Genomic DNA, 144,179 nt, shown 5'->3' on the forward strand with positions numbered 1-144,179 from the left:
TACTCGTGGGAATGGTCAAACTTGGGTTATAATATGTAAAGTAAGAATTGACTTGAGTTTTTTATAAGGTTTGGTGTACTTTTAAAATGTAGTTTATTTTATAGTGAATTAATTTTGGTCTAATGGGTCTAATTGTAAAGAACAACCCATATTATATATAATAATAAAAAGAAGTTACTATGATCAATTGGGTAACAGTAAAAAACTTAATAAAAAGAGGTAAAAAATGCTAAATCTATATAATAGTAAAAATAAGTTACTATGATCTATTGGGTAATGGTTAAAAAAACTTAACTAAAAAATGTAAAAAATGTTAAATGCAATATTAGAGTGCCACGTGACAGGACAGTAAAAAGAAGTTACTATGATCTATTGAGTAACAGTAAAAAAAACTTAATAAAAATAGGTAAAAAATGCTAAATTTATATAATAGTAAAAATAAGTTACTATGATCTATTGGGTAACGGTTAAAAAAACTTAATGAAAAAAGGTTAAATGCAATATTAGAGTGTTACGTGGCAGGACCTTATGCACTCTCACATGAGGTCTCTGCTTTTTTATATATATATATATATATATATATATATATATATATTGATTTGACATTTTGACTTCACTATAATTAGTTTTCAATGGTTGGCATTGATTGATATCAAAGCCAAAATTCTATTTCCGTCCTTACATCTTATGGTTATTGTCAATTTGGTATGTACATTTTGGTAACAGTAAATTTGGTTCGTGATGTTTTTAATTTACAATAATTTAGTCTCTATTGTTAACTTACTAACAAAAATTGATTACAACTTAAAATTAACATGAACCAAATTGACTGCTATTACTTCTAAAATATTATAAGCAGATTGAATGTGATGAAAAACATGAGTACCAAAGTCATATTTTGGCCTTGACATCAATTGGAAGATGTTTGCCACTTTAACATCTGTTAAGAAAACAAGAAACGCAAAACCCACCTAAACCAATAAGCGGAAAAAGCAAAAGCAAATTCAACCCCAAGAAAGAAAGCAAAGCACATGTAATAATTCTACTCTCTTTTGGAAAATTGCGGTTTCACTTTCACTTTCACATTATCAACTTTCCTTTTACTTTTCTGGTCTACTGATTATCAACTTTAGTATTGGGCCGAAGACCCTGTCTTTTGTCTTCAAATTGGGCCAATGCATGGATTTTGTTCCATCCATCGCCTCTGCTCTGCATATTAGCACCAGAAATGGGTTTGGTTCTCTTTGAAGCCCACATTAAAGAACAAAAATTATGGAGATCTACACCAAAATGAAAATCAACATGAATTTCGGTCCCTGTTTCATCTCTCTGTGTGGAAAGTTATAAAATTTAATAATAAACATTGTTTTATTGCATTTAATTGATAGTACTAGTGGGTTTTAGTTAACTCATTTGGTAAAGTCTCTGATGGTTGAATAAGAAATCTGGGGTTCAATTCCCGCCTACACCAAAAACTGATTGATGTTTTGGTTTGATGACAAAGAGCGCTCATCAGGAGCAGACGCTATAGGTTGAAACTCTTTGGAAAAAAATATAGATTGTTCCCGTTATAATTGTACCAAACTTTATGAATTAGCATTAGTTTGATTAAGTTTTTTAACATACATATTCATGCAATATCTTTTTTTTTTTTTGTAGAGTGTTCATGCAATCACTGCTACTATATATGCAGCCTTTTCTTTTTCTTTTGTTTGCAATGTTTCACAAAATTTCCTTGGATATTTAGAAATAATGAGTAAATTAAATAATCTCTTTTGTCATGTCCTCTGATACCCAACCTTCGGTTTGTTTATAAATTCAGTTGGGCTAAAGTTTGGTCCATGCAATTGACATATGGAAAACAAAAAGGAATAGTGAAGTGGGATTTTTTTTTTCTTGAGATAGGAAACATAGGAATTTTATTCATGTAAATTCAAAAATAAAATATCTTGAGATACCGCATGTTCAATAAACATTAGGCTCTCTTCCAACCAAGTAACAAAATCATCAATATCAAGAACATGTTTAGTTAACAAATGGGATAGTGTATTATCTAAGTGCCCTATGTGGGAAATAGTAAGACACCTGAAAATATTGTAGATAATATAATATGCTTTTTGGTTAATAATATATAATATACCTTACCACAATCTACATGCATAGCAGAAATCTAAATAACACAAGATGTGATGACCTAGGAAAACCAATGAAATAAACTAGTTTCAAGATAAAAACTTAGGGGAAACTATCCCAAGAGAACAATCTACTATACCAAATTGAGATTTACAGTTAAGAATACCAATTTGTAGCAATTCTAACTACAGTTACCAAACTGAGCTTTAAACCCCTCATACTTCTTCGATGTAGATCTCTAGTCACATGAACCTTTAGTTCATGCTTTAGATTTCCCACATAGACTTCTAGGCTATGACTCCAAGACTACTCTTAAAGGTTTAGATCTCTAGCATCTTTGATGATTAGTGATGCAGCAACTTCAGATTTACCAGTTCAGACTGTGTGTAGAAAGATTTCTGGTAGTGACTTTGAAAGAAGAAGGCACAGAACCTTTTAGATCTCAAAAGAGAAGCTCCAAAGTCTCTACAAAACGTGTCTTAGGGTTTTCTTTATATACTTAGTGAATTAGACCTAAAACCCTAATCATTTGATAAGCTTAATGGGCTGTTGGAACGAAATTAAAATTTTGTAGAAACGCAGTTCAATCGGTCAAACCACAATGTCAATTGGTCGAGCCTGGCAAGTTTTGTTTTCTTGAACGTGCAGCTTCCTTGTTTTTGTATTATAACTTGCAACACCTTGAGCATTGTCCAATATACCCTATAAACTTTAAGATTTATATCTAAACGTGTTTGTATTTACAGTTTGCCAACTTTTAGAATCTAACAGGTTTCTATTGTAACTCTTTGGATGGATCCATCACTACAAGAAAAAATGTTTATTGCGACGAAAAAACCATTGCAATAGCATTAGAGTCATTGCAATAGTTGATACAAGATGTTGCAATAAAATTTGAGGTAATAGGTTTATGCAAAAAAAAAAAAATTTGTTGCAATAAACTCTAAATATTTTAATAATAACTTTGATGCAATGATATATATACCGTTGTAATAAAAATTTACTATTTCAAATATCTTGTAAGTATAGGCTATTACATCACGAAACTTATTGTAATAGATTGCAAATAATTGAATAAAATAAATCAGATTAAATTACTGCAATGATATCTTCATTGTAAAAGATAATTAATATATTTTGTCACTGTGATTGTCTATGAAATAATTGATACCAAATTATTGCAACAATATATTCATTGAGGTTATGTGTTTTTCATTGCAATAGATTGTAAAAGAATTAATATCAAATTATTGCAATGGTAACTTCGTTGCAATAAGCTATTAATTTAAAATTTTCGTTGCAATAGATTGCAAAAACAATTTGTATCAATTTATTGTAACGATTCTTTTATTTTAAGTTATTGTAACAATTTTTCCTAATATATTAAAACTTCTATTGCAACTGAAAATTATAAAGGAGAATGTTAACTAGCACTGCTTGGTGCTGGTTAAGTGCAGAAAAGACACAAAAATTTTGTCAGGAAAAAGTAAAAAAAAAAAAAAAAAAAAAATCTCAAATAGTACCTATAAAACTGAAAAATTGATATAAATTTTAAAAAAAAAAAAAAGACAAAAATTGTGTCGGGAAAAAGTAGAAAAATTTTGTGCTTAACGGGCACCGGGTGCCCGTTAACACAACCCAATTATAAATTATTGCAGCTTATTATTGTTGATGTAATAGTTTAACACTTTTAAGTTACTATTGTAACTATTTTAACTTGTAGATGCGATATTTTGTCTAAAACTACTATATACATATTTTGTTGTATTAACACTTGATGTAATAGACATTTTTTGATGTAGTGCATGGATTTTGATAATAATTGCATTATTTTGTATTGTTTTGTTTCTTTCTTTCTTTGTTTTTTTTTTTCAAACCTTGTAACTGATGAGCTGGGTTTTATTCAGCCTTGTGTCAAAATATAATGATTGCAAGGATCTCTGTGTGGAATATCATCCAAAAGATCTAGACGAGAACAACTTTGTATTAGCGTTCTCTTTGTATGGGGAATGCACTGTCAAAATCGAGAAAGATAAAAATTGTAAATCAAGTGGTGGTTTTGTTAGCTATCATACATCAGAAGAGGCTAAAGAAGCTATAAGGAACTTAAATGGCACATATATAGATAAACATTCAATTTGGTCATGTCTCTTACTTCTCTTTTTCTTTTTCAATCAATCAATATATATATATATATAAACAGAAACCTCATGTTAAAGAGTATGAGGTTGTGCCATGTGGAGCGTTCCTTGAAGTTCTCTTTATGTAGAGTTATAAATCAACAAAGTTTGCATTTATATCAAAGTATTAGTTCATTAAATTAGCCAATAGAGTAAAACCTTATATCATTAATTATTTATATCAAATGAATTTATATGATTATTTTTATAAATTCTATATAAGAGATAATTTTTAGTTGGAATAATAATAATAAATTTAGAATATGACATTCTTACTCATTATTAGTTGCTTTGACAACAATTGGCACAAGAGCCATATAAAAATTAAATATTTGTGAATTCACTAAAATAAATCTTAGTCCTTTAAATTTCCTAACTTCTTTCAGTCACATGTAATATATATATATATATATATATATATATATGTGTGTGTGTGTGTGTGTGTGTGTGTGTGTGTGTGTGTGTGTTTTAATATAATTTTTCTACAATTTATATCAGAAAAAATAATTGAAGGATATTTGCATTTTTTTTGTAGGCATGAAACATGTTTATCTATATTAATCACTATATCATGCAATTTTCAATTTGTGAACATATATATAGTGTGATTTCGATTTTGTTTATAAAATAACTAAAGATTACAATTTTTACAGTGAAATTTATTCAAAAAAAAAAAATTATTCATCGATAGTTTGGAAATATGAATCATGGATGTCTCTATTGGAAATTGAGGTGCCAACCAATTAACTTACAAGATTCTTGGCAAACTTATTGAAATATTGGAGAAAACTAATAATAAGTTGCACTTCACATCGTGCGGGAATTTAGCTAGTTACTATATAACTAATATTCCTTAATCAGGTTTATATCGTTTGAAAGTAAGAGGTATTGTAATGCAAGTTGTGACTGAAGATAACAATGTTGAAGAAGTCTTCGGTCACAATTCTGAAGAAGTCCCAATCTTTGTGATTGAAAGTAATCTGAGGCGATTAATTGCACATGTCAATATGGATGAATATCATAAAATATCAAATTTCCTTCAATTCCTGAATAGACTATGGGATGCTCATAGACATATTGGTCTATTGGAGAGAATTAGTCTTGACAGTCCGTGGCCTGGTTATGATGTTGTGTATACGCTTGTTTACGGTGATAAAGAGGTAGTCATCAAATCGGAGGAAGGTGTTGAACCACTTTTCAACGAAGATTCGATCGAGCACTCTAAGCTGTGGTTCCTCGGTTTGGTCAACAAAATAGAGTTCTACGAGATGTAGGCAGTGCCACTTGTGAAATGAATGATTGCAGCTTTTGAAGTTAATAATGATTTCATTTGAATGGGTTGGACGAAGACAATCTTTTTTTCTTTTCTTTTTTTGTTTTAAGGTCAGTCATTTTTCAATAATGGTAATCTCCCTGCTATTTTAGAGTCTATTTGTAGGGCGGATTACCTTCCTTGTTCTCCTTATCTGGTTTAATGTTATTGCAGATTATCAAAAAAAAAAAAAAAGTTTCAACGAAGATCCGTTCGAGAACTTTGAGCTGTGGTTCCTTGGTATGGTCAACAAAATAGAGTTCTACGAGATGTAGGCGGTGCCACATGTGAAATGCATGATTTAAGCCTTTGAAGTTAATAATGATTTCATTTGAAATACCACGCAAAGTATGTGTCACAGTAAGAATGTGAAAACATGTACTTAAAAAGATGCCCCAAAATAAGATTTATACCTAACATCCTACTCTTTACGCAACAGAATGGACTTGGATGTAGACTAAAAATTTAGCATTCCCATGTCCAACCTCTTTCTGATGAGTTTTGGTGATGAAATCTTTGGTTCATGAATTTTTTCAAATAGCTTGAGGGAGGACATAAGATAACATAGGCATCCAACTAGTGAAAGAGAATTGTAGAGAGGAAATTTGGTGAAATTGTTTTGTAGAGAACCTTTAATCTACTTTTCGTTTGCATAAAAGAACTAAACATTAGTTAAAATTAGTACACAACTATTACATTGAAAGAATTTTTAATAGCTATTCCCTATAAGTAAGAACATAAAAAATATATGATGAAATTTCTTGGAATCATTTAAATACATACCATCAATGAAGAATACTAATAATTACCGGCCTATTGGATTATAAATTTTTTTGTAAACATCTCAAGTTATCAACCTATTCTAAAACGAAGACATTAAAAATGAATATCATGGAACATGCAGGTGTTGCAACTAAACAAATGCCTAACTATATCTCTGTGTGCATAATTATGTTGCCGGGCCAAAATTTATCTCGAGCATTTAGTTAAACACATATACTAATGTTTGTTTTCATAAGTAGCCATTTTGCCAAACACAATGGTAAAATGGACCAAAATATCAATTATGGGTCTGAAGATAATATGAAGTATAAGAAACAGATTACATAGGATTGCCCGTTTAGATCCTCAAATTGGCCAACAAGCAAGCAAAAGCATCTGTATGGAAAATTTTCAATGCTACAAAATTAAGGCTTTTAGCAGACAAATGAGCAAAGATTCCTGTAAATTCTAGTGACAGGTTATTGAATCAAAAAATAAATACGTCTGGCAAATTTAATTAGCAATTTATTAATAAAACCAAAAAAAAAATACCAAACCTGTTGGTGATGTCCATGACAATTGAAAGAATTGCAAAGTTACATATTAACTCTAAAAAACCCAAAACCAACAACGATCTGTCAAACGAAAACATAGTTCATAGTGAGATTCAAGTTTTTTATTTTCTTAAAAATCCCTCACTTTGGCACTTTCACTTCTCCGCTGCCAAAGTGAGAAGGGTGAAGAAAAAAAAACAAATTAAATTCAAAGAAAAGAGAGAGAAGGGAAAAGCGAGCATACCAACTACTAAGAAGAACCGGCAATGGTGGAAATTGTGGCAGTTGAATTAGCTTTTTCCATCAAAGGCATGATCTATGCGAATGTATGGTTTTCAGACCCAGACCTTTTACAAACCAGAAAAGGAAGAAGTTCAAAGTTTTTAAAATCGGAACCGAGGTTGAACAATGATGATGTCATAATTAATTTAATAATTATTAAATATATTAAATTAGAAATAATAGAAAAATTGATTAAAATAAGAAAATATCAAGGTACCAAAAATGCAGGCTTCATAATATATATATATATATATATATGAGATGGGTTCAAGTTATACCTAGTGTAACTTGACAAGAGTTACACCATTTGTAGACCATAGATTTGTAATTAATCTAATGGTTAAAAAAAACGAGTCCAAATCTTCTGTCCTACTCTTCTTACTCCACTATATACTTCACAAATATAAACATGCCACATGTCTATCTATTTTATTAAATGATAAATTTTATGCCTTCTATTATTTAATTTTCTAAAATAAATAAATATATAACTCATCATATTTAGGTAATTGAACTAATAGAAGGCATAAATTTAGCATTTAATAAAATAATGGACATGTGGCATGTTTATATTTGTGGAGTATATAGTGGAGCAAGAAGAGTGGAACAGAAGATTTGGACTCAAAAAAATAGCATTAAATGCTAATTGACTTACACCTCATTCACTTAATTAATAGCAATTTTGTTTCTCTCTCCTTATTTATTATTTAAAATCTTTTACATATATTCCTTTTTTTTGCCAATGACTTTACAAATATATTATTTGTGTTTTGTTTCCAGTTTCAATTTGAAGGTATAGAGGACAGGCAAGGAATCTGGGACTTGATTATTCTATGGTACCGTGCGTCCATGCCATTGATAATCATATTGTGAGGTTTCCTCAACCTCCAAAGGATGCAAAGCAATTAGGAAAATCTTATTTGGGAAATCCTGATTGAAGACCATAAAATTTAATATCTTAAGACACTTAATACAGTAGAGAAAGCTTTCATTTTTTTTGCTCATTTTAGGCAATAAAGTAGTTCAATGTTGAATTATCTCTGTTCATTCAAGGCCAATCCTAGCCAACTAACACTTCCAGTTCAGCGATATATTGTTCTATTACCTCATAATTACAATCTTATTCTTCCTTTAAATTTGTTCTTTGTAATAATGGTTTTTGAACTCTTTAAAACTTACTTGTTCAACTTTTTGACACGAGACCAAAAATTATCAGTAGTCAAGTTCATAAGGACTTAGACTAAAGGACAAGGATCCCAGGTAACATAGTGATATACTTTGATGCAACTCTTCATTGGTAATCTAAGTACATAAGTGTTGTAGTAGTGCCACTGCCTTTTCCCACTGAGTCGTAGATTTTCAGCAAACTGTTTTTAATCAAAAGGAACTATGTACTTAATTTCTTCATTTGTTGTAATTACTTCTTCTTCTTTGTTTTCTCTATTTATTTAAAACCTCATTAAACAACACTTAGCCATTTATTTATTTTTAAGGAGATAAGATATATATTCACAATTGATAAGACTATAAGAGTATGATCGGCTTAAAAGAAGAAGAAAAAAAAAGAGTAGTACGAACTCAAAAAAAAAAAAAAAGTATTGCAAATATATTTGTAAAGTCATTGGCAAAAAAAGGAATATATGTAAAAGGTTTTAAATAATTAATAAGGAGAGAGAAACAAAATTGCTATTAATTAAGTGAATGAGGTGTAAGTCAATTAGCATTTAATGCTATTTTTTTTAACCATTAGATCAATTACAAATCTACGGTCTACAAATGGTGTAAATTAAGCATTCGTCTAAATTAAGCCCATGCCTCGGGCACAAATTAAACAAAGCCCATGCTTTGATGCCCAAGCCCATTTGAACGGTCAACTTTCCAATAAAATTTAAAAGTGGAAAACAAAAAGATAAAAGATTAAAAAATAAAAGTCTGCTGATTAAATAATAGCTTAAATACAAACCAAAGCTGAAGGAGATTTAATAAGAAAATGGTTTGGTGAGTGAGCAGATGACAACCAAGTAGGCAAGCATTATTCCACCATCTCCACCATTTGCAAAGCAACTCCAAACACAAAGTATAGAAACTGAAATAGCAAAAGGCAAAAAAAGTTGAAAATGAGAGAGAAAGCGTGAGTGAGACAGAGAAGAAGAGAAAGGCGATGTGATCTAAAGGTCTAATAGCATCTCACGGTGGTTTGAAGTTACAACAATGGTGGTAAGTACCAAAAATAAAATCCAGATCTAAATCGCAAGATCCATCAACGGTTTTCAAACTTGGGAGGTTCGATCGCGGTTTGCGTGGTCCACTAATTTTCTTGTATAGGCTGGTTCTTGAGAGTTAAAAACCCGTCTTGACAAACGGTTGCTGGTAAACCCGGGTTGGACCGTATAGGTTTCACAACCTTGTGCAGATGTGGTCAGGTTTTCTAGGTCGTTGTAAATTGAGATTAGAATGAGAGAGAAGGAAGATGTTGAAGAGTTAAGTTTTTTTTACTATGAGTATAGATATAGATTAATTTATGTCACCGTGTGTTAGGAGCATTATGTGTTGCTGATGATGGCATGAGAAATATGGGTGCTTGGGTAGCATTGAGTCAATCACTTGGCTTTATGTTTTCTCAACACACTCATGGCACCTCATGCCGGACTAGTGATGCTCTTAAAGGCTCTTTGAGGGGGACCAGCCCAGTCTCCCTACTTGAGTTGGATCGATGAGTAGTGATGAGGGGCAACATGTGGAGACACCTTGATTCACATGATGCCCCAAGGCCATGGTAGAGGAGGGTCATGGTGAGTAGAGATGGTTTTGATAATGGGTAGTGGTAGGTGGTGCTAACCGTACGTGGTGTTGCATGGCATTGGTGGCCTAGTTGTTGGTTCCTTGTGTGTGGGCTTGATGGTTGAAAGGCAAGGCAGGGCTGGGCTGGGCTGCTGTGATGATTGAATGTTGTGTGCAAGGCATTGGGCTATTGTGGGCTGGCTGAATGTATGGACAAGTGCTAGTGGGCTGATGGCAGTTACTTTGTGTACTGCATTTGGGCATGTTGTGTGGGTTGTAGTGTTGATGGGAGACCTTGAGCAAGGGCCAAACCTTTCTAAAATGTGTGGGAACTAGTTGTGTGGGCTGCTGGAGGATGGGAAGAGGCCCTATAGTCTGCTGAGGCATGGGCTGTGTATGTGCAGCATATGTAGTGACGGTTATTAAACAGTTACCAAGCAGTTCTTAACTTTCCTAATGATCAGACCTGTTGTGTAGGGGTTGGAAATGTGGAGAGCAAGCCAAGACAACATCAGTTGAAGGTGTCCTAAGTCAGACCACAAGTGGCAGATTGTCCAAGACTCAGGCAATTACTAGGCAGTAACTCCTATAGCAGTTAATTCTATGTATTTAACCCTAAGACTGTTGGGGGTGTCAGCAGCAGATTGTATGTTGGCCTTGGGAAAATTCTGTGTAAGTGCCCGTTTGTTTCAACGTTTTGAGCCCAAAAAGCCCGTTTTGAAAAAAGCTAGCCCTTTATGTGCGTTTGGTTCAGGACAAAACGTAATTTTTTGGAAAAAGTTGTGTTTTATATTTGTGAAGAAACGCGCATATCACTGAAAGGAGCTCAGAGCTCCATTTTGAAAAAAGCCCGTGCGCGTTTGAATCTATCCATTGGACTCACAGGGAAATTACCAAATTATGCTTTCACACCATTCCTCATTCCTCTCATCTCTCTACTTTGCCCTCTGCCCTCTCAATAACAAATTTCCAAATCCAAACACAAAAAAATCTATAACAAATTCCCAAATCAGCTAAGGAAAATAAAAAATCAATCCCTTGCAAATTAGAATTCCTCAAAATGCAAAAAAAAAAAAAAAAAAAAAGGAAGAAGGAGAGCTTTGAAATGTTCTGGAGTTTGGAGGAATGGCAGGGAAAAAAAAGGAGGAAAAAAAAAAGATCATGGGTGTTACAGACGAAGAGCTAAGAGAAAAGGAAAAAAAAAAAAAAAAAAAGAGGAAGAAGGAGAGCTCTGGACGTTCTGGAGTTTGGAGGAATGGCAAGGAGAAAAAAACGGAGGAAAGAAGGAAAATAAAGAAAGGGTAAGGGTACATGTGTGGAGGAGAAAAAAAGAGGGGGAAAAAAGGGAAAAAAGAAAAGAAAGAAATGCCGTGTGTGGAGGATGAAAAAAGAGGGGAAAAAAAGGAAAAAAAAAAAAGAAAAAAGAGAAGGAAATGTTATCACAATATTTTCACAATACTTTCACAATAAATTTTAACGGATATGTTATTATTAGCTAATATTGGTGAGAAAAAAATAATTTTTTTAGAAAGAGAAAAAAATAATTTTAATAGTATGTTTAAATTAAAATCAGTATCAATTTTTATCAAAATATTTTCACAATACTTTTATAATAAATCTTAAGTGGTAGGTTATTATTAGCTAATATTGGTGAGAAAAAAATAATTTTTTTAGAAAGAGAAAAAAAATAATTATAATAGTACGTTCAAATTAAAATCAGTATTAATTATCACAATAATTTCACAATACTTTCACAATAAATCTTAAGTGGTAGGTTATTATTAGCTAATATTGATGAGAAAAAAATAATTTTTTTAGAAAGAGAAAAATTGATTTAAGTATATGAAACAGTTGATTTAAGTATGAAATAAACTCCCTCATATATACTGTGGGGACTAAAAGGACCTAAGTATGTATTTGGGCCTTGGGCTTTGTTGATGGGCGCTAGTTTGTTTTAAACTAAAAGCCCCCTAGAATTGTAGGTCGGCCCATGAGTCGAGAGTCCGAGGATTCGTCCGAGGACGAATATCTCCTCGGACAGACCCACGATGACCCTGGGATTCGCCAAAAAGATCAAGGCAGAGTTCTAGAAAAACTGTTGGTTAAGAGAGGGATTTAAGCACCCTCCAGACGCAACGGTGTGAGAGAAATATCTCAGAAAAAGGCTGCTACCTCCATATTAAAGACTCTGCACCTACCTCCCTGGCCGCATTAATGTGGGAATGACCCCTGAATAGTAGAAGTCAGCTTTCTTGCTATCATTTAAAGACTTCCAGAGGGTAGTGGATGGGACAGGTGTCTAATAGGGTGATTTGCGTTACACGTGGATAAAGAGGGAAGAAGAAGAAGAAGTATTCAAAAAGGGAAAAAAGTAAAGAAAAGGGGGGCGAGAAAAATATTAAATACTGTAACCTTTGAAAGAAGAAAGAGAAATAATATATAAGTTGTTCTCGGCTTACGTCCGAGGAGGTTCATTTTACCCTGTTTGTCTATTGTTTACAAACACTGTAACATTCAAGCCTGTTCATCAAGTTTCGAGCACCACTAAACTAGATTGCGAACCCACACTCTACAAATTTAATTGTTTAAGGCTCATTGGGCCTGAGCCCACGTGTGTTTTTTGGGTCCAGGTGCAATTGTGCACTTACATATACATTGTCTTTTTTGGTAATTTATCCCTCAAACTGCAACTTTTATAAGTGCTAGCTAAACACTTAGCTTTTTTAAAAAGCATTTTTTAACAGTTTTTATCAAACACTCAGATTTTTGAAAAAACACTTTTTCATGATACACTTTTTGAAAACTCCACTTTTTCATTATGCACTTTTTCAAAAAACTCAACCACTTTCTCTAAGCTTGTAAAAGGGTTTCCTTTATACTTAAGATTAAGTAATAAAGGTTGGGGGTGGGTTCCCTATAAATATTCTGTGTGCTGTGTGTTTAAATGTCCCTATATAATCTATTCTAAGTGTTATTGCAGTGAGTGTGTGGTGTTGGCTGAGACTAAGTCAGGGACTTAGGGCCATCACAGGCAGAAAATTTGAGTGAAAAATTGACCCTGTGACACCGTGGGTGCAATAAGAAATAGTTAATAAAAAGTCAAAAGTCGAAAGGTGTTTATTGAAGGAAAATGTGTCTATTAACTGAAAATGTGCCTATTAACCGAAAAGGTGCCTATTGAAAATGAAAAGATACAATTGCTCGGTATTTTTAAATTTATACGTGGCATTAATATATGTAGGCGTAAATGCACTTTTGGTCCCTACATTTTGACCTTTTTTTCATTTTAGTCCCTACATTTTAATTTTACCACTTTTAGTCCCTAATTCAATTAACGCGTTTCATTTTGGTCCATTTCGTTAGCCCACCAACGGAAATTGCTTAGGTGGCAAACTGATGTTGATGTGGCGAATTAAAAAAAAATTAATTAGCATTTAACAAATGCCATGTCAGCTTTTAAATATATATAAAAAAATTATTAATCAATTTTAACGAAATTAAAAAAGAAAAAACAAAAAACAAAATTAAAAACAATAAAATACATTAATTCAGATCTAATTTATTTTGAACAAGAACATAATCACAAATTTAAACATCAACATAAGAACATGAAGCACAAACCCAGAACAAAAGTGCATATAGGGACTAAAAGTGGTAAAATTAAAATATAGGGACTAAAATGAAAAACGCCAAAATATAGGGACTAAAAGTGCATTTACGTCATATATGTAACTACTGGGCACAATGAAGAGTGTCAATAAAAAGTTAAACATTTCGGCTATTAGTTATTATATAGATATAGATATAAGTTGATTAGGTGGCCTGCCGCACCCGCACCTTACTTTATAAAATTTATTAACTTTTTTAAAAAATTGTCAAGTCTCGCACCCGAATCCGAAAACACACCTGTGCTTCATAGCTTTGAGGTCCCAAACTCTTAAACAAGTATAACAAGAGTAACCCGAAATCTTACATATCCTCAAGTTACCATGACAAACCCCAAGACGCTCAAATATTCCATAGGATTGGTTCAAATCTACCGGCTTCTCAAAGAATTGACAACATTTACCGGTGTATGGATTAAACCCAACAAGTCAGTCAGTGCTACTCCACTAGAAAAACAAACCATTATAGGGAATGCCGGGGGGAAGGCAAAAACACCCCAGTCAAATCCTTACGGGCACACGGACGCAGACTGACTCTAATTACCTGTGTCGGAAGAGAATATATCTACATTGAATTCTATCGACTTACCCATAACACCAGGAATGCGCATCACCCAATAGCTAAGGAGCCGATGATGAACATCATACCAACACATGAATCCATATTGAGCATTTCGAAGTTCAGGTAGAGGAGGCAGGGCAGTCCATTGCCTAGTAATTGGATTTATCACATGGTAAACACTAGTATAACGGAACATGTTTGCACAGCATAAGAGCAAGTCATGACACGAAGCTTGAACAGTGTCGTCAATATATAACATGTTGATAAATTGGAGGTTTATAAGTCTAGAATTTAATTACATAAGATTCCTCAAATACCACGATGGGACGGCTCAGCCAATCGACTAGCAAGATAAAACGCCTATCCAATGCGTGGAGCCTAACAAAGTTGTCAACGAAAGAGGGATCAGAGATAAAAGAGCACCATTGCCTTGACACAGACTTGCATCGCATCAAGGATTTCTGATCTAGCAAATACACGATTTCTAACGGTAGGGAAATTGGGTGATCGTTTATTGTCATCAATAGCTAGCTTCTTTTGTAATTTTCTAACTTTTAAATCTGAAAATTTTGTTTGCAGTTCCTTGCACCCTTGACTCAAAGAACACGGTAGCTCTCTCACACAAAAACATAAGGGCCTGTTTGGATGGAGGGAAGAAAGAGAGGAAGTGAAAGGGAGTAGAGTAGAGTTGGCTAAAAATAGGCTAATTTTGGACTAAATTTACTCTACTCTATTCTATTTCCCCTCTCTCCCTCTTAATTCAAACGGACCATAAGACTAGTGGCTCTCTTTTTCTCTATTCTCTGCTAGGGTTTTAGCATATATATATATATATAGGTTGGGTTCAAATTACACCTAGTGTAATTTTAAGCAATATTATACCATTCAATCTATAAATTCATATTTTATGCATTATTTTAAACTAAAAAAACTTGAATTTAAACAATTAATTGATGACATGACCATTAATCTTTGATCATTTTTAAATTTTGCAAGTATAAAAAATATATGAAGATAATGTAATCTAACGGTGGATTTGTCAAAATTCGCATCTAACTAAAAAAATATTTAGTGTAACATTGTTTAAAGTTACACCAGATATAAGTTGAACCCAACCCTATATAAGGATCAAATGAGTTTATGGATCAAATGAGTTTGTAGATTTGTAACTTGAACCCAACCAGGTAGATTTGTAGTTTAAAATAATACATAAAAAATGAGTTTATGGATCAAATGGTAAATAACATCCAATTAACATGAAAATTGGCATGTTTGTTAAGAACATATAAAACATGTAATTCAATGGTAGATTTGTCAAAATTTGCATCTAATTAAAAATTATTGAGTGGTGTAACATTGAACCCAACTCATAAATATATATATATAAGGAAAATTTTGCGAAATAGCATAATTTTAAGAAATAGCATAATTTTAAGAAATATCTGCTAAATAGCACTTGACCAAAATTATTTAGTTATGTAGCACTTTTTTAGAACTCAAGTTCCAAATGAAACTCGAGTTCTAAGCATTATTCTGAGCAATAATATTAGAATAATGCTTAAAAATTAAGTTTGGTAAACTCGAGTTTTAAATATAAGTTTAACTCGATACTTTTTTCCTAAATATTTTAAAAAATTATGCTATTTAGCAAAATATGCCCAATATGCTAGGCACTAAAGTCGACGGGTGGGTTTCCAAATTCTAATTATATTCGGCCACTAATGTGGCTGGACTTAACCAACTTAGAGCATTCTCATCAAGAGTTGTAAAAAATTTAGCATTTAAAAACCTAAATTTATAGTATTTAACACATCATTTTACAATACCCCTAACATCAAAACTTCTATTTTTTTACTATTTCATTTAAATATTCTTTCTTTATTCATTTTTATTCTCTCTCTCTCTCTCTCTCTCTCTCTCTCTCTCTCTCAGCAGAAAAAAACATTAAAAAATTATAACATTTTGTTATAGTACGCTCTAAAAATGAAAGCTCACTGTAGCAAGATGTCAAATTTGTTAACATATAAAGAGCATAGTATCTTGATGAAAATGCTCTAAGACTCGTGCCTAAAAAAATAATAAAAAAAAGGCTTGTGCCAAATTGAAGGGCCACGTCAAAAATAACAATCACTACAAAAAACAGATTTCCAGTGGAGTGTATGGAGGAGTCAGTTCAAACTTCCTTGCAACTTTTTCTACCTCTATATGATTGATCTCAAGCATGGGGCTTTCCGCATTGTAATTCTATTGTCATGTTTCCAGATTCGTTTGTCTTTTTGTACATAATTCTACTTTGTAATTCTTTAAGGCTTCTTCGTGTCCTTGATTCATGAAGTAGTCTTTTCTCAGTAAAATTTTCTTCTTCATAAAAAATAAAAAGAAAATCATTGGATTTTATTTGATTGAAGAAACTAGTTAGTAAAAATAAAAAATAATTTGGCTGACCAAAGTCAAATTATAATGGTAGGTTAGCTATAGCTGTGTTTTTGTAAACGTGGCTAAAAAAAACCCAGCTATTGCCCGCATTTTTTGTAGTGCTATAATTAAACGAGGGTTTTCAGCAACCTTCATCCCATTATTTTAGGAGAAGAAATTGCCAATTGAGCTATAGCTATTGTCACAGCTGCCTCCATTGTCATTTTTTTTAAAGATTTTGTTGCTCTTTAATATATTGGATTGTAGAAGAGGAAGTTTTACAATAAAAAATAAAATTTGAGATGGAAAAAAAAATTACATTTTTTCTATGAATATTAGATCAATTGACCAATTCATTTTTGAGAAATTTTCTTTTGAACATGTAACAAAGTAAACTATTTAGCTTCAAGAATAACAAATTAAAATGTGAGGTTTTATATATAAAAATTAAACTCCAACCTACATCATACCTCAGACACAATGGGTTGAAGTCTAATTTGTTAATTTTAGAAATAGAGGTTTATTTTTTTACTTTTGAAAATTATAAGGTACCCCTCACTTGTTACTATGGTGTTCAATGCTAAATAAATCCCAAAGGCATTGTCCCTTGGAGCAAATTTGGGTTTGAATGAACCCATCAAAAGTTCTCTTTTGGGTTGTGGGCTTTGTCTAATTCAGGAAGCCTGCACCAACAAAAAGTTTCTCACCCCAAGATATTATTTGGGCCACAAGAAAGCAGTGTTGTCAAACGCTTTGCCCAATATGCAATTTGTATTCCTTCATATCAGACATGGATGAGTCCATCAACTATTGTAACGGCTAGCTTTATTATCATTCAAATTTCTATTTTCATGTTACCGTTGGAATTTAATCAATCTTCTAATGTTACCTTTGCAAAAAAAATTTCTAATTTCTTAGTCAGTGAAGTTTGACCCTTCACTGTTACCGTTACTTAAATCATACATACATTATGGATGGTTGTAAAAGAAGAGTAACTTAGATGCTACTATGGGTGCATTGCACAGAATTATTGATGGCAAACGTATAAGTATATTAATAAGATGCATTGGATATTTGATTGGGACTATATATCCCTTCCATCTCTCACACACAAATATGACTAATTGCTTGACCTTAACAAATAGATAACATACAATAGCTGTTAATAGATCCATATGACCAATTGCTTGATCTTTTATTGATGGAAGCAGTGGTGTACAGAAACTCATCCTTCAGTTCTAGACATCCCAAATTTCAAACCAAAATCAAGACATCCAAATCAACAGGGAAATGCAGAGATAAGACTAAGGGTGGTGAGTTTAGAGGTATACCCTGCTAGCGTTTCCTTGCCTCACTAGCCCCCTACTCATTACCACTCATTTTTCTATTTTATTTTATTTTATTTTTCCTCTTTTTTTAAATTACTAAAACTCAAAGTTTCTGTGAACTTAATTTATAGTTTTCTTCGATCTGTTCGATTTAGATTTGTTGAAGTAGAAAGATGAACACAAAGAGGAAGAAGTTGCAACTCTAATTTCAACTACAGATGTAAAAACTGCTCTTATTGCTGAAAAAGTCTTGCCCTCACCACCCATCACAAAGCCTGTGAAGTTACAGGAATTTATTTAGGAGGATCAGCATGCAGCGAAAACTTTTCAAGTGGATGTTGGAAGAGAAAATGAAGATCAAACCAAAAGATCCTGATGAAAAGAAGCGCATTGATGAAGAGAAAGCCATTTTCAGACAGTTTATTCAAGCAAAATCTATCCCAAGTGTTTGATTATTTAACACTTGTTCTCAAATTTAGAGACAGCTAGATTTTCTTTTTTTTTAAATTTCATTTTTATTAGTATATCCTTCCATTGAATATCAAATTATTAATGGCTTTCCCAATTGTCTGTCTAAGATCATGTCTGCAAAAACTTCATGTAATTCCGTTGAAGCTCTTTATTTCATTGTTGTTAAATACAAGGAAGGTTTTGATATTAGTCGGTGAAAGGTAGTGCCTACTAGTTACTTTCCTGCTTTGCTAATAGAACAGTAGAGGACCCCCTTTTTTTCTCTTTACCATGTAACCACTCAGACTGTTGGTTAAATAGGCCATCGGAAATCTATAAAAGATGACAAGCCAATGTTTTTTGAAATAATTTGAAAAAGGGAAATTATTATGTAAAATGTACTTCGGCAGTACCTAATAATTTTTCATCTGAAAATAGAAAATATCAATAAGTATGAGCTCTCTAGTACATTTTACATAAATGTATTACATTTAAAATTTAAAAAAAAAAAAATCTAGGGGTCACCCACTAGTATAATTTTATATAAAAATTATTTTCTTAAAAAAAGAATATCAAAATTTGGCTAAAAACTTAAAGGCTACAACTTCTATTAAAAAAAATAGCATAGTTACATATTTAAAAAATTTATTTGTTAAATTGTATATTTCAATGTTTTTAAGACGTATGTCGAATTTGGAGTCAATCAGTTGTTATTTATTATTCGATCCATAAATTTATTTTTTATATATAATTTTATATTACAAAAACTTAAAATTTAAAAATTTGACTGATGACTTACTTATTAATATTTAGTTTTCTAGAAATTTTGAAAACATGAAGAAAATAAAAAGAAAATGTTATCCAATAGTGGATTTGTCAAAATTCACATCTAATGAAAAAAAAATATTGAATAAAGTTGTAGCCAAATTTTGTAAAAAATATCTATAAGAGTGAGGATGGATTTTTTTTTTCTTTTTTTAAATCTCCTCTCCCTAGCCCCTTTGTCCTTAGATGAAATGCTTTTATTTCCACGTCTAGATAAGTTTTCAACCAACCCACCAACTAAATAAATCCACGTCTAGAATCAAAGTTCAAAGTTTAACTTATTTGTATTATATTTGGATAATATATTTGTAATTGGGTAATAGATTTTTGTATTAGATTTTTGGATAATATATTTGTATTAGAGAATCAAAGTTCAACTTATTTTAGTTGAACTCTTTTTTATTTTTTGAGAATTAATTGATCTTTATATATTAAGAAGATTTAGAAAATTAGTTATAATTAAAAAAAAGTCAAAAATATCCCTAATATAATTAGATAATAAATATTCTTAAAATATAAAATAAAAATAGTTTAAAATTGTAATTCAGCAAAATTCAAAAAAAAAAAATAAAAAATTACCAGAGCACATTTTCTATTTAAATATATTTCACTCAGTTTTCATATATTTTTTTCCTAAAAACTAATAAACACTATTTCAACAGTTTATTTCTTTTCAAATCTTAAATTTTAATTTTTTAAAAATTTCTTTTTGTATAGTCTAACTAATAGATAAATTCAAATTGAAAAATTATATTAAACTAAAAAATAAAAAAAGAATCTCCCTGCAAGTGCGAAGCAGGTCTGACGAGGCTAGTTTACATTAATATTTTGACACTTAATTTTGATAGAATTAGAATATTAAACTCATCTTTTTAAATTATAAGTTTGTATTGAATAATAGAATTAAACAAAAAGAAATTTTATTTTATTTTGCCGGAAAAAATTAGCCGACTTAATCCCATGTAGTTCGGTTGAGGTATAATTCTACTCGGTCTCGGATTTCCTCAAGAGTTTGGCGGTGTAAGAAAAGTATAAAACCATAGCCAAGGAATGCTTGGACAGCACAGTTAACCCATATTCACAGACCCTTTTTTGAAACACAGTCTGTTTTAACCAAAATCACTCCAAGAAAGAAAGAGCCTTCGCATTGAAAAGAAAGGAAATTTGGAATCAACAATGAGTGAAGGTCCAACTCCAAGACTCTTCAACATGAACAATCCAATAAAGGGTAAGCTCAAAAACTTTGTGTGTGTATATATATATATATATATATTTTGGTGTGTTTTTGCTTTCAGAAAACAATGTTGTTTTTGAGAAACAGAAACATGGGTTTTCTCGAAAACCCACGTTCATAAATGAAATTCTTGTGCTTTTGAGTTTGTTTTTGGTTTTTAGTATCTGGGTATTGGTGTCTGACCCTTGTTTCATTGATTTGTGTTCTTTGCAAACTGCAAAAATTGCAGAACTTCTAAGGCATCAACAGAGAGCCAACTCTTACTTTTCTTCATCAGGAGCATCAGCATGTTTAAATCTCAATGGATATAGGAAAGAATCATTATCAGATCGAACCACATGGAAGGCTCGGACTCCAGCCATGCCACCTCAGTCAACCCAAAAGTTTTTTGCTCGGTATTGCAGTTCTATCTGGTCTATGCTCATTGTTGGCAATCTTGCTCTTTCAGGTCCCATTCTTTCTCTTTATTCCTAGTCAGCTTTGTAATATCATTATTTATGTCTTTTCTTGCTTTTTGTTAGAAGGGGTGGTTTATTAGATACCAAAATTTACCCCATGTGTGAATTTGAATTTTAGGACAAAACTTAGGTAGAATGCCTTATATATGGTACTTTAGAAAGTTCCTTAATTAAATTCAATAATATGATTGCAGTGGCCAATAAGTCACATGGTTAAATTTAATTGTAAAAGGTAACAATGTTCACAGTGGATTAGTGAATGCAATCTTGAAGAAACCGTAGTAAAAAAAAGATTACAGATCTTAATTTGAAAAAACACCTTGAAATTGGCGCCTCCAAATATAGGGTAAAATGTAATTTGCTGAGATAGATATATGAATGCGGCTGTGTATTTGTATACAAGTGGAAACCTTCTCATGTTTTGTATAGTGTGTATGTGTGTGATAATATAGGTTGGTGAATGTAGTTTCTAGATGGCTTTTGCAGTGACATACTGATATATCAATTCTTGAATATAGACTTCCTCACAGAACAAGAAATAAGGTGGGGTAGGGTGGGGTGGGGTGCGGTGAGGCTTCCTCTGGTTCATTTTGGTTTAAGTATATTAAGGTCTTATTCATTTGGCTTCTCCGGGTTTATAAGTGTGGTCAAAACTAATATAAATGGTTTGATACGTATTGGAGACAATGTAATTTTATAACTCTTGGATGCAAAGTCTTGAGGATTGGCCTAACCTTGTCATCTCTCAATCAGTGTCTTATTCAATCAGTGTTAACTGTACATCAATTGAAGGGTTTCGTTGATCCTTTTTATGTTTAGAGAAGTGAAACTAGAGCAGTGTTGATAGAGGGAGAGAGATTCCTTCAAAATCTCCTGCAATTCAATGTTTTCATTATCCCTTTTTTGAGTTTAGCGGAATAAAACCAGGGAACTATGGAGAGAGAGAAAGAGAGAGAGAGAGAGAGAGAGAGGTTCCAAACTAATGAAACTGGATGACTTGTAATAAATCTTGCAATAAACTACTTATCAAAAATAAATAAATCTTGCAATAAACTATAATAACTGGAAAACTTTCAATCTATAGCAATTGGGGTTCCAAACTAATGAAACCGGATGAGTTGAAATAATTCTCTTCTTCTTTATGTTGACTCCTCTAATAGAATGTGAAATAAATAGAGCATTAAAGGATTTTGAAAGGAAAAATTAAGTTAGAACATCTAAAAACCAGATAAAACAAATTTACATATATTGTTGTCAACAAGACAAATGAATTTCATTTCGTAATTAATTGCATCTTTGCAGGTTAAAGAAAAATTGAGGAATGAGTTTGCTTAGTGAAAGGATTTTTAGCTTGTCTTTATCACATTTTTTTCTCCTTTAGGAATGTGTTTATCTGCTAATAATGCATTATGGCTGATATAACTTCAAAGGATTCTTTTGAAGCTTTTGCATGTCTATGTATAAATTTGAAGTGAACTTCATATTATTCCTAAAATTAAATCTAAAGCCTTCTCTTTGATTTAAATGCACAAGTTCCCATGCTTTTCTCCATGCTCTTCTTCATCCAAAAATTATTAATTTTTTTGATGTCTCTAGTTCTGTTGTTCATTCTAATATAATGGGGATCTGGGGTACCATTGAAAAAGGTGTGTTTTGGGAGTGTGAGAAGGCACCCCATTATGGTATAGGGTATAGGCAACTATTGCTGTTTGCATTCCCCCTCCCCCTCCACTACCAAAAGGGGGATAGAATAGCTGAAATAAGAATGAAAGATAGCATAGGAAGAATATCAAAAGGCTTGCTGAATTCATTCAATTCTGTTAACTTCCATATGTAGTTTGTTGAACCTACTTCACCTTTATTTCTTTTTTGAGAAATAATTACAACATGCTGCTAACCCCACAGCTCGAACCTTTTTCCCCCTAAACCCCCAAGCACTTTGTACACGGAGAGGTGCCAATTCACCTACAAGGCCTTTGGCTCACCTTCATTTTGAACTTGCTGTGTATTGGAACCTCTGCTTTACTATACAACAGACTAGGGATCCATATTGTTGATCTATATTTAGTGCTGCCTTTTCTGTGGGCCAGATTAAGCACCATATGCTGAACTAAACAGGTTGTGTTGAGGATACATTAAATGGACTCCCAAAAAGTTGCAATGTATCCCTGTAAGACATAATTAGACTTGTGAATATATAAGATTTGTGCCCTTGCATGCCTACTATTGGACATGTTCCAAACTGGCATGTCTAACTTAGCTAAAGAGGAATGTATCTTCATTTTCTGTGAGGTTGCTCTAATACTTCTTGTATTTTCTCTGTTGCAATAATCTACTAATATGAATGATTACCCCTATAGACTTCCAAACTAAATGTTAGCCATGTCCTGTGGATAAAAATAAATTGAAACTAGGCAAATTGGAAACCTTGAAGCCCCAATTTTACTCCCAATTTTCCCACCCTAGGATGCTGGACATGATATCATCATTTGCAACTTTACATTTTTGTTATTCTCCTTTCAGATAGTTCTTCCTCACTTACCTGCACACTGTTTGAATTTTCCACAATGAGTGTATTCATCTCTCCTTGATATTGATGCTGTTGGTTGTAGTGATGTTGTTATCATGCATGTTTGCTGTGTATTGAAGCAAGTTGAATTATTGAACGTGTAGTTAGTCCACTTTCTATAAAGCAACATTCCTGATGAAGGATGCACATTCCTTCATTTTGCAGTATTGTGGAGTTTGTTGTTGATTAAATTTCTTCTTGTTTTGTTTAAATAATATTAACAGGAATAACTAGAAAATTCTTCACTGCATTAAAAACGCGCTATGGTTGCCTAATAGAGTAATGTTTACAGCCAATGGTCATGTAACAAACGTATATGTCCATCCCTCTAATCGGCGACAAACCATATCATGATTCTTTTCCCTTTAGCATATTTGGTATAGATTATTGTGATAGTGGGAAAAAGGACAAACTTAATCATTACACAAGGTGGGCGAAACATGACACGCAGATTGCAATTCTTGCGTAATCATTTACTAGCCACCTAAAGCTCTACTACTTGATATGTTTAAAATCATATACGAGTAATCTTTGGCTTTATCCGTGTCTATGATGAGCAATATGTGGAAAAGACAAAGTTTGTATCAATTCCTTTTTCTATGCAAAGTATCTTGCATATGAAGTTACGTACTGTAACATCAAGTAGGATGTAGTTCTACCATAAAAAATTATAAAAGAAAAAATCATTACACAAGGTGGGCAGAATGCAATTCTTGCACAATCATTTACTAGCCATCTAAATCTCTAGACTTGAGATGTTTAAAATCATATACGAGTAATTTTTGGCTTTATCTGTGTCTATGACGAGCAATATGTGGAAAAGACACAGTTTGTATAAATTCCTTTTTTCTGTGCATAGTATCTTGAATATGGAGTTACATACTGTAACATCAAGTAGGATATAGTTCTACTCAAAAAAATAAATAAATAAAAGGTAGGATGTAGTCACTCATGTGCCTCATTTATAGTGTTGAGCAAATATCGATTGCTTAATATACTATGTCTAGGATCATCTTTAATATCATGTTTGGTGTCTCAGTGGGGTTTGAGATAGAACAACTGGAGTATAAAAGAAGACTTCAAGGACTGATTTTATTAGATTAACATGGAAGTATAGTGAGCAAATTCTGATAAAGGAAATATATGCCTAACATGTTATTATCATTTTTTTAAATAAGTGCTTAACATGTTATTAATATATGTTATCTGAGATGTGTACATATCTAGTTTCATGGTCAAAGTTGGCCCCCTTCTTCTTTTTGGTAGTTTTATATATAAACAGTTAGTTTAATCTTACTGGAATAACTATATTAAAACCTATGATTTAGATGCCTCACAAAGTTTTCTCTAGGGATCTTAATGTGCTTCGGTGAATTTTTCAGCTTTCGTCTTTTTGACGGCAGAGAAGAAAGATGCAGAAAGAGGAAGAAGTAAGATGCACATTGATTCAACTCAAGTTTCAACTATAGCTGCAATTCCAGAGCTGTTCGGAACTTTCTAGTGGATATTGGAATAGAAAAGGAGGGTCAAACCAAAAGACCTGAAGGAAAGAAGTGCATTACAAAGAGAAAGCTATTCTCAAACGATTTATTTGAGCAAAATCTGTCCCAAGAGTTATTCAACACTTGTTCTCAAATTTAGAGACTAGTACAAACAATGTTTTATTTTCAATCTTAACGGGCATGAAGTAGTTTATTATGTTGAATGTTGATGAATTTTCCAACTGTCTGTCTAGAATGATGGCTGCAAAAAGTTCATCTAATTCAGTCAAAGTTCTTTAGATCATGGAGGATAAGTTTAGCCAGTAAAAGATAGAATAGTTACTTTCCTTGCTCTGCTTATACAATAGTAGAGGAATATTGGACTGATGATTAAATAAGCCATCAGCAGTCTACTAGATAATAATCTACTGTTTTCTGATAAAAGAGCTGAAAATCTGCAGACAGAAAATGATAACAACTAAGAATCATTTATAAGTTCTCTTGCTTCATTATATTTCTGAATGTGCATTTGAAATTAGTTTTTTTTTTTTTTTTCTTATTTACTTATTTGTTGAAAGTGAGCAAAAGGACCCATTCGACTTATGTCAAATGGCCAATCCTCTCCCCATAGACCATAGTACTATTTCCAGAATTTCAATTATTCCACATATAGTTCATGAAACATACCAAGTAGAAAATATGACCTATGTTAAGAACACAGGAAGTTTATTGATTACCTTATGAGTTCTTGTGTTATTTGTTTATGTATCTTCTTATGTCTTTCTGGTTATGAAATTTAGGAAGGTGTAATGTGAACTGTGAAACTTGTAATGTATATCTGCTTGTCTATGGTTCATATCGTTTTCTTTACAACAGAAAGTTTTAATTTCATTTCATGCCCTATCCTATTCAGGAAGTACTAAGTGTGTGCAATGCAACCACCTTGTTTTTTTTTTTGGGGGGGGGAAGGGGGGTAATGTGTGTGCATACAGTCCAACTATACCTCGTGGCCTTTCACATGGGCCTAATGTGAGAGCATGCACAATTTCCAAAAAGGATGTGGACAGTGGACACCCCAAACCTGTATATACTGATAGAGTTTCCAAAACATGCAATCTTCCAACACCAAACCAACTACAACTACCGAGTAGGTTATTTTTCCAACCTCACGTTAAGCTTTTCCTCAAGCTAAATTATCCACAAGTTACTAAACAAATAAAGAACATAAGGTTCCGACCTTTCAAAAAATATATAAATAAGATAAGGTTGAAACTACTCCAAATAGTTACAAACCAATGTGATAATGAATATAATTGGTTTCATTTTAATAATTAATAAATAAATATTTGAATTATTTATCGAAAAATTATTAGGTACTTTCAAAACACGGTGATGTAATACTTTCATATTCATAATTGACTGTGTACCATGAATTTAATTAAAGACATCTACTATAAATGCGAGAAGAGAGGGCACCACGTTATCGTATTCCAGAAATACCTAATAATTACTTTTACTTTTTAATGATTAGTAATATAAAAGTTTGTAAGATTTATGTAATAAAGTTTTTAATATCTCCTAATATCATTTATATATATTTTTTTCAAAATATTCTGCAAGATTCTTAGAGATATAGTGGGATCAATAAAAACAATAGGGCAAGAGAGCCCAACAAATTGCAATGATGATATGTGATTAAAGTTCAAATTCTTAAGTAAGATACTTAATCATAAGTTAGGTAGTTGAACAAAGAGATAAAGCAAAGTTGAGGAATGGAGCTTAGCAATTAAAAACTTATAGGCAATCAATAAATGGGCCATTTTGAGAATTGAATATTGCAGTCAAAGAGAGATCTAGAAAGCTCATAAAATAAGTCAATTAAGCCATCCCCAAAGACAGATGGGATTGATTTTTATTCATGGCTTTTCTTCACAATTGGGCACCGATCTTTGTGCTTACAATTTGAATACACAATATTTTCAAATAACCATTAACTTTCATTAGGAGAGTTTCATATAATTAAGAGTATTTTTTGGTAAAGAGGAGGGGGTACATGTGGCCTCTTAGATATAAAATGGGAAAGAATGTGACATGAGAGGTTGGGAATGAATGTGACATGAGAGGTTAGCCTAGTGTGTGGAGAAGAGAGAGAGAGAGAGAGAGAAAGAGCAAAAGTTTTGAGGGTTGGGGATGATGATGGAGGAATGTGGTTGGATTTATTGAGTCTCACATGAATGCACGAGGCCGCCCAGCTGCCACTGCCAAGGGGGGGACTCCACAACAACAATCATGGACTAGTGGGGTGGGGACTTTCTCTCTCTATTTGTATATATATATTTCCGTAGACTGCATAAACTTATCACAATATCCATGGAAGAATTTTATGAATATTTTGCTCTCCACCTTTTACCTTTAGTACAAATCTTAAAATAATTTGACCCATGCTACCCAAAATAAACCTTTACAAAAATGGATTATTAAAGGTCATATACAAGGTGTCATTTCTAGGATGCTTGTGTAAGAAATTGAATACTGTGGGAGAAATTGAAGATTACTATTAACCTAACTCTTAGGGTCACTAGTTAAGTTAATAAATGCTCAATCATGAGTTGTATTGCATAGTTTTTAAAGAAGAAAATACACTTATTAATGATTTATTGGTTTACATATACAAATCTATTATGGTTATATGTGTTTATTTTTTTGGATATACGTGTAAACACGGTATAGTTTCACTTAATTTTTTTAAAATTTTTTAAAAAATATTATATTATTTAGTAAAGCATTTGTATATACCTAATACTTTGCCCTTAAGACATTCATTAACAAAAGTTATCAATAGTATACATATATGTCCCGTCACGATTGTTCATCAATTGCATAGAGGAGTAAATCGAACTTTAGAGAATTCTTCTAGCCTATGACCAACACTTTTGGAAAACTAGGCCTTCCATGGAATACATGCTTTTGTATTATAAAAAAAGTTCTATGACCCTTCATATTTAAGGACGGTTTCATTTTGTACTCATTTTTCACAACACAACCTTTCACAGCTAGAAATCCAAATAGGTTTAATAATTAATTATCTCTATTTATTATCATCCATTAAATAAATAATATAAATAAAACAAATACAAGTTTATAATTAAATAAAACCTATCATTCAGCCTGGTTAATTTCTAGTAAGATCCTAATAAATGATTTTTAAAAAAAATTTTATTGTTGGTTAATTGTTTAGTCAAAATGATAAGATTGAAAATTACCTCAGTTACAATATTACTGTAATACAGTGAAAATGGAAATTTTTAAGAACGAGTCTTAGATTCTAGTCTTATTGTAAATCAATATAGTAGAGAATGTTAATCTGAAAAAAAAAAAACACCAGCTAAGCAACTTTTTAAACCCCGGTAAATCCAGCACCAAGACAAAAGCCTCTTCTTACGTTGAAAAACAACTCAAAGCAAAAATTCTTGCTATGCTTTCCCCAATACAAATATTCCCTGTGGCTGTGTTAGACATTAACTTAGCTCCAGAGTCCAAATATTATTCTCTCTCTCTCTTCCCCACGCGTGCGTGTACGCATGCACAAAAATGTTTAGACTTAGCTGTGGTGGTCACCATGATTGAGCATATTTAAGCCAAACCATAGAGAGAGATACAGAGAGAGTGTGTGTCTGTGCATGCAGGTAAAAATTATAGCATAATGGACAATATGTGGGTTGTGTTAGTGACAACAATTTTCTTGACCACCATAATTCTCTACAAAAACAGGTTTAGACTCAGATCAAAACACAGAAGTCCGCTTCCTTTAGGCACTCTTGGATTGCCTTTTATTGGGGAAACCATTGAGTTTGTATCTTGTGCTTACTCTGACCGTCCTGAGAGCTTCATGGACAAACGTCGCAGCATGTAAGTATATATATGATTATTAGTACTAATAAGCAATACCCAGATCATATTTTTCTATCGCGCTGTGTATATATTCTTATTAACATTCAGCTAATCTATATATTTGCTTTAGTATAATTACCATATGTATGTTTTGTTATATATACTTTGTTACTCTTCTCCTTTTACTGATATGTTTTGCTTTGGCTTGAAAATTAAATGGTGAAGATATGAAGACGTGTATAACAAATATTTTTGTGGTTTTGTAGGTATGGCAAGGTGTTCAAGTCACACATATTTGGAAGCCCCACAATTGTTTCAACTGATGCTGAAGTGAGTAAATTTATTCTTCAAAGTGATGCAAAGGCTTTTGTGCCATCTTACCCCAAATCTCTCACAGAGTTGATGGGGAAGTCTTCTATTTTGGTCATCAATGGGAGTTTACAAAAGAGAATCCATGGACTCATAGGAGCCTTCTTCAAGTCCCCACATCTCAAGGCTCAAATCACTAGGGACATGCAGAAGTATGTTCAAGAATCAATGGCAAATTGGAAAGATGACCATCCCATATATATGCAAGATGAAACTAAAAATGTTAGCTCTCTCTCTCTCTCTCTCATATTTATGAGGTCTAGGAGCTAAGTTCTTATCTTTTAAGTTTGAATCTATCTTCTGCTTCCTCTAAGGTTAAGGTGTCTCCTTGAAAAGAGTTCTAGTAAATACTATAGATACAACAAATTATGCCATTTCTTGCTCTTAAATCTATATGTGGCTTCTTTTACTGTGTTTAAGATGTTTTATGAGAAAGTAAGAGCCCCAATAGGCACATGATTGACTTACACTCTCTCTCTCTCTCTCTCTCTTGTGAAAGGAATCATTCATGTTTGAGTAATCTCTCTGGCTTCTACTTAAGTTTGAAGATGATTTGGCTATAAAGTAGAACCCAGTTGTCTATGGGGTTCGTAATAATTTTGCATGAATCATATTGTCTGGAAAATTAGATTCATAATTATTATTTTATCTAGTACTTTATAAAAGTAACTAAGATCTACCCCTTTTTGTCTCCAGATTGCCTTTCAAGTGCTAGTTAAGGCATTGATTAGTTTGGATCCCGGTGAAGAAATGGAGTTTCTTAAGAAACAGTTCCAAGAATTTATCTCTGGCCTCATGTCTTTGCCCGTAAACATACCCGGGACCAGACTATACAGATCACTACAGGCAAGTCATTAATTTATTTATAAAGTAATGATAAAGATGCAACATTTTTCATAATTTTTTTACAATTGTTAACATAACCTGTTACGATTAATTAGAAAAATACTATTTCTACTTAAATCTACTACTGACATCATTTTTATTAAACATAAAAAATAATAATACAACAACAGTGAAAAAAAAAAAGTTGTGTATAGACTTATTGTGTGTGTATATATATAATTTTTTTTTTCTCCTAATACTAGTGATTACTTGGATTTCAATTTCAGGCAAAGAAGAAAATGGTTAAGTTAGTACAAAATGTAATCCTAGCCAGAAAACATAGTGGCTTCTCTAATGTTCCAAAAGATGTGGTAGATGTCTTACTCAATGATTCAAGTGAACAATTAACAGAGGATTTAATAGCAGATAATATGATTGACATGATGATACCCGGAGAGGATTCAGTGCCAGTTCTCATGACTCTTGCAATAAAATACCTCTCAGATTGCCCCACCGCTCTACAACAATTAACGGTATGAAGATTTTGTGTTTTTATTGGAGTTGTAACCAAAGCCATACATGTTACAATTAATCATGGTATACTATCAAGACCATTAGCATCTTATACATGTTACAATCATGGCTTACATATAGTGTCAAGATCATTATCATCTTAGCTTGATCTCAACCTAGTCCTACTCGTATAATTGGCCGGTGTCACCTCAGTTGCATGTACATGCATCCTATTTGGCTAGCAGGTCCAATTTTCTTAGACTAACTTTTTTGTAAGTTTGTGACATGCAATTCCAATTTTTTGACCACTTTTAGTCATGTCTAGGAGTGTTTCCTTTCCCACTAATTTTGTCAAAGATCTACTAGTAGATCGAATTGATACTCAGAGAATTTGTAGCTACTAGGGTTTGTCCACACTTTATTGGTTGTAATGTTAATTTCCACAAAAAAAATAGTCTCCAATCACTAATTGGAAAATAGTTTCTCATTTTTTTGAGGGGACGTATAGAGATTTTATTCAACTCTAGACCATGTAATTTGGTTGGGAAAATTATGATAGGATTATTAGATGACATATTGCACGTGTGGTGGCATACCACAGACATCATGTAATTGTAGGAGCCATTACTTATTAGTACCATTGTTTTATACTATTCATAAAAAAAGTACCATTGTTTTATATATAATTTATTTTTGTAATCAAAATCTTGATAAAACTCAGGAGGAAAACTTGAAGCTGAAAGAACTCAAAGCTCAGCTTGGACAACCTTTGTCTTGGAGTGATTACTTATCATTGTCATTTACACAAAGTGTAAGTTATATTAAACTGGATAAAGACTCAAGAAAAACTAACACAACCCATTAATTATGAAATAAATAATGTGTGTTTCTTTTTACCTAAAGGTAATTACAGAAACTCTAAGGATGGGAAACATTATAATTGGAGTGATGCGTAAAGCCATGAGAGACATAGAGATAAAAGGGTATTTGATACCAAAGGGATGGTGTGTTTTTGCATATTTTAGATCGGTTCATCTTGATGCGAATCACTATGACTGGCCCTACAAGTTCAATCCATGGAGGTGGCAAGTAAGTAGAACCCATCTTTTTGGTGTAACTTTTAGCTTCCCATGTCATTTGTAATTCTCTTTATCTTAGTAAACAATATGTCCATAGATACAACTTCTCTCACAATTTTTTTTTTCTATGACGGTTGAGGTGACAAATTGCTAATAGAAGACAATAAAGTATTATCAGCAATGAATCAATATGAAAATCATTAATAGTCTGTTTGGATTGAGGAGGAGGTAAGAGGAGTAAAGGGAAGTAGAGTAGAGTTGATAAGAAATTAGCCTATTTTTTATTAACTTTACTCTACTCCCTTCCGTTCCTCCCTCTTCTCCTCTCAATTCAAACAGGTCATAACTTGTCAACTCAACAGTAACGAAATATACTACCAAATAATCTAACATTTTCAATTACTGTTTTAGTAACAAATAGTGGTTTGTGCCTTTGGGGTCCCTCACAGGACAAAGACATGAGCAGTAGTAACTTCACTCCTTTTGGAGGTGGGCAAAGGCTATGTCCTGGGCTTGATTTAGCCAGGCTGGAAGCTTCTATCTTCCTACACCACTTTGTTACTCAATTCAGGTAATGAGAATCACTCATATGATCTCTCTCTCTCTCTCTCTCTCTCTCTCTCTCTCTCTCTTGTTTATCACTTTTACCAATATTTAAAGGCATGCAAATTGAAATAGGCTAGCTTTATTTTCTTTGTTTTCAATCAATCACTAGTGAACTTTTTAACATTACACACGTGTGATCAAGTAACATACATGATGAAAAAGCTAATGACTAATAATGCATGGTCCCAATTGAAGCTTTCCACAGTTAACACGTAGTTAAACTCAATCGTGTACTACATAGAAACTTAAAGGAAAGTGACATCTATTTCAGTATAAAGTTCTTTGATTCTTGAAGCAGAAAATAATCTTTATGCTTTATGGGAGAAATTAACGGAAGTCTTTTCTCTAGGTTGTCATGCAAAAACACTAACATTTCTTCTATACACTTTTTTGCATTGGAGAAAAGACATAAACATAGCAAAAAACATCAAACATTCTGTCATTGTTGGCTCTCTAGGTTTGTAGTTCAGGCATCATTTTCATACTTTATTCACAAACCATCCTTTGGATAATCCATGTGAGACCAGTTAAAAATTTAAGATTAGATTCCACAAATATTTCCAAGTGGGGCATATAAAACCATGTCCGTTTGTGTTGCTTTGTCTTTTATCTTAGGGGACCGAGAACAAGATCATAAGGAAAGAAAGCAAACTTGTAGCCATTTTTGGCTCTCAAGAGATGTTGTATCTTGTATTCTTTTCGACTTTTAATATGACCAAACATGAAAAATTCTTAAGTACTCTTGAAATATAGTAAAATGGTGTTTTCTCCTCTTACAGTTATAGTGAATTTCACAATAAATTTAATGAATGGACTCCACTATAAATATAAAAAAAAAAAAAAAACATCATTCTCTATATTTCAAAAATACCTAAGAATTACTTATAAGATATTTGTAATTAGTCCATAGCCCAAACCAATTACTATATTTCAGAATTGTGATGGAAAAAATGATGCTATCCCTGAACCAAACTCAAATGTTTAGGAGTACTAGCACACATGTGACTTACCAATTGTTTAATTTTGGACCATTGAATTCGAGGATTACCTCTTTCTCAAGCTATTGGCATATCTAAAAAGTTTTTTTTGACTAGTCAAGTGCATCGAAAACATCATTCTCGAATAGCTCGTACTTTATGTCTTCATCTAGCGGTGATAATTTAAACCTCGTAGCAGGCACCAAACAATAATTATATAGCTTAAGCAATGGTGCTGTGGTCAATATAGATTTTCTCTTTCTTTATTTTTTGGCTAATCATGGTCAATGTGACTTAGTATAACACAGAATATCCGGACTAATTAAGTAATTAGTCAAAAACACAATGAACAATGTTATATTGCTTTGCAAGGACATACCAAATCTCACAGGATAAATTAATCAAAAACTCGCAAATCAAGGTTATATATGGTTTCATTTGGCTAAAAGCTTTGCTTTGCTAGCTAGGACATACCAAATCTGATATTGGTCTAATCCATTGACTAATGACTGCCTTTGTTTTAAACAAAGTATCGATTTTACATAACCAATGATTATTTAATACCCCATAGGGATTATATTGCTTCATACAATAATGTCTTAATCATCAAATAATGCCATAGCCAATTTAAATTTATTAGGGTTAGACTGACAAAGAGTGCACTAGAGAATTAGGATTTGCTAGAGTGGCATTACGTATTATAGGATTGCTGATGTTCTCTTTACCATGAAAAAAAAGAAAGGGAATGCAAACTTTTGATCTTATTATAGTTTCTGATTTAACTATTCTTATCTTTCATCTGATTATACAACTTATTAAGATTATAAGTTATAATTAGAATAACATTACGTTTTGATTTTGATGTACCTACCAATCGACCCACCATATTTATTATGCATTAATTGCTATGTAAAAAAAATGGTGGATTTATTGAATACATAATGTATACTAATTCAATATTTTATAAGAATTTTGAATATTGTTTTTTAATGTTTTATCTTTTCCATACAGCTGGAGAGCTGAGGAAGACACAATTGTTAACTTTCCCACTGTAAGAATGAAGAGGAGGATGCCAATTTGGGTCAAAAGGAGAGGGGCAAAGGAGAATTTAGTGATGTTATCATCACAATTAAAGTCATAATTTTGCCACAACTTATTTACATAACGAGTTATAAGCGATGGATTTATAAACTTACCACTTTTACTCCATCACTTATTACTTAACACGTATAAATTGTGACAAAAATTATAACTTCAACTGCGGGGTAAACATTTTTTAGGAAAATATGAAGTAACTTTCTTAGAATAATACAAACAAGCAAGCACACATGAAAAAGACAAAGCAATTAAAAGGAAAAGGACGTGGCAGTAGTGCACACGTGTGGGGGCATCACAATCAGCTGACACATTTGTCCTCTTTCATAATCAAGATTGCATATATCGACAAAAGTAGTACAAAGTTTTGTAGGACCCAATTGATCACTGATTCTTTTCTTTAATTAATTAACCTGCTGTCTTTTTCAATTTTAGCAAGAAGGAGCTACTTCACCAAGAAATTTTTGATGTTACCTTGAACTTGAATATGTATAAATTGAAATAAAACTTACCAAGGGACCAACTTTTGGCTTTTTTTTTTTTTTTTTTTTTCTTTTTCTTTTTCTTTCGATTCCTGCATGGAGCTTTTGATAAGGTATAGTGGGCATGGATAATGATTTGTGTTCATGGGTCCCAATAGCCGATTGTAATTTTTAGAACAGCTAGTGGGGTACTCTAATTAAATTAGCAATCCAAAACTTCGATTAGATGGTCCTCCTAAAAAGAAGTCTATTGAATTTGTCGGTGAAACTTCATAAATGGGGCAAATAAATATAGAACCATTTATTGACTCATTGACCCTCTATTCTTTTTTTTTTTTTTTTCATGAACTTTGTTCGTAACTCAGTCCAAAATTAAATCATAAACATTGACCCTCCATTTTAGGTAGAATGGTGCAATAAGACTCATAAATAGTACTAAAAAGTGCAGTAAAACTTTGGGTAGCTCTTATAAGCTAGACTAGGCCGGTTTCCATCTTAATTTTGCCTTCTTTAATTTTGCGGGCTTTGGATAGAGATTGAATTTGGCCCAGTTCTTTTGTTTCTCTCTTTCTTCGAGTTGAGCAATAAAGTACTTATTCAGCAAAAAAAAAAAAAAGTGCAGTAGGACTTATGAATAGTAACAAAAATAAGTTAAATAGTAAAATAAATTGGCAAAATTAATCATGTCTAACAAACACTTAGTTTTATTTATTTTGCAAATGGGTTGAGTTCAAATCCAAGTTTAGACTTGACATTAAACAAGTCATTACCAAACTTAATAATATGTTTATGAACAAGGTTCAAATCCCTCCTCCCTGTTTATAGTTATTGACTCGGTTTATTTATAGTCCTTGATGGTTTATCAATATAGCATAAAAGTCATAAGCGTATAATTATTAATCCAATTTAGAAGTCATTTTCACCTTGATATCTCATTGCTAATGAAGTATTAATCTTTGAGCTAATCATGCTTCATCTCAAGTGTTTCTAACTTCTAGTCATTACTAAAAAGCATTTTGTCCATTCAATTTCAAAAGATAAAATCATTTTGAATTGAAACTTTACTTATCATAAAAAAAAAAAACTGTCAATTTCAACCAAGAAATGAATATACGGTGGCAAACCTATAATGTTAGCAATAGAGATCGCACTTACATAGACATGCATATAAATCAACTCATTGCTATTATTGTTATGATCATCACCATCAATATTCATTACCCTCACCAATCTTTATGTTAACAAAGTCATCTTTAACCAATAACCATGGATCTCATGTCTTCTTGGTAATATTGTCATCCTTATTAACATTAACATTAACATCCCTACAATAAACATTTGGCTCATCTTCCCAAAAGGACAATGTAAGTTACTTCAAAGGTATTTGCACTGTAAATGGTATCTGTCCCATTCACCTGAGAGATCTTTAAATAGAATCAATCCATTAGGGAGTTCAGATTTAGTGGAAATAGGAGAAGCTATCCCTATCATGCATTATCATCATTTTATAATGAGTCCGTTTAACAAACGTCCTTAGGACGTTTGCTAATGTACTATTTAAAGAAGTATTTCTTAAACCAATACCCATCCGTTAACTTTTTACTTTCATAATATGTTAATTACATAGATATCAACATGCTCCTCAAGAGTAAAATAAAATGCAATTATTGGTGTTAAAAATAAATTAAATATATGTCTGATAGTGAGATATATTGGTTGTAAAATTCTTAGTTGTGGAAACACAGTTTAGCTTGTCTACTCATTCTTCAACCAATGCAATAAAGTCCAAGTCTTCGAGACCTCTCTCTATCATGGCTTCCAACATTGATGATCTTGATTTTCACGAATCCTACCTAATTGCATTACTTTGTTGATAATATGTGCGTCTTTCATACTCTCACTAACTTTCTTTTGGTCAGTATTGCGCACTTATAATAATTAAATAGATTAATAGTCACTCAAAACAAGCTTAAAATTTGTCTATGGATTGGCTAAAGTTTTACCAAAGTACCAAACTTTTTGCCTTAGATTTGTTTTCTTGGTTTACATCAAGATAAGGAAAAGAAAAAAAGAGCTTTTATTGTTGAAGTTTTGTCTACCAAAACATAATGTTATTGGCGAATGAATCTATGAGATTAGGCACACAACAAGCACAACTTGTCTGCCTTAATTTCTGCTATTGTGGATTTGCTACATCAAATTAAAGCAGCCTATTCTTTTTATTTCCTTTTTTTTTCAGCAATTATTTGACCAATCCATTGACGATTTCAGATCTTTGTCCAAATACAATATTATATAATATATACAAAACAAAGGATACCTTGTGCAATTGCCCCATTCTCAATCCCAAAACTAAAAGGAAGGAACAAATGATTAGAAGAAAAAATATCTCTGCAGATAGTGTTAAGAGATGAGGGATTTAAATGCTAGGCATCTCCGTTAAGCTAAACTCAAGACACTTGGTTCTATGAATAAATATTTAGAAGCAACTCAAACACACCAATTTAAGAACAAAGTTTGGCAATAAACTTGACCATTCAATATCTTTTTATCAAATGTAAATTTTGATAAATCTATCATTGAATTACATTTTCTTCTTGTATCCTCCATGTTTGCAAAATTTCTAGAAGATCAAAGATCAATACCTATCTCATCAATCAAATATTTAAATTTCAAGTATTTTTAGTCTACAATTATGCATACATAATAAGTTTATGAATTTAATAGTAAATAACATCTGATTAGCATAAAATTTGACATGTATGTTTAAAACATACCATTTAATAGTTAGATTTTCAAAATACATAGCATATTAATTTTTTTAGTAGAAACCGTAGCCTAAGCTACAATCAAGTTTGTATCCACGTTGTCCTTCTAATCAAGTTTGTAGCCACTTTGTCCTTCTAATTAGACAAAATCATAAATCATTTTCTTAAGTTTTTTTTTTTCCTAAAAGGTAAATACACCTTCATTATGTAGATATTAAAAATAAAATTGAAAGATTAAAGCATAATATACAACCTCTTTGCTTAAGTAAATTTGGATTTTATTATTTAATGTTTGAAATTTTTATTTTAGTTCCTATCATTTACTATCATTTTTAATGGGTGTCCTGTCAATCCTTATTAATGACATGGTTGTCCAATGTTAACTAAATTCAAAACAGCATAATTTAAAAATAAATTTACATCATTTTAACCACACCAAGATTTCTTTTCATTTTTTGGCTTTTTTGGGGAAAGAAATTGTAAGTTATACCTCCCTCTCCCAAATGTTTCGTGAAAATGAAACTCCTAAGATTTGTATAAATGTAATAGTAAAGTCCATGCCCTCTCAAAATATTATTTTATTAATGGAATATTTCTTACACTGCAAAAAAAAAAAAAAAGTCTTATAGCCGCATTTTTAAAACTCGGCTATAGCTCCTGAAAACGTGGATATAGGACAATTTGGCCTATAGCCGCATTTTTTTAAGCCGCGTTTTTAATCATCGCCGAAAACCCGTAACTATATGCTTGGGTCTATAGCTGCGTTTTTTACAAATGCGGCTATAGGCCAGGACCAATGGCTACGTTTCTAAAAACCCGGCTATAGAACATACTTTAGCCACATTTATAAAACGCAGCTATAGGGGACAGCTACAGCCATATCTTACAAACGCAGCTATAACCCTTTTGTTTTTTTTTTTTAATTTGGCTATAAAAAAGCAGCTATAGTTGTTTTTTATTTTTTATTTTCTTGGCCAGATGGCAAATGCATTGAACTATAAGAATTTTAACACTACTCTGTTTCTACTAACTGCATAATATGAATTTCAAATACTAAAAACACTAGAAATTGCATACTATACCATGGTTTTGAGAACCAGCCAGGATCAACCAATTAGGCCAATTCAACTATGAAGTGGGACTATGCCAATCAAAAATGAGAAAAACTGGTAGTTCATCTACTAAAACCAGTTCCAAATCCAGAATTTATATGTTAGAATGATGATAGTTGAGAGACCAAAATGATAGTGTCCCCATGGTAAGAGATTATAAAAGGTCCGCACCCCCCCCCCCTCCCCAACAAAAAAAAAATAAGCTACTGTTTAAAGTAAAAATGGTTGTTCAAAGTTTAACATCGTGTAGATAATAAAATGCTTAAAAGTCCCATATAAATGGGAAAATAATCTATAAGGGCAGCAACTATAGCATTAGATAGTAGATACTGACAACACCTTTGATAATATCAATTGTTTACCTTTTCTAAAAGAAAAAAAAAAAAAGAAAAGAAAAAAGAATAACAATTAAAAAAGGAAAAGAAGATATTAAAGAGAGAGAAAGAGTACCTATAGACACGAAACAAGCAAAACAAATTAATACTTTAACCAAATGCTCAAATCAAATCAAAGGCAAGAAAATGCATTATTACTAATCCAAGCATTTCTAACATCAGAATTTCAACCATATGATTAATCAGTATTTTGAAGGTTACACAAAATACGAAACAATGTTCCCATCAACAGATACCACTATAGAGCAAAATCAACTAGAATATTTCCCAAAAGCAATTTCATAGTTTAGAGTATGACATTATTACCTCATCAAGCGAATTCTCAAATTGAAGATTTATACTTTCAGCAAGTGCACACATGACAGGCACCCGTATACATGTTGCAGTCACTTTAACATTCATGTCATTCTGAAAAAAAAAAAAAAGATGATGATAAATCCTTTTGTGTAAGACCAACAGACTTGTTCTCCCATCCACCAAAGGTATTTCAATGAAGTCTCAATACTTACTCATATTTTCCTTGTATCTTTAACTAATTTCATTTCCTCTTCATTGTACCCATTTTCCAAAACAAGTGCATTGTGTGAGAACAAATTAAAAGCATATTGCAAGGAGAGATGGTTTTAAGAGATGGTTCTTTAGCAAGATGGAATCTAACGTAATATCCACCAACAAATAGACATACATGTTGCTTGAAGATTTGACAAGTTGGTGGTTTACCGTCCAAGACCTTATAAACAAAAGTGAGCAAAATATTATCTAAAATCTCCCCAAAACCTATAAAATAAAGTACCCCCAAAATCTCAAAAAATGATTGAAATACCCCTGAAAACTAAAAATTACAAAAATACACCCTAAACCTGAAAAATTACCAAAATACCCCCTAAATTTAAAAAGTGACCGGAATACCCTGAAACCTAAAAAAAATTACTAAAGTACCCCCTCGAAACCTAAAAATGACCAAAATACCCCCTAAACCTAAAAAAAAAATGACCGAAATACCTCCAAAACCTAAAAAATGATCGATAAAAACCCCTAAAACCTAAATTATGACCAAAATACCCCTAAACATGTAAGATGTCCAAAGTAGAGGTTTGGGGTATTGTGGATGTGTCGAGGATATCTTCGACAAATTAAAGGTTCTAAGAGTATTTCAGTCATTTTATAAGTTTTAAGGGAATTTCGGTAATTTTTTAGGTTTCGGGGTTATTTTGATCAGTTTTTAGATTCTAAGAGTATTTCAATCATTTTTTAGGTTATGAGGGAATTTCTGTCAGCTTTTAGGTTTTAGGGCTATTTCAATCATTTTTAGATATTTTGGTTATTTTGGTAAATTTCTAAGTTTCAGAAGTATTTTGGTAATTCTTAGGTTTTGGGATATATTGGTCATTTATTAGGTTTTGGGGGTATTTTGGTAATTTTTTAGGTTTCAAGGGTATTTTGGTCATTTTTTGAGTTTTAGGGGTATTTTTGTAATTTTTAGGTTTTATGGATATTTTGGTCATTTTTTGGGTTTCTGGGGTATTTTGGTCATTTTTTGGGTTTTGGAGGTATTTTGATAATTTTTAGGGTTTGGGAGTATTTTGATCATTTTCAAATTTTAGGGGTATTTTGGTCTTTTTTTTAGGTTTCAGGGGTATTTTGGTTTTTTTTTTTTTTTGGATTTTTGGCATATGTTGGTAACTTTTAGGTTTTTGGGTATTTTTGTCATTTTTTAGGTTTCATGGGTATTTTGGTCATTTTATAGAAATATAGATTTTATGTTGGTAATCTATAGCCTCATTTTAAAAACGCGCCTATAGACTTAACCTATAGCCACATTTTAAAAACGCAGCTATAGGTTAGCTATAGCCTCGTTTAAAAACGCGGCTATAGGTCCTTTAAAAAAAATATTATTTGGCTGGACCTATAACCACATTTATGAATGCGGCTATAGGTCCTCGTTTAAAAAAAAAATTATTTGGCTGGACCTATAGCCACGTTTATGAACACGGCTATAGGTTCTCCTTAAAAATTAAAAAAAAAAAAAAAAATTATTTGGTTGGACCTATAATCGCGTTTATGAGCGCAGCTATAGGTCCTTAAAAAAAATTTATTTGGCTGGACCTATAGCCACGTTTTAAAAATGTGGCTAAAACCACTTATAAACGTAGCTATGACCCTCTTTTTTTGTAGTGTTATTACCTAATCTATGGATAAAGTGGCCCTTCAAATATACTCCCTTAAGTATGTTTAAATTAATATAAATCTTTTTTTTTAAAGGAAATATTCTATTAATAAAAGGTAAATTATTATATTTATACAAACCTCAAGGGAGGTTGGTGTAATTTTTCCAAAAAGTTTTGTTCTTTCTTTTTGAATGGTTTGTTTTTTTACTAGCATTTTTATATTTTTCCATTTTTCTCTTTGGTTGCCATCACCGATATCTTCTCCAACCACAATCACCAATCCCTTATACAAATTAAACCCATAGCCACCTAGACAAAGATTTTTTCTATTTTGGTTTGGAGGAATCTTTTCTAACTCATTATTTGACAATTTATAAAATCATCCTCATGTATTACATAAAAAAGTTACATAACTCATGAAATAGGTCGTGTAACTAAAAATACACGTGGATGGTTTTAACAATTGCTATATAGTAGATTGGAAGAATTTTTCTCCAAACTAATTTGAAAGTAAACTTTTTCCTTGACACAATGAACCACCATTGGGCACCACTATTGATTAACCCATCTCATACCCAATTTTTAGGTTCATACCAAATTTATCTACACCTCCAAACTTTCTCACTTCTCCCAAGAAAACAAAAGAGAGAAAAATCAAATAAAAAAATGAGAGGAAAAAAAAAAGCCAGTAGATCCTAGAGTTCACTTCCAACCTTTCTCACTTACTCAGTTTAATGTTAATGATACAACATAGGTAGCAAAAAATCATTCCCAAAACTTGGGTTGTGTTGTCCATGTACTCAACAACATTGTCTCCCTCTCCCGTCTCCACCAATGATCAATCCCATGTCCACCCAACCTATAACTCATTAAAACTTCCTTATTGCATTTGTTTTGTAATGCTCCTATATATTTCGTTTCATTTCGTTACAAAAGATAGCTATGTAGGCAAATTGAAACCTTTGCCTTAATAAGTTTAAAATAATTTTCAACTCAATACCTTTGAAAGGTCATAGTTTTATGCTTGCTTATGTATTTGAGATTTTATTTCTTAATTTACATAAAATTTTGAGATATATGAAGAAAAAAAATACTAAAAATAAGATCTACAAGACTACAAGGAAATATGGAGAGAAATGTTAAAAATTTGAAAGGTAATAATTTGCCACTCATTTTATATTTTTAAAATGTTTTTATTCTACGTGACTATTTTGAGGTCTATGTGACGGTAGATGGTGAAAGGAGTAAGCTCACGTATTTATTTTCTTTCTAAAAAAAAAAACAAACAAACAAACAAAACGTAAGCTCATGTTTTTGGAGAAATTACCAAATAAAGCAAGATGAAAAGAAAAACGTAAAAATTAATAACTTTATTTTTTTGAAAAATAAGACTTCAATTTTAATTAAACAAGGCTATTGAAATTAGCCTGAACAACATGAGAGATGTCTAGTGGTACATCTTCCATTCAGACAGTTAAATTGGGTGTGGTAGCAGCCCGCCTAGCAAAAACATGGGCTACAGCGTTACCTTGGCGGTGAACATGTGCAAAACTAACATGTGAAAAACTAGTAGCTAAAAGCTTTAATCCTAAATCAAATGCCCATGCAAAGCCAAAGAGGGTTCTAGATTAGTGAGGTCTTTGAAGATAATGAGTCTCCCTCTATGATAGCTTGAGTGATACCAATTTCCAAGGAGAACTCGGTTGCTCTTCTTGTTGCCAAAGCTTCAACTTTAGCAACAGTGGCTAGGAGGGGTATTTGCTGTGATAGTGAAGCCATAGCTGCTCCTTCTGAGTTGTGGATGACAACACCAATCCTAGCTTTGCCTTGTTCTACGAAGATTGCACCATCATAATTAACCTTGAGACTATTCATATCTGAAGGCCTCCATCTAGTATGCTTCCTGTGTTGCAGCTTTGGAATGGCTAGATGAAGGAGTTGGAATTCAGCTCTTCGGGATTTTGAGACCTGTAGTAGCTGGTTCAAAGGGCATGCCACTTCATTGAAATGTATTTGGTTTTAGCAGTTCCATATAGCCCATCTCGTGAAAGCTATTAAGGAAGGATCCTTGTCTTCCTCCAAAGCATGCTTGAAAATTTTTAAGGTTGAGCTCCCTTGCACTGCTAGTAGCCATTGCCACTGTGGATCCACTACCCAAACTCCCTGCACACCAGAACAGAAAAATAAGGCATGTGAACCATCTTTTATATGCACCTTACATTTCTCACATAGTGCATCCGCAACAATTCTTCGTTTACACAAGTTGGCCTTTGTTGGTAGTGCTTCCATGCAAGCGCGCCAAACAAAATTCTTAATTTTATTGGGGACCTCCAAACTCCATAATTTCTTCCAGCAATCCGAGAACTGAGATGAGACTTGGCTTATAAGCTGGTTTGTAGAGTTTTCTTCATATAGGAACTTGTAACCTAATTTCATAGAGTACTGCTCAGTAGGAGTAAAGGGCCACATTGAGGGGATGAACTCAAAGGAATACTTTTGATAGCTATTGCCTCTACCACCCCAAAACAATGGTCAATCACTTCTTCTCTCCACCTTCTGGTCGATTGGTTGATCAGGACCACCGCTGATGAAAGTTCTTGCCCATACAGCACAGGGGAAGTAATCTTTGGTTGATTCTTTATTGGTAACCAGTTGTCTCCCCAGATTTTAATTTGCTTCCCATCCACCACTCTCCACAAGGTCCCTTCAAATTACCTCCCTCCCTTTAAGGATACTCTTCCAAGTATATAAAGTTGAGGCCGAATCTTTTGCATATAAGATAGTCCTATAGGGGAAAAACCTTATCTTGAAAACTTGAAAAAATAGAGAGTGGTCATCATGAAGAAGTCTCCATGAGAGTTTTTCTAGCATTGCCTCATTGAACAAGGTGAGATCCTTAAACCTCATTCCTCCTTGATCTTTGTGATTGCACATCTCATCCCATCTAACCCAATGAACTTTCCTCTATCCCCATTTTGCCCCCGCACCAAAATTTCCCAATAAGTTTTTCAATCTCATGACACAAAGTAATAGGAATTTTGAAACAACTTATGGCATACATAGGTATGGCCTGGATAACCAATTTTATGAGGACTTCTCTTCCCACTTGTGATAATAGCTTCCCTTCCCATCGTTGCAGCCTCTTCCATATTCGTTGTTTCAATTGATCAAAACTTGCCCTCTTATTTCTCCCTATCAACATTGGTAAACCTACGTATTCTTCATATTGCTTCAATTCACTCACTCCAAGCTTCGCCATAATCTGAGTTTGCATCTCCATAGGTGTGGATTTGCTAAAAAAGAGAGTCGTTTTTTCTTTGTTCAATTTCTGGCCTAATTCATGTTCATAGGTTGAGAGGATCTCAAGAAACTTTTGGCAATCATTTGTACTAGCCCTGCAAAATAGAAGACTATCATCTGCAAAGAATAAATGTGTTAGCTTTGTACCATTTCGACATATGAATACTCCTTTTATGTCTCCACTACTAGCTGCTAACTGAATGAGTTTATGAAGGCCCTATAAGCACAAGAGGAAGAGGTATGGGGATAGAGGGTCCCCTTGGTGGATACCTTTAGTGGGCGTAATAATTCCTTGGGGCTCACCATTCACAAGCAGAGAGTAAGTCACAGTTGTAATGCACTCCATAACAAGAGCAACCCACTTTTCATTGAAACCCACTTGAAGCATAACATCTTTTAAGAAAGACCATTTGACCCCGTCATAAGCTTTGCTCATATCGAGCTTAAGTGCCATAAAACTTGAATTTCTAGAATTATGATTTTTCATATAATGTAGAGTCTCTAAAGCAACCAAAATATTGTCTGTTATCAAGCGACCTTTCAAGAAAGCACTTTAATCATCGGATATAATGAGAGGTAGCACTCTCTTTAATCTATTTGCTAGCACTTTTGAAAAAATCTTGTAAAGTACATTACAAAGACTAATGGGGCGAAACTCAGTTACCCTCTTCGAATTTTTTACTTTGGGGATTAAGGTTACAAAAGTATGATTTAAAGTTGAGGGCAAAGAACCCGAATTTAAATATGCCAAGACAGTATTAGTAATATCACCTCTTATCAGGTTCCAAAATTTTTGATAGAACAATGGTGGCATCCCATCCAATCTCGGCGCCTTAAGCGGTGCCATTTGTTTCAAAACAACCTCTACTTCCCACGCCTGAAAGTCCTTGGTGAGTATAGAGTTCCTACTTTTAGTCACCACCTGCGGATTGGAACTCCAAGCATTTGGTAGGCTTTCAACGCTGGTTGAAGTGAATAGCTCCTGGTAATAATCCATAAAAATCCCAACAACCTATTCCTGTTGAGTACATCATTCATTTGATCGGTTTCTAATCCCAGTAATAGAGTTTCGTCGCTTCCTTTTAGTGGCACGGCAATGGAAAAATTGTGTATTTCTATCGCTATCCTTGATATATAATGTTCATGACCATTGCCCCCACATACGCTCTTCTTTATCCATGAGAGAATTTATCTCTTTTTGGACTGCCGCCAACTGATTTGTACTTCCTTCCTATAGAGTTAATTTTCAACCTATGCCAATTCTTTCCTTTTCTTTTCCAGCTCTCTTTTTACATTACTAAAACAATTCTGGCTCCATTGTGTCAATTCCTTCCTACAAGATTCAATCTTCCTCAACACCCTTGTATTTTCGACTCCTTCATAACTAGCTTGCCACACTTCTTCAACTGTTTCCCCACACCCCTTCATCTGTTTCCCCACACCCCTTGTCCCCAAGCCACATCTCTTCAAATTTGAAAATTTTTTTTTCTTTTGTTGAAAATCCAGCTTTACTCGGTCAATCCACAGCATTTTATGGTCGGAAGTGGTACTGTCAATGTGGTGTACCCTTGTGCTTGGGAATTCCGAGAACCACTCATGAGAAGCAATTGCTCTATCGAGCCTTTCCCAAATAGAGCTACCATTCTGCCAGTGTTTACTCCACGTGAACGGGAAGCCTTTAAATCCCAAATCCATGAGCATTCGTCGAGAACATCTCTAAATAGTTGTATTTGATGGTGAGGTCTTAGTCTACCTCCTGACTTTTCTACTTGTTTAGTTATCTTATTGAAATCACCAGTGTACAACCAAGGTAAAGAGCTTCGACCATTTAGCTGTTGGAGTAGGTTCCATGATTCAAACCTTCTATGGGTTTCTGGCTCATCGTAAAAACCTGTGAATCTCCATGCTTTTTCTATGTTTTTATTGATCGTGGCATCAATATGGTTCAGGGAAGAAGTCTCAATGTCTACCTTAATGTCTTCCTTCCAATACAACACCAGTCCTCCACTTTTGTTAATTCTCCTAACAAAAAACTTATGATAAAAAAGGATGCGTTCTTGTACGTAATTTAGCCTTTCTTCGTCTGCCCATGTTTCGGCTAAGAACACAAGAGAGGGAGATTTTACTTGCACCAAATCCACAAGCTCTTGAACTGCACATTGGTTCCTAAGCTCACGACAGTTCCAAACCATGCAACTCATTGCGTTTGGTGGGATTGAAAACCAGTCTCTACCAATTCAGGGTGATTCTTGGAGAGGTGTAAAAGAGACCTAGGATGGGTTTGGATACACGTCCACATCCACGTTTGAGGCTCTAGTGCGTTTTCAACTTTTCTTTTTTTTTTTTCTTTTTTTTTTTTCTACCGCAGCTGTTGACCAATTCTCTCGTGAACAGTGCATCCGTGCACTGTTCATAGGATCCACAACTTCACTTTTCAACCAATTTTTCATTAAAAATGGGTCCCATGGCACTATTCACATATTTAAAAATTATTTTGCTACAACGTTTTCAGTTTTTAGTTTGCAGTAATAAGTTATATCCAAACGGACCCCTAATGTAATAGGGTCACAAGAAATGGGACGCGTGACAAGTTTTGAAATTCATCCAACGCCCTTCCTTCTCTATCTAAGCTAACACATGGGGGGTTTTCCTTATGTGAGTTAGCATCATGAACTAAAAACAAGGATTTCTCATTATGGCCAATATCTTTGTCAATTTCCAAAAGTTGGTGTAAGAAAGAATCTCCTATAATCCCAGGATCCCAAGAATTAGGCAATGATTGCTCCTTTAAAATCGTGGACTTTTGAGGATTTAAATTAGAAGAATCCTTAAAATCTGCCCCCATATCTGTAATTTCCTTGTTTGGTTGATTCTCCAATATCGGTGGTGAAATTCGTATTGGGCGTTGCTTCTCAGCCCTCCTTCGCCGTGTGAAAGGATTTTCCTTTCTATCCTCATAGAAACCCAAGACCTGAACCGCCCTATTCTTTAAGTGAGAATTCAATATAGCTCTAAGCCACAAACCAAATTGCTGAGATGTTGTTTGAAGCGTACCCTTGCTCTAGATCCAAAGATCGCAATACTTGTCACCATGATCAAAACAGCCACACCAATAGCAAAAAGTGGGTAAGCGCACATGTTTGAAATTTACCCATATTTTTCCTCCCTCCTCAAGCTGAATAACTCTGCCATGACAGAGAGGTTGATAAACATTAAGAGTAACCCTCACTCGTATAAAATTGTCACCTGCGCCCTCCGAGTTCTCTGTTGAGCGGTGAACCTCTCCAATAGACTCACATATATCTTCTACCACTGACATATTTCTGTAATTGATTGGAATGTTGTGGACTTGGACCCAAAAAGATACCTTGTCAAGGCTAAGCTCCTCAATGGAGGAGTTTCTGTCATACCTTTGTAAAACCACCAGTGACTTATAAAAACTCCATGGTTTGCTAGCTAATATCTTGTCTACATCCTCTTTGTTATCAAAAAAAAAAAAATTACCATTTGATTTGCACTTTGAAACCATTTTCAGATTGCCAAAGTGGCTTGAAAGTTCTAGCCACTGAATCCATGTTCAAAGCTTGTCGGGTGAAAAACAATGCTCCAATAATATGTTCCTTAGATTGGCGATCCTTCTTAATACAAAGGTCATCACCTTCCCTCTTAGAAAGGGAGAGGCAATTCCATTGTTTAGTAAGATCATCCATGTGTAGAAAAACAAAGAGAAAGATGATTTGAAAAAAAAAAAAAAAACTGTTTCCCCAACCCCACCAAGAAAATAAACCACTAGCCCTACACGTAACATTGTTACTGAGGGAAAAAGACACCTTACTAGATGGGACAAACAATGCTACTGCCTAAGAGAAAATGGAGGGAAAACCCTATCTTTCTTAGCAACAAAGGAACTTCTAGGATCTCTTGACCTCAAAAGAATGCCTAATCATTAAGAAACTAATGAAAAAGTAAAAATTAATATCTAAATTATAAATACAACTCTTGGTGTTTTCAACGGTTCAAATCCCCCCTATCCCTCTTATTATAAGTATTTGAATTATGTTAAAAAAATGAATAAAAAAATGTGACCAACCCAAAGAATATATATATATGTTCCCAACTTGCATGATGTAGGGTTTTAATATATCCAAAAAATAAAAATTTGGTAAAAAAATTTAAAGGGAAAATGCTAAATTTAATACCAATTTTATTACATAAGTTTTACAAATGAGTCTATAATAAATGTGATTAGTACCACTTAAATAACTTAATAAATAAAATTTTAAGTTTTAAAAATTGGTCTACAATGAATATAATTAGTACAATTTCAATAATTTAATAAATAAATATTAGACTTTTTTTTTGTTGCAATTTTATAATGTTTGTATCGTAAAATTTATAATATTCCTAGCATATTTTATTTAAAGAGTGATTCTAGAAGAAAAAAACTCATAATCTTTTTCACAAATTTCTAAGGTGGCAAATTACATTTGGTGTGTGAAATCATTTGTCGCTAATTGTATTTTTATTGTGCACTAATTATAATATATTATATATATAAATTATAAATTTTTTGAATAATTAGACTAGGTGATATTTTAAAGCAATCACCTACTTCGACAACCTAGCCAAATTCCAGCTCATCTCTAAATTTATCCTATTCTGCCTCAGCTAACAGAAGCCCAGCCTTTGTAGCTAGCTAGGCTAAGACTTTCTAATAGTAGGATGGGCTTGCTACCAAATTCCAGCTTTTTGAAGAGGGCTCGTGATACTAAAGACAACATCTTTAATACAATAGCTTGGGCCTAAAGGGTACTCGTATTTTATACCAGTTGAATTATTTTCTTTTTGGTATTCGTTTTGTTTGCTTTATATATATATATACACCAAATTTTGTTTGCATATTATTAGAGTATGATTTTATATATATATATATATATATATATATATATATATATATATATATAATTCACAATAGTGGGGGAGATTGGAGTTTAGGTAAGACTTTTTATGGTTTGTCTTTTCATCTTCTTGCTTCGCTTATCTTGATGAATTTATTTATTTATTTTTATTTTTTGAAAAATGACTTGTTTTTGGGAATTTGGTTGAGATTTGAAAATGAGTGAGAGAAAATTTTGTTGTTTAACTTACATTAAATCATTGACATTTCTTGCAATTTCAAATCTTTATATAAACAACTTCCATTCACAAACACATACTAATATTTACCCCAAAAAAAAATGTCATTTAGGGGCCTCGAAAGAGAAGGCATAAAGATGGCACGAAAAGCAACAATGTGAGGAAAGAGTAGTTGAGAGGTAAATGAGGTCTAAGGCAAAATGAGGCAAATTAGGACTAAAGAAAAAAAAAAGAAAAAAAAGAGGATAATATAAGGCTTTTTTTTTTAGAATAAATAAAATTAGGCATTATTTATGGGTTTTTTTTTTAATAGAGGTTTAATCTATGTCGTCTGCTCCTAAATTAATGATAGCTCATTAGATAAGGATTGAATTCTAAATCTCTTATGTAACCATTAAACATTTTACCAGTTGAGCTAGTTGAAACCTAGAGACTTTTGCTAATTATAAAAGGTATTAAGAGTAGTTGGGCCAAATCTTCATTAATTAGTAATAATTTTTCTCAAATTTTACTTAATTTTGAATTTTTTTTAGGAAAGATGGAAAATGTACATTTCATCTTATATAAACTCCCAAATAAGGATATGAAAGGAATATCATTTAAAATTTCTTTTCAATCTATCATTTTCTTTTATCCTAAATGAAATGTTATTTTATTTTAGTTTATGGTTTTATTAACAAGAGAGTAGTAAACAAAAAGATTTTTCATTACACTCAATTCTATTATTTTCCTTTATTCTTTTTTTAAAACAATATTTTCAATATATTATGTCAATTTTATGAACTCAATAGTCTAGATGGATCATAAGCACCGTAATCTTTTGAGTCAAATGAATAGGTGGAATAATTCATTGCCTTAAATAAGTAGTAATTTAACCTTAAGTACCAATGCAATCATTCTAAAACCAAAATGGACTAGTTTGGAGTTATCTCTTCCAACACACTATATGACAATTTATAAGACTAATCATATATATTATTTAAACAATTCACAAGATTTATTAAAAAAAAATATGTGACTAAAGCTACACATTTTTTTTAGTAAATAGTAATAAATATTAGAACACACATGAAAATAGTAATACTTATGTTTTGAACTAAGTTTATAATACATTACATAAATGGTCTCTTCAATCGTCATATAATAGGTTGGAAGAAGATAACTCCAAACCAATTTAGAGCTCAACTTTTTTCAATTAGAATTACCTCAAAGTCTCAAACTCAGTCCAAAAATTTCCTCACAAGTCTCCCAACCAAACAAACTAAATGCATAATCCCTCTTCTTATATGCAAGGTAGACCTTGAATTTGATTATATATATATTAAGGAGTGAGCACACATTTATTCCGCAATTAAAGCTATTTTTTGCTAAATATTATGTTTTTGCAAAAAATATATTACTAAAAAACCTCTACTCGAAGTTATTTTGCTATGTACCCTTTTTGAAACTTGAGTTTAACTCAAGTCAAAACTGAATTTAACAAATTCAAGTTCCAAATTGATAACTTCTCATGTGGATTGTTTGATGTAGTATTTTCAATTAGACAATCCATGCAAGTGGCTATCTACTTGAAACTCAAGCTTGCTAAGAAAAGATGCTACTTAACAAATTAGGATCCGTTTGGTAAGAGATTTATAATAACATTATTATTGTTTTCTAAAAATATGTATGAGTAAAAAAAAATATAAAAATACGTATAATGTTATTTAAACACTAAAAACAGTTATTTAATTGTTTAAACACTAGTATAAACACCGGTAACAAACATCCCTTTTAGCTTTGGGCGTAGGCTTTCCACTAATATATTCTTTTTAAAAATTTAATATTTGGTAAACAATTTCCTCCAAAACAAACACAATAGTATACACCATAAAAACGACGCCGCTTTAAGATATTCCATCGCCAGCTCCAAATAGGCAGATACCACAACACTATACAATACAATACAATACAATACAAGCAACATTCACAAAAAAAAAATTCGATTTCCCTTCAAAACCCTTTTCTTTCTCTGACTTTTATTTTTTCTATTTTTTTCAAAATTTTATTTTTATTCTTTCTCACAGTCCCTTCTCAGTTCTTACAGCTACACCAATTTCAACAGGTTCGAATTTCTTCTCTTAATTTTAATTTTTTTTTTATAATTTTTGTGAATTATAACATATGTAGATGTATTATAAGTGAATTAGGGTTTTCAAAGATTGTGAATTTCGAATTTTTTGTTGTTGTTGTTTTTGGGTTGGTAAATTTGTGTTTGGTTACCGAGAAAACAGAGGGGAAAGTTTTGCTCATATGTGTGCGCGTGTGTTTTTAGGGATCTTTAATTCAATGGAATCAAATAATTCGAATTCTTTGAGAGCAGTAGTAGTATGGATGGTGCTGAAATTAGTGGATTTTTTTGGTCCTCTAGGTCACAAACTCAAGGTGCTTTTTGAGGGGTGGTAGCTAGAACCAGTAGATTCTCTTATGGGTCTAGGTCTCAAATTCAAAGTGGATATGTGTAATTATGTATGCATGTTTATGCCTTTATGGGGGGTTTTCATGATTTTAGGATTGGTAGCTTGAATCAATAGGTTCTCTTATGGGTCTAGGTCTCAAACTCAAATTGAATTTATATGTATGTATGTTTAGGTTTTTCTTGCTTATAAGGATTGGTAGTTAGAATTGGTAGATTCTTATGAATATTTTAAATTTTGAGCTTCCAACAGGATTGAGAGGAGGGGTTGGTTTGGAAGTTCAATTGCAACCATAAGTTTGATGTGGGTTCTTATAATGAGGTTTCCAGAGGTTCTTGTTAGGTTTTAGGTGGGGTTTTTATGGAAGAGCATTTGGTATAGTAAAGTTCTTTAGAAGGTTGCCTTTTTTCTTTTTCTTGGATGTGCCTTGGGAAATATTTTTTTGGTGGATATGTGCGTGTTATGATGTAAATTCAATTGTGTGATTTATTTTAAGTGTGCTCATAGTTAATTACATTCTTAGAGTGCATATATGATCGTGAAATTATAGAAAGACTCATTTTATTTAAGCTTGATTGAGAGTTGTAAATTTTGTAAAATGCTATAGCTGTATTATACCAGTATCTTGTAAACCTAAACATCCCCCTTTCCTCTTTTCTTTTTGGTGTTTTTTAGGTTAATTTGGTATGGCAGGAAGAAACCGTGGTCCCCGTGAAGCATTTAATGACCGTCGTGGTTACCCACCTGAAGGACCTTTCATCCGGGGTCCTCCAATGCCGAGGCCTCCTCCTCATCCTGCTTTATTGGAGGAAGAGCTTGAAATGCAGCACACTGAGATTCGAAGGCTCTTGGGTGATAATCGAAGGCTGGTTGAAGACCGTATGGCACTGCATCGTGAACTTGGCGCTACCAAGGAGGAACTTCACCGCATGAATCTCATCATTGCTGACATTCGTGCAGAACAAGAAATGCGCTCTAGGGAGCTTCGGGAGAAAACCATGAAGCTTGAGGCTGATCTTCGAGCTACTGAACCATTAAAAACTGAGGCTGTACAACTTCGCTCAGAAGTTCAAAAGCTGAATAGCCTTAGGCAGGAGCTTTCAGGGAAAGTTCAGAGCCTTACGCACGACCTTTCAAAATTGCAAGCTGATAATCAACATATTCCTCATTTAAGGGTAGAGATTGATGGGCTGCACCAGGAGGTTATGCATACTAGGTCTGTGCTTAGGCTACCTATGAAGCTTTCTTTTCTCATCCTAAAGCCTATTGTAGTATGTAAACTTTTAGCTTGAACTTTGCATATTAATTGAAGACTTTTTTCTGTAGAGCTGCGCTTGATTATGAAAAAAAGGCAAACATTGAGCTGATGGAACAGAGACAGACAATGGAGAAGAACTTGGTTTCCATGGCCCGTGAAGTTGAGAAGCTACGTGCAGAACTTGCAAATGCTGATAGTAGGCCATGGGGTGCTGGTATGATCTTTCTATCTCACCTTTCTCTAGGGATAAGTTAGATTTTTCATTGGATCTTTGGAACTTTATTGTGATAATGTATTACATGCAGTGGTCTCTTTATGGACACCCATATCCTAGTTGATGCATTTTGCACCTATATTTATGGAGAGTCTCAGTTTTAGCCTTTTGTTATTTTTTAGACTTGCAAAAGAGCCTAGTTGCAATTGACGAGGAAATAGAAAAATAAAAAATAAAAATAAGGTCCACAGTCCACATTGTGTGGATGTTGGGCCACTTGTTATAAAAAAGCTTTCTTGCTTTTCATCCTACCTATAAGCATGTATTGTTATAATTGTCTTGGCAATTTGATGTCTTCCTTGTTCACTTATCAAAAAAAAAAAAAAAGGTGTCTTCCTTGTTCAATTATTTGCTATTGTTGCACACAACAAAACATCTCAGTAAAAACATTGGCAGTTCTGCTTGGAATACGTAAATATGTTATAATTGAATATTCTTTCTCATGCAACAATTAAACCACTATCCAAGCATAAAAGTATGAAGGCATTCCAAGTTTGAATTTATACATAAATATAGAAGGTACTGAGGAGTAAAGAAACAATTACTTTTGTTATGTGAACTTCCAATTATTTTCTCATTTATTATATGGGAAGAGACGAAGAGGGTTGGGAATATTAAAACATCTTTGATGAGGAAAACAGTGGAGAGTGTGTACATGTTACAGCTTGCAGAGGATAAGTTCTGCAGGAGGAATAATATTGTCTTGTTTCCTATCATGGATGGAGAACTTTTTCTTATTACCATAGCCTGGGGCCTCTCTTTACAATTTTTTTTTGTGCACATTCTCTATGACTTTCCCAATTTCCAGGATCATTATCTTCTTCGATTTTTGGTAATTAACCTGCCTTCGTATATTAAGATTCTCTTTCATATGTGGAAACATCAGATTCCATGTCAGTGTAGCATTAGTTGCTCCAATGATCAGTTGCTTGCTTCTTTTAGTGGAACTCTTTTTGATTGGTCTCGGGCGTGGGGACTCACGTCTAGTGACTCCCTCCCTTCTTTTCTATGCTCCCTTTTCCTTTCGTAATTTCTTAGTTGTTTGGTTCTCTCTCTTGTCTCTCTTTGTTTTTCCTCTTGTATTTTCTGGGTTGCTCTATGTTCTTCAGGCATAGAGTAGCCACTCGTATATATATATATATATATATATATATATATATATATATATATATCTCTTACTTATCAAAAAAAAAGTCCCCTCTCTCTCTCTCTCTCTCTCATGCACTTTTTTTTTTTTTTTTCATTTGGTTAAAAGTCTCTCTTATGCACATACATGCCCAAAGAAATAGATGATAATCCTTTTATCTTTCTGTCTTGGGAAGTAGAAATCCTGATAGATTTAGACCTGATGAACTGATAAGCAGTACTTCTCTACAGCCCTTGTATATGGTGGTTCTATGCTCAATTTATGTTTGTTTACTTGTATGCTAAGATTGGTTTTTGAGCAGTTGAAGTTAGAGAAACTGGTGTCTTACTACTTGTTGGGAACAACTGTAGTCTATGATTTTTTCACTCTTTGAAACCAAACTTTAATTGTTTTCTTGCTTGGTTAGTTTTAGAATCATTATCCATCTGTCATACAATTCAGAAATTTAGAAGAGCAGGCACACTATTTCTGTGACTATTTGGAGTTTCATTGTTGTGTTACACTTTGCTTTCAATATCTTTAATGATTTATGGTTTTTGCAGGTGGACCATATGGGATGAAATTTAGCAGCCCAGACGGCGTTTTCCCAACTCCTTATGGGGATGGATATGGAGCTCATCTGGTATGTGTGTTCACATGATGAGGATTATATTTATTGGGTTTTGTGGTCATTTAATTACCGTTTTAGGTCCTTAATGTTTATTTTGGTTTCTTTATGTTAACTGTTTTGTTTTCTAGGGTGCCGCTGACAAGGGTCCTCTGTATGGTCCGGGTCCAGCTGCATGGGGAGGACCTGAGAAGCCTCGCATGACTCGTCGTTGAGATTTGGGTGATTACTGTTTGGATGGAGTGATGCCTTACCTGTCTCTTTCGATCTCCGTTATCCGAATACATTGTTAGTTATGTGTGCATGCCACATCAATAGTAATTTATCTGAATACATTCGTAGTCATCCTGATCTAGCGTTTATAAGGTTTTAATGTTGCTTTAAAGCATCGTATTGGAATAACTGGTTCTATCTTTTGCTGATAGTTTCTGTCTTCTTATTACCATTATAACTTGTCTTGTTGAATTCTCGTCTTTTTTTCTGGGCACTTTTGTTGATTACATTTATTTTTCTTTGTTGTCTATAAGCTTATTATTTTGGAATTTTGTGGTATTGTATCACAAATATATGAATTTCAAATTTCGGCTGTATTTGGTGTGTTTGGAGGATGAGAATCATATGGAAATGGACAGGAAAGATATGTTATGTTGCCTGACTGCAGACAAATAATCTGATCTGCTGTTCGCTGTTGTAGTTGATTCTTTGTTTTGAAGTTCTAATGTGATTTATGGTGTGCATCATGGACAATGCATTTGAGGTGTTATCAACTTCTGATTTGGTATTTGGTTTATTAGGTGTGATTTGTTTTTTCCTTGGAAGTCTGTACTGAAGATATTAAGTAATGCTTCCTGGACCTTGGAGGAGAGCACCTGTTATATTGTTATGCATGTCATTCTCTTTGGGAAAATAGAATCCGGAGTTCATATTCATTTGGATATTATAGAGTTAGATTGACATTTTTTCATTATAGAAAATGATGAACAGATCTTATTGCCATGGGATCAGATTATTTGAAACACTTTTTGCACTGGGAGTGCTCATGTACTGTGGCTTCCCATTAACAACTGCCTTTTCTAGATATGCCGTTCAAGCATGTGTTGAGCGTACTACACTAATCAGGAACAGTGATTTCAGAATGACATGCATCTCACAGTTCAATGTTTATAAATAAATGTTTAACAAGCCCAGGAACAATTATTTGGTTGGACTGTTAGGAAATAATGTTTTGGAGATATTCAGGCTTCTGTCATCTGTAGATTTGGTGATTAGGAGTCAATTTCCATATGTTTTTGTGAAGTTTTGTTCCTTGGATGAAATTTGTAGCACTGCTTTAGTATCTTAAATATGTTGCCGCAGTGGATTTTAGCAATTGCACAGCTAGGCTAAACCAAACATCTCTCTTTTGTTTAGATTGTATATTGAATACTAAGTAATTGTCCCTTGCATTTATTGTTAGTCCAAACCCCTTTACTTAAGGTAGCTTTAGAAGAATCAATGGTGGGAGTGTTTTCGGCTTATCTAAAGTGGCAATCTTTTTAGTAATTCTCTGGTGTAATGTTGAATTTCTGTTTTTGTCTTTTATGATTATCCGTCATCCATGGGGTGTTGTGTGGTTAGCATGAGTTGACAGTGTACCAAAGGGCACTAAACTTTATGGTACTAAGTTCCATGGGGTTTGATTAAAGCTGTTTTGGATGGAGAAGATATAATTCTATGTATGCTTTATACCGTTCTCTGTTATCGATTCTGACAGTTTAAATAGCCAAGTTAGGTTTTATACAATTCCAAAGACGAGTGAGGTTTAGCGGGATATGAAATTTTTTATGCCTGATCAAATTTAGTTTGGAATGGAACTTTGTACCCAAAATGGAAGATGGAGCATGCTTCTAAATTTAGCTAGTTTTATTGAAAGCAGACTTTAAGGTTATGAAGGATTGGTTGGATCTGGATGATATTGGATGTAGGATGGCACAATGGAGATTGAATATGTATTTCCATAGAAAAGGAGGTAGATTTTTCGTGGACAGCCTTCTCATGAATGTTCTTCTGTCATGGTATATTCCCTCTTTCCCTCTACAAACAGGTGTTGAAATCCAGGAGTTGCAGTTCGGCTATCTCGTGTCATTGCGAAGTTTCTCATTTTTTATTTGTATTGTAATCCTTTAAACTCTTTCAGTGGTCAAAATATTCTGGCCACTTCCATGATAAAGAAGTTGCTCCAAGCATTGAAATGACCCTGGAATATCTGAAGAAATGATGGTGACCATGCCATGTGACAAGAAGCCATGCTGATTTGAACTTCATAGGCAAGTATTTTGTCTCTTTTCAATGGTTGTGTGGGTCTGGAATTTTACATTTTGTTTTTCTAACTAGACTTTGTAACTGGCATTAAATAATGCTCATGGGTCCCTTTGATATCCTAAGTTTAAGGTTTATATGTTGCTTTATTCTAGAACTCTACTCTTAAGCAGGCTCTAGGTTTATGTTCAATCTTTTGGTCTCTCTTAGTATGATATTTTAGCCTGTATAATTGCTATATACCTATTGAATCTCTCATGGAATGGGGATCAACCTTGTAATAAACTTCACCAACCATTTCATGCTACGTTCTGTGCTTGCTCCTCATCTTGCTATTTTTTAGCCTGGGTGGTCATCAGTTTCACTACGGACCTGTAAAGATACCTTCTAGTTTGTTTTTGTGCCATGTCATGAGATGAGACTAAGGCGATGTTATTAGGTTTTCAGAAGTTAGTATTTAATCTATTAAGTAGTAGAATCGGAATAGCAGCTGACACATCGCTTCTTTAGAATAATATGATATATTGGTTGGTTGTGTAAATTGTTGGATTCTTAGATATATAGAGATTTTAGTGATCATTTGAACTCTTGTAAAAGGGCTTTTGTATTATTGAACTTATTTCTGGGAGTTCGAAAAGTAGTGTATGTTTGAAGGAGAAATGTTGTGACTTTTCTGGGGTAGTCAGGAAGGTCATTGTCTTACAAGGACTCTTCTGGATGGGTATGGCACATTGTAGATTTTGAGATTAAAATGGAAGACTAGGGTGACTTTAATGGTTTATATAATGGCCTTATGTTTCACATTGGTTCTCCTATTTCATTTAGATCCTTTAACAGTACTGTTGGACTTATTGAAAATGGAAGATGTCTCTTTGAAGATGTCCATTGGATTTTTATCTTATTGGTGGAGACATCTCAGGTGAGGTTCCTTTCTCTCTAAGTTTGCATCAAGAATTACCATCAAGTCCATATATCTTGCATTGGTGATGGATAGGTTCACTAAATCAATTCAAGAGGAAGTTCCTTGGTATATGCTTTTTGTAGATGATATTGTTTTTTTGGATGAAACTAAACATGAAGTTAATGTTAAGTTAGAAATTTGACATGATGCTTTAGAATCTGAAGGCGTTTGATTGAGTTGGATTAAAACAAAGTACATGGAATGTAAATTAAGTAAAAGTAGAAACAAAGACGAAGGGGCTATAAGACTTGATGATCAAGAGAAAGCAAAGAACAAGTACTTTAATATCTTGGAACATTTATTGATAAAGATGGAAAGATTGAATTATTGGACGAGCATGGTGGATGAAGTGGTGAGACACATCAAGAGTATGGTGTGATCCTAGAATACCTATTAAGTTAAAAGGAAAATTTTATAAGACTTCTATAAGATCAACTAGACTAGCAATAAATGTTGGGCTGTTATGAAGCAAGAAGCAACATATTCATAAATGAGTGCAGCTGAAATAGCTGGAAGGCGAACGATAGATAAATAAGTCAAAATACAAGGAAAAATAGGATTGAAATGAGGAAATTCTCTTATATAGGGGTGGCCCCTTTTGATAAAAAGATGAGCAAGACTCACTTGAAACGGGTTGATCATTTTATGACGAGAGTAAGTAAGAAAGTAACAAAGAGTATGACTTCAGATTGAATAGAATTGCGGAAAAGAATACGTATGGTTGACCCTGAGTAGTCTGTTCAAGATCCATAGCTGACCCTAAAATTTTGGGATTAAGGCTTGGTTGTTGTTCTTTTGGTGGCTGGAGAAAGCATCAGTGAATTGCTCTAGTTGCCTGGAGTAAGCAGCTGCGATAGGAGCAGAAAACATTCTGTGCAAGTTCTTTTCACAGGTGCCTTGAGATCGATCCAGTTTTATCGAATGCATGAGCCTACTTCTTTAATGAATGAAATGACTGAATGAGGAAATTAAGATCATAATTTTTGCGTGGTACAGCTGATGTTCAGCACACAGACCTTAAATATTGGTAAGAGAGTGCTTTCTGAGTATGCATCCCCATTACATTGACTTGATCCCTTAGGTAGCTCAACTTTAAACTTATAGCTTGTTATACTTTGATTTTTTTCTGTTTGTAATGGTGGTGTAGCATTGTTGCTTCCTAGTCTGCTGGCAATTTGCTATTCTTTTTCTGGTGTAATAAGTGCAATGTTGTTTTGAAGACAGAAATGCTTTTCTGAAGGGTAAATTAAGAGGGGAGGGGCTTCATATGGTAACCATGTATTTGTCTCCATCAATGTGATCTAAGTAAAATTATATGCATAAGGCAGTTTTTTCAATATACATCTTTCTTACTTATCAAAAAAAAGAAAGAGGAAAAGTTAGCATTTGGTATTAGAAATATTGATGGGTTCTTGAGGCTCTTTGCATTGTTGGACTCTTATGGCCTGCTGACATGATTCAGACAATTCATTGTAAATTTAAGATGTTAATATTACTGCTGGAATGAAGAATGAGGTGTTGTGCGATTGTCTGGCTGCCAAGTTGGCTGCAATATCATTTGTTATGTTGTACTTCTATAATATATATTTGTGAAATATATTTGATGGTTACATGAACTTGTAACATGTTTATTACATTTGTTCTCTTATATATGTATTTGTATATCTTGATATTGCCAATTTGTTGATTTTGACTAATTTTATTCATATTATGTTCTGCAGATGGTATGTTGGTGCCTTTTGAGGATGATTAAAAGAGAGAGAGGCAGAGAGAGAAAAGGATGTCACATGAACTTATCCAGTGCCTGGCTAAAGGAAATTCATGTTGGTGTTGCGGTTGGAGGGTTGAAAGCAATTTTCATTTGTTATTACCCCCTTACGGAGGTGTTCTGCAAGGTGCTGAAAACCCTTTTAGTGAGAAGCATTCCATTTTGACCACATTTCTGGAGAAGCAGCAATTAGCTGCTTCTGAAAATTGCTAGTCTTAATGAATTTTCTTGAGACCCCAGTTTCACCTTCGTCCTTTTTCATTAAATCCCACACATTTACCTTTATAATACCCTGTTCTTTCACCGTTCCTCATTTTTCTCATCACCAGCATCCTTTTTGTGCGCGCACCATTACTGATCCCACCAGTTCATTTCTGGATTTCAATGCCATAGAATGAAAAACTCCTTAGCAAGAATATGTCAAACATTCTGAAGATTTGATTTCCTAGCTTGTTAGTGGAATCTGTATTATTTCTGAATCCAATGTGATACTGGAGTTGATCATAAACATGAGTTGTTAATTTGTTCTGAAGTTAGAGATTGTTCAAAAAGGGAAGAGCACTGGTAGCAATAGTATTGACTAGAGCCAAAAAGACAACAATGGTGATACCAGCTAGTGCTGTTGTAAGTTGGGAGTGTTTTCAATTGGTATTGAGGAGGTCAGGCCCTTGGGTGTGATTTTGATGATGAGAGGTTTGCATGGGTGATCAGGTTGTTCAAGCGCTTGGCTATGGTAGCTGTGGTTCCTGACATTGATGTTTGCTTTTGTTGGGCTTAGTTTTTGCGGATCTTGAACTTAGCAGAGCGATTGGGAAGCTTGGGTTGAGGGGCTAATTTAAAAGAAGAGATGGGCTTCAGTGGTTACCGTTGGCGGAAGAATATTGGTAAATGTTGTTTGTTTTATAAGTGGTTCACTCATTAAAACTAATCAAGCCAATTTAGAATAAATAAATTATACAAATTCATGGTCTATTTTTTTAGCACATTTGTTTTTCAATTGGAAAAACTTTATCTTATGAGATTGAGAGATTATAATATAATACCACACTTTGCCACAATTGTCTTACGTAACAGACTATGATTAGTTGTTTATCAATATCAAATGAACTTACAATTTCTTCTTTACCACTCACACATAGCACTCACACATAGGACAGTTGTAGCATGTGTGGTAATTGAAGAGATTATGCTAAATTGTCAATAAGTTGAGGTAGAAGGGAATATTATTAGGGATGACAAAAGGACAAGATAAAATTGGATCATTCACCCTTAAAAGGGGGTGATATTGCCTCAAACCTGTCTTGCCTCGTTGGTCGGGAAAACCTTTCTTGTCTTATCCTTGCCTTGAAAGGCCAGGCCCTAGCAGGACCGATTTTATTTTTATTTTTTATTTTATTTTATTTTTATAAATCTGACTCCTCTGCATTTGATTTTATGTCAAAAAATTATCTTCCACAACGTCTTCCACTTCTCTACTGCCATCACATATTCCACCAGTGATGAGAGAGAGTTCACAGTTTAGTTGGAAAAAATATGGATTGAATGAGGAAAATGATATCAAATTTATACAAAATAAAATAGGTAGAAGAAGAGTCAGAATATAAGAAAAAGAAATGAAGTGTAACGGTAAAGTAGTGAGGAGATAAATAGGCAAAAAAGAAGGGAAAATGTTGGAAGAAGTGTAATGGTAAAGTAGTGAGGAGATAAAGAGGCAAAAAGGAAGGGAAAATATTGGAAGAAGTATAACAGTAGGTGTAAACTAGTAGGGGAGAAGAAGAATTTTTATTTATTTATTTATTTATTTTTTGAAGAATAGGGGGAAGAAAAGTTTGAATAGAGAAAAAAGAAAAAAGAAATGGATGATGGGGCTAGTGATATGGCTCAACAGGAGTGTAATAATAATAAATGTTACGTATCAGTTTTTAGATATACTAGTCCAAGACCTATGCAATGCACGAGAAAATTTGATATCATATTCTCTTTTGCTAAGTAAAGAATGAGAATAGTAGGTAATAGTCCCAAACTCATCTTGCAATAATGTGATTACATTGTAAATATATAATATATTTTATGCAAGTAAAGAAGTCTATATCTTGATTTTTTGTATAAATTTATTTTTTTTGCAAGGAAATATGTTGCATTTTACTTACAATTATTATATATGACAAAATATTTTGCAATACATTATAATAGAGGGAGATATGCATCAAAAGACACACAATTAAAAAATGGAAAATGTATAATTTTTATTAGAACATAAAAATGAATCTTGATGGTTTCATATGAAAGCTAACATTATTTTGCATTTTTTGAGAAGTTAATGAGCAATTTATTCGAGCTTTGTTTCCATTTTATCATATAAGAACTATTAAACAAAGTTATAACAATTTATATTTTCATAATCATCAAACTTGTATAGGAGAATCAACTATTACAAAAAAATTTCTCCCCAAAACATGTACAGATTTCTATTTCTCCTTTCCATACAATTTAAAAAATGTGAAAAACTAAGGAAGCTAAATGTATAGTTGACCTTAATCAATAAATAACATAAAAGGGGTAGGGGAAAGGAAACATATTCATGATATAAGTTTATATATGTCCATATTTGTTTTTGTATATATTAATACTCTTGATTTCTATAATTTGAATGTAGCAACTATATCTTGTTTGATCTCTCTCAGGTCTTTAGCTTTAGCCCAATTCACAGTATATAAACCAATGATCATGAAAAAGAACCTAGCAAGATGAAGTCAAACACAATATCTAAATTTTCTAAATTTTAACAAATAGAAGATCAAGATGAGAGAGAGAGTGAGAGAGAGAGAGAGAGAGAGAGGTACCTTTGATAATAGATATCAACAACAAACATGTAGTGATAATTAATTAGTTTTTTTTTTATCACAAATACTATACTAATTGGTTTTAAGAGAGATCAAAAGAGAAAATGTATAAATATAAAGATTATGTAGGGGAAGTGAAAAAGGTATATACAATACATAAGTATGGAGGGAAGGTTGGGGAAGAGGAAGAGACTTTGTATGTTTTGGTAATTGAAAAATATATTTATAACTAGTAAATTGCATAGATAATGTGATGACATGCGCGCGCGCGCGCGCACACACACACACACACACACACACACACACACACACATACAGATATATATATATATATATATTCTTATAAAAAAAACTCATCAAATCCAATGTGGTAATATAATAGTAAGTCTAAATAAAGGACTTTTGGGCTACCATATAAGTTTATGAAAAATTTGAGACTTTCCATATTTTTAGTTACATAAATAAATAGTATCCCAGGAAAAAAAAAAATATCAATGTTGAGCTGCTCCTCAAGTAGTGCCTGAGATCAGGGGTGGAGCTAGGATTTTTTGTTTTGTGGGGGGGGGGGGGGGCAAATTTTGGTACTAATATAGGAGTCATGAGTCAAGATAAATCATCACATACATGCGTACATACGCATATATAAACAATTATATTTTGATACTAGAGTTGGTCATAATTTATAAAATATAGTGTATATAAAATTAACAACTTTTGCATATGTATCTTTACATGATAATTTTTAAGGGAACATATCATCTTTTAAGCTCTAATGAGAATATAAAAATTGTCAGTTTGATATTAAAAATGTAAAAAAACGAATTTATAAAAACAAAAACTACATTGTTTCTATAATTACTAGATCGATTGACAAATTCTATTGGTTTTTATGAGCATCATTGGACTAACTCAAACATTTGGGGGGCCTAATTCTATTCTTGTAGCTAAATATTTAAAGTTTTTAGTACATACACATAATATAATAGTATTTTTAAAAATTTGGGTGGGGGGGGGGGGAGGGGGGGAAGCACCTGAGATCGAGCTATTAATATTGTTCTTGAAAATGGTATCGATCACTTTAGGATCATCCTCGCCAAACCGATCACTTCCTACGTTTCCTTCATTGTGTCAAACATTGATGACAAAGTTACAAAATTCTAAAGTAAATTATACTTTGCCAAACCGATCTCTAATAGTTCTAGGAATAAATCATAAAAAAATCACTCCTAATTCTCCAATCTTTCATTTTGTTAAATTCATAATATTTTTACTTTTAAAAATCATTCTATTTTTTCAATGTTTTGACGTGGATTTTATTACGTAGATGTGGTTTTTAAAATAACAATTAAAATATTTTATTATTATTTTAGTAGCCACGTAGGCATAAAGTGTGCCAACTGTGTAATGCATTAGACACATAAACAATTTCTGTTAGTAAGTTAACGGTAGGGACCAAATTGACTTCAGGTTGAAAATAATAAGGACCAAATTGGTTGTTACCAAAATATAAGGACCAAATTAACTGTAACCTCAAAATGTAAGAATCAAAATAGTGTTTTCGCCAAAAATTTAAATAATTGGATTTTAAATCAAAGAGAGAAAATTGAATGTTTTGATGGGAAGAAAAACCGTTTGTTTGATAAGAAGAGAGAGAGAGAGAGAGAGAGAGAGAGAGAGAAGGATTGATTGTTGAATTGAAAGCAATTTGGATTCAATGGGAAAGTCATTAATAGTATAAACATTAGCCGTTTATTTGATGGGAAGATGATGAGTTGAGAGGAAGAAAATGGGATTGATAAAAGAGAATGTGTGAAGTGAAAACCCAAAAGAAAAAAGGAAAAAAAAAATGTGACATAGTGATGATGTGGCTTAAATGAAGCGTGCGTAGTAACAATAAAGCTATGCTTCAACTTTTAAATATATATATAGATTGATTGATTGATTTGAAGAGAAGATAGCATTTTATTTTTACAATAAAGAGTGCATTCAAATTATAGCAAATGGTGCTTCATAATGCTAAGCTAGGCTTTTCTTCAACTGCTAATAACAGTAGCAAATATCTGGTGCATCTAATTTAGTTCCTCAATCTTCCATATAAAATTCATTGTTTTACGTGGACAGCTTGCCATCAAATCCTACCTACACGGACAAAACTCTTTGAAATAGGCATTATTTCCACCTATTAGTGTGGGATGTGTTCAGGGGATCCAGAAATTGAGCATCATTTACTGTGAAGCTGCACTTTTGGGAGATTGGTATGGCCATTACTTGATGGATTGAGAGATATGCAACTTGGAGAAGATTTATTATTAGCTTACATTTAATCAATCTATTAGCCGTATCAGCACTTTTCATATGTTAGATGACAACAACTACATTGAAACGTATTAAAAAAGAGTAGGAACTAATTGACATAAAATATTTGCAGATGACCTAAATGGAACTGTCAAAAGTGCATTTAAATTTAAAATTAAATGTGTTACATAATAATTTTAAAAAATAAACTTTTCTAAAGATATTTTTATAATATCTTTTCTACCAAATTATTGTTTAATCACTTAACAAACGACATATCAATCGGTATGAAACGGGCATTGCAGTTTTGTGCTGAAGCTGTGGCTTTCGCTCTGTGGAGATGGGAGACCTCTGTTCCGGGCTGATACCTTTGTTTTTCCCAAATATATATCTAAGAGTGCTAATGACTGGATTGAGGATATTCAACCTATAGCACTAGTTTTTAACCAATTCAAGTTTTGTCATTGCCTCAAGTCTTGTAATCAAGGGGCTGTTGGCTATTGTCCCATGGAAAGGTTGAGAGTTTAGATGGGGAAGAAGATTCTGGGAATTCTAGGTGGATTGCTTTGTTAAAGTTGTATGGAAATATGGATTACTAGACAACTACTTTTAAACTTAAACGGATATCTGATTGATGTGGAAGAAAGGCTTAGATGACATCTTGATCACAAATAGTTTATGCATCAGATACAACAACCACCGATCAAACACAAATTTAGTTGTCACAATGCACATAAATCATTCATACATGCATTTCATTTGGGAACATAAAAAAAAAAAAAAAAAACTATTAAGCGATTGAATACTTACGTTTATCTGCAAAGGTGGCATATTTCATAGGGTCACATGTTCCTGAAAACATTGAGACACAAGTTTACCAGGCACTTGGAAGTGGCAGTACTCTTCTTTATGTTTCATCAGCAACAAATAAGGCAATAGCATATTAGAGCAAGCTCATTGTTAACACTAAGGAAAAAAAAAAAAAAAAGTCAAACTGCAATGCATGTATGTGTCCTATTCTGTTGAAGCTTCTCTTGCAGCCTTAGACTTCTCTTCTGCATCTTCGTTGGCCAGTTCTTCCAGGCGTGCCTATAAAAGGGGAATAGTATACCGAAAACATCAAAATCATGGACGGATAAGAAGGTAACTATATGAAAAACCTTTAAAAAAAAAAAACAGCACAGAGAATCTAACACAAACCAGCATGAACGACTTCAGCAGGGGCACCATAATTAATCGGTGGTCATAAGCAGCTATCGTAACAATTTTCGTCCCTGTCTGCTCCATAGCAATAGTAGTCGTCCTGATTATAGCATCAAGTTTGTAAAGCTGCAACAACAAATATACCAGGATTCCATCATCTAATGGAATATAGTAGTTCATCAAGCAACATCTTTAATATCACACACCACGCTACACATAAGAGACATTTGAGTTTCACATTAAACAACTTAGACAATTTGACATGTTCATACTTTGGCTATAACATACCTTTGAAATTATCTTATGAATCTGCTTCTTGATCGCTAATTTTATTTTACTGTCCACACGAGTTTCTTCAAAAATATTCCATATGATATCTGACTCGAAATTGTCACCATTTGTCCTCTCAATCTGTCTTCGCTGCTCTGACAAGAGATACTCGTAACTCACTGGTGTGTACCCAGAATCTTCTCTTCTCTTCTCTTCTTTAACACATATACTCTCCAAATTCTGCAATACATTAAGTTCTCTCAAATACTGTGCCTTTTTCTCACAAATGTTCTGTATCCGTTCAAATTCAGCCTCATAGATCTTGAAAAACTCTTTCCCCTGACTAATACTAGCTTCTCTCAAACTTATCCACAGCTTTAATTGCTCTCCAATATCAGTACTTCCCTTTAATAACCAATTCACAAAAGTGTCATTACATTCATCATCGTTTAATTCGATTTCCGCATCAGCACTAGAAGCAACAGCAGCTCCATCATTCGTCACAACAAGCTCTCCACGCAACATTCTCTTGTCAAAAACTACACAAGAGAAGTCCTCATTAAAAACAATCTTCTCATGATAAGCATCACAAAGCTCACCTCTAACCACATCCTTATTAACACTCTTGTAGAGCCTCTGTAACCCGCAAGTATTATCGAGATCATCCAAGAACTCGAGCACACAATAAAGCTCTGAGATGTCAAGGAGGCACACTGAGAGCGGCGTTTGGTTCATGTAATGTTCCTTAAGCAGCTGTACCGGGATTCGCTTCTTCAGCATTTGCATAATCAAGAACATATACCCCCGAAAATGATTCGAAACAAAACATCTAATCTTCAAGAACACATGTAAGCTTGCTCGAATTTTATCAATGACCGCGCCACGCCAGCTATTTTGGCAATAAGGCCAATCTTTCTGGTTCATGAACAGTTCAGACTCGTGTAGGCCCTCATCTCCATGCTTATTTCTTGACAAATCTTCCATCATTTTCTTCGCAGCAACCACGTCCACGGGTTTCCAATCTCTTGATTCAGTGGTGTTGACTAAATCAATTACAATTTCAGGCTCGAGCAATCGTAACTCATAGGACAAAGTCCTTAAATGCTCACGCTTCATGTGCTCTGCGAACCATTCCGTGTTGAAAATCCTCACGTTGCAAAGACAACACGTCGAAAACTTCCAATTCTGTGAGATCTTCACATACTCCACGGCCTGCATCACCTCCTCCGCCACAGCCACAGCCTCCGGTGATGCATTCTTCGCAAAATGCAGTTTCAGGTCTTCTATCCGAATCCTCAACAAATCCTTCTTTAGCTCCATACTCATCGTGTTGTTCCAATAAGCCTTGACTCGTGTCTCCATCGTTTCTTTCTTGGGGTTCTTGAGCTTTCTTGAGCCCATTTCGAAGTTCTTCCTCGCCACAATAGCACTCTGTTCGATCTCGTCCTTTCTGTCTTGTAGTTCTTGAATCTCATTCTTCATATTTTCCATGTATTGAGCGTCTATGATATGCCTGCTATGCATTTTGAAGAGTCTGAGTATAGTTCTGAGTTTTTCAATTTGAGACTCTCTGGTCCGCTCTTCGTTTTCCAAGAAACCTTCCATGAGGACGGGGTCTTCCATGGCTAAAGCGGCATCACATGCTTCGATCACGGGTTCAAACCCGGCGTTGGCGCTGTCGTAATCAGCTAAGTCGAAGAGTGCATTGGCATGGTATGACCGGAAGTAGAGGGAGTCGGGGCATAATTCCACGGCTCGCTTGGATGATTCAACAGAAATCTTGATATGTTTGAGCGTTTCGGCGAGGCTGAGGTGAGCGTAGGAAGAGTTGTTTCTGACTGAAAGGACGATTTTCATGTGACAGAAGCAGAGGAAGCCGTGAGCGACAGCGGAGTTTGGGTGGCGGAGAAGCATGTCCTCGGCAAGATTCAACGCTTCACTGTGGTTCCCTTTTTGGAATTCATTCATGGCGTGGGTTACTTCATCCTTGATGGTATTTGGAAGTTGAGGTTGAGGATGAGAGGTAGAAGCTTGGGTTGCATTGTGTTTCTTGCTGCTCATTTTTGGAGGGAAATGGAGAATGGAGAAACAGTAGTTTGAATAAAATATTGCTTTTTGTGAAAAAAGCTGAAATGGGTGAACCCAATGTGTGTGTCTATATATATATATTTGAAAGAAAAACAGAGGCCTGAAATGCCCAATTGGCGAAAAAACTATATAGGGATTAACCAATCACAAAAAAGAAAAAAAAAGGGGCCTTATGCCCTCACATTTCTCCCATTATTTATTGGGTTTTAACACTTTATAAGGAGATATTAGGCAAAGCACGATGCCTATATTTTGATTTAATTTTTCATTTTGATCTTCAACTTCTTGTTATTTTGATCTTTATCGTCATGTTACTTACATGAAAAACTTTCTACATGGCTAATAGACTAATAGATTGCATGGCTAATTTAAATTAAAAATTTTTTTTTTTCGCAAGTGAGATGAAGATATAAAGTATAAACCAAAGAGTCTACATTTATAGTTGCATAAAGTAGAAACTACCTCAACACTTAAAATCAATTTTGTCATCCATAGGAGCATGAGGATGGAAGACACCGAGTGGACGAACAAACTCCTCAAAATCAATGACCCCATTTTTCTTGTCATCAAAATAATCAAATACCTAGGTAAGAAAGGCTAGCCATTGAAAGAATTAACTGAATCACAAATCATATCAGCAACACAACCCATCAATTTAATCAAGTCAGGAAAATCAAGAATATAAGTCAAAGCAAAATTACTATGTCCAGAAAAAGATTCTCGCCTGCTGGCATTCTAAACAGTGCCAATTGGAATGACAAGCAAACAGAAGGATTATAAATTTAGAATCTGGTTACTTCTAGGACAGTGGTTCTAAAACTGCAACAAAACTCATTCATTTGAGCCAACGCAAGATGCATAGTGCACAGATGAGTAATTAATCTTTGAATGAAAGTAAGGTGCAAACAAATAAATTTCTTATTCATATATTATAGAATTGCCTCAAAGGGTGTCTTAGTTAATCTCTCACATATGTGAATACTCTGTCCTATCCCCAAATAGGCTAATAATTACCACAGATCGCATGTAAATACAAAGAAAATCAATCTCAAAAGAGTAATGCAATGCATCATAAATTCTGATCCTTACTAATATGGCTCAATAGATATATTTTCATTTTAGCAAGATTGGTCATGACAAACAATAGGATTACCCTCCTAATAGTGATAAGAAGGATTGTATGCACTCTCAATAAACTAGAGAAGATAGAGAAGAAAAGAAAACATACTTCATCATCATATATATTAATAAGCTCAATGTATGTAAAATGGTTACAAAACCAAAAAATACATGAATAGTAAGATAAGCCTATACTATACATCAAAATCCTCACTACATCCCTCAAAACTACCTACCTCTCCCCCTATCAACTAGGTCTAACTACTCTCAAAACTGTTTCCCCTTTTTGTCACGATGGACAAAGAATTAAGCATGGTGAGGTAATCACCTCATCAGCATTAGAAGAGCTAGAAGCATCATCATCATCATCACCACTAGCTGAAGGAGCATCCAAAGACTCATGCTCTAGAGAATGTGCAAACCCACCAATTCGAGACTAAGGGCTAGCTATGCGTCCAATCCTAGTGTTCATCTGACTCATATTATCAAAAAGAAGGTTAAGACGATCACCATGAGCAGCCTGAGTATCTCGAATCTCTCCAAGATCATCACGAACGAGCTGGAGCTGATCAAGGATGGCAGCTAAGGTAGCCTCAACTCCAGAAGAGGAAGAAGAAGATGAAGCAGATGAAGACGGACAGTGAGCATAGACAGCATCCTCTGTGGCACAAAACTCTGCCTCCTCCCGTTGAGCAGGCGTAGCATCATCTTGAGGTCGCTTGGACTTAGCAACTATCCGTGAAGAACTCCTAGCCATAGATTCCTTTCCAATAGCACCCATAAGAACGAAGTGTGAAGAGGAAGGAATAGAAACATTTTCCTGCTGCTCCTCGCTACTTCCAGTTACCTGTGATAAGTGAATGTATATTTTTGGGACATTAGTTTGCAACTTTGCATAATCAATTCTCTTTGTTTTGTTGGAACTGGGAACACCATGCAAATCTTATATCTTTCTTTCTATTTCAAAAAGGTATGTGTTTTCTCAGCCTTAATTACACCTAATCTCAGCTGCTTTACTATCTCTAGTTCTTAATTTATTAGTCATATCCAATTTTTCCATTCCAAAATTTAAAGAAAAAAATATTAAATTTTGTAACATTGTTGTGCAACTGCAGAGTTTATATGCAATTAAATAGCTGCTGTGATAATCTATTTCAGGAAGTGCTTGTGTTTAATGTCTGTTGTATGTCATAAGTATTAGATTGCTCCATTTATTACTCTCTCAAAGTAAAGATATTTAATTACTACTATTCTTGTAAACTTGATCAACATTTTCCTAACTTTTCTTCTTCTGAAATACCCATTTCATCAACACTGTCTTACAGTTTTGTTTCACCTTTTAAAACTCTAGCGCCTAAATATCTCAAGTCTTATGCATCCAATTCAAGTATATTTCTCCAATTTCTGCCATCCTATGTTAATATTTAACATGCTACATGCTCTTATTTTCACACTTTTAGTTCCTGCCCCTTCTCCATTTTTTCAGATGAATTTATACGTGCGTAGCTTTAGACAAGTGTAACTACCATAAAAAAGAAAATGAACAATAACCAGTATAAAAGACCTTTAATTCCTTTGGCTTTCTTTTATCCTTTTTCTTCTTTTTTACCTTCGATTTTCTCTGTCCTTGTCTTGCATCACCACCTTCTTTGTTAGTGTTCTTCTTGTCATCAGGATCAAGTTCTGATAACGAAGCTTCTCTTGCAGCCTTAGACTTCTCTTCTGCATCTTCATTGGCCAGTTCTTCCAGGCGTGCCTATAAAAGGGGAATAGTATACCGAAACATCAAATCATAGATGGGTAAGAAGGTAACTATATGAAAAACCTTTGAAAAAAAAACAGCACAGAGAAACTAACACAAACCCGCATGAATGATTTCAGCAGGGGCACCATAATTAATCGGTGGTCATCAGCAGCTATCATAACAATTTTCTCCCGTGTCTGCTCCATAGCAATAGTAGTCGTCCTCATTATAGCATCAAATTTGTAAAGCTGCAACAACAAACATACCAAGATTCAATCATCCTATGGAATATAGCAGTTCATTAAGCAACGGCTTCAATGTCACACACCACAATACACATAGAGACACTGAATTTCACATTAAACAACTTGCACAGTTTGACATGTTCATAATTTGGCTATAACATACCCTTATAACTATCTCATAAATCAGCTTCTTGATCCCTAATTTTATTTTGTTGTCCTCATGATTTCCTCTCAATATAATCCATATGACAGCCAACTCGAAAATATCAGCATTTGTCCTCTCAATCTGTCTCTGCCGCTCTGACAAGAGATACTCATAACTCACTGGTTTGTACCCAGAATCTTCTCTTCTCTTATCTTCTTCAACACATATACTGTCCAGATTCTCACATACATTAAGGTCTCTCAAATACTGTACTTTTATCTCACAAATGTTCTGCATCCGTTCCAATTCAGCCTCATAAATCTTGAAAAACTCTTTCCCCTGACTAATACTAGTTTCTCCCAAACTTGTCCACTGCATTAATTGCTCCCCAATATTAGTACTTCCCTCGAATAACCAATCCACAAAAGCGTCTTTACATTCATTATCGTTTAATTCGATTTCTTCATCAGCAGCAGAAGTAACAGTAGCTCCATCATTCGTCACAACAAGTTCTCCACGCAACATTCTCTTGTCAAAAACTACACAAGAGAAGTCCTCATTAAAAACAATCTTCTCAAGATTAGCATCACGAGGCTCACCTCTAACCACATCCTTATCAACACTCTTGTAGATCCTCTGTAACCCGCAAGTATTATAGAGTTCATCCAAGAACTCAAACACAAAGCTAAGCTCTGAGGTGTCAAGGAGGCACACCGAGAGCAGCGTCTGGTCCATACGATGTTCCTTAAGCAGCTGTTCGGGAATTTGCTTCTCCAGCATTTGCATAACCAAGTACATAAACACCCGAAAATGATTCCAAGCAAAACATCTAATCTTCAAGAACACATGTAACCTTGCTTGAATTTTATCAATGACCGCACTACGCCTGCTATTTTTGCAAAAAGGCCAATCTTTCTGGTTCACGAAAAGTTTAGACTCGTGTAGGCCCTCGTCTCCATGCTTATTTCTTGACAAATATTCCATCATTTTCTTCGCGGCAACCGTGTCCACGGGTTTCCATACTCTTGATTCAAAGGTCTCGACTAAATCAACTACAATTTCAGGCTCGACCAATATCCGTAACTCATTGGATAAAGTCCTTAAATGCACATGCTTCATGTGCTCTGCGAACCCTTCCATGTCGAGAATCCTCTCGCCGCAACAACAACACGTCGAAAACTTCCAATTCTTTGAGACCTTCACATACTCCACGGCCTGCACCACCTCCTCCGCCGGTGATTTATTCTTCGCAAAATGCAGTTTCAGGTCTTCGATCCGAATCCTCAACAAATCCTTCTTTAGCTCCGTACTCATCGTGTTGTTCCAATAATCCTTGACTCGTGTCTCCACCGTGTCTTTCTTGGGGTTCTTGAGCTTTCTTTCGTCTTCCGGCGACCCCATTTCGAAGTTCTTTCTCGCCATAATAGCACTCTCTTCGATCTCGTCCTTTCTGTCTAGCACTTCTTGAATATCATTCTTTATATTTTTCATGTATGTAGTGTCTATGGTAGACTTGCTAATTAGTTTGAAGACTCCGAGTATAGTTCTGAGTTCTTGAATTTGAGACTCTCTGGCCCGCTCTTCAATTTTGAAGATGGTACCTTCCATGAGGATGGGGTCTTCGATGGCTAATGCGGCATCACATGCTTCGATCACAGGTTCAAACCTGGCATTGGCGCTGTCGTAATCAGCTAAGTCGAAGAGTGCATTGACATGGTACGACCGGAAGTAGAGGGAGTTGGGGCATAACTCCACGGCTCGCTTGGATGAGTTGACAGAAATCTTGACATGTTCGAGCGTTTCGGCGAGGCTGAGGTGAGCGTCCGAAGAGTTGTTTCTGACTGAAAGGACGATTTTCATGTGACAGAAGCCGAGGAAGCCGTGAGCGACAGCGGAGTTTGGGTGGCGGAAAAGGATGTCCTTGGCAAGATTCAAGGCTTCACTGTGGTTCCCTTTTTGGAATTCATTCAGGGCGTGGATTACTTCATCGTCGATGGTATTTGGAGGTTGAGGTTGAGGATGAGAGGGAGAAGCTTGGGTTGCATTGTGTTTCTTGCTGCTCATTTTTGGAGGGAAATGGAGAATGGAGAAACAGTAGTTTGAATGGAAATATTGCTTTTGTGAAGAAAGCTGAAATGGGTGAACCCAATGTATATATATGAAAAGAAAAACATAGGCCTGAAAAGCCCAATTGGGGAAAAAAGACTATATAGGGATTAAGTGATTAACCAATCAAAAAAAAAAAAAAAAAAAAAAGGCCTTATGCCCTCACATTTCTCTCATTATTTATTGGGTTTTAACTCTTTATAAGGAGATATTAGGCAAAAACACGATCCTTATATTTTGATTTAATTTTTCATTTTGATCTTCAAGTATTTACAGCTTTTGTTTTAGTTTTTATATACTTAAAACTTCTTGTCATTTTGATCCTTGTCGTCATGTTAAGTTCTACGTGGCTAATAGACTAATAGATTGCACGACTAGTTTAAATTTAAAAAAAATTTTTTTTCGCAAGTAAGATGAAGATATAAAGTATAAACCAAAATGAAAACAAATTTAAAAATATAAAAACTAAAATAAAAATTGAGTAAACTTGATGACCAAATTGAAAATAAAGCCAAAATTTTAAAACCATAATGGTGTTTATAAGGAAATATTATTATTCCTTTTTTCTTTTTAATAGAAAGGTTATGATCAATTTTATTGAAAGAAGAAGAAATTGCATTATAGGAATTATATCATCACCCAGAATAGAAGAGAATTATAAAGATAAATCTTCCAACTGCACAAGTGAAATATTCGTCTTAGTAACACAAAGATTGCCTCAACTACTTTTGAAAAAAACATTGATTTCTTTTTATTAGTAATTATTCTTGGTTTTAGATACTATTTAAGATTAATTTATTTAGTTTTTTTTTTTGTTGTTGACAAAATGGTTAGCAGTGGTTAGATTGTAAAAATGATTATGCCAATTTTTCCATAGTTTTAAAAATAGGAGCGAACAGGCTGGTTCAACTGGAAACTAGATCCTAATTTGATCCAATAAAAAGCTCCATAACGGGTCAAAATTTGGTAAAACCTAGGACCTTTTTCAGTTCTTTGACCACATTTTGATTTTTAAAACCATGTGTTTTTTTTATATATTTTTTTTCAATGATATCTTAGCCCATTTTATTGTTCTTCTCTATATATGATAACCAGTCAAGGACACACACAATGTGTGGATAATGTTGTAAACTGTTCTATGAGAAGGTTATGTAGAATGTATAAGATATGTTAAAGTAATAATATTAAGTAACACCTTTTTCCCAATTCAAAAAAAATAAATTCAGTCAAAATTTCAGTTAGAATTACTTAATATATTTGTTGCCTTTGCTAATAAATTACATTATCAATGCAATTTTCCAAATAACATAATGTATCTTCAGCTTTGCAAATTACAAGTGACTTCAATAAAATAAAAAAGAAGCACTAACTCACTTAAAGTTAAATAGGGGAAGCACGGTTTGTCATGGAGCAAAAACAGAAGAAAGAATGCGTAGGACTTTAGAAGCACTAATTGCATATCAACATATGTTGCTTGTGATTCTCTTTCAATGTTTTAGAGCATTAAGCTCCACCACTAGCAATTTATCTTTACAAAAACAAAATATCTAAACCCTAGACGTTTGCCTCTAGGACTATGATCTAAATCAAGAGAGTTAATTTTTAACCATTTAAATAAGATTAGTATAGTTCAAGTAATGCACTTTTGCTGTGATTATTATAAACATCACATTCTAGATTCTACTCATAGATGAAAATACCCATGCAAACCTTGCAGAAAATGTCAATTGTTCAAGATGAAAATAAAACATGAAAAATCCTAAATATACAAATAGAAGCCCTTGCATAAATCTTGTATTCTAAAAGAAAGCTGTTGAACCCAGACCATTTTAGAGTACATAGCTATCCAGATTTAGTCCGCATGAATCAAAACTCCTAACGCCTGTATATCCAAAAACAAAAAGCATATGTTTACATATAAAAGGAATATAAGCAGAGCATATGTACCAGATAAGCTTTGTCTAAAAGTCTTCAATTACCCTCTAACAAATTCTGAGTGTAGCACTACTTTATTATTTGAAACATTTTCACTAGACCAAATATTACAGCAGAATCGGCTGGCACAATGACAAAACAATATCTTTAGTTGTAACATTTCTTTGAAGAATTTGTGGGGAATTGAGAAGCCAAAGAGGTGGCAAAAAGAAGAGAGAGAGAGAGAGAGAGATAATTAAGTTATTTAGAAAATCAAAGAATATAATTTGCCAAAATTGAAAAAACCAAAGATGCATGACCTCACAAATTGTAAAACCACAAAATTTTCATATGGCTAATTACAATTATATATATATATATATATATATATATATATATATATATATTATTCCATCTCAATATTCAAATAGTTGCACAAAAACCATAACCATCAACAAATATGATAAATTCAAAGTAAGATTACTGTGTCGATGGAAAAAAGTAATAAAAAAAATGACAAAAAAAAGAAAAGAAAAAGTTTCAACCATGGTTGGAGTTTCCATTAAGTTTGATCAATATTAACTGCATTGCAAGAAGTTAGGGGAATCCTTTTGTAAATCTCTAAGTTCCTTCAAGATTAATACTTCAACCGAAAAATCGGTTAAAATTTCCATGACCTACAAATTCACATTTTATGGTACAACTTAAGAGATCCAAACTTAAATAAGTAGATCTTTGTGTCCAAAAAAGTGATTAATTGATTTGAAGAAAGGAATAGAAACCAATTTAATGAAGCAACCCTACTCAAGTTCCAACTTCCAACCCAACCAATCCTTAATCAACATTAAAATGAAATCAATTAAGTCTTAAGAAAAGTTACACACACACAATTGAAACTTAATGACTTACATCAAGCTAAGCACTCAACTCTGAAGAGAAGAAAATAGTTTTTTTGGGGCTTTGATTTGTGGAGAGAGATCAAACTCAGATAATTATCACAGCTATAGCAAATACGAGAAAACAGCCTAAAGTTAATGACTTTCATGAAGCAAAGCAAACTTTTACATATGTGGTTGTATATGGAATGCAACAACATTATGACAAAAGCAATTTGCAAATGAAACTAATAAAGTAATTTACATATTACTGCATAATATGTCCCAGGGAGTGCAAGATTTCTGCCACTATCTACTAAAGAAGGCCATATTGAACCTCTCCCTAAGAATATGAGCCAACATTTAGAAGTAACCCCAAATCAATCAATATCTATATCATATACTATATATAATAGCAGAAGTTGAGAGAAAATTGGTTCCTACATTTAAGGAGGTATTGACAAATAGGAAAAAAGGCCCCTTAAAATGCTGTCACGTTTAACTTAAAAAAGTGATACATTATGTTGATTTACAAGTTTAGTACTATTTGACTGCTTTTTTGGTATATAAAAAAAAAAAGTTAAAATAAAATATAAAAAAACGTTGCAACTAAAAGACCCTAGCAATCTCTTCTCATCATATTCCACTTAACATTTTCTCCCTCTAGAAAAAAAACCCCTAGCGATACTGCGATACAGAGAAAAGGAAGGAGAACAAAAAACCTAGCGAACTCATCTTATCAGCCTCTGCTTAACATTTTCTTTCTCCAAAAAAAAAAAAAAAACCCAGCAAGACTATGATACAGAGAAAGGGAGGAGAAAATAAAAAAAGTTTGCGATCCAGTGGAGATTCGTACGGCGATCAAACGTCCCAGAGGTATTGAGATACGGAGATAGAGATTGGCCGTTAGGGCCGCCGCCCATATGTTCTGCTTTTAATTTTAGAAAGTGGGGTTTTTTATTGGGAGATCCATTTGGGCTTTATTTATGACTAGCTAAATTCCCGCACGATGTGCGGTGCAACTTATTATTAGTTTTCTTTAATATTTCAATAAGCTTGCCAAGAATCTTGTAGATTAATTGATTGACACCTCAATTTCCAATAGAGACATTCATGATTCATATCTCCAAACTATTGATGACTAAAAAATTTTTTGAATAAATTTCACTGTAAAAATTGTAATCGTTAGTTATTTTATAGACAAAATAGAAATCACACTATATATATATATGTGTGTGTGTGTGTGTGTGTGTGTGTTCACAAATTGAAAATTGCATGATATAATGATTAATATAGATAAACATGTTTCATGCCTACAAAAAAAATGCATATATCCTTCAATTATTGTTTCTCATATAAATTGTAGAAAAATTATATTAAAACACACACATATATTACATGTGACTGAAAGGAGTTAAGAAATTTAAAGGACTAAGATTTATTTTAGTGAATTCCCAAATATTTAATTTTTTTATGGCTCTTGTGCCAATTGTTGTCAAAGCAACTAATAATGAGTAAGAATGTAATATTCTAAATTTATTATTATTATTCCAACTAAAAATTATCTCTTATATAGAATTTATAAAAATAATCATATAAATTCATTTGATATAAATAATTAATGATATAAGCATTTACTCTATTGGCTAATTTAATGAACTAATACTTTGATATAAATGCAAACTTTGTTGATTTAGAACCCTACATAAAGAGAACTTCAAGGAACACTCCACATGACACAACCTCATACGCTCTAACATGAGGTCTCTGCTTATATATATATATATATATATATATATATATATATATATATATATATATATATATTGATTCGGGTATTTTGGTTTGGTTGGTTATGATTTAGGTTTTTTGGTTAGGAGTAGTTTTGTTTAATTTATGTAAATAGATGGGTTAGATTTGGTTTAATCTCTTACCCTATTGTTTTCTTTAGGTTTGTTGTCAATTTAGGGATTTGAGATACGGAGATAGAGATTGGCGCAACTCCGTCACCAACATAATTGGAACTAAACACAGACCGGCGAAAGGTACGTATCAATTCTCTGTTCAAATTTGAATTGAAATTTGGGTGTTCATTCTCTTTCTTTAGATGCTTTGTTGTGAATTAATTCTTACAGCATGGACAAGAATGGCAGAACCCTAGAATAATGAGAGGTGATTATTGAAAAACCAGACCGACCTCTTCATTTAATATTCTATATTTAGGTTATGGTTTTATAATTGTTGGAGGATTTTTGTTTTATTTTATTTATACCATATTTTTCATTAAATTTTCGGTTTTGTCATAGGATATTGAGTATCCTAAGATTTATATCAACATGGAATTCAACTGATGTAATATTTGTGATTCCAATTTTGAACTTAGTTGTAATTTTAACCTAATGTTTTTTGCTTAATTGTAGTTATGGTTAGGGGTTTTTTAGGTAGATCTTGCTTAATTGAAGAAAATTGGAGTGCAAAATGTTATTAGACAAATAACAACTGACTGGCATGAACAAGGAAAGCTGAAGTGTAACATTTATTGTTACTATGCTCTAGTTGAGCCACATCAGCGTTCATGTTATTATCTTTTTTATTTCCAATTTTTCAATAATTTTTTTAACATTTATTTATTTTTAATATTTACACTTCTCCAACCTTTCTCCGTCCCTTACCTTTTCATCTCCCCACTATCCTCTACATTAATATCATTCTTCCTCTTTCCCTTCATTTTCCTTTATTTTTGTCTCTTCTTATTCACACACTTTTACTATAAATTTGTCACTATCTCTTCCATTCTATGCACAGTTTTCCCTCATAAAAAAGGTTGTTCTCTCTCTCTCTCTCTCTCTCTCTCTCTCTCTCTCTCGGTTGATTTTTTATTTTTCTTGCATCTCTGCTTTAGGTTGATAATTTTTTATATTCTTTCAAACCCTACTTTGGGTTGATGCAATTTTGTTTTGTTTTTAAAATTTTTGTTGTTGTTGTTGTTGTTGTTTTTTTTTTCTCTCTCTTTGATTGTTAAATGTTATCTTATTACGTTATAAAGAATTAAATTATAGCACATAAAAATTTAATATTATTCTATTACATAGCATGATTCGGATAATTTGGTATTCATTTTATTACATAGCATGATTTTTTATAGTGCTTAATTTAGATGTTAAACTATGAGACTTTACTAATTTTTGTTTATTTTTTAATCCTTTGTGGTGGACAAAGTACTCTTAATAGTTGTATTAGAAGTACTCTATAATGCCATTTATTTAGAAAAAAGTAAAGGTTAGCCAAACGAAAATAATCGGATGGGTGACAAATTTTAGCTGTTGCAATTTTATTTTAATTGTTATTATTATTTTATAACAATGCATATATAGAAATTTAATTCTTAGATTTTACTAATAATTTTTTATTGGATAATATGTGTTTGGGTGGACGAAATTACAATTTATGCAAAGAAAATAACCTTAATAGATTATCAACAACAAATTGTTTTCCTAATTGATCCAATTAATCATTGTTAAGTTTATTAATTTTTTTAGTTACGTTTTTCGGTGTTTTGGATTGTAGGCAGAAAAAAATAAGGATTGAAAAAGTTTTTTTAAAACTAAAAGAATAATTTTCAAATTTTATATTCTTTTTAATGATTCACAAAATGCTTAAAAATAACTTTTATTAAAAAATGAAAATTTTCTTTAACTTGCCTTTTGAATTTCTGAGAAAAATTGTATTGTTTTCATTTTTGTACGACAAAATTTATATTTATGATTTTTCCTATATTACATTAATATTTATGATTGTTTCTATACTAAATAAAAATATAATTACGAAATATATTACTCTTTATTAAATTAGTTTAAATTGTTTTTAATAAAACCACCATAAAAATAATTATCACCCACAACGCTCGGGTTCACGACTAGTATATATAAAAGTAGAGACCTTATATAGGAAAATATGAGGTTCTGCCAAGTGGCACATTGTATTGCATTCTTGTCATTTAGGCTTCCACATCATCTACATTTAGCATTTATGTCAAACTATTAAGTAATGACAAATGCATTTATTTCAAGGCAAAAATTTTCTGGGAAAAGGCAAAAATTTGTACACATTTATATATATAACTTATTGCTTTGAATATATATAGATGGATTTTAAAAGTCATGGGGAAAGTAGGAATTAAGAAAAATTTTCAATTTTTCTGCATAAGACTAACTGCAATGCTGAATTGCAAGAGTCGGATTTAATGAATTAGGTCAATATTATTTGTCTCCACATTTGTTCAATATAAATCCCCATTTTCATTGGACTTAAAAATTAAATTTCCATAATTTTTCTCACAGTATCTTTGGTTTTCTTTATGTGAGGTATGTTAATTTTCAAAATATTATGTTCGTCTTAAATATAATGTTTAGATTTTATGTATACGTTTTTACTTATGTAGCATTGTAATGTATTTAGGCTTATTTTTTCATATTGTGTGCCAATTTATTTTTTTGGTTTTCCGTATGATGCATATACTTGGTAAGGATTTGTTTTTGACTGCTTTTAGTTCAATTAAAATTTGGATATTAAATTATGATATTATTGCATCACTATGACATTATTTTTTATGTTGTTTTATCATGAAATTTTAAATTTTTTTTTAACTAATTGATAAATAAAGCATAAATCATACAAGAAAAACTCCTAGAAACCATCAGGTTAATTTGTAGGTGACAATGTGAACTGTGATCTGGTGACATTTATTGGTTGCATGAATTAGAGAAATCCCCCCCCTAATGTATTTAGTTTAAATTTAATTTTAGTATAAACTTCATAGATTAACTGTGACTAACAATAATAGTATTCATAAAATCAATGTGAAAGTATGAGGTTCTGCCAAATGGCGCATTCTATGCAAAGAAAGTTGAAATATTCTCAAGATAAAGAACAAATTAAATATTGACTTTCTGTTTCATTTGGTTCAATGTTTTAAAACTTTTCTAATTAAAAAATAAATATTCTTTATATCCTTTGATTCAATGTTTCAAGACTTTTCATTTGTTATACATACACACAAACCTCTGTACATTTTAATTTACCATTTTCACCTCTTGCACTTCTACCTCTTTATATATACCTACCCATAGTCCTTCATGTTATCCAATGTCAAATACAAACAGACCAAAAATGATGTTACCTTCAATCTTTCGACGACACCTATCTAGCTCTAACATTGTTGTTTCATCTTATCTTAACTCGTATGAGTTGGTTACAACCAAGGAAGGGCAGCTTGCATTTTATATTGAGTGACAACGGCAATTACTATTTTGATGTTAAGGTTGGATGTTGTGGATTTGTGGGTTTTGTAAATGATGTGATTGATTGTGAGTGTTTACGATATGTATTTGTTTTTAGAATTAAGGAGAAAAAGAAAGACACATTTTATATCAACTTTTATTCTATAATACTCCTGCAGAGTTTTTATTTTTATTTATTATTTCTCATTACTTCTGATGATGTGCTAAAATCCTCAGTGTGTTGTAGGCTCCAAAGCACTCCAATGGGTACTTGTGAAATAAGAACAAATGGACCAAACAGAAGGCACTAGTGTAGTACCGACCAAGAACCCTCTGAATGTCAAGTTAGTGAATGAGAAATCTCTAAGAACTCTATAGTGAGAGAGCTAAGGATTTTCTGTGTACCTGAGAAGAGTGGAGGTCTAGTGCTTATATAGTGGTGAGTGGTAAATTGAAATCCCTCTAAAGTAGGGATCTTTCCTTGCTGAGAGGGCTTGGCACGTAGGATTTCCAAGATTTTAGGGTACCTTTCCATACGAGAGTGATATGGGTAAGTAACGGGTTTGTCTTGTGTGTCACACAAGATGTTTCCATGTATAAATATTCGTAGGGACCAACCCAAACCATGTTGGACCCATCGGCCTCTTTACTCCGTCGGCCCCTTTACTCCGTCGGCCACGAATTCTCTGTTGGCTTACGGAAGCGCCTGCCAAGTTGTCATGGTAGGGTTGTTGCTCTAGCTGTCGTCACCCTAGGTCTTTTCGTCTGCTTCCATAGAGCTGACGGAACCGTAAGCACTGCCGACTTCCTTTCGTGACATGTCTGGGGATGCTAGTTTTTGTCGAAAATACCCCTATCAACTTCAATTGAGTAATTATAATAGATATGTGTGTACAATTATAATTGTTGCTTTTTATAATGAACCCATTACAAATAAAGTTTTATAATAATTATGCTATAATATTTATACAACATAATATTTATACAACATTCTTTAAAATCATTTTACATAAAACATTACAACATTATCCGAGCATCGCAAGGATAACTTACTAGTACTCATAAATTGCAACACACAATGAAAATAAATTGTCTGGTATATATTTTATGAACAAAGTTTCTCTCCAAACTAGTTTGGAGAGAAACCCTACAAACTCATCATATATCTTTATATTGAGTGTGAATTTTGAAAATCTAACCGTTAGATTGCATGTTCTTATTACTTTCTTAATGCTTACAAAATTTCAAGAAGATCAAAGATCAATTGCTATGTCATCAAATAAATGTTATAATTTCAAGTTTTTGTGATTTAAAGTTGTATATAAAAAATAAGTTAATTGATCAAATAGTAAATATTATCCAATTTGAACGAAATTTAATACGCATGTTAAGAATATAAGGAACATGATATTCAACAGTTAGATTCTCAAAATTCACACCCAAAAAATAAATATATGAGAAGTTTAAAGAGTTTCTCTTCAAACTAGTTTGGAGAGAAACTTTGTTCATATTTTATTCTTTAGACTGCCATGGAAAAATAAAAGTGGTCCACTTAAATTGCTGTAGAAAACTCATACATTAGTAGTAATAGCTAAAATCAATTATATTTTTTTGGTTACAATTAAATTCTATCTCCTAGTTCAATTCAAGAGCAAGGTACTAATGCTAAAATCAAGTTCGCTTACTACATATGATCTTCCTATCACAATAAAGTGGCTAAAAGAAAAACAAACAAAATAATGGTAATAGTACAAATCAAAAGTAAAATATTTTTTGGTATACAAAAAACCCTTACGGGGACAATAGCAAAGCATACTTATTAGGAGGAGCAAAGGCAATACAAACCCACCAAGGAAGCTTCGACTGAGAACTAGTTTCTACAAATAATCAAACATTCAGTGATGTTGGAAACTTTGGGCTTGGGTTGGAAGATGTTGGTTTTGTTCGAATTTTGAGAAGGGGGAGACATGAAGAGGAGAGAAATGAGAAATTATTCTGTTTTCAAAGAAAGGAAGAGGAAGAAAGTGGATGAAATAGCAAAAGCAGATAAAAATTGACAAAATTATTAATGAGTGACAAGTATTGGATTTGCAGAATAGGAAGAGGTGAAAACTGAAAAGTGATGGATTTGTGTAATTGAGGGAGGCAGCTAAAGACATGAAGAGGAGAGATATGGAGGGATTAAACTCTTCAAAGGAAGTGCCACTTGATAGAACCTCATGCTCTCTCTTATGAGGTCTCTGCTTTTATATATATATATTATAAATTCAAATTACTCTTATAGGCTTGACAAATCAGGGATTGAAAAGAGTTCCATACATGCTTCCTGTTGAATACACACAAAATATTGAAGGGAGTAAAATAAGAGGACTTTGGAAGATTTTAATTGCAACTCTTGATTTTAATGCAATGGTGCAGACTGCAGAGGAATGCTGCCCTCATTCATTAAATCTGAAAATCGAAGTTGGATATGGATTAAGAGTGTGGAAAAGGGCAAGAAAGGGGGGAAATGTTTATATTTTTAAATATTTTTTTGTGAAATATGGCAATTTGATGGTTACATAAACTTGTAACATGCTTATTACATTTGTTCTCTTATATATGTATTTGTATATCTTGATATTGCCAATTTGTTGATTTTGACTAATTTTATTCATATTATGTTCTTCAGATGGTATGTTGGTGCTTTTTGTGGAAGACCAAAAAAAAGGATGTCACATGAACTTATGCAATGCCTGCCTAAAGGAAATTCGTGTTTGGAGTTGCGGTTGGAGGGTTGAAAGCAATTTTCATGTGTTATTGCCCCTTGCGGAGGTGCTTTGCAAGGTGCTGAGCGAGAAGCATCCCATTTTGACCACATCTCTGGAGAAGCAGCAAATATTGCTAGTCTTAATGGTTGAGACCCCAATTTCACCTTTATCCTTTTTCATTCAATCCCAAACATTTACCTATATATAATACCCTGTTCTTTCACCGTCCCTCATTTTTCCTATCGCCAACATCCTTTTTGTGTGTGCACTATTACTGATCCCACCTGTTCATTTCTGGATTTCAATGCCATAGAATGAAAAACTCCTTTGCAAGAATATGTCAAACATTTTGAAGATTTGATTTCCTAGCTTGTTAGTGGAATATGTATTATTTCTGAATCCAATGTGATACTGGAGTTGATCATAAACATGAGTTGTTATTTTGTTCTAAAGTTAGTTCTGGTTCAAGAAGGGAAAAGAGCACCGGTAGCAATAGTATTGAGCCAAAAAGACAACAATGGTGATACCAGCTAGTGGTGTTGTAAGTTGGGAGTTATCAAATATCAAGTGGTATTGAGAAGGTCAGACCATTTGAGTGTGGTTTTGATGATGAGAGGTTTGCATGGGTGATTGGGTTATTCAAGCCTGGCCTTGATGTTTGCTTTTGTTGGACTTGGGTTTTGCGAATCTTGGCCTTAGCAAGGGGATTGAGAAGGTTTAGTTGAGGGGCTAATTTAGAAGAAAAGAGATGGGCTTCAGTGGTTACCATTGGCGGAAGAACATTCCTAAATGTTGTTTGTTTTATAAGTGGTTCACTCTTTAAAACTAATCGATTCAATTTAGAATAAATAAATTATACAAATTCATGGTCTATTTACATTTGTTTTTCAATTGGAAAAAATTTTATCCTGTGAGAATAGGAGATTACAATAATGCTAATATCACACATTTTGCCATAACTATCCTACGTGACAGATTGTGATTAGTTATCTGTCAGTATCACATAAATACCCCATTGTTTATCTACCATTTTCAACTTGTAACGTAAGATTATTGTGGCATGTGTGATAATTTGAGAGATTATGCTAAATTGTCAATAAGTTGAACTAGAAGAGAATATTATTAGAGATGACAAGAGGACAAGATAAAATTGGACCATCCACCCCTAAAGAGGAGTGATTTTGTCTCAAACATGTCATGTCTTGCTGGTTGGGGCAACCTTTCTTGTCCTATCCTCACCCCGAAAGACCAAGATCTAGCAAGACAGGAAAAAAATCTCTAACTGCTCTGCATTTGCTTTTATGTCAAAAAATCTCTTTCCAAAACAACAACTTCCATTTCTTTGCTGCCGTCACATATTCCTCCATGTCCATCACTGTGTGGACGACGTTAGATGAGAGGGAGAAGGACAGTAGGGAGCATCTAATCTGCTCATTTTGGAGGGAAGTATGGATGATAGAGAAAAATAGTGTTTTGAATTGAAGAATATTATCGACTAGTGATTTGCCTCTTAACTATGAACATATTTAGGTGAATAAATGAAAATGAAGAATGAGAGTTCCATAATGCTGAGCTAGGCTCTTCTTCAACTGCCAATAACGGTAGCAAATATCTGGGGCATCTAATTTAGTCCCTCAAATGTTCCACATAAAATTCAGTGTTTTACTTGGACAGCTTGCCATCAAATCCCACCTACAAGAACAAAACTCTTTGAAATAGGCATTATTTCCACCTATTAGTGTGGGATGTGTTCAGGGGATCCAGAAATTGAGCATCAATTACTGTGAAGCTGCACTTTTGAGAGATTGGTGTGGCCATTACTTCATGGATTGAGAGATATGCAACTTGGAGAAGATTTATTATTAACTTACATTTAATTAATCTATTAGCTGTCAGCATTTTTTATATGTTAAATGACAACAACAATTACGTTAAAATGTATTAAAAAAAGAGTAAGAACTAATTGCCATAAAATATTTGCAGATGACCCTAACAAAACTGTCAAAAGCGCATTTAAATTTAAAATTAAATGTGTTCATCGAAAAAATATAGATTTTTTTAGACTTTGCAACTTATCTTAAAAACTGAAATACTAAATAAGATACATCAAGGCATTATGTGTGAAAAATAGACAAGTTATTTAAATAAAGAAATGTGTGTAAAAGCTAAAAGGTGAGAAAAGAAATAACACGTGAGAAATAGAGAAGAAAAGAAAACATACATCATCATTGTATATATCTATAAGCTCAATGTAAAATGGTTACAAAACAAAAAAATATATGAATAGTGAGATAAACCTATAATATACATCAAAATTCGCCCTACATCTTTCAAATTACCTAACTCTCCCCTTATCAATTAGGTTTAACTCCTCTCAAAACTACTCCTCTTTTTTTGTCACAATGGACAAAGGGTGAATCTTAGTGTACTAGTCATCTCATCATTGTCGAAAGAGCTAAAAGCATCATTATCATCATTTCCACTAGCTGAAGGAGCATCTAGAGACTCATGCTTTGGATCAGAGGGTGCAACCCACCAAGTTAAGACTGATGGCGAGCTATGCGTCCAATCCTAGTGTTTATTTGACCCATCTCAACATAAAGAAAGTTAAGAAAATCACCATGAGCAGCCTGAATATCTCGAATCTCTCCAAGATCATCACGAAAATCACAAAATCCACAAATACCCACACGTGGCAAGCAAACCCACAAAGGGCAAGGAGAAATCACAAACAGTGGCAGCGTTAGACCCACACAACGGCAGAAAGAAACCAACACAACTACACAAGGGTAGAAAAAGACCCACAACGGGTAGAGACTAGAGACAAGTCCTTGTGACTTCAAAACTATTGATTACTGTCAAGGGTGTTGTGTACTGTGTACATGAATGGTTCATTTTTTCTTTTTCTTTTTTTAATTAAAGCAACCAAAAAAAAGTAAGTTCTAAAGTCATGTGACAAGTCTAATGTAACATCAATAACCTCAGCGTCAAGAGTAAGTTCTAAAATCATGTGACAAGTCTAATGTAACATCAATAACCTCAGCGTCTTTGCTTGATTAGCAATATTTAATGAGAGGTGCTACGTCCACAACATTTTTACAACAAATCATAGGTGGTTAGTTGTTATTGGTTCAAATTTGAACCTAACACTAAGATTACTTTTTTGCCCCAACAATAACAACCAGTAACATCCTGCCACTTAGGATTTGTTGTAAAAATGTTATAAAAATGTTGTGGACATATCATTTCTCATATTTAATTCCTCTTTTTTAGAAAAAAAAAATAAAGAAGAAATAATTAATTCCTTTTTTTTTTTACAACATTAATTCCTTGAAATCATCGAGAGAGAGAGAGAGAGAGAGAGAGAGAGAGAGAGAGAGAGAGAGAGAGAGAGAGGTTCGAGTTACACATTTTTTAAACTATTAGATTTAAGCAAATCTAATGGTCAAAAAAAGACCCTCATTAATACTAATATTCTAATTGATCTCATTTATTACCTCTTATTTATGACATTTTATATATTTCTCTATTTCTCCTCCCTTACTTATTGTCCCAATCCAATGAAGCAGACGTTAACCAGTTATAGTCAGTTTGATGTTTGCTCAATGTCTATATTATAATATTTATATAATTTGAATTACCAAAATATTATAATCCATACTATATAGACATTGATGTTTGCTCAATGTCTATATTATAATATTAATATAATTTGAAGCAGACATTCCATAACCACAAACAAACCAAAATTTGAATTACCACGACGATAAGCCCCAAAGACAAAATCGGCGAAGACCGTGATTTTGAATTGGAAAATAAACCTCCATTGTCCCCTAATCGTCGAGCGTGATTTCCTGGTCTCCTCGACATAGTGAAATACTTTTTCTTTTTTTCTAATTATAAAAAACAAAAACAAAAACAGAAAAACACGAACTCAACAACAACAACAAAAAAAAAAAATTTTGCAAACATATTTGTAAAGTCATTGGCAAAAAAAGGAATATATGTAAAATTTTTTAAATAATAAATAAGGAGAGAGAAACAAAATTGCTATTAATTAAGTGAATGGGGTGTAAATCAATTAGCATTTAAGGCTATTTTTTTAACCATTAGATCAATTATAAATCTACGGTCTATAAATGGTATAACTCTTGTCAAGTTACACCAGGTGTAACTTGAACCCATCTCATATATATATATATATATATATATATATATATATATATATATATATATATATATAAGTAGGGATCTTATGGTAGAGAGTATGAGGTTGTGTCGTGTGACGCATTTCTTGAAATTCTCTTTATTTAGGGTTCTAAATCAACAAAGTTTGTATTTATATCAAAGTATTAGTTAACTAAATTAGCCAATAGAATAAATGCATATATTACTTATTTATAGTTGTGCATTAATTATCTATATCAAATGAAATTATATGATTATTTTTATAAACTTTATATAAGAGATAATTTTTAGTTGGAACAATAATAATAATAAATTTAGAATATGACATTTTTACTCATGTTTAAAGTATTTGTGAATTCACTAAAATAAATTGTAGTCCTTTAAATTTTCTAACTCCTTTATATATATATATATATATATATATATATATATATATATATATATATATCTGTGTGTGTAATAGAATAAATATATTGGTATCATGCAACAATTGAAGCAATGTCCAAAAGGGGAAAAAATTAGTAAGACACAATAAGTGGCGGAGGCAAAATATTTTCTCAAGGGGAGCCAAGCCAAATGTATTATTGTATTCCAATAGCTTTAACTCTATATAAATGCATACGACTTTCTTTTTTGAAAACAACAAAAAAAAATTGCTAAAGAGATTTACTTATATATTTTTATTTATTTATATTTTAAATGCTATTAAAATTAATGACTTACTAGCATTATGCCCGTGCGTTGCACGGCTTAATCCAAATTCATATGTAAATAATTTTTTTATTAATTTACTTAAAATTAGATAATAGAATAGATAATAAAAATAAATGAATATTGTGAGGACCCGAGGACCCAAAGATCTAAAGACCCGAAGACATACTAGAAGGCATAAGGAGTAGAGGAGAATAAAAGTCAAGGGCCCGAGGATGAAGTGGGATGGTCTGGAAAAGGACGAAAGATAGATTGGTGATGTATGGGGTATATTGCAAATATCTGGGTGGGGGTGAATAACTATGAACGCTGCATTAAATGTTCTGCACCAACCATTCTGGCTGCATTGAATAGGGAGTACCAGCTTTATCCATTGCATTAATGTGGAAATGACTTGAACAGTACAAAGCACAGAGCTAAAGCTTCTCTCCATTACCGACTACAAGGGAATGGACAAGTGTCAGTAAAGGGGGTTGAGTCGATGAGAGGTGTAGGGCTAAGATAGTAAGGCAAAGGGTATAAATAAGAGAGGAGAGACACAAGAAAAAGGGGGAGACAGGACGTCAAAAACTTTGTTGTTGCTACCCTCTCTACAAATTCATTGTTTTTGGACCTTTAGTCATAAAACGCTGTTGTTGTTAGTCTTTTACTTGATCTTTGGTCCTTACAATTGGCGCCGTCTGTGGGAACAATAAAGTGGGGCGTTCTGGTTTAAAGGTGAATGGCGGAGGCGAATCAGGAAAGGGAAGAATCAGTAGGTTCACAAAGGAGAAACTTAACCATAAACGTGCAACGGGGAGTTGGAAAGAAACACACCCCAAGTGTGGTAGTGGAATCGTATCGTAGTGATCAAGTAGCTGGGCAATGATCACCGACTGAGAGGCAAATGTCTCGTGATGATGTGTTGCAGCAAATGCAGTCCGAGATAGATTATCTGCGCAAGCGCTTAGATCGTAAGAAGCGTGGTAGGAAGATCCCGTCTTACTCTTCTAGTGATAGCTCCGAGGAAAAACGTGGAGGAAAGGAACCTCAAGCATCTGAGTCTCTTCACAGTGAGGCCCGTTTGAGTATTTTTTCGGGTGCTAGGGCAAAGAGGCGGGAGGAGACGCAAGGTGAAAATGGGACATACCAAGAGTGTTTCCTTCCAGTCTGGGACCAGTGGCCATGCGGTGGTTTGATGCTTTGGTGAAAGGTTCCCTAAAGTCCTTTGAAGAGTTGACAAGGGCATTCGGGGCTCGGTTCATAACTTGTAGTAGAATCCCAAAACCCTTGGATGCATTACTGTCTATGGCCATGAGGGAAAGAGAAATGCTCAAAACTTATTCTGATCGGTATTGGAAAATGTATAATGAAATTGACGGAGATGTTGCAATGTGGCTGTAAAAACCTTTAAGGTGGGGCTCCCCACGGAGCATGGATTGAGGAAGTCCTTGACAATGAAGGCAGCTGTGGACATGCGCCAGCTTATGGACCGTATAGACAAATATAAACTGGTGGAGGAGGACCAAATTCAAAGCAAAGGAAAAGCGAAGTTATATTCGGAGAAGAAAGATCTTCGGGGAATGGGGTATCAAGGCAGTCGGCCTAGGCGAGACTTTCCAAGTCGTCCATTGCCAGCTGAAACTCCTTTAGTTAATTCACTGTTCAAGGAGCCTATACATCACATATTGGAGAAAATTCGAAATGAACCATACTTTAGACCACCTAACAAGATGAGTGGAGATGCATCTACGAGGAATCAAAATCTTCATTGTCATTATCATCAAGACAAGGGACATACCACAGAGGAGTGTTGGACGTTGCGTGACCATTTGAACCAATTAGCCAAGGCAGGAAAGATCAATCATTTCTTGTATAGGCTGGACGGGTAAGTGGGACATCAAGGTACGCGAATGTATCGTGGAAATATTCCTCGGCCAGCATTAGGCACCATTAACGTTATTTTGGCGCAGCCGAGAAGAGAAGCTGAGGATCCTTATCGGATCATGTCCGTGCATAGTAGTTTTGGAAACGAAGTCATGGAGGGAAGCAACCAACTGGCTAAAAGAATGAGGTTCTCAGCGACGCTAGTATTGGGTTTTTTTAAGGAAGATAAGGAGGGAACGTATCAACCCCATGATGATGCATTGGTAGTAACTATTTGTATCGGGGGATATGACGTGAAACGAGTCTTGGTGGATGATGGAAGTGGTGCAGAAATTATGTATCCCGACTTGTTTAATGGTTTAAAGTTGAAAGAAGAGGATTTGGAGAAGTATAATTCCCTGTTAGTAGGTTTTGATGGGAAACAAGTGATTCCGCGGGGGATGATTAGGCTGCCTGTACAGGTTGAGGATACAGAGGTTCAGGTTAACTTCATAGTAGTCAGGGCGTATTCACCTTACACGGCCATTTTGGCTAGGCCTTGGCTCCATGCAATGGGGGCAGTTTCTTCAACTTTGCATGTAATGATGAAATATCTTATCCAAGGAAGGGTGGGAATATTACACGACAGCCAGTCGGTAGCCAGGCAGTGTCTGATGTCTGCAAGTATTAGAACAGGGCAAGGTTCATCAACAGGGGCGACTCTGAAAGCGTTATAGCAATTAAAGAAACCTGCTTGGGGGATAGGTGTCGATGGGAATAGAGGTTCCGCTGAAGAACTGGACAAGATATTTATCGGAGAAGGTAAGGAGAAATATTTTCAGGTGGGATCCCAATTACCAGTACCGGAAAGGGAGGAGTTAGTTAAGTTCTTAAAGGATAACATTGATGTTTTTGCATGGACGACCTATGACATCTCGGGAATTGATCCAGAATTCATTTGTCACCATTTGAATGTTAGTCCCAACGCAAAGCCTCGACAGTAACCTCCTCGGCGTGCGTCCCAAGAGCATGCCGAAGCAGTTAAAGAGGAGGTTAACAAGTTAAAGCAAGCGAGGGCAATCAAAGAAATGTTTTATCCTGAGTGGCTTGCCAACACTGTTGTGGTTAAAAAGAAGAACGGAAAGTGGAGAGTTTGTGTCGATTTCACTTATCTGAACAAGGCATGTCCAAAGTATCCTTTCCCTATTCCGAGAATTGATCAGTTGGTGGATGCAACTGTTGGGCATCCCCGGATGAGTTTCTTGGATGCTTTTCAGGGTTATCATCAGATACCTATGTCATTGGGTGATCAGGAGAAGACAGCTTTTCGTGCTCCTAATGGCAATTACCATTATCGAGTAATGCCCTTTGGTCTTACGAATGCAGGTTCCACTTATCAAAGGACGGTGACTAGAATGTTTGAGTTGCAGTTGGGGCATAATATGGAAGCATACATCGATAACATGGTGATTAAAAGTAAGGAAGTAGGAGACCATTTAAGGGACTTACACGAAACCTTCTCAGTCCTTAGGAGGTATAAATTGCGTTTGAATGCTTCCAAGTGCTCCTTTGGAGTAAGTTCGGGAAAGTTCCTCAAGTATATGATAACGCACCGGGGAATTGAAGTTAATCTTGATCAAATCAAGGCTATCTTAGGGTTGCATCCTCCTCGGAATCCTAAGGAGGTACAAAAGCTAACTGGAATGTTTGCGGCCTTGAATCGGTTCATATTGCGATCTGCGGACAGGTGCCGACCTTTTTATCGCCTTTTGCATAAATGGAGAGATTTTCAGTGGATAGATGAGTGTAATTCGACTTTTGAGGATTTGAAGCAATATTTGGCGAATCCGCCAATACTATCAGGGCTGGAGAAGGAAGAGGTGTTGTATGCCTATTTAGCAGTCACGGACTATGCTGTAAGTCTTGTCTTAGTACGGAATGATGATGGAGTTCAAAAACCGGTATATTATATTAGTAAATCCTTGCAAGAGGCCGAACGGCGATATTTGCCTTTGGAAAAGGCTCTTCTAGCCATCGTACATGCAACAAGGAAGCTTCCCCATTATTTTCAAGCCCATACGATAGTGGTACTTACCCAATTGCCTTTGCAGGCTATCATGAGGAGATCTGATTACACTGGTCGCGTGGCTAAGTGGGGAACTAAGCTTGGATCTTATGATGTTAAGTATATGCCCCTGACAGCTATTAAAGGATAGGTTCTTGCCGATTTCGTGGCTAAATTCACGGAAAGTGGCATTAAGCAAGAAGATGTTATGCTAGCCGTAATGTCTATTGGGCTTGGGAATGACCTTCTTTGGGAAGTTTATACAGATGGGGCATCTAACCAAAAGGGAGCCGGGATTGGAATTGTGCTGATTACCCCTGAGAAGTTAGTTATGGAAAAGTCACTACAGCTAGGATTTGTAGCCACTAATAATGAGGCCAAGTATGAAGCTCTCTTGGCAGGCGCTCAAATGGTTAGGCATTTGGGAGGAGAAATAGTGGAATTGTATTGTGATTCCAGATTAATCGTCGGGCAAGTTAATGGAGAGTTTGAGGCAAGAGATGAAAGAATGAAAAAATACCTCGAACGAGTTAAAGGGGTGTTAGGTCTGTTTAAGAGTTTCAAAGCACGACAAATTCCGAGAGGGCAGAATGCTCATGCCGACTCGTTGGCCATGTTAGCCACATCCTTGGGCTCAAAGGTACCACGAACGGTAATGGTAGAGGACTTGTTGACTTCTAGCCTTACTGGCATCGTGGCAGTCGGGGTTCACAGCATTCACGTTGGCCCGAGCTGGATGGATCCGATTGTGACCTTCTTACAGTATGGTGTGTTACCTGAAGATAAAGTGGAAGCCGAGAAGGTACGAAGAAGTGCCCCCCAATATTGGCTTTCTGGGGAGCATAAGTTGTTCAAACGTTCCTACTCGGAGCCATATCTGCTCTGCGTGCATCCTGAAGCTGTTGAGCCTTTATTGGAAGAGTTACATGAAGGAATATGTGGAAGTCATACGGGGCGAAGATTGTTAGCCCACAGAGCCATGACTCAAGGGTATTGGTGGCCAAATATACAGAAGGCCTCCCAAGAGTATGCAAGGAAGTGTGCCCAATGTCAAAGGTTTGCACCAAACATTCATCAACCAGGGGGAGTCTTGAATCCATTATCTAGCCCATGGCCTTTTGCTAAGTGGGGCTTGGATATCGTCGGACCTTTTCCTCGGGCAATTGGTAATAGAAGATGGCTCTTTGTCGGCACGGATTATTTTACTAAGTGGATGGAAGCCAAACCATTAGCTAACATCAAGGATGCAGACGCTAAGAGGTTTATTTGGAAGAATATCGTAACTCGCTTTGGAGTCCCACATACTTTGATTTCTGATAATGGACTTCAATTTGATAGCAAGGTTTTTCGTAGGTATTGTGCGGATATGAGAATAAGGAATGGATATTCAACACCGGCCTACCCTCAAGGAAATGGTCAAGCTGAGGCTACAAATAAAGTCATTCTGGCAGGATTAAAGAAGCGATTAGATGATGCTAAAGGAAGATGGGTAGAAGAGTTGCCTCATGTGTTGTGGACTTATCATACTACCCCCCGAAGATCAACAGGCGAGACACCCTTTTCGATGGCATATGGAATGGAGGCGGTAATCCCGTTGGAGTCAGGCTTTCCCACCTTGAAATCTGCTCAGTATAACAATGCGAGCAACATGATATGTTGTGCGATAGTTTGAATACTATTGAAGAAAGAAGGGAAGTAGCTAGTGTGAAGATGGGCAGCTACCAACAAAAACTCAAGCAAACATATGACAAGGGAGTAAAGTCAAGACCTTTAGTACCAGGAGATTTGGTATTAAGAAAAGTGGTGGGGACAGCGAGAAATCCTGCCTGGGGTAAGTTAGGGCCTAATTAGGAAGGACCGTATAGAATTACGTCTGTAGCAGGTGTGGGGGCTTATCGTTTAGAAGATTTAGATGGAAGAGTAGTTCATCGCCCCTAGAATGTATACAACTTACGACGTTATTACTATTAAAGGAAGAGCCTTCTTTTGTATCAGTTGTAAGCTTATTTTGTTTCATTAGTCTGTGTTTCTTTACTGGAATAACCTATACCCAAGTGTTAAGCTGACCTTAGCTCTTGTTCGACTTCTCGGGCCACAAGTCTAAGAAAAATTAACACCTTATAAAAAATCCAAGTGTTAAGCTGACCTTAGCCCTTGTTCGACTCCTCGGGCCACAAGTCTAAGAGAAATTAACACCTTATACTCTAAGTGTTAAGCTAATCTTAACTCTTGTCTGGCTCCTCGGGCCACAAGTTTAAGAAAAATTAACACCTTATGAAAAATCTAAGTGTTAAGCTGACTTTAGCTCTTATCCGGCTCCTCGGGCCACAAGTCTAAGAAAAATTAACACCTTATGAAAAATTCAAGTGTTAAGCTGACCTTAGCCCTTGTTCGGCTCCTCGGGCCACAAGTCTAAGAGAAATTAACACCTTATAAAAGATCTAAGTGTTAAGCTAATCTTAACTCTTGTTCAGCTCCTCGGGCCACAAGTTTAAGCAAAATTAACACCTTATAAAAGATCTAAGTGTTAAGCTCATCTTAACTCTTGTCCGGCTCCTCGGGCCACAAGTTTAAGAAAAATTAACACCTTATAAAAGATCCAAGTGTTAAGCTGATCTTAACTCTTGTCCGGCTCCACGGGCCACAAGTTTAAGAAAAATTAACACCTTATGAAAAATCTAAGTGTTAAGCTGATCTTAACTCTTGTCCGGCTCCTCGGGCCACAAGTCTAAGAAAAATTAACATTTTATGGAACATCCAAGTGGTAAACTGATCTTAGCTCTTGTACGGCTCCTTGGGCCACAAGTCTACAAAAAAAAAATATATATATATATATATATATATATATATATATATATATATAGATATAACCCCTTAAAGAAAAGTTAAGTGTTAACTTAGTCTTAGTTCTTGGTCGGCTCCTCAAATCATAAGTGTAAGACGAAAAATTAACACCGTTTTAAAAAGGTCACAACATGGTGTATTACGGGTATTATTTTGGCTTGTGTTGCAAAGTTGATGATCGCATTATGTTTAGGTTTATAAGCAAAGTTGATGATCGTGATTTATGTTATGTGTATATGAAAAGTTCTTATCTTAGCGGTAAGGAATTGTACTTGGCAAATGCGTAGAAACAAAGTAAATACTTGAGTAGTGCAATATGTTAACAATAAATAATATGCACGGCACGGCTATTAATTCCTTCAATTCAGTCTAACCAAAAAAAAAAACAAAACAACAACAACAACAAAAAGAAAAGTAACAGCATCAAGTGCTTGTTTGTTTCTCTTTAGGGTTCTTCTTCTCTGTTTCTTTCTCTTTTTTCTTCTTTTTTGCCTGTCCCACTTCCTTCGGATCGGCTTCATTTTCTTCATTCACCAGCTCGGCGTTGGGAGAAGGGTTCTCGGCTATTTCTTGGCCCTTGGGGTGAACAGAAGAAGGTTCAGGGTCTGGAGTGGTTGCAGATGTGGAAGGAACGAAACTGGAGTCACTTGTTGGTTTGGGAGGAGTAGGAGCTAGTTGTAAGGCAGAAGGTTAATAAACACTATCGGGATTTCGAAGCTCAGACTCGGTGGATACTCCGGCAGCGTCTAAGGCCCGACCCCAAACTTCTAAACAGAACACACGGGCAACCCCTTTTAGTTGAGCAGTGAGGCTATCAGCAGCTTTCTTCATATCGGCATCATACGCTGCTTGCTCAGCATCAGCCTTCTCCTGCTCCTTAGATGCCAATTCCTTTTGCACCTGTTTAAGCTCCACCACAGTAAAAGCAAGTCTGTTTTGGGCTTGTTTTTGGGCTTCAAGAGCAATATTGGCCTGTGACTCATAACTTTACAAGGCAGATTTTGCGTTTTTGTGAGCCTTTTCCACCTCGGCTAGTCGAATGCGGGTTTCCTTCAAATTCTGTTCTGCTTCGTTCTGAGCCCTCACAGCAACCTCGGCATTGTGCTCAGGCTTTCTGGCTAAGTCCAAGGAATGATCCACCCATTCCTCAGCCATGAACGAAGCCTGGACAGCCTATAATGTGCATAAGTTACGAAAGTCATATAAGTAATGCTTTCAATAATAATAAAGATAAAATGATATAGGATTGGGAAAGATACCTTAGCTAAGTCCTGTTTTAGAGACAAGAAGACTTCTCTTTTGCGGAAAGACCGCAGTTTAGCCATGTCCTCGGGAAGGCATAAGGCCTTTTCCAAGCACTCGGCCACCAAACTTGAGCTTCCCTTTTTCGGATCTCTAAGATTGGCATCATCAAGAATAGGGCTGCCTGAACTTAGGGTAAAGTTGGGGCACCAAACCGATGCTTTCCTTGTTGGATCGCTACTGGTTTCTTTAGAAGATCCAGTATGAGCGGGCTTCTTGGAGGGGTTTTTCCCTGCCCTAGTATCTTTAGAAGGGAGGTCGGGGTTCTCTCCTTCTTCAATTTCTATAACGTTTTTGCTACTTTGACCCATTTTTCTTTTCTTGTCCACGACCTTGGGGGAAGGGGAACGTGTCAAGGCTGGGGTGATTGGACGAAGGGGTACGGCCACAGCAGGGGAAGAGCTGCCTGCATGTGCTTGTAGCAAGGCTAGAAGATCGAGTTCTTTCTCTTGGAAGCCCATGTTGCTTGTTGAAGGATGTGAATTGCGAGGGGCGTCTTCACGGTAAAAAACTTCAAAGTCCTTATCCGTCACCTCGGGGCGACTCGGCTCGGGAGTTGAAGTTTTTTCCTCGACCGCAAGATCAGTGGATTGCTTTTGGGGGTAAAGTAGTCTGGCTACGAGAGGGGTGGGAAGTTGTGCGTCCTATGTTCCTGCTGGAGGAGGGGCAGGTAGTAAGAAGCCAGGCGCCATAACGTCAATACGAGCTAACTGAAGATCCCTAGCTCGGATTACGTTCTTTGGACTTTGAAAGCGCTTGGTGGAAGGGGTGTAGCCGAGGATGACGTGAGCTGCCCAGAGTTGACCGTCCCTGTGCAAGAATATTTCCGACTGGAGAATTCTGTTCAGATCTTGACGGTTCATAGCAGCTTTGTTTGGAGTAGTGTGGTAGTCGTCTGCAGTGAGGAATAAAAACCGTTAGGAAGAGTTAATCAATGCTAGATTATAAAAGAAGATTGTTATTCCTAAGTATTATATCGGTCCTCGGGAACCCTACCTAGCACCCCATCTTGGGTAGGGCAATGTAAGTCGTCATGCCAATTCCCCGAGATGATAAGGTAATCCTCGTCCATGCATTTGCTTGAGTCAGGCAAGTAGGAGATCAACCTAATGGCTGGGATCCTACACTTCATGTAGTATTTGATTTTTTCCCCTTTTTGGCAATTGTACACCCAGTTTACATCATGTCAAGTTAAGTTGGTTCCCATTTTACGATTTAGGGCATCTACACATCCTAGGATCCTAAGGACATTGGGAGAACATTGGGCTGGGGTAAGTCTATAGTTTATAAGAAAATCCCGGGTCACCCTACCCATGGGGATTTTCATTCCGCCTTCAATAAAAGCGATCATGGGAATTAAAACTGACTTGGGTGGCCGGGGTACAATTAGACAATCTTCTTCCTTACAATATTGAATATCTACATCGTCAGGAATCCTATATTGGGCCTTAAAAGCGGCCTTCGCCTCATCTGTTTTTACTAGTTTAGCGTATCTACCCATTAAACCTTACGATAGAAAGAGAAAAAATAAACAATCAAAAAGAAGCAATAGGAGAGCTGACACACCTCTGAAGAATGCTTAAAACTGCTCCTCGGGAGGTCCTTTCTCCTTTAATCCTTCAAAACGCCAAAATGAACCTTAGCCAGCCTCAAGGTTTGCTTTTATAGGGGTAAAAAAAAAAAAAGAGGAGCGGTAACTTTCCCGCTCATAATTAAGATCGCCATCTGAACTGTACGATACCAATCCAGCCGTAGAACGTGTGTAGGTAAGGAACCGCCTGACACCATAAATGCTCCATCGTGGACTACGAGGCGTCAAAAGCGTGTCATGGGCAGCGAAAAGACGTCTGTACGTGTGAAAGCAAAATGCACGTAAGAAGTGTATCCGAGAAGTTAAAACTTGGCTATTAATTCATGGTTAATAGCCCAAGTGTTAAGGGCCTTTTGTGAGGACCCGAGGACTCGAGGATCTAAAGACCCGAAGACATACTGGAAGGCATAAGGAGTAAAGGAGAATAAAAGTCAAGGGTCCGAGGATGAAGTGGGATGGTTTGGAAAAGGACGAAAGATAGATTGGTGATGTATGGGGTATATTGCAAATATCTAGGTGGGGATGGATAACTATGAACGCTGCATTGAATGTTCTGCACCAACCATTCTGGCCGCATTGAATAGGGAGTACCAGCTTTATCCGTTGCATTAATATGGAAATGACCTAAACAGTACAAAACACTAAGCTAAAGCTTCTCTCCATTACCGATTACAAGGGAATGGACAAGTGTCAGTAAAGGGGGTTGAGTCGATGAGAGGTGTAGGGCTGAGATAGTAAGGGCAAAGGGTATAAATAAGAGATGAGAGACACAGGAAAAAGGTGGAGACAGGATGTCAAAAACTTTGTTGTTGTTACCCTCTCTACAAATTCATTGTTTTTGGACTTTAGTCATAAAACGCTGTTGTTGTTAGTCTTTTATGTGATCTTTGGTCCTTACAAATATTTTACTTTTAAGTTATATAATAAATTCATACTATATGAAACTAAGGTATTATGAAATGCATATATATATATATAAGCAATAACTTATTAAAAGAGTGCAATAAATATGCTTATTTTCAGAATGCATAAGATGATTTTTTTTTTTTTTTTTTTTTTTGCATATTCTTTTTGTCAATATCATGAAACAAAAATTTTATACTTTTTTTTTCAAACTTACGTGGATTTAAATTTGTCATTTTTTTTTTTGCAAAATTTGTCATTATTTAATATATATATATATATATATATATATATATATATATATATATATATATATATATTAGTTTTTTTGGGTTACTTTATCCTTCTTCTTTTTACCTAAATTAGATTTTTTTAATTAAGTTTACATTAATGTTAATAGATATTAACTATTATTTGATACTTTATCCACAAACAAAAACAACAATTAACGTTTAAATTAAGCTAAAAGTAAAATTGTTACTTTATTAAAAAATTGATACAATACTTATTGTTACTTTATCCAAATATGTTGATAAGAACAAATAAAATTAGAGTCTTACTTAAACTTAAACTTGTTTGTTAAACGGATTAGATGAAGAATTTGGATTGTAGTCAAAATAAAATTTTTATCAGCTTAGAAATTATAGGAGAAGAAAAATTATATATATATATATATATATATATATATATTTAAATCTAAAAAACTTTTTTGCAATTAAAGATGCATTAGAATGTATAGTGTAGTAATTAAAAATAAATAAAAAAAGTTGTTGCCTTTTTTATAATACACTACACGTAAAAATAAGGATTAAACGAAGAATTTGAATTATAATCAAATTAAGATTAAATAAAGATTAGATGGATTATATGAAGAATTTGGATTGTAATCAACTTAAGATTATTATTAACTTAGAGATTGTAGGAGAAGAAAAATGATATATTATTTTTTTAAATCTAAAAAAAAATCTGCAATTTGGTGAAGTCACCTAGCCCAACCACAATGTCTAAGCCCAACTTTTATTATATAGTATATAATATATATATATATATATATATATATATATATATATATAAACAACTCAACATTAAAAGGAAAATAAAGGAGACAACAATAAATTAAAGAGCATATATATATGTGTGTGTGTGGGGGGGGGGGGGGGATAAAAGAGCCGAGTAGGAGTATTGGACCGTGGGTCATGCCCGAGGATGCAAAGGAGCCCGAAGATGATCAAACAGTAAGAAAAGCATGTGGGTTAATGGGCCGAGGACAAGGACCAATAACAACGAACAAGTGATGTCTCCCGAGGACCCAAACTTCCTTGGGAGGCGTTGTGGGAGGTTGGAGCCCAGCCACCTAGAGAATACCATGAAAAGGCAACCAAACTTTAGAAGTTAAGCTTCAAAGAAAGGAGTCAACAGTGAACTAAGAAATATTTGAGAAGAAGATTGCTACCACTACATTAAATGTTCTGCACCAAACCAACTGGCCGCATTTATGTGAAAATGACGTTTGAACAGTGATATTCAACCTTACAGTTATACACAAAGTTTCCAGAAAAGTTCTGATGGGACAAGCATTTAAGAGATCACCTACATAGTCAATAGGTGGAAGGCTAGGATTGAAAAGGATAGGACTATATAAGTAAAAGACCCCCGTAAGAAATGGGTCATGTAATGATAAAAAAAAAAAAAACTCTTTGTACTTAAAAGAAAAAGCTTGAGTTAATATAAGAACACTCCCTTCTCGAACTTGACCGAGGAGCATAATTCCATTCAAATTGTGTTTTCTTATCTTTCTTATATGATTCCAATCTATCATGGCCCTTATTTGACTTACTGAGTTTCTTACCTATAAAATTCACTCTCTAACAAATGTATTAATTTGGGCTCGTTGGACCATTATCCATATTCTTTGGGTTAAGGGTCTTACGTACGGTCCTTACAATACATATATAATCAAAGGAGGCCATATCTAAAATTTACTCAATATTTAAAAATTTTAACATTAAATAAAGGGGGAGGGGGCATTTTTTGAAAATCCAGGGGGGCATGTCTCCCCTACCCCCCCCCCCCCCCATGCATATAATCACGAATGTAAAAAATAATTAAATATAAAATTGAAGGATATATGCATTTTTTTTAGTAGGCATGAAACATACTTATCTATATTAACCACTATATCATGCAATTTTCAATTTTTGAACACATATATAGTGTGATTTCTATTTTTGTCTAACTAAAGATTACAATTTTTTTACAATAAAATTTATTGAATTTTTTTTTTAATACATCGATAGTTGAAAGGATCTGAATTATGAATGTTTCTATTGGAAATTGAGGTGTCAACCAATTAAGCTACAAGATTCGTAGTGAACTTATTGAAATATTGGAGAAAACTAATATTAATAAGTTATACTGCATATCATGTGGAAATTCAGCAAGTAGAATATAATCACAAAAGGAAAAAATAATTCCAAGTTATGTGTGGACTTTCCACAAAAATTATTCCCAAAATCTAAATTAATAAAAAATAAAAAAATTACAGTCCGAAGAGACAACTTCAAATACATTAACTTGACACCTCTACCCGCTGGTAAGAAGCCCATTGGCTGTAAGTGGGTTTACAAGGTTAAATACAAGGTAGATGGCTCCATTGAGAGGTACAAAGCCAGGTTAGTGGCTAAGGGGTTTACCCAAAAGGAATGTGTGGATTATTTTGAAACATTCTCACTAGTAGCTAAGATGGTTTTTGTCAAGATTCTTGCTATGGCAACCATCAAAGGTTGGTTTCTTAGTCAGTTGGATGTCAATAATGTTTTTCTCCATGGTGATTTGGATGAAAGGTGTATATGGCTTTTCCACAAGGGTTTCATAGCCAAAGTGAGGTTGTTTGTAAGCTCAATAAGTCCATTTATGGCCTCAAACAAGCTTCTAGGTAACGGTTTGCCAAGTTTTCAAGCACACTGATTCAGCTTGGCTTCAATCAATCTAAAGCTGATTATTCCTTGTTTACTAGGAAGCAAGGTGATATTTTCATGATCCTTTTAGTGTATGTGGATGGTGTTCTGATAGCTTGCAATGATAGAGATGAGATTGACAAGTTCAAGGTTATGTTGGATGATAAATTCAAGTTAAAAGACTTGGGTGATTTGAAGTATTTCCTTGGATTGGAGGTTGCTAGATCAGACAAAGGGATTGCTCTTTGTCAAAGGAAATACACACTTGAGCTGCTTAATGATGCTGGATTGCTTGGGTGTAAGTCTACTAAGACACCTATGGCGCAAAATCTAAGGTTAAGCGAATTTGAGGGAGAGGAGCTCAAAGATCCAAGTCGCTACAAAAGGTTGGTAGGCAGGCTCTTGTACTGGACAATTACAAGACCTGACATTACATTTGCCTTTCATAAGCATAGTCAGTATATGTCCAAACCAAGAAAGTTACACTTGGATGCAGCACATAGAGTGTTGCAGTACTTGAAGACTGAACCAGGAAAGGGACTTATGTTTGCTTCTAACACAGAATTGCGCTTAAAAGGGTTTGCATATGCGAATTGGGCTGCATGCCCTGACACTAGGAGGTCTATGACAGGTTATAGCATTTTTATTGGAGATTATTTGGTGTCTTGGAAGTCAAAGAAGCAGTCCACAGTCTCAAGATCTTCAGTAGAAGCTGAGTATAGATCCATGGCAGTAGCAACATGTGAGATAGTGTGGATTTTATATTTTCTCAAGGATATTGGAGTGCATCATGACAAAGAGGCTTTGTTGTTCTGGGACAGTCAAGCAGCATTGCACGTTGGTTCCAATCCAGTCTTCCATGAGGGGACAAAGCACATAGAAATAGATTGTCATGTAGTTAGGGATAAGGTCTTGGAGAAGGTGATCAAGCTGAATCATGTCAGAATAGATTGTCAATTGGCTGATATAATTACTAAGGCTTTGAATTACAATCAGTTTTCCAATCTTACTTGTAAGATGGGAATGGTCAATATACACACACCAACTGCTCTTGAGGGGGAGTATCAAAGTGAAGATAAAACTAGCAAGATCAAGAAGCAAGAGCAGGAAGCAAGAACATTGATCAAGTCAGAACAGAGTACTAAAACGACAATATAATTGTATTAGATTTACTGTACATACGACCTATAGTTTAGTAGTTGAATTGATTCACTTAAGTGCTGACATGTGAGAGAGTTGGTTATTACTGTAGCAAGCACGTGTGGAGTTGGTTTCAAGTTAGTTATTGTTCTATTTTTGCAGTTAGGAAGTTAGTCTTGATTCAATACTTATACATATACATATTTTGTACTCATCAATATATATATAAAAGCAGAGACCTCATGCAGAAGTGCATGAGGTTCTGCCACGTGGCGCTTTGTATGAGTACTTTCTCATTTAGCTTTTCACATTTTATCTTCTTATCAATAATTAGTTTAAGCCATAAATGTAGAAAATTAAAAGATTTGGTTCTACTCCCTTTTTCAACTTCTTGAACTCTTCCACTTTTAATTTCATTAATTTAATAAATGAAAGGTTTTCTCCATTCAATGTTAGTTTTCATGTTCTTTTATATATTCCAATTTCACAAAATATCAAAAGGCCAAAAGAAAAATAGGATTGGAGAGATAGACAGACAAAGAGTGAGAAATTAGTGTCAAAAGAGTATGAAATTGCTTTTGGCTTCAGGTGCATATGCTCTGAACTCCTTAACAACATTATCAAAGCTTGATACAATGTTTTCACAACATATGGGGTTTCTAAAAGGTATGTGTGTTTTGTTTTTATTTATATTTTTGGAAAGTGTTTAATCTTTGTAAGTGATTAAGGTACTCAGATGTAAGTATAATTAAACTTAAGATACGAAATAGTATAAGTTTATATTTCCCTGTTCAATTATTTTTTTTTTTTAATCTCTTCATATGTATATTTAGTTTTAAGCATTAGAAACCTTAAATCTTAGATGTTTAGAATTCAAAAGTTCATGTGTTTTCTTTAAAAAAATAAATAAATACTTCTTAAAAAAGAAAATGAAATAATAAAAAAATTTATATTGGAAACAGTCAAATGTAAGAACTATATACATGTACACGTGATCAAACAAAAAAGGGCATGTAGTGACATTTTTAGAGTCTAATTAATTATTGTTACTTATGGATATATTGTGTTACAATTTTTTTTTCATTCATTATTTTAGTGATGTATAATACATAATTGAAATTAATTTTCCAAACATTATAATACACGAGTATTATAAAATAACTAATAACGAACACGCGCATCGCGCGGGACATCCACTAGTTCTTTCTAATTAATGAAAACATAGTTTTTCCTCATTCATTTCGTGATATGGTATCAGAGCAAATTCTCAAATCTTTCTAGGGTTTTGCATCTCTTTCAGTTTTTCCTTCTCAATTTTCTCAAGAAAATCACTCTGTTCTTGAGAAAATTTTCTTCTTTTGCCAACAATGGTTTCTGCTGCGACTACAAATGGTTTTACCAATGCTTCTGCATCTGAGAATCCACCTTCTTCTTCGCAAGATTCTCCAATGGATGACCCTCTGTTTTTGCATCATGCAGAGAATCCAAGTTTAGTCCTTATTACACAGCCTTTGACAGGTGGAGAAAACTATTCAGCTTAGGCTCGAGTTGTGAGAAAAGCTTTGCTCACTAAGAACAAATTAGGGTTCACTGATGGGACTCTAACTCTTTCATCACCATTGGTATCTACTTCCTCAATTGTGCAAGCATGGATCAAGTGTGACAACATGGTTAGAACATGGTTAACCAACTCAATCTCACCAAAGCTTCAAGCAAGTATCATCTATGAAGACACTGCCTTAGAGATTTGGAATGATTTGAAAAATCATTTTGCTCAAACAAATGGACCAAGGGTTTTCAATCTTCAAAAGGAAATTGCAGAGCTCCATCAAGGTGAGATGTCTGTCATTGATTTTTTTACTCAGTTGAAGGTATTTTGGGATCAATTACAAAACCTTAGTCCATTTCCTTCATATACTTGTGGAAAATGTGTATGCAACATTAAAAAGAGGCTCACTGATTTACAAGTTAGAGAATCTGTGATGAAGTTCTTAATGGGATTAAATGAATCTTTCTCACAAGTTAGGACTCAAGTCTTGCTTATGGATCCAATTCCATCTCTTAGCAAGGTTTACTCTTTATTAATTCAAGAGGAGACACAAAATTCAGTTCCTAATACATCTGTTGCTAAGGTTGATTCCACTGTTTTAGCTGCTAAAATGCCAAATGATCATCATGGTACAAATCTTGCGACTGGCGAAAAATACAAGGAAATAGAAAAAGAAAGCATTAAATTCAAATTGTGTCTTGAAGAATTGCTCCACAAGATTAGGTATCCGTATTACATCCAGTTGAAGCCTTTCCTTAACAAATTCTAAAATAATATTTCTTTTTTCTTTCAATTTCCTTTCAATGTCGGCATCCAATCTGATTTTATAATTTCTTCCCAAGGGCTTCAAAGAATTCAAAAGAGCATTCCGTGAGCTACATCTTCGAACATAATAACTTTTCGATTCAATATTCATCGTCACCATTATCATAGTTATAGTCATCAAAATCCCCTCCATTTTCATAGTGCAATCCATTGCTATATATTCCTGTGTCATCTTCCTGCTCCATGTCTTCATACCCTTGTCCCGGTTCATCATAGTTGTCTGTGATGTCCCCATCATGCTCTTTCTCACCATCACTTTGCCCTGTGGCATCACCATCACCATCACCATCATCATTTGATGCTTTGGCTTTTTTATTTGAATCAGACGGTGGCTGCCAGGATTAATTTAAAAAAATTATAATAAGTTGGACTAATGTATTTAATTGGTAACTACACACATGCGTGCACACACTTCCAGAATCTTGATATTAAAGTTTGTACAATAAAAATAAGAGAAAATAAACATACATCGTTGGTGAAGAGCGTCTCCAACACATCGTAGTTGATTTTCGAACTAAGTCTCTGTCACCAACACAATCAACACCGGAGGGAAAATAACACATTAGTAGCAAGGATGAGAGAAGCAAAAAGCAATGAAATTAATAGTAGACTTTAAACTGGTAAAAAAGGATTCAAAAAAATTATACGGTTGTCAAGGAAGCTGATAGGACAACACAATTGACAAAGATGATACAGAAAAAAAAAACCATATTAATTCAGTTGAGCAGAATACCAACATACCGTGTGATTTACACACACAGTTATGGTCATCAGTGAAGCTCATAGGAAAACACAATTGACAAAGATGATACAGAAAATTATTTTTTTTAATTAAAATTTTAAAAAAAATCATATTAATTCAGCTGAGCTAAATACCAACATACCATGAGATTAACACGCACACACACAGCTATTTACAATATTTAGTCAATACTCATTTGCTTCAAGACTGATATTTTCGTGACTTACCTTCTTGATTAGCATTTGATGAGTTGCTTCTGCAGCTGTTTGAGCAGGATTGGCATTTGAATCTTGTGTTCGTTTTCGCTCCTAGTTTAATAGGAAACCAAAGATATAAAAAGTATTGCTAGATAATAAATGTTTCAAACGAGAATAACTAGGGTAACAAAATTATAATTTCAAAACAATCATAACCTAAATGAAGAAAACATTTTCTCTTACAACTGCAAGCAGTGCTTTTTTTTTTTTTTTTGGGGGGGGGGGGGGGGGGGGGGGGGGAAGAAAAAAAGATAAATTTAACAATAGTCAAAACAAGTACATAAGTTTTAGTCTTTTTATTTCTCATTTAAACAGCAGATTTTGGAAGATGAAACCTTTACTACAAGGCATGAAATTTGTACAAAAATAACTACGAAATCCTTTAGACAAATTTTACTTGACTCCCTCTGCCATTTAAAAACTAATTTAAATAGCCAACTTCACCCATATTTTTCCCACAAAAAAGTTCTTGTCGTCCTTGCATCTAAAAGTCTAGGTTTTCACTGATATAACTTATAAGTTACCTTTAAAAATATAAAATATAAAATTAAATTTAAAATAAAACAAAAACAAAGTGCAATAAGTGGCATGTAAATAAAACCTTTCTTGACTTGGCCACAGCTGCTGCAGCTGCTGCAGCAAATTCATGCGCAGCTCGTAATTCATCAGAACAATTCTCTAAGTCTACCTGACTAGCTTCCATCTTAGCAGCAGCTGCTGCTGCTTGTTCCTAAAAAGCATACCGATACAGTACATTTTATAAACCTTTAAGGGAAAAATATTGTCAGAATATGTATATTTTTTGTTCACCAAAAACTCAATTCAAAGTTGCAAGGAAATCTTAACCTCAAGATACTCTTTGTTCATTTCTTCCCATATAATTGTCTTATAACGTGTCTCCTCATCATTATTCAGGTAGCCATCAACCTAGCAACACACAAATCAAGTAACAAACACACAGTTAAAATTAAATGAAAGAAAATTAAGTATTATCATGCATAGTATAGAGCTTTATAAGAATGCAACCTGAACCAACCCAATGAATTCAGTTGTTGAGAATTTCAAATATTGAGATTTACCAATTCTTGGGAGTTTGAACTCACAACAATTAAAATTCCCAAGAATGATAATGCGATTTTTTGGATGTGTAGAAAATTACAAAGCAGGCTTATACACTTACAAAAGCCCTCCTGGAAAAGCACAAGTCTACAAAACTCCAGAAAAATTGAATCTAAGCCTCCATTACCTAGCAATGGGCCACTATTATTATTATTATTTTTTTAAAGTCACTTTTTTTTTTTGGATAGGTAACAAAAAAATTTATTAATAAAGAAACCAACCCAAGTACTTTGGGGATGCTCTATGGGGGCATAAATCAAGAGCCAAAATTACAACTAGCAAGAAAAACAAGAAAAATGCAACAAAGCCACACTCTAAGCAAGGAGAGATTGTAGGAAAGAAGACTTTATCTATAGCAAGGACCGTTCACATCTCTCAATACATCTAGCCTCTAAATACACCACATCAAGCAGTGCGGCACAAGTCTCCATAAGTCTATATTGCGATGTCGCCCGAACTTACCTTGTCAAGTCTCAAACAACTCAATTACCTTATGTGGCATAACCCAGTGAATTCCAAACAAACAAAACACCAAAGACCACAACTCAAATGCCATGGGGCAATGAAGAAAAAGATGATCCACTGACTCCCCAAACCTCTTACACACATAACACCAGTCAAGAACAATAATACGCCTTTTGCGAAAGTTATCTGTTGTAAGGATCTTACCTAAGGAAGCAGACCATGAAAAGAAAGCTATCCTTGGAGGAACCTTCGATTGCCACACCAAGGGAAAGAAGAGTAAGAGAGTAGAAAGAAAGATAAAAAGTCACTCTATTATTATCTCTACAACCCCATTCAACAAAAAACTAGAATCAAGATGAGCTTGCATAAATCCTCAAGAGTCCATCAGCAGATGCATAATATCTCACCCAACTTTCTTGAACAAATTGACATCCCTTCTATTCATTTTTATTTATTTATTGATAAGTATCCTTTCTATCACTAATTTAGCATCACCTTCTATTAAACCATGCTTGCAGCTCATGTTAAGCACCAACTCCAGAGCCCATCTCACTGCCAGGGCTATGGCAGCTGCTGAATACAATATTGTGTTCTCCAACCAAGTTTTTAAACCTTCCCCTGTGCTATTCCTTGCTACAACTGCTACACAAGCATCACAAGCAGCATCCACATTAAAATTTAGCCACTGTTCAGGAGGGCATTGCATTCCTAACTTGGTATCACTTGACTAAGAATCACCATCTCTGGTTTTTGGTACTTCCTGGCACTCATGGTAAAAGTATGATGTAAACTCCAAGCAAAATCTGGTCAACTTAAGCTCCTCCAAGTAAAACTGAATTACTCAGCTTCCACAGAACATCAATGGTAACAGCAGCAATCAAGGAAAAATGATCTGCAGTCATTTGGTCCTGCCACAAATCATCAGGTGCATAATTACTGAACATTGATCCCGAGAAGATCTGGACACCATCCAACTTCAAAGCCCAATCTGAACTAAACCAAAGTGGCCTTGCTTCTTAAAACCTCAAAAACAAATGAGTTTTTTTTCTTCCATTCCACACAAACCTCACACCTCTCCTTCACCAATCAAGTTTCTAGCCAATCTGCTTGCTAATGGTAGAAAATCAGCTGCAACCCTCCACAAAAACATTATGGATAATTTTAAAATGACAAAAAAAAAAAAAACCTGGAACGGTGAAACATATTTTTGGCTGAACTATAACCCCTTTTTCTTTCTAGAATTCACTCAATGCACATGTTTGTTCAATGAAAATTCAAATTTTTGATAAGTAATGAGAAAATTTTATTAGAATTATCAAATGAAAATTCAAATTTACATGTACTATTTGTACTTTAGCAATTCTCACAAAGATTTAGATATGCCAGAACTGGCAATTCATATCTAAGTGATGGGAGTTAGAATTCTCATGATTCATGAGAACTAAAATGCTAATTGGTATTGTAATTGTTGGCGATTTTGTCAAATGTATAACTAAACTTTCACAACTTCCTAAGAATTGAAAATTCCCCTTCTAAATTCAACATAGCCTTACAAAATATTTGTTACGTCACTGCCAATGAGCTCTATCTTAAATGCCAATTGTAAAAACAACGTAAAGGGTAAGTTCTTCGTTGAAAACCCTCTAATTGCATACATAATTACCAATAAAAAAATATTTTCCTCTCCTACAGCTAGTTAAACTCAAAATGAAGAGGTATTATTATTTTTGTAAGTATTAATAACTTTATTGAAGAATCAGTGGAAAAGTAACTTCCAGAAAATTATAATATACAGGTCAAAAAGGATAATAAAAGTGCAGCTCCCCCCCCCCCCCCACATAAGACAAAGCAGTACAGCATTTAAAATCTGACAAGTTCCAATACAGCCCAAATAATGACAACACTAACAACAAGGTGCGGGCATCGAATATAGACTCTTGATCACACTTGTTTTTGGACATTGAAACAAGGATACGGTCCACCTGGTAACTTTGTCAATGGACAATGGAGGCCTACAGCCAATTAGATCTGATTGATTCATTAGATCATATTTCATTTTTTGAAATTACATCTATTTCCTTTTATTTTTGTATTTAATGAAATCGATTGAGTTATTTCCTTTCCTTGATGTAACTGAGGAACCCTATTTAAAGACCTTAGAATTCAGTATTGGTACATTTTGACTTGAGTAATAAAGCTTTTATTTGTAATTTTCTTTCAATGGCTTGGTGTTGACTCTGGGGAACCCCAGGCCTCAGAATTCAGTATTGGTACAACCTTAAATTTTTTTTTTTGTTCTTTGTAAGTTTTTTTTTTTTTTTATGAGTAATAATATTTATTGATATAAAAAAGGGACACCCTAGTACGCAAGAAGTGTACAGGGGTCAACAAATCAAGAACAAGTTACATAAATCAAGAAAAGAAAAAAAAAAATTATTGGTTTGCAAAGCTGACAACCAATTGAATAAGGTTCTAAAGAAAAATTGGATATTGGATTGGTGCTACATGTGCAAGTGTAATGGTGAATCGAAATGGGTATATATGGTTGATGGTTCCCCATTGCTTATTGTGGTGCCTTTGGAGGGAGAGAAATAGTCGGTGCTTTGAAGATAAGGAGAGATCCATATCAGACTTGAAACTATTTTTCTTTAGAACTTTAATGGATTGGTTGGCTGCATTGCAGAACCAATCATTTTTATCTTTTATTGATTTCTTAGATTCTTGTAATTTTTGTTCTTGATTGTTTCAACCCTTGTACACTCCCTGTGTACTTGGGTGTTCCCCTTTTTTTGACATCAATAAACTTATTGCTTATCAAAAAAAAAAAACTTGAGGTCTGGCTTGGATCTCTCATTATTTGTTCCCCCCATGCAGCCCCCTTGACTTGCTATGGGCTGCATCACCACACCTCCTTCACCAAACCACAATGCAAAAGATGGATATCTACAATCTCACCACCATTTTTACAATGCAACCACAATGCAAAAGATGGATATCTACAATCTCACCACCATTTTTACAATGCAACGCCAAACTACAATAAATTTTCTCTCCCCTTAAGGTTGTTAACTGTCAAAATACTACCCAAAGTGTATGTCCACCAAAAGGTTCCTCATATGGCAACTGCTGAAAGTACATAAATGGAAAATATTTGTCTGATGTTCAGATCTCATTTGATAAGCTTTTGTGAAGTATGTGCACCTCCCATGAGACCAAAATATTCTTATAATAAAGCATAAAAATAAATGGCTAATGCAATATTCATACCTCAACATCATCAATATCAGAAAGTCCATCTGATTCATCATCTGTGATGGAACTTGAATCCTTAGATTTCTGAAATTTATCAGAAACACCATCTCCTTCAATCTGATCTCCAGTGGCAGCTGCTGAAATTGAGTATTAACAGGATTGCTTGCAGATATATTGTATAAAAATGCAGGACTAAAACCTTTCCTGTAACAATATTTTCAAATAACACTTACAATTACTTCCATTCTCCCTTTGGTTCAATTGTTCATTCTCATTTTCCTTTTGGCTGCTTTCAGTGAAATCCCTTTGGTTCAATTGTTCATTCTCAGTTGCCTTTTGACTGTTTTCAGTGAAAGACATGACTTTCTCAACCTAAAGAATACCAGACAAAAAAGAAACAAAACTTAAGTATACATGGGAATACTAGGCAAAGAAGTTGACAAATCCTGAGAATCAGCAATACACTAGAAGAAACGACAGATAAAAATACACCAATACTGCTTTTCTTTTCTTTTCTTTTTTTCTTTTTATTTTTCGTTTTTTTTAATTTTTATAATTGAATCAAACTAGGGATCACAGTAAATATCCATGCCCTTGCTTCTTTCTAATAAAAAATTACCTCCTAACTTCAATACTTGTCAAGAGAAAAATACAAACACAAATACTAACCAATAAGGAAGTTTTTTTAGAGGAAGTTGGCATGCCGAAATAGGACTGACATTCAGTTACCTGTTCAATGTTTTCACTCTCTTGCTGAGGCACACTTGATTCATCTGCCTTATTAGTAGATTCCATGGCTATTCTCTCTTTTTCAGCACGCTGGAAAGCAGGAGGTTCTGACCCACCATGTAGTCCCCCAGAAAGTTTAACAAACTATAGCAACCAAAAACAACTATGAACACAGAAGTAAAACACATTGAAGAAAATAGCCTAATAAAAAAAAGAGAGAGAAGTTACAGCGTCATAGCAAGTTCTACAAAGTCCATGGGCAAAATGAGGTGCCCCACTATTTTTATGTTCACAAAGCACTTCCCCCGACTTTTGGGACACATCAACTGATGGAACGCTCTCCTTAAGCTCTACAGCATTCTTGGTTAACTCCTCAATCTATTTAAAAAGAAATTTACAAGACAAGCTATCAACATCATATAATAGGAGAATCAAGTTCTTGATTTCACAACATTGTATCTAAATAATGTTGATAGACCCAACTTCTTGTCTAGCTTTAATAAAATCTTAAATCAATTTATTGTCATTACAAAGAATTAAATGTGTGCTAGTTAATGCATTTAACATTAACACCAATCAAGTATTTGAGGGAATATGAACAACTTACTACCATTTTAAAAGAATTTATTAAGCAGTTGAGAACATTGATATTAACTAATAAAAGGAAGAACAAAAGGCACATTATTTAAAGAAAGTAGCCACAAAGTATCAGCCATGAATTGAAATAAGTTATCTCTAGCTTCAAACAAGCACTTTATTTCAAAGTGAAGAAAAAATATCACACAGAAGTTTAGGATATATATTGGCAAAGCATTAATACTAAATGTATCAAATGAGCAGAACAAAACCAAACCAAATGGAAATGAAGTTTATGAATTACATTCTTTTTTTTAATAGGTAATAGGAATTTTATTGAAATAGATGAATTTTTTTTTTTAGGTAACAGGAATTTTATTGAAATAGATGAACATCACGGTAATAAACACTCTGAAATGAAACAAATACATATACCTCAAGAAGTAAAGCTTGCAGATTGTAGAAAATCAGAAATGGAGATACATTGAGTAAAACCCAATATACGAGCCCACTAAAACAAAGTCCCAAATAGAAGAAACTTTAAGAGATCTAAAGGTCTCTCATTATCTTCAAAGGGTATTGTGTTCCTGCCAAAGTAACCACATAAGACATGCTCAAATCCTGGAACCATATTTCAGATATTTGACAAATATTTCCCAAACCAATTCCTCCATGCAAAAAGAAGAGAACCCACTGTCTTTGGCATCACCCATTGGATCCCAAAAACCAAAAAAACTTTGCTCCATAAAGCATGAGCAAACTTCCAATGGATCAACATATGGTCCACAGTTTCCCCCTTGCAACGACACAAGAAACACCAATTAACTAAGGGCCAACCTTCTTAAAAAGATTATGAATCGTAAGTGTTCCACCCAAGCTGCTGTCCGTAAAAAGAAAGACACCATTTTAGGCACCTTTACACACTAAATGCTCTTCCTAGGAAAAACATTAGTAAGAGGACCAAACAACAAATAATAATAAGAGCACACATGAAACACACCATACCGAGTCAACTTCCAAGTCAGGTTATCATTCCCCTCACCCCTTGGTATATTAAAATAAAGAAGCTCAAAAAAAGAACATACACCCTCCAATTCTCAATCATGAAAACTTAACAAAATTGTAAATTCCAGCTCCTACTCCTCCCTTCTGATGCAAAAACCAAGTCAGAAATCCAAGCTTCTTTAGACAGAGAACATGCAAACAGATCTGGAGAAAGATCCTTTAGAGGAGCATGCCCACTCCAAGGATCATTCCAGATTCAAATACGATGACCCTCTCCTGCAATATTAACTACCTGCCCAAAGTAACTCTCTGCACCTGCCCTAATACCCTTCCACATCCCACACCCATAAGTCCCTCTTACACCTCTAGTGCACCAGCCTCCATTAGTCACACCATATTTGGCTGCTATAACCTGACGCCATAATCTGTCACTTTCCTTCCTGAAGCACCATAACCACTTTCCAAGCAGAGCTTGGTTAAAAAACCCAATCCTCTGAATCCCCAACCCACCTACCTCCACCGGAAAACAAACCTTATTCCAAGCCACTAAATGATATTTAAAAACTTCCTCAGAAGTCCCCTAAGGGAAATTCCTCTGAATCCTTTCTAGTCTAGCTGCCACAGCTTGAGGGATAGTGAACTACAATAAAAAAATATAGGTAGGAAAGTACGAATTACATTCATAGTTGAAAATATTAAATATAAACTAAGAAGTTCATGCAATTATATACATCAACAAATAGTCAGCATCATGATATTTTTTTTAATTGATAAGTATTACACGAGCCAATGGATTTTGAATCAAGAGCTAATCCTCCACCCAATCATATCATTACATCTCATAGCAGGTGTCAAAAGTAACAATTACAGAAGTAACAGACACATATTAATAATGAGTTTTAAAAAGTGTGCATGCATCACATCCTAATAGAAATGGAACATACCGTCAAGCTCCCCGAATCTGTATTCTCAAATTCAATCAATCGTTTTGTCAGCATCATTTCACAGATATGTACAATTTTTACCTAATGAAAAGAGAATCCATCAGACAGTTTATGAATAGTGGTTCGCACATCAAGAAGATTGTTGACATAGATTATTTAATGCCATATAGATGTGGGCAATATCTAATTAAAGATAGGAGGAAAAGACTTTAAGAATGAAATAATTCATTATTCATTATAATCAGTTTTTCAATGTTAACTAATAACAAATTGCACATAACTTCCAGAAAATCAAGATAGTTTTTTCTGATAGTGTATGGAACCTTTCTAAAGAAGAGCCCTTTGGACTGACCTCTAGCCATTCAGTTAAGCTAAAAATAACATTCTAATGAAATAAAATCGTTTGAAATAATGCTTCTAAAAATATTAGAAATACAAGAAGACATGAACGGTAAATGGTAAGGCAATGTAGCTTAACAATGTTTAAAAATTAACAATATAACATAGATAGTGAAATGGTTATCACAAAAATATAGACATATGACATGGTTAAAAGTGTACCTTAGTGACATTATTATCACATTCGTTACAAATTGTTAGGCACATTTGGTACACCAGAAAGATGATTACATAGGCATAAGAATGAGCATTGGAATACAAGATGTAGAGATAGTAAACAATTCTTATTTATTTGTTTAGTGATAACATAGGAATACAACCTTGAATCTGTATTTCACAATTTAGTACAACATGATAAGAATGTAAAATAGAATCATATTCCAGTCAAATTTCCGAAAATACCTTTAAAAGAAAATATTTAAACATAGTGGAAAAGAAGTTTGGACAACAATGGATGTCCTAAGCATATATCATGGCAATTTCTTGCTAGGAATAGCACTGTACAAATCAAAGAGGGGTGGAGTTACAGAAAAAAAACCCAAAAATCTAAACACTTGGATTTAAAATATGCAGAAAGATCACATATAGTGCTGAGAAACAGTTTACATGGTTTAGCATTTGGCTTACTTGCTAACAGAAAATTTAGTAACAATACTGATGGCTACTTCACCAATATATACCTAAGTCCCATTACACCCAATTTGGTCTTTTGTTCTCTGTTCTCTTTTGAATATAAAACATCAAGTAAAACTATCAGTCAAAAAAAAAAACTCTTATAAAACCTCTGATACTTAATTCAACTCAAGTAGTAGCAGTAGCAGTTGTAGTAATTGTTATGAGTAATATTGTATTATGGGGTGATTACACTCTCCTCTCTTGAGGTTTGGGGGAATGACACTCCACCTCAAACTCAAAGGGAAAAAACACTTCCCTCTCTTGAGGTTTGAAGAAATTAACACTCCCCTCTGTTTTGTTTATATTAGTAATGAAATATTCTAACTTTTTATAAGAATCTCTTTACAATAATTTAACCATGGTTAGTAAAATATTAACTGATAAATTTAGAATAAAAATTCCATGAGTGAAGCAAACATATAGAGTTGGATTGTCATCTTGTTCAAGAAAGTGTGAAAAAGTGTAGTTGCTACTTTGCATGTCTCTATAGGGATCCAAGCTACTGATATGTTCACAAAACCATTGTGCAAGGCTGGTTTAGATTTATTATGTTACAAGCTGAGACTATATGATTTATATGTTCCAACTTGAAGGTAAGTGTTACAAGTAATATTGAATTAGTAGTGAGGGAACTTTAGCCATTTTGTATTTTATCATTAATACTATAAATGATACATGTGTATTATGGTTAACAAATGAATTAACCCTAAGCATTTTATTTCCATGATAGAGCCATGGAGGCTACCACACACCTTTTTTTTTTTTATAGGTAATAAGACTTTATATTGAAAAAATTGAACATCATGCTCACGATAGTGAACACTCTGAACAAGAAACAGATACAAAATAATCAAGAACTAAAGGAACTAGAGGCTAAAAAATCAGATAAAGAAATACAATTCATACACCACCAAATACAAGCCCAAAGAAACAGAGTACCAGAAATGAGAGATTTTAGATGATCTAATGTTCTCTCCTTGTCTTCAAAAGTGCGGGTATTGCGTTCCTGCCAAACTAACCACATTAAACATGCTAGGACTATATTCCAAATGGTCGAACGATGCCTTCCAAACTAGTTTCTCCACATAAAGAAAAAAGAGCTGACTGACCTTGGCATTACCCATTGGTCCCATTACACCCAAATTTATCTTATGTTATCACCTCTCTTTTGTATAAACGTCAGTTACAAAAGAATCAAACTCTTATTAAAATTTGATTAAAATATACTTATGCAAGCAAAACTAGATCTCTAACTAACAATGCATCAATTTGCACACAAGAGAGCAAATTGCAGAAGTAGGAGTAGGTAAGTTGGACTTACAATGTCAGTCTTTGAAAAGTTGTACCCATGTGAAAGAGCAGAGATATATAATGCTGCACCACAGAGCCCACTAGGTTTTCTGCCAGTCTGTAAATGATATAAAGTTTTTTTTTTTTTTAATTGTTGAAGTAAATGATATAAAGTTAAAGTAAGTTTCCCAGTAATTAAACATGGAAACAAATATCAGCTGCTATATATATATTACCTGCATCCAGTCTCTTTTCATTCTGGCAACAAGGTATAATGCAGTTTGAGACACCTTCATATTTCTTTGCTTTAATAATTCTAAAAGTAAAAAAACATGCTACATCAGTTAATAGCTTCATCAACTCCAACCATTCATTATAATGTCCATTTCTCAATATCCTCCAATTTCTGTTTCCATCTTTCTGCAAGTGGCTCATCAACAGAATAATTTATTACATGAGTATTAGAGATTTCTGGCAGCCAACTGATATTCGTATAATTCTGTTAGAACAATTATATATTTCTATTTTAAAGCACCCTATCTCACTTTTTTTTCCTTATGGAGAGAGAGAGAGAGAGAAAGAGAGAGAAAGAGAGAGAGAGAAATATATACTTTGTTTATTTTGATTCAAAAATACAACTCACACACCCATGAAAGGATCCATAATCCCACCCTCCTCTCCCTGTTTATGGAGAGGAAAGACCCATCTCTTTTTTTTTCTTTAATCAAGTACTCCCTCTGTCCCAAATTATTGGTCCTCTATTCCATTTTGTGATGTCCTAAAATGCAGTCCTCTTTGAAATATCAATAAATATCTTACCCATTACTTTATTTAAAAGTCAATGCCATTCTTCTCTAGAATTTAAATTAATATGGATAGTTTTGGAAACTTATATCTTTTTGAGTAACAGACAACGCATTAAATGTTCTCTTAAAGAGTTGGATTTTCTAAACATGACAAAAAATTTGGGACAAATGTAGTAGAATGAAACAAATAACATGGCCACAGCGCTTTCAACAAAATTGCTGGTTCCTCACTGTTCTCAAATGAACTAGAATTTGTTGTACTACATTGAACTTAGCACCACTCTTAGGAACGATGATGTGCAATACAATATGCCATGACTCCTCTAATTAAGTATCCTTTTTTTTTTTTTTGCATTTGCTAATATTCATTCATGTCAGATGTATTTGTTGTGTATGTTTCTTTCTTTTAAATTCAAGGGTAACATATGAAGCTGTGTACTCTTCTTTCATCATTTCTACACTCTTGGTATATTCAATGTTCATAATTCTAAAATTCAATAATTGAGTTTGTTCTTTAAAAAAAATAGAAGAAAACAAATTTGCATCAACCCAGAAGGTTAAACGTGCAGATTTTCAAACATAAAGTTGCATCAACCCAGAAGGTTAAACATGCAGATTTTCAAAAAAAAATAAAATAAAATAAAATAATTAAATAAAAGATTGAAGTATCAATTATATGAAATCCATTTTTTTACTAGGCAGAGAATTCATACATCTGTTTGGAAATTTGTTTCCAAAAACAGAAAACTGGCTCGCTGAATAAAAACATTTTTGGCATATTCTTAAAACAATTTTTGGAAAACATCTAAAAGGTATTTTCAGAAACTTGATCCCAAGAACAACTATTTTCCACACTAGTGAACAATTCACTTGAGTGCACAGTAAAAGTGGACAGCTAAGATGGAAGCAACCAACCTATAAATAGGAAAAGACCCATTATGTGAGGGGATCTGAAAAAGATTAATTCTAGAGAGAGAAATTATTGTAAACACTTGAATTTTATTTTGTACTATGGTTATCCTTGTGTATTAGTCTTCCTCAGACAGACCAAGGAGAGTTTATAAAAGAAGAGTATTGTTCATTTCTCAAATCTCCCAGCCTTTAAATCTTTTTACTTTGAGTTTCTTTTCACTATTTCAAAGTTAGCTTTTAAGCCCATCTCTACAAATTAGTTGTTTCAGTGAAGGGCCCAACCCAAGAGGGTTATTTGGTTTTTATCCCATACAAAACCATTAAAAAAAATGGTTCCTATCTTTAAAAAACAAGATTTTCTGATAACAATTTTTAGAAAACATTCCCAAACAAGGCCTATGGATCCTCTAGTTTTATCATATTCCCTATAATCAAGCTCAGTCTACTAAGCCTTTACCTTTTTTTTTTTTATAAGTAATAAAGATTTATTGATATAAAAAAAAATTAAAAAAAGAAAAAAAGATACACCCAAGTACACAGAGAATATATAGGGGTGTATATATCAAATACAAAAATTACATAAATCAAGTAAATCCAAAATTGAAGAAAAAGGTTGGTTTCTTCACATTGAGAACTAGTCCAATAAAGTTCTGAAAAATAGAAGCTTGAGATCAGGCATAGAACACTCATTGTCTTCAATACACCTACTATTTCTTTCCTTCCAAATACACCACATCAAACAATGAGGAACAACCATCCATATATCTCCATTACGATGGCGACCGTCTACTAAGCCTTTACCTAATGCGATGCAAGCGAAATGGACGCAAGCAATACACACTAGTGAATTCTAACACAAAGAACACAGCCAAAAGAATAACTAAACAAAGCAGTGAATTCTAACTCAAAGAACACAGCCAAATGAAAAAATAAACAAAGTAAAGATGGGAATAAAGATTCTTGTAATGACTTATCAAAAACAAATTCTTGCAATATAATTATAAACAATGAACAGTAGGTCCTTACTTTCTGTAAATCGAGAAATATAAAGGGAAGGATCAACAGGTTTTATAATGGTAGGATGCTCTCCAAGGCTTAGAAGTTGGCAAAGCTGCAAAAATACAGCACCTAGCACATAACTGCATTATATTAGAAGAGAAGATGTCAATAGTACAAGAAAAAAAGTGGCAGTAAAGTCATAATGTATTATACTGTTTAATGTTGATATAGGTTGCACATAAAAAAATTAAAATTTGATATTGAAGTAGGTTCTCTCTTACACATTTGTGGACAAATACTAGGGAAAATCAATAAGAAGAAACGGTTTTGGGTCTTTAGCTACACTGCAAAACATAAAAAGCTAATTTCAATTATTGAGTCCCATTAATAAATGCCTAACAATTAACAGAAGATATTATCACAGGTGCCTGCACATTAACGTGCCATCCAATGCCACAAAATGAAATTAAAAGAAATATGAAACAACCCATAAGTAAATTTAAAAGCATAACTGTTTGGTTCATTAGTATTCCCAAGTACAAAACTATGCCTAACAATTAACTGAAGATATTATCACAGGTACCTGCACATTAACATGCAATCCAAGGCCACAAGATGAAATTAAAAGAAATATGTAACAATCCATAAGTAAATTTAAAAGCATAACTATTTGATTCATTAGTATTCCCAAGTACAAAACTATTTCTCAAGTCGAGTAATTGACTAAATGGTAGCAATGACAATTTTGGACATTAGATCAGCCACTCGGCTCTTAAGTCATAACGTTGATATGGAATTACTGTTGTCAACTAGGAGGCACAGGCAAGGGTACGACATGCGGACCCAGCATTTTTTGAAATAATTAGACACGGGTACCGCAGGACACGTGTATTAAATATATTTTTATTTTTATTTTCTATATATGTTAAGCTTAAGCACTTATTTTTCATGTAATAATATAATGTTAAATATACATCAATTTAAGAGCAATAATAGCTAATAAAGTGAATTTGTGACAATTAAAGGATGTTTAGAAATTAGAATACAAACCAAGAATAAGAATATTAATTAATGTTCAAATGCATTGTTACTATTAGAGCATGAATGTTCTCTTTGTTTTGTGAAAGGGTATTCAATTCCTCTTGTTCTCGTATCCCTTCCGTGTCCCACAAATTTGATTTTTAAAATAAAAATAAAAACACAGCTGGGACACATGCATACAAAAGTGTCCTAGGCATGTCCTGTGTCCGACAAGGGTACGAAACTGGCATGGCACCCCAAATGAAGTGTTTGTGCTTCATAGGTTGTCAAACAAGTAAAAGATGACCAATTAAACATACAACAAAATAAAGAGTATAAGGTCTTCCGACTATAACTGTAATTTCAAGTTTTAAGGAATCCTATATAAATTTGCTTACCGACATGCAATATAAAGGCAAGCAGCTGCAACTTGATCTGTTTTACGCCCCCTAGTAAAATTCCATTCAACAGCTATCTGCAAAGTCATACCTAAATCAGATGTTTGAAAATAATATTCAACTGATGAGGACACCATAGGAAAAATAAATAATAAAATAATAATAAAAACACCATATCTGATAAAATGCCCAGGCTGGATTAACTATAGAGTCACCACCGCTTATATTAAATGTTGTAACGATACTTTCTATCATATCTCTCCCTGTGAAAAAAAATAACTAGTTCTGATTAGAAGTGAAATTACTATTCCGGACTAGAAATGAAATTATTATATCTGATTCCATCTTTATGCATGCATGACTTCTAAAACATGAAAATGGTATATGAGATTATCATGACTTGATTATCTTGTGAAGAATATGGTAGGACGGACTTGTATTTTTCTTTGCCTCATTCATTTTACTGGATTCATGTAAAACTTGAAAAGTTTGAAATTTGTGGGGCCAAGAAGATTTGCCACTTGAACATTGGCAATTGTTTTTTGCAAAATAATAAACAACGAGGCAAACCATCCAACTATGGGGGTAGTTTCTATTTGGTCCTTAAAACTTTAATTTAATCGATGTTAAACCACAATCAATCTGTGTCAGATTCAATCAATGTACATTATTAAATTGACAAGATGCGTCATGAGTGAAAGCCTGAGTGCTTTCAGATACAACTCGCTGTGTCATGACACAGTAACTACTGCCCCTGCACCACTGGGTTCTGGTGTACTAACTGGTGGCTCTCTCTCTCTCTCTCTCTCTCTCTCTCTCTGCCTAAAATTTTTTACATCTGGGTGGTTTCAAATAAACCTTTAATTTTAAAACGTTACAATTAAAACAGTTAGAATAGTGGTTAAGCGATTAAAATTCACCATTTCTTGTCAACATAAACAATTTGGACAGCAGGACAAGTGGTAATTTATAGTGGTTTCAGAAATGGTGGTCATGAGTTCCAATCATGTCTCCATTCTACCCGCAGTTTTGAAAAGAAAGAAACCTAGCGAGTTGGACCCCGCTCATGATGGGAGCTTAGGCCTACTTACAATAGGATGAGTATTTCATAAATCCAATTTGATCACTCTGAGCCTATCTGTATCCATATCCCTGCATAGCTTGAGAAAATCATTCAACCTTGCTCTAAGATATTGCTTCAAAACATACAATTTTTTTTTATTCTACATACCTTCCCTTGTGTAAAGGGATTCCCAAAACCTAAAAGAACATCCATATAAACCTCTTCGTCTAAATTACCATGAAGAAAAGCATTTTTTACCTCAAGCTAATTCACAATCCAATTCAAATTAGTTGCTAGGGATAGGATTACTCATATGAAATTCATGTTCTCTATTGAGGCAAGTCTCTTGATAGTAAATCCCATAGGTCTAAGTGAATCCCTCTGCAACCAATCTGGCCTTGTACCTCTCTATGGACCCATTTGCCTTATGCTTAACTATGAAAACCCACTTGCAGCCAGCTGTCTTTTTTCCATTTAGGCAAGAGAACTAATTCCTAAAAAAACTTATTCAAAGCTGTCGTTTCTTCAATCATAGGTTTTTCTTTATATAGGTAATTAGGAACTTTATTTTTTTTTTTTTTTTGATAAGTAACGATAAAAATATATTAGAGAAGAACACAGCCCCGTACATAGGAAATGTACTAAAGAGGCAAAAACATCAAGAAACCAAATTACAATGATCAAGCAAAATAGGAAGGGAAAGACAAGAAAAAGATGGTAAAACTAAACACCATTCCAGAAGAGTAAAAAAGAAAAAAGACTTAATCTCAAGAATTAGGAACTTTATTTAAAAAACTATGAAAAGGATACAGGCTGACCTCCGCATACACAGGCCGTGTGTACTAAGGAAGGTTAGCAATCAACGAAAAGTACATAAATCTAAGAACTCTATGAGAAAAGAGAAGGATAGACCACACATAGCATATTTCTACTATGGATCATGTGAAGGGCAAAAAGAGCATCTAAATCATCATTCTTCTCAGGACAATGAGTATGAAAATAGCTAGAGGTATCACTAAAAATACCTTGACCCCCAAGTAAGCCGACATGTAGACAGGAGATTGGTCTTTAGATTCTGTGTTTGAAATACTTCAAGGTGACATCCTTAGTGAGAAGGAGAGCTCCATCACCACTTGAGACTGTTAATGTTGTTCCACCACAAGAGGTTGTTGGGGTGGTTCTTCGTGCCTCATGGGATCAACATAAGTAACAATGGAAGGATGAATGGGTAATCATATGCAACACATGAACACCAGAATGGGGCTCCTCTTCACTAATGCCCTGCCCTTGATGAGGAGTGTTCAAACCAGAAATATAAGCATCGAACTCAAAGTATTTACAAGAATGACAATGGTGACAATATCCTTTGTGGCCAAATAGCCAAGAAATATATACTTAAAAGCATGAGGATCCAACAAACCACCTTCAAGACGATGAATGTGAAACAAATATAGCACACATGAAGAGTGAGAGGAAATAATTCTGAAGACAAGGGAGGAGACAATACTTCTATAGGAGTTTTGAAATCAGGGCACATGATGGCATCCGATTGATAAAATATGTTGCCGTGAAAACAACATCTACTTGGTAATGCCAAAAAGTGGATAGTGTCAAAATGCCGTTAATCTTTATTTGGATGGAAGAATTGGTTTGGCAAACACTTTTTTTTGTTATTTGGCCCCATTATGCTTGGTGTGGACACTATGGCGAACGAGGAATCATCGTACATTTTAAGATTTGTATGACTCAATGGTTCAGCTAAGCCTATTGACAAAATGGTATTTCATGAGAACATTGTTTAAATAGTCCCATATTTTGCAACCTAGGGGACCTAATGATATCCATTCTCTTGTAGATTTCATTGATTCTCTCTATTTTCTTTTGTAATTCTTTAGGCTATCTTATCCACCGGACTACATGAGATAGTTCCTATTTTTCAATAAAATAATTTTAATTATCAAACAATATTTACAAACCATTTCAAAGTTACTTATTAAATAAATAAATAAAACCATTTCAAACTTTACTAAAATGAGTTTTCTTTATAAACAACATTAACACCCTGAATATTGAAATTTAAACTCCTAATAGGACAACCTAACTTAGTAATACATAAAAGTAGACAGTTACAAAGCAAAATTACATACCTTTATCTAAAGTCCTCCTAAATCATTCTGAATAGCCACTTTGAATGGATCTTACCACACTACCTGACAATTTGCTCTGCAGATAAAAGTGTTCCACTATTAAAAAATCAAAACATGTGGCCAAAAAATGCAAAATAAAGCACAATGTACACTACAATTTATTTGAAGCATTTGAAAAATAATGCAAAGTTGCAGACTATCAGAGTTATAAATCCCACAAACATTGGTCTAAATTTCATTACAAAAGATAGTTTACTCATGCCAAAAGATTAAAATAAATATATTACAAGGAAAAGATGGCGACATTGACCTAAATATATATTTTGACTGAGTACTGTTCATACACTTAAAAATAAACTAACAATATCTAAGAAGCAAAATCTAAGCATGTACATTTCAATTCATCACAAGCATTAGAAAAACAATGCAACGATATCAGAGTGCAAAATCTTTTTTTCTTTTTTTTAGTAACATAGGGAACCTTTTAAAAGAAAAGCCCTTTGGACTTACCTCTAGCCAGTAAACCTACGGGCAACCAACCCCACCCACCAAAATTAATTATAAGGTAATGCATTCACAATTTATGATCATGCCTAGGAGCATCAAAGTACAAAATTCTCATAAACACTAATCTAATTTTTTATTACAAATGGCTATTTACTAATGTATAAAAATTTGAAAAAAATTCCAAAAATAACATGTTTTTTTTTATAGGTAAGTAGTGCAATTAATCAGAGAAAAAAATAAACTTTGAGTTCACGATGATGATCACAAAGGAACAAAAGAAAACACAAAAATATTATAAGGCAGGTCTAAGTGAAGCTAGGAACTCAAAAACAGATGAAAAATCAGAAAAATCCCAACACTGTGCCTAAAGAGCATGTTGAAACACAGATTTTAATTGGTCCAAAGAAATCACATTGCCCTCAAACACGTGACCACTCCACTACTTCCACACAATCCGCATTAAACAACCCAGTACCATATTCCATATTACAGAGTCATGCTTCCCAAACCAATTCCTGCAACAAAATAATAAAAGTGGCAACAGTCCCCGACATAACCCAATTAATCCCAAATATCAAAAACACATCCCCCACAGAGCATGGGCAACATCACAATGAAGTAAAAGATGATCCACTAACTCCCGATTACTTCGACACATACAATACAAATTCACCAAAGGCAACCCCTTTATCATAAGATTATCCAAAGTAAGGATCCAACCTAAAGCAGCTATCCACATAAAGAACGCAACCCTTTTAAGAACCTTAACGGACCAAATACCCTTCCATGGAAATGGAGACTTAGTAGCAGCCCGAATCACATGATAAAAAGGCTATCAAACTGGCCACTACCTTTAAGGCACCAACGCATCCTGTCAATCCCCTCACCCCTTGGAAATCGAGAACAAATGTGCTCAAGAAAAGAGAAGACTGCCTCTAGTTCCCAATCATGAAAATCTCTATGTAATCTCAAATTCCAACTCCTAAAAACCCAATCCACCTGATGAATCATAACATCAAAGATAAAAGCTTCCTTATCACCCAAACACTCAAAAAGATCAGGGTACAAAAGCTTAAGGGGAATATCCCCCGCCCACCAATCATGCTAGAAGAGAATACAATTGCCTTCTCCAACTACAAATGTCATATGTTGAGAGAATCTATCTCATCCTGCTCATATACAACACCATAACCCACACCCATGCGTCCTCCTACTAGCTTTAGTACTCCACCCCCCGCAGTCCTCCCCATACTTGGTGGCAATAACCCGCTTCCATAAATGAGATGTATCAATTCCCAAAACTCCATAACCATTTTCCTAACAATGCTTGATTAAAATGAACAACTCTCCTAAGCCCCAATCCACCCACCACAACGGGTGAACAAACCTTGTCCGTAGCCACCAAGGAGGATTTACAATCCTCCTCTAAAGCACCTCAAAAGAAATTTTTTTGAATTTTTTCCAACCTATCAGTCATTGATTTAGGGATGGTGAATAAAGATAAATAGTATGTTGAATGGCTTGACAGATTCAAAAAAGTGAGTCTACCTCCCTTTGATAAGTAGAGTCGCTTCCAACCCGAAAGTTTCCTCTCCATCTTCTCCATAATGGGATTCCAAATAGAAGTTGCCTTAAATGGAGCACCCAAAGGCATACCCAAATATTTCATTGGCAGACCACTCACCTCCCCAATAGAAACAATTTTTCACTTTTCCCCACATTAATCAAACCAATAACTGCTTCAAAGCATCTCAATGCCAACCTAATGAAAAGTAATTGTTCCCTAGAAGCATCACAAAATAAAATAGTGTCGTCAACAAAAAGAATATGTGAAATACTCACTCCTACTGAAGTATTGCGTCCCATATGAAAACCACATAGTAAACCACTTTCCTCAGTTTTCTTCAAAATCCAGCTCAATACCTCTATGACCAAAAGAAACAAAAGAGGTGACAAAGGATCACCTTGTCTCAAACCCCATGAGCTGCCCAAAAACCAACAAGAGATCCATTCACTAATACTGAAAAGCAAACAGTAGTGACACGAGCCTCTCCTCCATCTCTCCTCAAAACCCATTCTGCCCAAAAGATAAAATAGAGAATCCAATTCACATGCTTTTTCTATATCCAGCTTGCATATCAATCTTGGGACACAGCTCTTCAATCTGCTATCCAAGCACTCATTAGCAATGAGGACTGAATCTAAAATCTGCCTACATCAAAAGAATTTTGTACAAAGTTCTCCTCCAAATCAATCTAAAGGAATCTCTCCAACCCATTACAAGGCCATTTCAGCAAATACAAAACAGTCAAAAAAAAAATCTTTATAAAAATTGCTACACCACTATGGGGTACATAACTACAAATACAACCCTTTTTTTTATTACGTATGGAATCTTTCTAAAGAAGAGCCCTGTGGACACATCTCCAACTAGTAAAACCTACAGGCAACTGACCTCACCCACTAAAACCAATTGCTGGGCAATATACCGTCAAAATTAACTTTCCATCACATTTGATGGATGAAAGAACCTAGATACAACCCTATGAACTATTCGAGAGATTGATTACATCTTATAGACTGAAAGAACCAAAATGAAACTCTTATAATTTTCAAGAACTAAATAGGTGTTTGCCCTAAAATACTTTTTTTTTTTTTTTTATATATAGGTAATCAAAGAACTAATATTAAATAAAAAAAAAAAAAAAAAAAAAAAAAAAAGAAGAATAGTACAGGATGTTCATGATGATGAACAGTAAGAGACAAAGAAAGAAAAACTAGGGGAAGGATAATCTAAGGGAAAACATAAACTCTGAAAGAGACGAAGAATCAGTAAAACCCCAACAACGAGACCGCTCAAAAAGACTACGCTGGCATAAAACCTTTAACTCATCCAACGTCTTCTCCATGAGAAGCATTTTCAAGACAAGCCACATCAAAATTCTTATTCAAAACAGATATCCCAGGTCCGAATATTTGTTTAATCAACCTAATTTGACCTATACTTTTTGCGTCTTTGCCATTAACATTACGGCTTGGATCCTTTTTTCATTCTCTTTTCCTATTTTTTGCTTTGCTTTAGCTTTGTATACTTCCTATATAAACTTTCTTTTTCCACAAGAATAAAAATTCACATGCATCAAATGAAGGCAAATTGTTAAGTAATAGAGCATCAAGCTCTGAGTAACCTCATACCACCAGAAAAAGACGGTCATTTTAAGTATGTAAGCCGCAATAACAAACTCTTACTGGCCTATTTCATTCTTTTTTATTGGTAAGTTACATATGCACTCAATGGATCTTGAACCCATGGGCTAAAGCTCACTGGCGGTTTAGATCATTCCTTGGAGCATATAATTTAGTGAAACAATCAAGCCAAATCAAAATCAAAAGGCTCAAGCAAAACCAAGAAGAAAGATGAATAAACCATGAATAACACATTCAAACCTCACAATCTGTCAAATAAGCTTCCCTGAAAAACACATAATTGATGCACTTGCTCCAAACCCAATTACCCAAAGTAGGCAGGAGAAATGGTACTTGAGCCAATGTCCTAATAATCACTTTGCAGCAACACCAACAACAACACCAACACGTGCCAACTAGTACCCGAGTACACAACAGTGAGTTGCTACCATATAACTGAAACCAATACATACAGGAATTTCTACCAACGAAACAAGCATAAGCATCAACCTCAACAAAATGGAGTTTTTCTCGATCAATAAGGAGCCCAGGATAATAACTCAAACCAACCTAACAATATAGCTTCAATACTCTCTCAGCTAGCTCACTTTACACCCTACTAACCAAAAATTATGTAGCAATCCCATTCACTAACATACGAGCCCTAAAAAAAGTTTCAAAGTTGCCATCAGCCAAGGCAGCAGACTTATCATTTCAGATTGTTTTGTATCATACGAACAAACAAGACATGGTCTAAGGTACACATTAACGCGTCTATTGGGTCCATTTGGTTACGCGTTTTGGGAGATTTAAAGAGCATTTTAAAACCCAAAACTCCTGTTTTCTAATAGCTTATACAAACACACCCATTATCAAAATCATGGCCAGGAAAAACATAAATAAAGTTTTCCCAAGTTCAATAAATAAGTCTGTATTGAATCTCCGACGCTACTTCCAACTTCTTTTTTATTTTATTGACCGTTTTATCAATAAGCAATCAAATGTCAAATCTTTACAATCACTATCACAGTTTCTCATTTTCATACAGATACAACACTAATATATATATATATATATATATATAAAAAAGCAGTGACATTGATTACATACCTCTCCTCCCGCACCCTTAACAAAGGAAGGTTCGTCAGTGTACAAATCTTCATGGAGAACTTTCCCACAAACGTCACAACACCTATTGGTTCAAAAAAATAAATAAATTAACATATAAAGCATAACAGTTTTGCACATAATTTTTGAAAAGAGTAAAAATCTGAAAGGAACTTACACCAAGCCATTGGCATAAGACGAAGTAGGCCGATGGTTACCGTTAGCACAACTCAAGAACAGAGCCATAGTTTATTGAATTCGAATTCGAATCGAAGCCAATCTAATTCTCACAATAACAAAATATATATATTTTTTAAAAATTTATCTTAAGAAAGAATTAATTTTGAGGGGAAAAATAATTGGGAAAGCATGCCGTACCTTAATTGGCCTCGAAAGGTTGAAGAATTAGGGAGCAGTGCCACTTTAGGAAGAGAAAATAGCTTAGCTTAGCTTGGGTTGGGGTTTTAGAGCAAGTGAAACAGAGGTCCTTTTGTTCTTCTTGTTGAGGTTATTCAAAGTTCACGAACGCCGCCCACGGTGAACACCGCGACGCGAGTGAGAGAGAGATAGCAGAGAGAGAGAGAGAGAGAGGGGCAAAGATCGAAGAGAGAGCGCCAGCCAAAAATATTTGGATTTTTAGTTTTTTTTTTTTAATATTTGGGGTTTTAGCACCGGATACGACCAAATTTTTTAAATAACTATAAAAACCAAACTATATTATTAGTTAGCCAAAATTTGAAATAAATTTGGTATATAACAAATCGAGTCTTTTGGACTCAATTTTGAAATGCTAAATCGAATACACCGAACTCGATTTCAACCTCATTCATAGCTGATGTGGACACTTGGTCCACGTCAGCATAGAAATCGAGTCCTGTGAACTCGAGTTGTGTGAAGTATAAAACGAGTCCTACGGACTCGATTTCGTACCACCTAAATTGAGAAATCAAAATGCTGAGGAAGAAAACGTTGAAGAACCAGAGATGAAAACCCAGGCAAAAACCCAAAGATCAAAACGCCGAAGAAGAAATCCAGAGATCAAAACACCGAAGCAAAACCCAGAGATCAAAACACTGAAGCAAAACGCAGAGATCAACAACCAGAGATAAACAACAAAGAAGAAAGAAGCAACGATGCAAATCGGATCGGGCGCCGAATCAGTCGATGGAAATCGGATTGGGCGTGTGGTTTCTCGCCGCCGCCGCTCCAGTGGAGGAGAAGAACATGTACCCAGCAACCCAGGTGCTGATTCTAACCAAACCCAAGCGACGAAAACTTCAAGCGATGGAAATTGGATCGTGGTTTCTCGCCGCCGCTCCAGTGGAGGAGAAGAACGCGTTGATTTGTTTTGGGTTTTGTATTTGGTTTTGTTCATGGGTTTTGGGTTTGGGATTTTTAGAAATGGATTTGGATTTTGAGATATGGGTTTGGGATTTTGAGAAAAATGGGTTTGAGATTTTTGGAGGCTTGGCAGAAGGGAAGAAGATGTGAACAAGACCTGAAATGGAGAAAGAAGGGAAGAAGAGAACGGGACCTGAAATGGAGAAAAAAAAAAGAACGAAAGGAGAAGATGATGAACAAAATGAAATCGAGTCTTGTGGACTCAATTTCTATTTGACAGAACTCGAGTCCAATGGACTTGAGTTCTATGTCTACGTGGACCACATTTTCACATCAGCTACGAACGATGTTGAAATCGACTTCAAAGCAGTCAATTTAGCATTCGAAAATCGAGTCCAAAGGACTTAATTTGTTATATACCAAATTAGTTTCAAACTTTGGCTAACTAATAATATAGTTTGGTTTTTATAGTTATTTAAACAATTTTCTCACCGGATACTAACATACAAATTTTGCTTTATTCTTTGTTGGCTGAATTATTACCCTAATTAAGATATTAGCATTCTTTTTTTTTTTAGAAGAAGATATTAGTATTCAAAAAAATAAAATATATATATATATATATATATATCTTATTTATATCATATATGTTAAAAAAACTTGAAAAAGTTAATTATTATCTTTTTAACTTCCAAAAATATTTCTAATTTAATTAACTTATCTTTATTTCTGCACCATAAATTAATAATAAATAAAAAAAACTATCTTTATTCCTACACCATAAAACTATAAATTAATAATAAATAAATAAAACTTTCCATGTTCTATAAAACTTTCCATTACCTTATATACACAACCAAAACTATCTTATGTTCCTATAAAAAAAATTAAATTAAATTTTTTAAAATAAACCTACCCCAAGCTCTAAAAAAAAAATATATCTCCACAAAGCATGTGTAAAGAGGCTAGTATATATATCTGAAATTTTTCAATTGAAGTAAATATTTAGGGCTCAAATAAAAATGCAAATTTTAGCTATAAAATTAGTTAATATCTTTGTATTGGAAGTGAATTTTGACAAATCTACCATTAGATTACATCTTCTTCTTATATCCTCTATGCTTGCAAAATTTTTAGAAAATTAAAGATTAATTGCTATGTTATCAATAAATTGTTTAAATTGTAAGTTTTTGTAATTTAAAATTATACATAAAATATAAGCTTGTAGATTAAATGATATCCGACTAACACAAAATTGAACATATATATAATATTAGCCCAAAGAATTTATCTAAATCTATTCATTGAATTTATTAAATTTGGGTGACTTATTTTGTGAATGTGTATATGTTAGTGCAAGTGATATCAATGTATTAATCCTTCTTTGCAGCCTTTTTGTTACTCTTTAACTCTTTTTTTTTTTTTTCCTTTGCAGCCTGATATCAATGTACATGTGCATTTGTTTACGGCTACTGGTAATTAATAAAATCTACTTGTGGGTATAGCCTCTTTATCAAGGCGCTGTCTTTGATAATTAACAACTTTTGGAACTCATTGAGGTGTCATCACTTTTTGTCCTATCTTTGTAGTAAGCAATTTATAGCCTTTTTGACTCTAGAATTCTAAAATAGGGCCAAATTATTAGTATGCTACACCAACTATCAAAATTGAGATTTTTTTAATATGTTTTGAGCTTTAAAGAAAGAACACAAGGAGCTTTTAGTTTGCTATTACGTTTGAGTACTTTGATCAATAAGTTTAGATTTATTTTTTATTTTTAGATGGTTTAATTTGATTGCAAGTTTTGAATGAATATTGGGAAAATATCACTATCATTCTTATTTTTTTTAGGTTCATTATGCATGTTACATTTCCACTGCTAATGAATTAGGGGGTGTTTGATACATGCACTTAAAAACTAAAAACATGTGTTTGAAAACATGTGTAGAAATATGTGTAGGTAAAAAAGTGTGTGAAAATACGTACAATGTTGTTTAAAAAATGAAAAATATGTGTTTGAGTAAGTGTACCAAACGGGACCTTAGTTTTGCTTGTTTAGTTTGGATATTCTTACTAAAAGATAGCATATAAGTGTATATTTTTAAATGCATGCAGTGGCGTAACAATTTGTGGTGGAGCATGGTAGGGACTAGAGTTATAATGGCATGCTCTATTTGAAAATGTAAAGTATAGACTTTAGATTTTGCTTTTAGCAATCACTTGACAAAATGCTCTTTAAAGAAATTTTGTTGTTAGTAAAATTATTATTTCTAATTTTAAATGATAAGGAGAAAGTTAGACTTTAATTAAAGTAAAATATGATTGAATTCAATATTGTTTGTTATGAATAATTTTTTATAATTATTTTCACATGTGTCAAAACTAGTTATCAAGAAAAGGGAAAGAGGATTTGTTTTTAACTATGTAAATGGGTTTTTGGACTACTTATATCTAGCCTACTCTCTCCTTTACCCAATGCGGAGATATGAAAAATTGACAATTCACAAAGAAATAGTCAGTAGTATTGTGATTTTAAAACTTAAACTGTTCAATAGAACTGTAAAATAGAAAAGGTTAAGATTTTTGAGGTTAGATCGAGGTCAAACCAAGGTCAAATCACTATGACTCATAGTCAATTTATAAATATTTAAAATAAATAAATGCATGAAATTAACAAAAATTGACTAAAAAAAGATATCCAAAGAAATTTAAAAATTAATGAAGTATAAACGAGCATAAAAAAAAATTGTGTTTGGGGCTTCAAATAAAAAAGCATTTTAATCTAAAATAAAATTATAAATTGCACATTTGCACATAATGATGTAAAAGTATAATTCTTAAATACAAAAATAAATTTAGCAAATAATGATTTATTGAAAGAGAAGTGATGCAATAAAATGGAAACCATGTAAAAGTAAGTTAAATATAATATGAATTCAACTAAAGACCACAATCTCTGTAATAGATAATAATTTTAGTAGAAATATAAAAAATAAAATAATAAGACAACTCCTACGAGAGTAAGGCCGAGTTAGAGTGTCGGCGTGTCGCATATATGGGGTGTCTATTTGTTGAAGGGCTCCCACTATATCCAACTTATTATTGATGATTCTTTGATATTTTGTTGGGCTATTCAAAATGAATCTGGTGTTATAAATGAGCTGCTTACTTTAAATGAGGAAGCTTCTGGGAAATGCTTTAATATGGAGAAATCTTATGTCTTCTTTAGTAAGAATACTTCTCCTCTTCATAAGGAATTGGTTAAGGTTGCCCTTGGCGTGAGAGAAGTGGATTGTTTTGAATCCTATTTGGGGCTCCCTACACTTATTGGTTGTGCTAAGTATTAGACCTTCTCTTTTTTAAAGGATAGAGTTTGGAATAAGATGCATGATTGGAAGGGTAACATGCTATCTAAAATGGGTAAGGAAGTCTTGATCAAAGCAGTCATCCAAGCTATTTCTACTTCTACGATGGGGGTCTTTCTTTTGCCAATGAAATTGTGTAATGAGTTGAACTCTATGTGTACCCGGTTTTGGTGGGGTAATACTGGCCATGATCGCAAAATCCATTGGATGAGATGGGAGAAGCTTACTTTGCCCAAGACGGAGGGGGCATAAGTTTTCAGTTGTCACATGAGCTTGACTCTCTTCTTCTTACGTGTATCAAAGCTCGGTATTTCCCTCATGGTCATTTTTTAGATGCTCAGGATTGCCCAAATAGCTCTTACACTTAGAATGTGTTTGGATTCAAGGCTGCGTTTTGCGTTTTGCGTTTTGCGTTTCAAGCTTCTTTTTTTTTTTTTTTTTTTTTTCAAGCCGCAGATGTTGACCAGTCTTCCGTGAACAGTGCATCCGTGCACTGTTCACGGACCCACAAATTTCACTTTTCAGCCACTTTTTCATTAAAAATGGGTCCCGCGGTACTATTTACACATTTTAAAATTATTTTGCTACAGTGTTTTCAGTTTTCAGTTTTCAGTTTTCAGCAATAAGTTCTATCCAAACGGACCCTTAGAGCATCCACAGCAATGGAGCTAAATAGGTATATTGGTATTTTTTTGCTCCTCTAACCCCAAAATGCATGCTCCAGCAGTGGAGCTAAAGCTATTTTTTTTTAGCTGATTGCTACAGTGCACATCTATGGATAGATGTGCACTGTTCATCAGAGCTAAACAAAAAAAACAATATTTTATTCCCAGCCAGAGTAAAATAATAAAAATGGTGCCTCTCTCTCTCTCAGTCCCTCCCACCTCTCTGCCTCAAAGTCTCCGACCCGCACCTCCGCCAGCCTCAACGTCACCGGCCAAAGCCGACCCAAGTCCCAAGCCGCCGGCCTCAACGTCACTGACCCAAGCCGACACTGTCTCTTCCACCACCTCACCACCACACACACCCCAACAATCACAAAAAAAAAAAAAAAAAAAGAATCAGCAACCTCTCCAACACCATACACACACCTCCACCACCTCCAACACACAAAAACCCATAAATCCACCACCACTAAACCCATAAATCCACCATGAACCACCAACAACAACAACCAAAATAACCCCAAAACCCATTAAATCCACACCACCATCCCAACCAAAACCAAAACCAACACCATCAACCTACTACCACCAATCACCAAACCCATCTCAAAAATAGAAGGAAAAAAAAAAAAAAACCATTGATGAGCAAACCCACCACCACTACCGATCTACACGGACCCAAACACATGAACCCAAACCACAAAAAGAGCTAGAGAATTTATGGAATCAAGTAGAAGATGAAAAAAAAAAAAAGAAAAAAAAAGAAGAAGAAAGGAGAAAACGAGAGAGCTGGAGGCAGAAAGAAAGAGTGAGGGTGGGTTTGGAGAAAGGGGAAAGTAAAGAAAAAAAAAGGAGTGGATGGAATCCTATCTACGTGTGTGGTGGACAAAATGCAAGAGAAAAAAAAAAAAAAAAAAAAAAAGAAACGGATGAAAGAAAAGCAAAGAATAAGACATGTCAATTTAAAAATATTTTTACAATATTTTCATAATAAATTTTTAAGTAATTAGCTAATATTGGTGAGTAAAATATAATTTTAGTGGCGGGATCAAATTAGAATTAGTAACAATTTTCCATATAAGATTTTGTTATGATTCTCGTGAAAGTATTGTAAAAAATATTGTGGATATAACATTTTTTTTTGAAAAATATAATTCTTGAGAATAAATAGAAGAAGAAGAAAAAATAAAGATTGTTGCGGCGGCGGCAGTGGTAGTGGCGGTGGTAGTAATTGCGGTGGTGGCGGCGGTAGTGGCAGCGGTTGCAGTTGCGGTTGCGGGTAGTTGTGATTGTTGTTTATTGTAGTGGATATATTATTTTATTGTATTGGATATATTATTTTATTGTAGTAGATATATTATTTTATTGTGATGTTTATATTATTTTATTGTGTTGAAAGCTAAAATAGATCCACTGCTGCAGCATGTTTTGTAAAGTGAGTAGGTAAAATAGATAAAGTAACTTTTTGTGGAGCTAAAAAACTAAATTTTTAGCTCCACTGCTGTGGATGCTCTTAGAAGAGTATGATGGCGGCTAAACCTATTCTTGCTAAAGGTGTTTGTTGGAGTGTGGGGAATGGTGCGAGCATTCGTGCTCTTCATGATCCTTGGATTCCAAACCAGCCCTCTTGGAAGATTATACACCAGCCTCATTTGTTGGAGCTTGATTATCGTGTCCATGAGTTGATTGATTACTCTGTCCATGGTTGGGATCGGATCCTCATCTCCCAATTGTTCCACCATGGCGATGCTCTGGCCACCCTCTAGATTCTATTAGGCCAGATTTTCTCACCTAATGTGTTGTTTTGGCTTCACATAAAGCTTGGTGGCAATGCGTCCCTCTATTAGCTTTAGTACTTCACCCCTCCTGCAATCCTCCCCATACTTAGTGGGAATAACCCGCTTCCGTAAATGAAATGTATCGATTCCCAAAACTCCATAATTATTTCCCTAACAATGCTTGATTAAAATGAACAACTCTCCTAAGCCCCAGTCCACCCACCACAGCGGGTGAACAAACCTTGTCCATAGCCACCAAGGAGAATTTAAACTCCTCTTCTAAAGCACCTTAAAAGAAATTCTTCAATTTTTTTCCAACCAATCAGCTATTGATTTAGGGATGGTGAATAAAGATAAAAAGTATGTTGAAAGGCTTGATAGATTCAACAGAGTGAGTCTATCTCCCTTTGATAAGAAATTTCTTTGTATTTATTTTTCAAAATCTTATGTAACATTGGGGGTATGGAAATTTTAAACTCTAGGAAGCAAAATCCAAATTACCCCAAACATTTAAGGGTGTAAATTGAAATATTTTTCTTAGCGTATTTAAGAATGCACAAACTATTGGTACCCCTCTTCATCTCTCTCCACAAACTTAATGCAATCAAGTTTATTCCTTTTCACTTTTTCTCACGCCCTCTCATTTTGATATACTACGTTTTGGAGGTAATATGTAATTATGGAAGTTCTTAGTATACAGTCCCACCAACAAAGTTAATTGTCACATACTTAGGTAGTGGGACAAACTATCAATACCGTATTTTGTCTAGTCTTGATTCACGCATCAAAATAAAGACCAAAAAATATAAAAAATTTGAAAAAAGGTGCAAAAACCATGAATTTCAAAGCAGGTAAAAATAATTTTGAATGAGATTTTGATTACAACAACGATTTCATTATTAGATATCTTACAACTAGAATCTTAAAAATAAGTGGTTGAAACCAAAAAAAAAAAAAATCAACTGATGGAGAAACAAAATTGGAGAGAGAGAGAGAGAGAGAGAGAGAGTATTGACCTATTTTGTCGTGGACAACTTGGAAGGAATATAGGAGAGAGGTGGAAATGAAATAATAAGAAATTTATATAAAAATTAAGATGGAAGACGATGGTGGAAGTAAATAAAAGGTTGAACAAAGTGAAACTGTAAAGTTTAACAAGATTGCAAAATAATAATAATAATAATAATAATAATAAGAAAGGATGCTAAAGATGGTAAATAAAGTACTGATTGTAAAAATCGTGACTAAAAATAAGGAGATTACATACATGAGTTTAGATGTATATTGCATATATAGCTTGGGCCTTGGACCTTGAGGTCAAGTTTAATTCTCTTCCCACATACCTTTGGTTTGTATATTTAATTATGACTCCGACGTGCGTGTAGAAACTTTTTGGTGCTAACTTTTATGAACTAAGTTAACCATACAACACAACACTCCCTTATTTTAAAATGAACAATAGCCAAATGAGTTTTTTGTATTAGATTCAAATTTGTCATTCTCTCTCTCCTTCTACACATTACAAATATCGTTTATTTGAAGAAAAAAAAAAGATTTCTACAAGTATTTTTTATTTTTTATCTGTATAAATATATCATTTTTTTTATTAATATTTTTTTAAGGTGAACGATATTCTTCTAACTTCTATTGTAGTGTGTTATATTTGCCTAATATACAACTAAACTTTATCAATTTCAAATTATTATTCAAATTTCTCATCTTAAGAAATAATAAAATTATAATAATAATAATAATCAAAAGCTCATCCCAAAATTACAATGTTATCTTAACCAAAATTAAAATGAAACCAAAGGAATAAAAACCAGACTTTATAATAATTTATTACTCAAATAATTGGTAGGAATATTCAAATTTATAGCCATGTAAATTGTGTTTTGATATAATCTCAAATTCTTATTTACAAAAAAAATTCTAAGTATTAACCAAAACCAAAATTCAATCAAAGTTATAAAAGGGAAAAATAACACTTTTCTTATGGGAAGTGGAAAAAAAAAGAAAAAAAACACACACACACACACCCAATACCAAAATACATATTTAAAAAAAAAAAAAAAAAGGAACCATCAACCTTAATTAGAGTTATAAGAAAGAACAAAATCCACCAAAAGAAAGGAGAGAGAGAGAGAGAGAGAGAGAGAGATCTGGATTGAATGGAAAAATGACATCAAATTTATACTAAATAAAATAGGAAGAAGAAGAGTCAATATATAAGAAAAATAAAAGGATAAAGGAAGTGTAACGTTAAAGTATAAAGTACTGGGGAGTAAAAGAGGCAAAAATGGAGGAGAAAAGTTGGAAGATGTGTAACACTAGGTGTGAACTAATAGGGAAAAGAAGAGTTTTTTTTTTTTTTTTTTAGAATTTGGGAGAAGAAAAGTTTAAAAAGAGAAATGAATAGATAGAAAAATAAGTGAATAATGTGGCTCAACAAAAGCGTAGCAATAATAAATGTCACGCTTCAACTTTTAGATATATAGATTAGGTTGGCATGAGATAGAGTTATTTTCCACTAAATATTTTTGGAAAACTACTCTGTTTCACGCCAATAAAACAACTCAATTTTCGACTATCTTATTTTCCAATATTAGGTAACTGTGGGGACTAAAAGGACTTAAGTAAGTATTTGAGTCTCGGGCTTTGTTGATGGGCGCTAGTTTGTTTTAGACTAAAAGCCTCTTAGAACTGTAGCTCGACCCATGAGTCGAGAGTCCGAGGATTCGTCCGAGGACGAATATCTCCTCGGACAAACCCAAGATGACCCTGGGATTCGCCAAAAAGATCAAGGTAGAGTTCCGGAAAAACTGTTGGTTAAGAGGGGGATTTAAGCACCCTCCAGACGCAACGGTGTGAGAGAAATATCTTAGAAAAAGGCTGCTACTTCCACATTAAAGACCCTGCACCTACCTTCCTGGTCGCATTAATGGAGGAGTGACCCTTGAATAGTAGAAGTCAGCCTTCTTGCTATAATTTAAAGACTTCTAGAGGGTGGTGGATGGAACGGGTGTCTAATAGGGTGATTTGTGTGACACGTGGATAAAGATAGAAGAAAAAAAAGTATTTAAGGAGGAAAGAGGGCAAAGAAAAAGGGGGAAAAATATTAAGAACTGTGACCTTTGAGGAAAAAAAGAGAAATAATATATAATTTGTCATCGGCTTACGTCCGAGGAGGTTTATTTTGCCCCGTTTGTCTTTTATTTGCAAACACTGTAATATTTTAGCATGTTCATCAAGTTTCAAATATCACTAAACTAGATTGCGAGCCCACACTCTACAAATTTTATTGTTTAAGGCTCATTGGGCCTGAGCCCACATGTGTTTTTAGGTCCAAGCGCAATTGTGCACTTACAGTAACAATCTTAAAATGAGTTGAAAATTTATCTTCTAATTTTCTTTATTTAGCTCCACGGAAATAGAATTGTTTTTTCAAAAGAAAACAACTCTATTTATATTTGAATTAGCCTTTTTTTTAGCTTGACGTGAGAAAAGGTTTTTTTTTTTTTTGAACAACAATTCTATCTATATTTGAATTACCTTTTTTTTTTTAGCTTGATGTGAGAAAGGATTTTTTTTTTTTCCCATTTATCTTCTAACATGGGGATGAAGTTACTTCTCTTCGTGCTTGCTTGCAACCCAAAATGAATCCAACTTCTTCTCCAAGATGGACTTCAATTGCCTTATTGATCTCATCCATTAAAACCTCGTTTGTGTCCTCCAAATCAGCCATATCTCATCATGGGTTCTCCTTGCAATCCTCAACTTTTCTTGGGTTTCTTTTCTTCTCAATTCTCACTCTTTCTCAATCAATGCCAGAGCCACTATCTATGATTTATGGGATTTAATTATACTTAGCTTGTACTATGTTAACAATTATTGCAATTGAGAGTAAGGCAAGACAATGTTGGTCGTAGTCCTTAGATTTGTTACAAATATTTGCCCATCTTTTCAAACATTTGCATGAATATTGTAGGGACTCGTAGTCCTCAGATTTCTTGCAAATGTTTTCCCATATTTTCAAACATTTGCACGAATATTGTGGGGACCATGTCACCTATTTATAATAGTGATGGTCCCTTTTTTTTTAATCAATATTTATAGAAGTCACACCTAATTAAAATATATGATATATAAAAATTAAATCCATCACATACATGTGATAAATATGGTATACCAGTGAAAATGATAAAGAAAATTAATTAAATAAAAAGGAATAATATTAACACAAAGATGTAATCAAAGATCCATTGAATATAATGCTGGTATACCATATTGATTGATAGAAAGAGAGATGATTACAAATAAATATTAATAGAAGCAAGTCTTTATTTTTTATATAATAACACCAAGAGGTAGCAATTTAGCTACAAGGACCTTAATAGACCTATTCTTATTATAGATCACATAAGATGATGTTGACAATATCTTAAGATGACTTTATCATAGAAACTATAACAGAAGAAATATTGATTAGCTTCGTTATTTTGGAAGTGTTACTTGATATTGGTGATTCAATTTTCGAGGGGGGCTCAAATCTTTTATTACATTCTGTAATTTTCTGTTGTGCAGATGCAAGTACAGCTGCCTCTTCCGCATAGGATTGCGTACCTGCATAATCTCTTGCAAGTTGCATATTTTCGTATACACTAGATATATCGGTTTGGCAAGCCCTAATTCGTCCCCCAATCACTGGATCTGTGACTCCATCAAGAATAATTAGGTTTTCATAATCTTTTATTTTGGATATTATCCCCAAGCTCACAATAGTAGAAACAAGTCCTAGCCTATATAGAACATTTGTAAGACCCTCAGGGTCTGAAAGTAAAGTTGACAGGCAAAAATCATAGTCCATGGTGTTTTTGCAAACCTTTTCAAGAAGGGGTCGATCTGCATTAGAAACATCGTAGAAAATGGATGTCAATAGTAGAGGGATTATCAAGATTGATAAGCAACTAATTGAAGAGGCCATTTTTTTTTTCTTTTTTCTTGAGTTCTTTGTCAAGAATGATATTGTTGATTCATGTATCTTTTGGCTTCCTATTTATAATATATTAGGTTGGCATGAGGCAGTTATTTTCCACATAGATAGGTTGGCATGGAAGACAACTCTGTTCCATGCCAAGTTAAGTAAGAGAAGTTAAACGATAATTTTCCTTTGACGCCTTATTTTTAGATACTAAACACAATAAAGTTTGAAAATATTTGAATTACCTTTTTTTAGCCAAGTTAAGTAAGAGAAGTTAAACAATAATTTTCCTTTTACGCCTTAGTTTTTAGATACTAAACACAAGAAATTTCAAAAATATTTGAAGTACATTTTTTTAGCTTGATGTGAGAAAGGTTTTTTTTTTTTCCCATTTGTTTTCTAGCATTGGGATGAAGTTGCTTCTCTTCATGCTTGCTTGCAACCCAAAATGAATCCAACTTCTTCTCTAAGATGGACTTCAATTGCCTTACCAATCCCATCCATCAAAACCTTATTTGGGTCCTCCAAATCATCCATTTCTCAACATGGGTTCTCCTTGCAATCCTCAACTATGCCTGGGTTTCTTTTTTCTTTTTTTCTCAATTCTCACTATTTCACATAGTCAACGCCAGAGCCCCTATCTATGATTTATCGGCTTCGATCATATTTAGCTTGTACTATGTCAAGGATTATTGCAATTGAGAGTAAGGCAAGAGGATGTTAGTCGTAGTCCACAAATTCCTTATAAATGTTTGCCCATCTTTTCAAACATTTGCATGAATATTGTAGGGACTTGTAGTCCTCAAATTTCTTGCAAATGTTTTCCCATGATTTCAAACATTTGCATGAAAATTGTGGACCATGTCACCTATATATAATAGTGATGGTCCCTTTTTTTTTTTTGAATCAATATTGACAAAAGTCATTCCTAATTAAAATATATGCTATATAAAAATTAAATCCATCACATATATGTGATAAAATATGGTACACAAGTGAAAAAGATAAAGAAAATAATTTAAATAAAAAGGAATAATATGAACAAAAAGATGCAACCAAAGATTTATTGATTATAATGCAATAATACCATATTAATTGAGAGAAAGAGAGATGAGTACAAATAAATATTAATACAAGCAAGCCTTTATTTATTTTATTTTTTATATAATAAGCCATTAT

General features: G+C 33.9%; 7 protein-coding genes across 9 annotated transcripts; 3 read left to right on the forward strand and 4 right to left on the reverse strand.

The window, feature by feature from the left end:
- Positions 1-20,233: 20,233 nt before the first annotated feature.
- LOC142637163 (uncharacterized) lies at positions 20,234-25,340 on the forward strand. Its single transcript, XM_075811442.1, has 3 exons — positions 20,234-20,477; positions 20,713-20,931; positions 24,893-25,340. Exons 1-3 carry the CDS (start codon positions 20,426-20,428, stop codon positions 25,009-25,011), a joined length of 390 nt encoding a protein of 129 aa, XP_075667557.1. The 5' UTR covers positions 20,234-20,425; the 3' UTR covers positions 25,012-25,340.
- A 3,104-nt stretch (positions 25,341-28,444) lies between these two features.
- LOC142634106 (3-epi-6-deoxocathasterone 23-monooxygenase CYP90D1) lies at positions 28,445-34,869 on the forward strand. The gene is made up of 8 exons (XM_075808384.1): positions 28,445-28,900; positions 29,149-29,473; positions 29,948-30,097; positions 30,364-30,609; positions 31,311-31,400; positions 31,493-31,678; positions 32,118-32,239; positions 34,263-34,869. Exons 1-8 carry the CDS (start codon positions 28,695-28,697, stop codon positions 34,390-34,392), a joined length of 1,455 nt encoding a protein of 484 aa, XP_075664499.1. The 5' UTR covers positions 28,445-28,694; the 3' UTR covers positions 34,393-34,869.
- Positions 34,870-51,628: 16,759 nt separating this feature from the next.
- Positions 51,629-61,534, forward strand: LOC142635858 (protein FLX-like 3). 3 transcript variants are annotated; one of them, XR_012844215.1, is made up of 6 exons: positions 51,648-51,811; positions 52,839-53,379; positions 53,490-53,635; positions 55,385-55,464; positions 55,581-55,740; positions 60,428-61,534. XR_012844215.1 is itself a non-coding variant. In XM_075809921.1 (5 exons), the coding sequence occupies exons 2-5, from the start codon at positions 52,850-52,852 to the stop codon at positions 55,662-55,664; spliced, it is 840 nt and encodes a 279-aa protein (XP_075666036.1). In that variant the 5' UTR covers positions 51,629-51,811; positions 52,839-52,849; the 3' UTR covers positions 55,665-55,975. The 3 variants fall into 3 exon arrangements, 1 of the variants encoding a protein (XP_075666036.1); XR_012844216.1 differs by having other exon boundaries at positions 55,581-55,737; positions 60,430-61,534; XM_075809921.1 differs by lacking the exon at positions 60,428-61,534 and having other exon boundaries at positions 51,629-51,811; positions 55,581-55,975.
- Positions 61,535-66,628: 5,094 nt separating this feature from the next.
- Positions 66,629-69,148, reverse strand: LOC142634722 (uncharacterized). Its single transcript, XM_075808992.1, has 3 exons — positions 67,106-69,148; positions 66,815-66,943; positions 66,629-66,703 (listed from the first exon to the last, which is right to left on the reverse strand). Exons 1-3 carry the CDS (start codon positions 69,146-69,148, stop codon positions 66,629-66,631), a joined length of 2,247 nt encoding a protein of 748 aa, XP_075665107.1.
- A 490-nt stretch (positions 69,149-69,638) lies between these two features.
- On the reverse strand, positions 69,639-74,036 carry LOC142634723 (uncharacterized). The gene is made up of 6 exons (XM_075808993.1): positions 72,447-74,036; positions 72,158-72,286; positions 71,904-72,050; positions 70,805-71,141; positions 70,623-70,699; positions 69,639-69,758 (listed from the first exon to the last, which is right to left on the reverse strand). The coding sequence occupies exons 1-6, from the start codon at positions 74,034-74,036 to the stop codon at positions 69,639-69,641; spliced, it is 2,400 nt and encodes a 799-aa protein (XP_075665108.1).
- A 32,884-nt stretch (positions 74,037-106,920) lies between these two features.
- On the reverse strand, positions 106,921-131,464 carry LOC142637174 (transcription factor IIIB 60 kDa subunit). Its single transcript, XM_075811455.1, is given in 20 exon segments — positions 106,921-107,604; positions 107,741-107,794; positions 108,242-108,322; positions 108,873-109,001; positions 109,118-109,198; positions 113,123-113,244; positions 113,341-113,479; positions 113,837-113,980; positions 114,065-114,214; positions 116,362-116,442; positions 118,757-118,843; positions 118,962-119,041; positions 121,470-121,582; positions 121,724-121,786; positions 122,861-122,933; positions 123,031-123,123; positions 126,071-126,146; positions 130,874-130,955; positions 131,049-131,150; positions 131,249-131,464. Coding segments are annotated over 19 exon segments (1,968 nt in total). The 5' UTR covers positions 131,117-131,150; positions 131,249-131,464; the 3' UTR covers positions 106,921-107,352.
- Positions 131,465-142,460: 10,996 nt separating this feature from the next.
- Positions 142,461-143,537, reverse strand: LOC142634724 (uncharacterized). Its single transcript, XM_075808995.1, has 2 exons — positions 143,492-143,537; positions 142,461-142,921 (listed from the first exon to the last, which is right to left on the reverse strand). The coding sequence occupies exons 1-2, from the start codon at positions 143,535-143,537 to the stop codon at positions 142,461-142,463; spliced, it is 507 nt and encodes a 168-aa protein (XP_075665110.1).
- Positions 143,538-144,179: the final 642 nt, after the last annotated feature.

Source organism: Castanea sativa, chromosome 5, assembly GCF_040712315.1.
Source record: "Castanea sativa cultivar Marrone di Chiusa Pesio chromosome 5, ASM4071231v1".
NCBI lineage: Eukaryota > Viridiplantae > Streptophyta > Magnoliopsida > Fagales > Fagaceae > Castanea > Castanea sativa.

Bases quoted from the DNA above. Each gene is read 5' to 3' on its own strand.
- LOC142635858 (XM_075809921.1), top strand. From the start codon at position 52,850: ATGGCAGGAAGAAACCGTGGTCCCCGTGAAGCATTTAATGACCGTCGT. The intron at 53,380-53,489 runs GTCTGTGCTTAG...TTTTTTCTGTAG, and splicing joins CAGGAGGTTATGCATACTAG to AGCTGCGCTTGATTATGAAA. The intron at 53,636-55,384 runs GTATGATCTTTC...TGGTTTTTGCAG, and splicing joins TAGTAGGCCATGGGGTGCTG to GTGGACCATATGGGATGAAA.
- LOC142637163 (XM_075811442.1), top strand. From the start codon at position 20,426: ATGAGTGAAGGTCCAACTCCAAGACTCTTCAACATGAACAATCCAATA. The intron at 20,478-20,712 runs GTAAGCTCAAAA...CAAAAATTGCAG, and splicing joins CATGAACAATCCAATAAAGG to AACTTCTAAGGCATCAACAG. The intron at 20,932-24,892 runs GTCCCATTCTTT...TGAATTTTTCAG, and splicing joins TGGCAATCTTGCTCTTTCAG to CTTTCGTCTTTTTGACGGCA.
- LOC142634724 (XM_075808995.1), bottom strand. From the start codon at position 143,537: ATGGATGATTTGGAGGACCCAAATAAGGTTTTGATGGATGGGATTG. The intron at 142,922-143,491 runs GTAAGGCAATTG...TTTCTAATGCAG, and splicing joins GGTTTTGATGGATGGGATTG to ATCGACCCCTTCTTGAAAAG.
- LOC142634723 (XM_075808993.1), bottom strand. From the start codon at position 74,036: ATGGAAGGTACCATCTTCAAAATTGAAGAGCGGGCCAGAGAGTCTCAA. The intron at 70,700-70,804 runs GTGATCGTCTTA...CACATTCTCTAG, and splicing joins AGATACTCAGGCTGCTCATG to AGCATGAGTCTTTGGATGCT. The intron at 69,759-70,622 runs GTGATTACCTCA...TTTCTTACCTAG, and splicing joins GCTCTTCTAATGCTGATGAG to GTATTTGATTATTTTGATGA.
- LOC142634722 (XM_075808992.1), bottom strand. From the start codon at position 69,148: ATGAGCAGCAAGAAACACAATGCAACCCAAGCTTCTACCTCTCATCCT. The intron at 66,944-67,105 runs GTATGTTATAGC...TTGTTGTTGCAG, and splicing joins TTCATAAGATAATTTCAAAG to CTTTACAAACTTGATGCTAT. The intron at 66,704-66,814 runs GTTTGTGTTAGA...CCCCTTTTATAG, and splicing joins TGCTGAAGTCGTTCATGCTG to GCACGCCTGGAAGAACTGGC.
- LOC142634106 (XM_075808384.1), top strand. From the start codon at position 28,695: ATGGACAATATGTGGGTTGTGTTAGTGACAACAATTTTCTTGACCACC. The intron at 28,901-29,148 runs GTAAGTATATAT...GTGGTTTTGTAG, and splicing joins ATGGACAAACGTCGCAGCAT to GTATGGCAAGGTGTTCAAGT. The intron at 29,474-29,947 runs GTTAGCTCTCTC...TTTTGTCTCCAG, and splicing joins TGCAAGATGAAACTAAAAAT to ATTGCCTTTCAAGTGCTAGT.